The 114,933-nt window shown below is 51.1% G+C and overlaps 5 protein-coding genes across 12 annotated transcripts; 2 read left to right on the top strand and 3 right to left on the bottom strand.

Annotated features, from left to right (window-relative positions):
- Positions 1-715: 715 nt before the first annotated feature.
- LDLR (low density lipoprotein receptor) lies at positions 716-29,138 on the top strand. Its single transcript, XM_081076824.1, has 18 exons — positions 716-916; positions 8,550-8,672; positions 9,119-9,241; positions 10,745-11,128; positions 13,382-13,504; positions 15,221-15,343; positions 16,573-16,692; positions 16,889-17,014; positions 18,839-19,010; positions 19,098-19,322; positions 20,832-20,950; positions 21,233-21,372; positions 22,468-22,609; positions 22,720-22,872; positions 23,434-23,532; positions 25,439-25,516; positions 26,605-26,762; positions 27,408-29,138. Exons 1-18 carry the CDS (start codon positions 730-732, stop codon positions 27,441-27,443), a joined length of 2,631 nt encoding a protein of 876 aa, XP_080932950.1. The 5' UTR covers positions 716-729; the 3' UTR covers positions 27,444-29,138.
- An 8,422-nt stretch (positions 29,139-37,560) lies between these two features.
- Positions 37,561-44,815, bottom strand: SPC24 (SPC24 component of NDC80 kinetochore complex). Its single transcript, XM_081076664.1, has 5 exons — positions 44,498-44,815; positions 40,269-40,413; positions 39,778-39,882; positions 39,585-39,661; positions 37,561-38,765 (listed from the first exon to the last, which is right to left on the bottom strand). The coding sequence occupies exons 1-5, from the start codon at positions 44,655-44,657 to the stop codon at positions 38,659-38,661; spliced, it is 594 nt and encodes a 197-aa protein (XP_080932790.1). The 5' UTR covers positions 44,658-44,815; the 3' UTR covers positions 37,561-38,658.
- A 6,363-nt stretch (positions 44,816-51,178) lies between these two features.
- KANK2 (KN motif and ankyrin repeat domains 2) lies at positions 51,179-72,820 on the bottom strand. Of its 5 annotated transcripts, none has more exons than XM_081076584.1 (13): positions 72,730-72,820; positions 71,236-71,483; positions 70,182-70,296; positions 68,547-69,758; positions 60,645-60,812; positions 60,446-60,548; positions 59,299-59,538; positions 58,575-58,662; positions 57,830-58,049; positions 56,776-56,918; positions 55,671-55,871; positions 55,502-55,591; positions 51,179-53,260 (listed from the first exon to the last, which is right to left on the bottom strand). In XM_081076584.1, the coding sequence occupies exons 3-13, from the start codon at positions 70,216-70,218 to the stop codon at positions 53,207-53,209; spliced, it is 2,556 nt and encodes an 851-aa protein (XP_080932710.1). In that variant the 5' UTR covers positions 70,219-70,296; positions 71,236-71,483; positions 72,730-72,820; the 3' UTR covers positions 51,179-53,206. The 5 variants fall into 5 exon arrangements, with proteins under 5 accessions (XP_080932710.1, XP_080932713.1, XP_080932712.1 ...); XM_081076587.1 differs by having other exon boundaries at positions 68,547-69,749; XM_081076586.1 differs by lacking the exon at positions 70,182-70,296.
- An 834-nt stretch (positions 72,821-73,654) lies between these two features.
- DOCK6 (dedicator of cytokinesis 6) lies at positions 73,655-114,426 on the bottom strand. Of its 4 annotated transcripts, XM_081077166.1 has the most exons (50): positions 114,309-114,426; positions 108,382-108,469; positions 107,505-107,680; positions 107,144-107,212; positions 106,768-106,897; positions 105,613-105,825; positions 104,385-104,470; positions 102,980-103,046; positions 102,731-102,880; positions 101,738-101,818; positions 101,473-101,626; positions 101,185-101,312; positions 100,985-101,078; positions 100,423-100,585; positions 97,282-97,399; positions 97,141-97,211; positions 96,807-96,945; positions 96,622-96,723; positions 95,766-95,852; positions 95,129-95,360; positions 94,785-94,946; positions 93,947-94,110; positions 93,199-93,303; positions 90,773-90,865; positions 90,419-90,514; positions 89,578-89,718; positions 87,129-87,242; positions 86,852-87,022; positions 86,276-86,415; positions 86,022-86,191; positions 83,785-83,945; positions 83,452-83,634; positions 82,536-82,662; positions 82,126-82,210; positions 81,882-81,978; positions 81,613-81,747; positions 81,178-81,330; positions 80,881-81,039; positions 80,656-80,756; positions 79,571-79,763; positions 79,342-79,485; positions 77,437-77,568; positions 77,311-77,325; positions 75,994-76,119; positions 75,806-75,895; positions 75,256-75,492; positions 74,791-74,934; positions 74,602-74,708; positions 74,269-74,430; positions 73,655-73,904 (listed from the first exon to the last, which is right to left on the bottom strand). In XM_081077166.1, exons 1-50 carry the CDS (start codon positions 114,350-114,352, stop codon positions 73,862-73,864), a joined length of 6,342 nt encoding a protein of 2,113 aa, XP_080933292.1. In that variant the 5' UTR covers positions 114,353-114,426; the 3' UTR covers positions 73,655-73,861. The 4 variants fall into 4 exon arrangements, with proteins under 4 accessions (XP_080933292.1, XP_080933289.1, XP_080933290.1 ...); XM_081077163.1 differs by lacking the exon at positions 90,773-90,865 and having other exon boundaries at positions 73,658-73,904; positions 106,753-106,897; XM_081077164.1 differs by lacking the exon at positions 93,199-93,303 and having other exon boundaries at positions 73,658-73,904; positions 106,753-106,897.
- Positions 98,638-100,075, top strand: ANGPTL8 (angiopoietin like 8; the record flags this gene model as incomplete). The annotated part of the gene is made up of 4 exons (XM_081077167.1): positions 98,638-98,934; positions 99,130-99,291; positions 99,832-99,941; positions 100,048-100,075. The coding sequence occupies 4 exons, from the start codon at positions 98,638-98,640 to the stop codon at positions 100,073-100,075; spliced, it is 597 nt and encodes a 198-aa protein (XP_080933293.1).
- Positions 114,427-114,933: the final 507 nt, after the last annotated feature.

Genomic DNA, 114,933 nt, shown 5'->3' with positions numbered 1-114,933 from the left:
GAAGGAACACAAACTTATGGGTCAGAAGTAAATTCAGCATCAAATAAATGCTAATAAAGAAATAATTTAAAAAATTAATGTCCAGACTCCAGGTTATGGGTCAATTGATTTTAGAGACGTTTTTGCTCCTAATTCATGTAAGTGCCGGAGCCCACCAAAAATCAGTTTTTGGCTGTACTTCTGTGAGAATTTTATTTAAATGCCTTATTGATTACCGTTTGTACTGTAACTTGGAAAAGCTCTCTAAAAACTGTATAGGACCGAACACAGTTGAAATCTATATACAATTCCTAGAAAGGAAAAGGCAATAGAGAAAGGAGGGGGGAAGTTTCCAACATTTCTAGTTTTTCCTTTTGAGGCAGAGGGGAGATTGCCGTTAGCCAATTAGATATTTTGGAAGGACAGACGGTTTCATCTTTGGGCACCAAAGAGAAAGATAGCAATTAGAAGTTAAGGGATGCCTAAGGAGGCACTTTTAGAAGGCACATTTCCAGTTTGGGGAGGCTCCGTTTTTCACGGGCTACCCAAATTCGACAAAGCCAGGAGCCCGCCCTGGAGCGGCTTTGGAAAGCAGCGGAATCCGTCAGGGCTTCACGGGTTAAGGGGCCTAGGCCACATCAGCCGTTCGAAACTCCTCCTCTCACAACTCCTCCTCTCACAGCGAGGTGAAGATATTTGAAAATCACCCCACTGCAAACTCCTCCCCCCTAGGAGAAACCTCGCATTGAAATGCTGCAAATGACTGGGGCCCCGCGTGCAGTCACCGCTGGGCTGCGCGAAGCCCGGGTTTCCAGCGGGGACACTGAGGACCGTGGACAGCGGACAACGGCCCGGGCCGGGGCGTTGCTGGGGGGGGCTGGGAGCATGAGGCTGTGCTGGTCCGTCGCCCTGCTCCTCGCCGCGGCGCGGGCTGCAGGTAAGGCTAGCTCCAGGCGCCCGCGCGGGGCCGCGATGAGCTCCTCGAACTCCGAGAGCCCCGTGGTAAATTTTTTTTTAAGGGGAAAACGAAAAATCACTCCATCCTTGGGAGACGTGGGGGGAAATGGCACGAAGTCCTTTCGACACAGCTGAAGGGAGAGTAAGGGGCGCGAGGGGTTGGGGAATCTGGAGGAGTCAGGCGAAACGGGATGCGGATTTCCCCACAAGTCTCCGTGAAGGGGGGGATCCCCTTGTCTCCCTCAGAGCAAGGCACGAGTACCTCCAGCCCTGGGGATGAGGGACCCCTTCCCCGAGTTATTTTTGGGGCAAGGGTGACGAGAAGCCCCGCTGGAGGCCAGCCTGGAGGTCGCTGCAGGTGTTCCTCCGCGCCCGCCCGCGGGCAGGAGTTACCGAGGCGGCCTAGTTGGCTTTGTGCTGCCCGAGGGCGCCACTGGCTCTCCGAGCCGAGCAGAACGCGTGGGCCCCAGGCTCTGCACGCGCGCTTCTGCCGAAGGCCAACGCCTCCCACCCCGCCCCCCGCCCCGCCGGCCCGCCCCCGATCTCCCATTGGACGCGATTCAAACAGGCGAGCCTCGAGCCTCTCCTCTTGACCAATGGGAGGCGGCTACTGCGGAGGCGCGCTGCATGGGGCGGGGCTGGCTCAGGAGTCGTGCTGCACGTCGTTCTGGGTGAGGCGGGCGGAGGAGATTCCTCGTGTCGGATCCCGGCTCCTGTCACAAAGGAGGCGACACGCCCCGGGCCCCTGGATCCGCCGCCTCAGGGCGCCTGCTTCTCCTTGCGGTTTCCTCCGCGATCTGTGGCGAGGGCTTCATCCCCACTTTGTTTTCAGGGCCTCCCTCGCTTCGCCTGCCCGGGACTAGTCGCAGACGCGCCTTGGTTCCTTCTGAGGCTGAAATGCCGGTCCCTCGTGGGGCCGGCACTTCGGGGAGGCGCAGGCACCGGGAGCCAGCGACACCCGGCGGACCCCTCAGGGTCGCCTTGTTTGTCCAGAGACTCTAAAGAGGTTCAGTGGAGCTGTTCACATGGCGAATTTTCATTTTAGGTGGTTTCAAATTTAGATTTGGGCAAGAGGCTAGTTGGTGCATGATCCTGAGTGGTTTTTAAAAAACGAGCTTCCAGAGGCGTTTGACCCTGCCCTGGGTAATAGATACACACGGGCCTTTTCCTGTGTTGGACCAGCTCAGCCCATAAAAGGCCTGGGGTTGCCTGGTTAACGGGATGGCAGGAAGTTGTTTTTATGGGCGGAGGGGTTGGCTTTGAGTAGAGAGCTCTGACCTCGTGGGATGCCTACCTGTGACACGTGGGTTTCTGCCGGGAAGGGAGGGAAGGAGGGAGGCTGCCCTCACACAGCGGAGGACTGGGGTGATCATTTCACCCCCCGTTGCGTGAAGTGGAGGGAGCGTGGCTTGGTCCAGTGACACTTGATTAACCTGTAGTTCACACACTGATTGACTCCTTCCCGAGAAGGAAATAATGGCAATGAAGTCTGGAGCAAGATGTGCTGTTTCCTTTAGTTTTGTCTCTCACTGGGTGGCTGGGGGTCTCTCCCCTGTTCTCAAGGAAACTCTGAGTCCTGACGTGTTCCCCAGACTCCTGAGAGCTGGCAGCGACTTCTCTCCTCCCTGCGAACAAGATGCCCTACATTCGTAGCAACCCTGGCTGCCCCAACTCGCTCCTGAGCTGTCTTCAAAGCCTGTCCTGGGGGCAGGTGGGAGATTGTCCGTTTCCTTTGTGAATGAAGTAGTTGGAATCTGAACTGCAGGCCTTCACTTAGCCAGATCAAAATCTGCTAACAGTTGTCCTACTGGAGCAAAGGTGCAGTAACAGCCTCCGTAAGGAGAAGGTATCTTAAGACTGACGAACAAAGCAGGCAACTCTATAGAATATAACAGAATTTATTATAGGGTAATTTACTTAAGGCAAGATTGGGTCAGAGTGGAAGAGAAGACCCAACGGTTTTGCACAAATTGTTCTCTGCTGAAGACTCCTGTTACTGCACCTGTTTTTTTTTTTTTTAATAGTATAACTTAGGTACTAATGACCGACAAGACAAAGGGACAATGCAGTCATGCCAAGGGCCATACCTCCGGTGGTCCCTATTATCCCAGTTTGATACTCATCTCAGTAGTCATCCTGGCCATTACTAACAAAAGTATTTTTGGTTAAATTTTAAGGAACATGGACACTTATTAACTAGAAGGCCTTGATATGCTTACTAAGGACAGCGAGGTTGGTTAAAAGTCACAGCATGAAGGGACACAAAGATGGAGATGGTTTTTTGTTCACATCTACATGTATACAACAGTTGTGACTAGAGTATCAAATATGCCAAGGGCATACCAGAACTCCAAGAGAAAGTAATGTCCTCCTAAGAGTTGTATCTGCTTTAGCAACTTCTTCCGGGCAAACTGGTAAAAGATAGGGAGAGCTTTTTGGAGACTGCAAACCTTTAAGGGGAATGATGTGCTTCATTCTTTCTTTCCAGGCTAGTCCAGCTCTTATCTGTGGGGTTCCTCCCCTGATAAGATCCAATTCTAGAGCCTTTGTTGCTCATGCTTTGATGGTCCCTTCACATTCTGATTAAGTACACTAATAACATCCAGACTTCACCCAGCATCAAGCAAGTGACCATTTGTTGCTAAGAACTGCGGAAGTAACCAGCAGTGAACAGTGAAGTGACAGAGACAGGCTACTGCTCCCCAAAATTGCTGGCAACAAAATCAACCTGGGGATAGAGATCACTCCTGGGGAAAATACCTTGGCATCTGAGTTTGGAAAAGAATCCTGGTAAATTGATTTCCCATTCATTTTCTAACTAACTTTGTTAGTTCCAGCCATTTTTTTTTTCCAGGAAATGATTCTGTCTATAATTTTGATTTCCCTTACCACAACTATCTTCAGTAGCACGGGACAGCAAACATCGAAAGCATTTGCTACCTCATTTGTGCTCTGGAGAAAAAGCAGAACTGCGTATTCTCCTTTTCTGTTTCAATAACTTTGTTCCTGATTGGTCACTCATGACAAGAGAGATCTAAGGGCTAGAGTTTAGAGACTTTTTTTGGAGTGCTTATGTAACTTTAGGCATCCTCAGCAGGAGGAGATATGGAGGTGTCTGCTCTGTTTTACTTTTGCTGAAATTTAAATGAAACTAACTGTAAAAGCTATCCACTTTTCAAACATTGTCTGGAGCTGATTGAGCACCCAACAGCCAGCTGTTGGATGACCTCGTCTGAAATAGGTAGTGGTGGGGGTCTTCCTGTTGGTGAGGACTTCAACCTTCTGTGGTTAGGAAATATTTGGAGAACTGTTGCCAGGTGAAGTCTTGATGTCCACGAAAGGGGTTTATTGTTTTTAATCTTTATCCCTCTTTAAAGGGCCTTAAGACAGTATTATTTCAGTGGCACGTTTTGTTTGTGGATGGATCCTTGTGCAAATGTTGGGAGGCGAGAACATTAGTGGTGGATGAAAAAGGGGTTTTACAGAAAGTAAGCTCACAGGTTATCTGATCATAAATCCCTAACTGGGCAGGTCATGGTCGGTAGTCACACCTCAGCCATGCAACTTCTTTAGTAAAAGGTTAATCTTTGCCTTAAGCAAACCCTGTCCCTTGTTGGACTTGCATCGTTTCTGTGCATCTAGGTTAACATACTTTTGCAATAAGAGTAACCACCCACAAGAGAGCATATAATCCTGTTAACTAGCCTGTAATTCAACTCCCACCTTGCTTTTTCCCACCTCCATGTAATCTTCCTTACATTCCTTCCTTAATCTCAAATACTTAAAAGAATCAGCAAAACTATCAATTCTGCATAGCATTTGAGATCTTGCTTCCCGGCAATTGTCGTCAGTTTGGCTCAAATAAACTTAAACAATTCTCCACAGGTTTGGATATTCTTAAGTCTATGGTGGTAACCAAAGCTTTGCTGTGTTGGGGGGGTGACGACAGGCTCCTCCTCCAAGATCCTTGTTGCCAGTGTCCCGTGCCTGAACTTCCTTTTTAGTTGTTTTCCTGAGAATCTTCAAATCCCAATTGCTTTTTGCCCACCCTGTGTGCCAGAGTCAAGGAGAAGTGAATCAACGATCATGATTCAGCCATGAGCAACATGGTGTATTGTAGATGAGTCTCCGAAGGAGACAACCTGTTCCCATCAGTGGTTGGGCAATAATACACTTATCAGTGTGTGTGACCCTGGCAGATTCCAAAGCTCAACTCACTTGCTCCCTCTTCCCTCCCTTTCTTCCGCTCATTGTCCTTGTCACCTGGACTTTGTAATTCACACTTACCAAGTTCTGATGAAACACGCCTTGTATTTCTATCACCTCTATCCTCCTTTGGGCCCTCCTCCTATCTGTCCTAATCTCATCTAACTAGTTTCCTAACTTTTGGCAAAAGCATGGAACTTGAACTTTGAAGACCCAGAGTTTGTTTTCTTTCTAAATTGAGGAATAATTGACATACTATAAAATGGACAGATATTAAGTGAACAACAGTTCAGTTAGTTTTTATAAATGTTAATTTCCATGTAATCACCTCCCATTTGGATATAGAATGTTTCTAGCCTGCCAGAGAGTTTCCTTGTGCCCCTTTCTCTAATTTAATTACCGCCCCCACATACCAAAGGCAGCTGCTAATCTGAGTTCTATCATTATAGGTTAGTTTTGACTGAACTAGCACTTCACATAAATGCAATCAGAGTACATACTTTTGAACAAAAGAAACCAGACACACAGAATGTTTCGGCAATTTATCCGTGTTGATGTGTTTATCAGATACTTGTCCCTTTTTATTTCAAAGTCATGTCCCATTGGATGAACATATCACCTGTCTGTTTTTAAGCTGATGTCTATTGTGTCAGCCTCTGGGCAGGGTTTCTTTTTTGTTCTGGTGTTTAATACGCTCTTAGAAATAGGGATTGATCTTCTCCCATTTTATAGATGAGGAAATTGAGGCCAAGGAGTGTTCAGTCAGTTGCCCAAGTCATTCTAGTTAAATGGCCCGGAAAGCCATTTACACCCAGGTCTGTCTAACCACCTCACACACTGCCTCTCAGGGAATCTGCATGAAAGGGCTGGGTGGACCATCAAAGTAGACGTGAGAAGGGGGCATACCTTTCTTCCATGGATCCCTTTACTGGATATGCCAAATCAGTTTTCTCCCTCTGTCCATGCATATCTGAGAACTCAAATACACACATACATATATAAGTAAATAAATAAGCAAAGAGTCAGTAAATAAATAAGTAGTTATTTACAAGGAAAACCAACCCAAATGTTTATTTGTGCTCCACAGACTCTAGGGCAGTAAAAGATGATCTTTTTGCAAGGTCCTCCAAAAGTCCTAAAAATGCAGAATATTCCTTGACAGCTAGAATCAGGTCATGGAAAATCATAACCCATCTTACCTTTTCCTAGCATCTTATGGCTGTGGTAAAAACCTGCCTGTCTCTTGTATAAATGTTACACACTCTGGATAGCAGAACAATTTCTCACAGTAAAGCAGAGGAGAGTAATAAAATATAGCAAATGGTGTCCTATTTTTCAGGAAGGTGATCTTCAAATTGATGGTGTTTAAAGAGAATATCAAGGGAAAAGACACATCTAAATATATGAAAAGACTATAGATGACACAGCTTGTAAGATCTTGGTCATTCCTCGTCAGAATGAAGGGAGGGCTTCTCTCAGGGGCAGTCAGAATCATTATTTACTTTCCCCAGTTCTTTTTTGTCCAGAAGATTCTCCCAGGAGTGGAATCACTTTCTGGAGATGTGATTTCTGCTTCAAGTATGATGCATACATGGGAATTACCTTTGTGCAAAATTTTGCATAAAATTTTTGCAACTTTTGCAGAAATTTGTGGCCAAATTTTCCACAAACCATTAAACAATTTTCTTGGTTATGGCTAACATTCAAAATTAAATGATAAATAGAAAAGCCTTCTTAATCTTCTTAGGATAATGAAACATATAAGTAATCTATCCATCAATCAAAACTTATATTTTATATACTATTTGCCTGTAGAACATTTGACTCATCAGGAAAATCCTGCTACCTGCAGGATTTATTGTTTTTGTCTTATTTCCTTATTTATTCAATATAAAGCATGTTTAGATAAGTCAAATCAAAATTTTTATTGGCCTTATTGTTTTAGTTTACATAGAAAATCAGTTTATACGTCAGGATTAATAGATTTTTATTACCAGGTATCACCACCCAATAAAAGTTTGCTGTGATTCCAGTTCACACACAGTTCACGCATTCTAAATCAAAGCATAATACCTAAAACAAAATGCAATCAATATAATTTTGATCTCTTTTCCCAGGTACAAAAATCATGTATTTTAGGAAATTTCCCAAACACTTACTTTGTCTTTATTTTTATGTGAAAATCTGAGTCTTTCTTTTCCTAGGAAAAAAATTCTCTTATTACAGCTAAGCTACAGTTTCTGTTCCATTTCTTTGGATCCGACCTTCAGATATACCGGGGATGCCAAAAAAATGTCTACAAGTGGACACTTTGGTCAACGTTGCTCAAGCAGTAGTTCAGCGTAATCAGAAGTGTCTGGACGCTGACAGTAACCACTTTGAGCACCTCTTGTAATTGGAGAAGTCAAATGTGACTTGTATTCATCTTTTGTTGTTGGTATATATTGAGTATTACAATTTTAATACAGTTTTCCTCTTAAAATGTGTATACATATTTTTTGGCACCCTCTGTGTGATTATCTTTGCTGCGGGATCTCTGCTGTCTGGCCTGCACATTAATTTCTCATGTTTTTCTTTTAATATTTCCACTCTACCTACTGGAAAAATTTCCTCAAGTTTTAATGACTTTTTTTCCCCTTTTCTGCTTTCCCCTCCCACTCCAGTTCAAGCTGTTGTTTTCTCAGTCTAGTTGGGTAGGACACAGCTCCCTGGCCCATGCTGGTGTTATGAGCCTTGCACTCCCCCCCGGCTGAGGCAGTCGGTGGCCGGTTGTCGGTCAGCCGCTCACGATGGCTGCCAGCCACTCACTGCAGCACACGCTAGTCCACAGCAGCTCATACCCACCTCTGGCTGCGCACGGCAGCCCAGCTCCAGGGAGAGCCATTGTTCACAATTTTAGCAGTAGAGAGCTCAGTTCTCTGGCCCATGTGGGAATCAAACCAGTGACCTCAACGTTAGGAGAATGGTGCTCCACCCACCTGAGCCACCGGGCCGGCTCCAAGTTTTAATGATTTTTGCAGTGTTAATTTTCTTCATTACTGTTTCCAATACAGGTGTGTAATATGCTAAATACTTTTTTTTATTAATGTGAACAGAAGTTCTAATATTTTGTTCCCAGATCCCAGTGGATTCTCACTTTGGATTCAACAACAATTACACATTTTTGACAAGTCTCTCTCTCTCTCTCTCTCTCTCTCTCTCTCTCTCTCTCTCTCTCTCTGCACCCTCTGCTATATTTTTGGTTCATAAAATTTAATTTGTTGTGTGTGTTTCATTTCCTGGGAACCACTGTTACAAAATGGTTATATTTCTGGTTCATTCTAAAGTTGGCAAGAAACAGACACAGGTAGTTTGGTGAGTTTCTGACCTTGGCATTGAAACTTCCTTCCTCTTTCCTTCTCTCTCAGTGGAAGACAAATGTGAAAGAAATGAGTTCCAGTGCCAAGATGGGACATGCATCTCCTACAAGTGGGTTTGCGATGGGAGTGCTGAGTGCCAGGACAGTTCTGATGAGTCCCAGGAGACGTGCAGTGAGTCCCCTTTGGGCGTGACACCCATCTCAACCCTTTTTGATGAGAGAGGGTGACAGATGAGTTGGAATTTGGCCATCAGACTGATGTGTTCAACCATGAATTGGGAAATGGGAAGGGAAGATATTACTAGAACTTCTCTTTAACAGCTCTTTTAAAAAAAATTGAGGTGAAATTCACGCAATACAAATTTAACCATTTTAAAGTGACCAATTCAGTAGCGTTAATACATTCACAATGTTGTATAACCAGCTCCTCTATCTCGTTCCAAAACCTTTTCGACACCTAATGTCTAATTTTTAACATGCTCCATTAAAATTTGACCTAGAAAAGTGGGATTGGCACCCTCTTTCTGAAAACTCTGGGTTCTTCATTGGCACAGCTAGGACTGGCGAGGCAGATTGGTCTTCCCTTTGAGTTAAGGCTCAGTCCTGTTTCTCCCACAGGGTCTGTCACCTGCAAGTTGGAGGACTTCAGCTGCGGTGGCCGTGTCAACCGTTGCATTCCTCAGTTCTGGAGGTGTGATGGCCAGGTGGACTGTGAGAATGGCTCAGATGAGCAAGGCTGTCGTAAGTGTGGCCCAAGTGGGATCCAGCAGCTGTCAGAGTTTGTTCCCCCAGCAGCCCTGTCCGAGGTGCGGATCAGCTGCTCTTTACTTAGCTCCATCTCCTGGGGGCTTGTACTAACTCCCTCCTCCCACCCTTTGAACCCCACTTTGACCAGAATGCATTGCAGGGGCTAGTGATGGTGCCCCACTTAGGGTCGTCAGCACACTCAGTGAGCCTTGCTGAGTGCCCACCTCATGGCACACGTTCCGGTGGGTGAATCACTGTGACCACCATCAACCACCCCAGGAGACTGAGCACACAGTAGGTGCTCACCCACCAACTCGCTCACCCGACTAACCGCTAAGAGGAGGAAAGCTTCACCAAGCTGCAGCTTCTGCAAAGAAACAGGCCGAGTCCTGGAGGGGACTCCACTTCAGAGCTGGGTGTCTGTCTTGGCTCTTTGATTTTATGTGTTACTTATTGTTTTTTTTCAGTTGTGTAGATTTTTATTTTTAATGGAGTAAGGTTCTCAGAAACAAAATAATTGGGGGAAATTTAAATAACTAAGATCACATCAAATCTTCAAGTTTACGAAATATAAAAACCCTTAAGAGAGTTTGTTGTTTTTTTTTTTAACCAAGATGTGAGTGTTCACTTACATTTACCTTAGAAACACACATCTAACCTTCCTTAGTGGTCATCTGATGAAACAACTCTTTGGGGAACATTTAAACAAAAGAAATGGATTGGCTTCTTTCCCAGGCACTTAGTTTTTCTTCCACCTTTGTTGAGATATAATTGAAATATGACATATACACTGTCCGCCCTCTGCATCAGTGGATTTTGCCTCCCTGGACTCAACCAACAGATCGAAAATATTGGGAAGGGGGAAATTCCAGCAAGTTCCAAAAAGTATAACTTGAATTTGCCACATGCCAAGAACTATGCTGAATTTATGCAAATGAAGTGATGTGTAGGTGTATCTGCTATGGCCCGTATGTAAATACGGGCTATAGGCAAACACTTCTCCATTTTGTGTAAGGGACTTGGGCATTCCGGGGTTTCAGGATCTGCAGGGGTTTCTGGAACCAATCCCCTAAGGATACCGAGAGACTCACATTGTGAAATGATGACCACAATAAGATTACTTAACACCTCCATCACTTCACATAATTACCACCTTTTTGGGGGTGAGGCTCTTTTAATAATCATAACCCTTAAATAAGGCTTCCTTGTGTCCAGCCCAACCTGAGATCTGTTCTCACCAGTCCTCATAATAATACCCAGAGGCACAAACAGATGAGGAAACTGAGGCCCGGGGGGGCCCAGGAAGGAGCTGGGGAGTCCCGCCTAGGCAGTGGTTCCAAGTCTAAGACCCCTGACTGCTACCCTCCCCCTCCAGGAGCCACTTCCTAGGATCTGGCCTCTCCTTGTTCAGTGTCCTCATTCTGTAGAACCGGCTGGTGTTGAGAGATGGGGGGGGGGGTCCCCCATGACGGGGTTGTCTCCCATCTGTCTGCGCAGCCCCCAAGACGTGCTCCCCGGACGAGTTCCGCTGCCACGACGGGAAGTGCATCGCGCCAGGGTTCGTCTGCGACTCGGACTGGGACTGCTTGGATGGCTCCGACGAGGCGTCCTGCCCCACACCCACCTGCGGTCCCTCCAGCTTCCAGTGCAATAGCTCCACCTGCATCCCTGAGCTGTGGGTCTGCGACGGCGACGACGACTGCGATGATGGCTCAGACGAGTGGCCGCTGCACTGTGGTGCCCGCAACATATCCGCCACACATGGGGAAAACCCCTGCTCGGCCCTGGAGTTCCACTGCCGCAGCGGGGAATGCATCCACTCCAGCTGGCGCTGCGATGGCGGCCCCGACTGCAAGGACAAGTCTGACGAGGAGAACTGCGGTAGGGGCGCCTAGCGGGATCCCCTGACCTGTCCCCGTGCTCCCCCAGGTGCCTTTAGATGGTTAAACGATTTCCAGCCACACGCCTATTTAATTAATCTCTTTTTTGACAAGGGGAGCAAGGGACAAGCTGCAGTATTATTTGGTTGGTGCAAAAGTAATTGCGGTTTAAAAGGTTGAAAATAATTGCAAAAACCACAATTACTCTGGTAACATCAGAGCTGTGTGACCCTTGGCCAAGGACTCAACCTTGCTGGGCTGTGGTGTCCTCCCCTGTAAAATGGGGCAATAGCATTGGCCTTGGCCAGCTGCGATTAGAATCCAGTGCTACCCCATAGTGAACTTTCTGGGATGCGTCCCACATCTGCTCTGCCCAGTGCAAAAGCTTGCCAGCGTTGCATAGTGCAACTGAAGAACACAATTTTTAGTTTTGTTTCATTTGAATTAATTGAAAGTTGAATAGCCACCCATGGTTAGTGGCTCCAGTCTTGGAGATGGTGCACACAAAGGATGTGGCCTTGGTGCTGGCCCTGTGTCAGGTCCGTTCTCCTTGAACCCCACAGGCCATTATTTTAAGGCCTGTGATGGAGAATCACTGTCAATCCAGAAGGTGTTTTCATCTTTGTGTGTCTTCAGTATCTTTGCCCACATGCGCAGTTTTCATAGAGTTGTAATCACTGTGTAGGTGTAATTTGACATTTTTAACACCATATTTTAAAGACAATGGATGACTTTGTATGTGATCAAGTCTCAAACTCATTTCATCCCCATATCTTGTGCGCAGGTTTCCCCTACTCTTTATAGATGGGGAAACTGAGGTACAGAAAGGCAGCGTAATCTTCTGAGAACACACCTGTGAAAGTAAAAATCCCGTCTGCCTACCATTTTAGCTGTCATCCAAGTTCGTGCTTTGCTAAAGTCACCTTTGGTTGTTTTTTATTCTTTATTGCAAAGATTACATAGGGGTTAAAAATAAGATCATTTCCCTTTTTACATATGTTACAGCAGAGGAAGTATCCACCTGAACAGAGCTCCCAAAATTTGCATTGTTTTTTTAAAGGTGGAGAGGGGATCATTCTGCCCACAGATTTATTATGTCTTCTCACTGACATCATGAAATCAAATTTTAAAATTGTTAATTTTTAAAAAAATTTTATTGGGGAATATTGGGGAACAGTGTGTTTCTCCAGGGCCCGTCAGCTCCAAGTCGTTGTCCTTCAATCTGGTTGTGGAGGGCGCAGCTCAGCTCCAAGTCCAGTCGCTGTTTTTAGTCTTTAGTTGCGGGGGGCGCAGCCCCCCATCCCATGCGGGAATTGAACAGGCAACCTTGTTGTTCAGAGCTCGCGCTCTAACCAACTGAGCCCTCCGGCCGCCCTGTAAACATTTTTATTGTACAATATAACCCACAGGAAAGTGCAGAAAACATAAACATGTTTAAGCACAAAGCTAATCCAGTGTGAGGTCAAGGTCTGGACCACGGCCATTACCCTATTCCAGTCACCATGTGTATCCTCCGAGATGTAATTGTTACGTAGTCTTTTATCACATAGCGTCATCTCGTTAACATTTCTCATGTCTGCAGTCTGTCCTTTGAATGATTGCATTATGCTTGGTGGTATTGATCTGACATCATAATTTACTTGACCTGACTCTGTCTAGCTTGAGATCACATCATTGCTTTTCTGCTGAGAATGGCCTGTTGGGTCTGTAGCTTTTTAATGAATTAAATGTGATCTAAAAAATGCATATCAGGCAAAACTGGAGAGAAGTCTAGGAAAACCTTAAAAGTTGTGGTGAGGTATTTGGATTGTGGGTGCTTTCCTCCCGTTTCCTATTTTCCAATGTTTGCTCCATTACTTTAGTAATAATTTTCCGTGATTCTACTTCATTAAGGAAAAAAGTACTTATCACCATAAAAAAAAATCTTCTAAACTCTACATTGGTTACATTTGAGAATACAAAGACAGATAGGTGTACCTGGGGAGTCTTCCCCCTGTGGTGGGAAGGAACACCCCCTCTTTCCTCTTTATCCCTCTCAAAGAAGGAGATAAAATGGATGAGCTGCTGTCTTATGCTGGTGGACGAGGGTGGATGTGTTTCTTCATGTGGAAACCTCCTCAGTCCACACTCTGTTCCCGAAGCCCAGGGCAGCAGGCTCCTGTGAGGCTGTTGGAAAATTGCTGCTTCAAAGGTGGGGATTGTCCCGTTTTGGCTGCTGCTTGAGAAAAATCTACACGATCTCTGTCTCTCCCAGCTAAGACCACGTGCCGGCCTGACGAGTTCCAGTGCTTGGATGGGACCTGCATCCACGGCAGCCAGCAGTGCGACAAGGAGTATGACTGCAAGGACAAGAGTGATGAGCTTGGCTGCATCAATGGTGAGCTCCGTGCCCCAAGGAGGGGCGTGGGGCGAGCGGGGTGGATCCCAGACGAGCGTGGAGGTTCCCAGGTCAGCTCCTCACCAGTGTGTGTCCTTGAGCAACTTCCTTGAACCCCCTGATCTGAAAAATGTACAAAATGAAAGCACCTACTTCAGGACTATGAGATTTAGTGAGGTTGGAGTGGTCAGAGTCCGAATCTTTGAGCTCAGAGTTACATGCACAAAACAAGTCCACGTAAAACACTTCCCTGAATTTACAACACACTAGTCCCGCTCCTGGAAATGACTCCAGCAGACAGGCTCTGGTCATGCAGAGCGGCACAGTACTGACAGCCAAACGCTGGAAGCAGCCCAAGGATTCCTCAGCAGCAGAATTAATTTAAAAAACTGTAATTGTGGTAAAATATACATCATGTATGGATACTGCTTTTTAAAATACTTTTTGTGAAGATATTTATAAGCCCAAACACATTTTAGTGAACAAAAAGTTAAATTCTGATAATACACTATCTTTTTTTTTAACCGGTAAAATATATACCACATAAAATTTACCATCTTAACCATTTTTAAGTGTTCAGGTCTGTGGCATTCAGTACATTCACGTAGTGGTGCAGCCATCACCACTATCCATTTCCAGAACTTTTTCGTCTTCCCAAATTGAAACTTTGTCCCCATTAAGCACTTAGGTTCCCAATCCCCTCTCCCCCAGCCCTGCCCCTGGTACCCACCATTCCACTTTCTCTCTGAGTTTGACTACTCTAGGGTATAAGTGAAATCATGTTTGTCTTTTTGTGTCTGGCTTATTTCACTACGCATAATGTGCTCCAGATTCATCCACATTGTAACGTGTCAGAATTGCCTTCCTTTTTTAAGCCTGAATAATATTCCATTGTGTGGATGGACCACACTGTGTTATACATTCATCTGTTGATGGACACTTGGGTGGCTTCCATCTTTCAGCTATTGTGAGTAATGCTGCTATGAACACGGGTGTGTGGAAATATTAAAATGATGACGTAGACACACAGCAGACTATCATACAGCTCAGAAAATGAGGCTACAACCCTCAGCAGCAACACATACAAACCTCAGAACTTCAGGGCTGACAGCAAGAAGCAAGTTACAAGAGATTACTGAATACAACTATTTTACAAGACTCAAAAACAAGCAAAATTCAACAACATATTGTTCGTACATGTCTGATAGAACTATTAAGGAAAAATAAGGGAGTGGTAAACCCCAAATTCAGGATCATTGTTACCTCTGGGGGTGTAGCAGAGCGTAAGGGGATGGGACGGTAATACGGTATGATGATCTAAGTCATGGGGTCTGTAAACTTTTCCCATAAAAGGCCAGATAGTAAATATTTTTGTCTTTGTGGGCCACAGTCTCTGTTGCAGCTACTCAACTCTGCCATTGTCTCGAGAAAACAGCCACAGACAGTATAGAAATGAATAGGCCAGGCTGTGTGCCAATAAAACTTTATTTAAATAAACAGGCAGTGGGTGGGTTTGGCCATGGTCCATAGTTTGCCAACTCCTGCTCTTGGTGACATCCTAATTCTTAAGCTGGGTTCACAGCTTAACATAATTATTATGTTTTATTAGTGAACACATTTGCATATAATTTTATACAAATTAACTATATTCGTAAAAAGCCCTAAGCAGGGTCCTGCAGCTCAGAAGCACCTAACCCTCTTTTTTGGCTCTCATAGTGACTTTGTGCCAAGGCCCCGACAAGTTCAAGTGCCACAGCGGCGAATGCATCACCATGGACAAAGTGTGCAACTCGGTCCGGGACTGCCGGGACTGGTCGGACGAGCCCCTCCAGGAGTGTGGTGAGCCCCGGGGTGCTGGCAGCTCTCGAGCTCCTAGGGAGCTAGGCGTGGGACCCACACATGTGCTCTGTGGGGTCGCAAGGCTCCAGCCCATCCGTGCCGCCAGGTGCTTTGGCTCTGGGAAGCACAGATATGGGGAGGATACGTGGCTTGCTTCCACGTTTCAGTTTTCACATCCATAGGAGGGACTATAGTGGCTCACACATCCTAGGCCTGCTGGGTTTGGGTGATGGGCTGCTTGTAAAGTTTTGGCAACTCTCTGTGACGCATTGTTATGTAACTATTCGGACTTTTATGGTCATGTGGTCTCTGTCACAGTTATTCAACTAGACCATGGTAGCAGGAAAGCAGCCACACCTACGCACGCAGATGTGTGCATATGAATGTATGTTCCAAGAAAACTTTATTACAGACACTGAAATTTGAATTTCATAGAATTTTTATGTGATGTTAAAGAACATTTTTCTTTTGATTCTCATTCTTCTTTTTCAACTATTTAAAAATGTGAAAGCCATTCTTAGCTATCGGGCTATGCCTGGTGTAGAGGCTAGAGCACGGATTGTGGAGCCAACGCCCAGGGTGTGAGTCCAGTGGTGTGTGTGATGTTGGGCAGGTCATTTAACTTGGTGATGCCTCAGTTTCTCCAGCTGTAGTTCAGCTACCTTAAGGGTTGTTGGCAGGATTAAAAGAGTTAATATACGTAACCGTGGTATGTGGTTTTTATTTTTTATAATCGAAAAAAATTTATTAATTGTGGTCGAAGAAAATAACAAGATTTATCATCTTAACCATTTTTTCAGTGTTCAGTTCAGTGGCATTAAATACATTCACACTGTTGTGCCACCATCCCCACCAGCCATCTCCAGAACTTTCTCATGTTCCCAAACTGACACTCTGTCCGTCCCCATCAATCACTAATTCCCCTCCCACGCCCCATGGTACCCACCATTCTACTCTCTATCAATTTGATTCCTCTAAAGCCCTCATACGGGTGGAATCACACAGCAGTCGTCCTTTTGTGTCTGGCTTGTCTCACCTAGCATGATGTCCTCCAGGTTCATCCATTTTGTTGCTCATGACAGTGGTAATTTCAAGTCCTCTTAGGGGTCCTGGTACTTCACTCAAAGTCATTGTGACTGTGATAAAGATGGTGAAACAAGTGAGGGTGGCAGGGAAAGGGATGGCTGGAGCCCGGAGTGTGACCAGCCTGTGCCCCTCCCCCGGTGCAGGGACCAACGAGTGCCTGGACAACAAGGGTGGCTGCTCCCATATCTGCAACGACCTCAAGATTGGCTACGAGTGCTTGTGTCCCAAGGGCTTCCAGCTGGCGGGCCAGCGAAGATGCGAAGGTGATTCCCGAGCAGGGTGGGCACTGGGCCTCCTTGGCCTTTTCCTCCGACATGGTCGCCAAACCCTCTGTGCCTTGGTTTCACCATCTGTTATGTAACAAGGCATGTGGGGCATGGCTTTGGGTCGGAGCCCATCGCTCTACCCATGGCCTGTGGGGAAGATGTCCCCAACCTCTTTCTCTGTCCCAACGCACAGATATCGATGAGTGTCAGGACCCTGACGCCTGCAGCCAGGTCTGCGTGAACCTTGAGGGCAGCTTCAAGTGCGAGTGTAAGGCGGGCTTCAGGTTGGACCCCGTCACCAAGGCCTGCAAGGCTACGGGTAAGTACGCGGAGGGTGTGGGAGAGAGAGCTGGCCTGGCCGCTCCCAAAGCAAACAGGTGAGGAATTTCAGCATCTGAACTTTGCACAGACGAAAATGACCCGGGCACAGGCTGTTTGCTCCTGAGACCTCTGGCAGGTGAATGACAGCGCAGTTAAAAATCAGTCTTGCTGGAAGGCTGCTCTCACGTGTCCAGCTTCTCAGCAGACACAGGTCAACCCCATGGCGGACAGTTTGTAGCACCCATCCCCGCCAGGGACTTCAGGGGACAAGAGGTAGAAAGCCATGGCCTCAAACAGCCCGTACCTCCTCTGTCTCTTCTTATTAGTTACACTACCTGTACCAAAAAGAAAAGTAAGTGCATTTAAAAGAAACCAAACTATAATAGATCATAATGAAACAAAATAGAAATAGTTGAGTTTCTTTTCTACCTGAAGTTTAGGTTAGAACTTCAACCATGCACTAATTCTTCAAATCACCTAAATCAAGGGATCCTGCGTTTTTGGAGGCGTAATTGTTCTGGCAGAGTTGTCATCCATATAGTTCCCCAAATGTTCTTTTTGCGTCATGTTCTGCTCTTGCAGGGTAATTCCAGTTTTGCAGAAATATTTTCGAGCTTTGCCTGTTTCCCTAAGAGTCTCTTAGGCTTTAAGTCCTTCGCCCCTGTTATCATCCCTCTAGACAGCCTCCAGCCTCCCTCTGTCACAACCCCGCCCACGTTCCGGTTCTGGGGAAAACTTGGAGCAGAGTTCCTGAAATGCTGCATGATTTGACCTTTTACTTTCATTGTAATCTGTAGCATTAGGTGTCTATACAGGTGCCATCCTGGGGTTGGGGATGGCATCATGGGAAGGGATATTCTGAGTGAGGTCAGTTGTAGAAGTGGTTAGTTTGTTGGTGAATATTGGTGTCATAGGTATAGCACAGACCCCAGAGTCCGAGAGACACGGGTTCAAATCCCGGCTCTGCCATTCACTAGCTGGGTGACCTTGGGCAAGTCACTTCCCCTCTCTGAGCTTCAATCCCTTTATCTGTAAAGGGAGGTTGAAAATAGTCTCTGCCTTGTAGGGGTATGAGGATCGATGAGGGAAAACTTAGTAGGAAAATTACTAAAAAGAATTCTGCACTGTAAGGAATTGCTCCCTGCACATTAACCGTTATCATTTCTTCAACTTTGGGTTCTAAGATGTAAAATGCTGGGGCCCAGGTGTTTTAAAATGTAGTTTATATTATTATGCACCTTTGGTGAGGCCAACAGATCAGTGAGGCCACTGTAAAGACAGTTTGTAACTCACAGTTCCTGAAAGGAGGGGACACATCACACCACGCTGTGCCCCAGACGGAAGCATCAAGGTTGGTCAGGAAGCAGAGGGTGCGAGGGGAGGGCGTGAGCAGGAGCCTTTGTTGTGGTTTTCCTGGGAAGGAACAGGTGAGGCAGCGGAAGAGAGCTTAGGATTGGCTAGTTTGCATAATTTCAGCGGGCCCTACGATGCAGGGACTGTCCCTGGTTGTCTGATTCCTGGCCCTGGGGTGATAAGGACAGAGGGATGGCGGCCTGGAGTGTGATACCCCATAAAGGAGGTGGTATGTGTGGGCCGGTTAGTTTGCACTTGAGGCGAGTAGGTAACTATGGGAACTGGCGAGGCCCTCCAGGATCGGCAAGGCTCCAGAGGTCAGAGCGTCAGAACCTCACGGTTAATATACCAGGGAGGCAACTCACCCTGTGCCTTGGTCGTCTCCTCTGGTTCAGCCAGGCCTCCCAGGGTGACAAGCAGGGGTCAGGCGTCCCTCCTGTTCCCCTGCACACCCTTCCTTCCTCCACAGGCACCATCGCCTACCTCTTTTTCACCAACCGCCACGAGGTGAGGAAGATGACACTGGACCGCAGAGAATACACCAGCCTCATCCCGAACTTGAAGAACGTGGTGGCCCTGGACATGGAGGTGGCCAGCAACAGAGTCTACTGGTCCGACTTGTCCCAAAGGAAGATCTACAGGTGAGCCTCAGCCTGTATCCCAAGTGACCCAGGAGAAATAATGGCCCTGGCACTGAAGCCCTTGCCCTCCTCCTCCTCCCTCCTCAGCACCCAGATTGACAGAGCACCCAGCTTCTCCTATGACACCGTCATCGGCGAGGACCTCCAGGCCCCCGACGGGCTGGCGGTGGATTGGATCCACAGCAACATATACTGGACCGACTCCATCCTGGGCACCATCTCCGTGGCCGACACCAAGGGCGTGAAGAGAAAGACGCTCTTCAAAGAGAAAGGGTCCAAGCCCAGGGCCATTGTGGTGGATCCCGTGCATGGGTGGGTATCCCCAAAGCTGAGGAGTACAGGGAGAATGAAGAACCAGTTAGGACTCAGAGTGAGGGGGCAAGGTTTGTGTCCAAAGGAGACTAGACTGAGTGGGGTGGGGGCTGGCACCAGGGGGCCTTCCCCACCTGCCCTTTGGAGACCATGAGGATCAATCCCTCTGATGTCTGCTGTGTCACATGAGATGGAAGTGGACCCTGAAAAGTCCTGCCTTGTGGAATAGAGTCCAAAACCAGAAATTAAATACTGATTTAAGTTGGTATTAGAAATTAATACTTATTGGAAATTAGAAAATAAAATTCTGATTTAGTCTTTTGTGGCAGTGTCCTATGCCAGGAGAGGATTGGAGAAAGATGAAACTACACAGGACCAGCGTTAATCAATGGCTGATTTTTGCAAAGACCAAAGGTCACCACCCTGTGGAGGCCCCAGGCGGTGTCTACAGGACACCTTGGCTGACTCAGCAACTCCAGGGTCCACAGGGACCAGTCCACGTGTCCCCTAGAGGAAAGCATGGCCCCATCCCGTGTACTCTGTACCTGTCAGACCACATCTGCTGCCATACCATGTCACGTGTGGAATTTCACAATTCTGGAGGGATGTTGACAACCCCAGAATGGACAGCAGTAATCAGAGGAAAAGGGAGCATTTGGCTGGAAGTATGACCCTGGGGTAGACGTGGGCCGGTCAAGTTTGGGCCCCAGTTGAATAAGATAAATTCTCTCATTTGGTAGAAGGACATGCAGTCCAGTAAATTTAGCCGAGAGAGAGAGACAGAGAGAGAGAGAGAGAGAGACAGAGAGACAGAGAGAGAGAGAGAGAGAGAGAGAGAGAGAGAGAGAGAGAGAGAGAGAGAGAGAGAGAGGCTCCCAGAAACAATCCACTTAGACATAAGTGGGGTGTGTGTGGGGTGTGTCTGGCTCTTGTATTTCTCTTTACCTGAATAGCAGCCCATTTTGGCTCTCTGCTCTGCACTTGGCTGTCTCATTTAGCAGGTGGGGTTTCATCCCTGGCCACTGCATGGGCCATAATTCATTTAACTGATATTCAGCACATGGAAATGTAGAATTTTGTCCCCCTTTTTTCTCCTACCGCTCACAAGGTAGCACTGCTTTACTGGGGTAGTCTGGAACCAAACCCTCAATACCTCTGAGGTATGCCTATATATATATTTGAAAAGTGAAAAATAAAATTAATTACAAACAAATAAATTTTAAAACCCCTCGGAAAGCAGCGCTTAGGGTGCAGATTCCAGGGACCCCATCCTGATGTTGGAATCCAAACCTCCTTTTGTTCTTTAAGGTTCTAAGATCCTTCCAGGTCTCCCCGGGTGGCAGGCCTAAGGAGAGTAGGTGAGGTTGGGGGGGCAGAAGGAACTAATTCGGGGCCTCCCCAGGCCCTGTTTCAGAGTCCTGGCCTCCAAAGGTGGAGGCTGCTGTTCGCCGTTGGCTGGGAGCTGCCCCGCCGGCATCCACATGTCTGTTCTCCCTGCTCTCCCACCAGCTTCATGTACTGGACGGACTGGGGGACTCCTGCCAAGATCAAAAAGGGGGGCCTGAATGGTGTGGACGTTTACTCATTGGTGACGGACGACATCCAGTGGCCCAATGGCATTACCCTGGGTATGTTGGTGGGACTGTGGTCCCAGGGCAGTAGGCACATCCTGGAAGAGAGGAGAGTGGCCAGGCCACGGCTGAACACGACCATGCAGCTCCCACGACTAAACCCTCCCCCAAACCCCCCGCCCCAGCCCCTGTGGGGGGGGGGTGGTCAGAGCTGCTTTTCTGGTCACATCTCAGTTGGGTCCTTCGGGGGCTCCTTCCTGCTGGGAAGCAGAGTGGCCAGGCTCATAGGCTCCTCCGGTTTCATCATGTGACCTTTCCTTGTCCACCTGTGGGTTCTAGATCTTTCCAGTGGCCGCCTCTACTGGGTCGACTCCAAGCTCCACTCCATCTCCAGCATTGATGTCAATGGGCAGAACCGGAAGACAGTTTTGGAAGACAAGAAAATGCTGGCACACCCCTTTTCCTTGGCCATCTTTGAGGTGGGGGCTGGGAGTACATGATCGCTCCTTTGGGGCTTGAGAAAACTCACAGTCAAGTGCTGTTCACTGGGCACCATTCATGTATGAGGGTTGAACACTCATGCGAATGGGTCAGCAAACATTGTTTAGTTCAGTCACGCCAAGACTAACTCAGAAAACCGCCTAAGACTATGAAGAGGTCTTAGACCTGGAGTTATTTCTGTGTTATTCTTGCCAAAAGAGTCTTGAAAGGTCTAAAGCAGCAGTTCTCAATCGGGGGTCATCTTGCCGTTCAGGGGACATTTGGAAATATCTAGAGATTTTTTAGTTGTCACAATTTGTGGGGCAGTTACTACTGGCATCTAGTAGGTAGAGGCCAGGGACACTGCTAAACAGCCTACAAGAGAAGAGGGGGCCACCACGAAGGGTTATCGGCCCCAAATAGCGCCCCAGTGGGAGAATTGTGCTCTAAAGAAGTGTTGTATTCACACACCCATGTTGAAGCAGTTTGGTTCACAATAGCCAAAAGGTGAAAGCAACCCCTGGGTATCTGTCAAGGAAAACTGGACAAATAAAAATGTGGTCTATTCACACAATGGAATATTATTCAGTCTTAACAAGGAAGGAAATTGTGACACATGCTGCAACCAGGATGAACCTTAAGGACATTATGCTCAGTGAAAGAAGCCGGACACAAAAGGATGAATACTGTGTGATTACACTTACAGAGTGTCCCTAGCGGAGTCAAATCCACAGACACAGAAAGTAGAATGGTGGGGGTAGCAGGGGCTGGGGTGGCGGAATGGGGAGTTAGTGTTTAAAGGAGACAGAGTGTCAGTGTGGGAACATGAGAAAGTTCTGGAGATGGATGGTGGTGATGGTGGCACAACCGTGTGAATGTACCTAATGCCACAGAACTGGACACAAAAATGTCTAAGATGGTACATGTTATGTGTATTTTACCACAATTAAAAATATTTAAGAAAGAAGAAAGTGCTACCACTTAGAACTGCTTCTTCCCAAAGAACCCCAGAGATTTGGGGGTTGGGAAGACAGTGGTCTGTGTCCCATCCCAGCGGTTAATGGGGCCTGTCATCTACTTTAATGCCCATGTAGGATAAAGTATTTTGGACAGATATCATCAACGAAGCCATTTTCAGTGCCAACCGCCTCACGGGGTCTGACATTAATTTGATGGCAGAAAACCTGTTATCACCAGAGGACATTGTCCTTTTTCACAACCTCACCCAGCCAAGAGGTAAAGATGGGATGGCCACGCCCTCCCCCACTTCCCTAACGGTGCTCTGGAATTTTCTAGAATTTCCTGACCTCACTGTCACCCTAACTTCCCCACCTTTTCTGCCTCAGGGGTGAACTGGTGTGAGAGTCCCACTCTCCCCAATGGCGGCTGCCAGTACCTGTGTCTCCCAGCGCCACAGATCAGTCCCCACTCGCCCAAGTTCACCTGTGCCTGCCCCGACCGCATGCTGCTGGCCGAGGACAAGAGGAACTGCCTCACAGGTGGGGGCGCCCGCCTGCCCAGAACAAGTCCTGCTCCTGACACCCTTGCAGCGCAGCCCTGTAGCTGGACCTTTCTGAGCCTCTCTTTGCTCATCTGCTAAATGCGAGAGCAAGGCCCCAGGAGGCCGCTGTAAGGACTCCAGAGTTAGGGTACTCAAAGTCTGCCTTTCTTGAATGTTGGGCCCATCAACATTGTGCTGGGCACTTAGATAGACTCAGTTTACTTTTGATGCCTAGTTCACTTTGCCCTGCCCCCTTGGGAGGTTTCAGACATGGACATCGAGTAAGAAACGGACATTGAGTGAGAAACGGTCCTTTTCAATTCTTCTCATCCTCAGAGAAAGTCTCGATTTGGAGCTAGTGTGTTAGTAACGCTGCAAATCTCCCTTTTTGGAAAACAAATAATGTAATAACATAGATATTAATGGTTTTGTATTTTCAGTGCATTTGTTTTCATTTATTTCTTTGTGACTGATGGCGCTCATTTCCTCTGCGTTGTTACCAGCACTGTCAGAACGGCCCTCGGGCCACAGCGCACTCAGGAAATGTTTATTCTTTCAGACCCTGAATCTGTAGTGACCACCCGGAGGCCTGCCACAGTCCACATGACAGCTGTGGGGCCGAAGCGCACGGCCGTTCCTGAGCTCACCACCCAGACAGGTACTACACCCCTCCAAGGGAAAGGCTGGGACCACCCCGGCACCCACTCATTGGGATGAGCACCTCAATGGGCTCCTTCAGAGGCCAGAGCCTCTTGATTAAGAGCTAGAGAGTGGACTTAGTTTGGGCTCCTTCGTTGACGGTCTCTGACATGGCGTGTGCATCTCCCAAGGTTCCGTTTCCCTGCTTATAAAATGAGGCTAATAACGGTGCCCGCCCACCTCCCGGTAATAGTGGGGATCGCGTGGTCTACCTTCTGTGACGAGCCCGAGCGCATCACATGGTGGCTGCTGATCCCAGACTCTGCCAGACGCGCGGGTATAAGAGTCTGAAATGTTATCCAGGCCCATTCACTGTCCTGTTTTCAGCGAATGGGCCAGGACGAGGGTGAGGTAGGTGGGACACTCCTTCACGCAGCATCTAAGGAAGCACCAATCAACCCAGGACTCAAATAATATTTCAAGAGTTGTTATTTTTTTAAAAAACAAATCATCAGACTACAGCCTGCGGGGCAGACCAGTGAGGCATGATCATGTAAGAGTAGCATCAGATCCAGTCTTCCTAAAAACCTGGATGTTTGGTTCATCATGGGGTACTGGAATTAATTTTGATTTTTAAAAATAGCGCATTAAAATACTACTAGATGACTTGAGTTTGGGGGGGCCCTTTTAAGTTTTGTACCCGTGGCAAGTGCCTCATTCTCTTCACCCTAGCGTGGCCTCAAGGTCATGATCTATGTCCTCAAGGTTATGACCTCCTTGGAAGAGGTCAGAGTGTAGCTCTCTGTGAATTGACCAAAGACCCAGCGTTCACGTCTTTGTCCACCAGAGGGCGCCCGACCTGGTTTTTTTGAGCAATCAGGAGTGGAGCTCCAGGACTTTGGCCAGAAAAAAAATAGTCACATCAGCAAGTTTCAGACTTTTTTTTTTTTCCCCCTCAGAGTAGCGGAAGCCTCTGTTCAACCATAAACGAGATAAATCAGGAACTGCTGTGGTTGTGGGAAGTGTCAAACCCTTCTCGCTTAAGGGGGCCACTACTTGAAAAACCATTTCACAGATGGGCCCAACCAGGGCTTCTGGAATTTCGCAAAGGACCTCTTTTAAGGGAAAAACTCAAGGACCCTGCTGCTGCCCTAAATTATTATTGTTATAAGGTTTCTTAGATATGCACAAATGTAATACTGGATATAAACTTAGTACACACACAACCAATAGCTTGTAGAATTAAAACCCAGGTAGATTTGAATGACTCATGATGTTAATCATAGCTCACCGGTGTGCGTGTTACCCAGATGTGGTTTATTCAAGTCTTCTCAACCCATTTGCCTTTTTAGAGACCTTTAAGCTTTCATTTGCGTGGAGCCTTTACATTATCTGGCCCAGGTGTGCATGCGTGGTTAGTGATTATATAATGAGGTCTCCTCCCCCACACCATATTTTTTATTAGCTAGGGACAGTTGACACAGGACTATGAGGTTTGGTGTGATCCAACTGAGGCTCTGGAATTGGTGAGCATTACAGGGCCAGAAGGAGACCCCTACCCCATCCAGAATAGGTTCACTGCTATCAGATGCAGAACCAGATTGAAAAATTACACCAGTGACCACTGGGAATGTAACTGCAGGCTTTCCTCTCTTGGAGACTGAAAGCCCTTTCCAGTACCTCTTGCTGCTGGTCTAAGGAACCCTCTTCAAACCACGTGGGGTCCCATAACCATGATTGCTAACAAATAAAGTCTGGGGGCAGGCCAGCGTGGGGCCCCTCAAGCTCGGGAGATGCACCAAGTTCCTCTGCACTTTTAAGGGCAATGAGAAGCCTTTGTGTGGGGCTTATCATACACCTGCTGTGTTTCTTACATGGCTCTGACTGAGGATCTGAGCATCACTTTCCTCCCTTCTCCTCCACAGCCCAGGACGACGCTGCTAGTGGAAGGGATGAAAAGACACCCAGGAGCGTGGGAGCGCTGTACATTGTCCTCCCGATTGGTGAGTCTGCCGGCCTGTCCTCCCCCAGTTCACTGACCTCCCTGCCCAGACACCTTTTCTCCCAGGAATGGGGTGTCCCCACCACATGCCCCATTCATCCCTGCACCCCCTTTTCTAGCTTCATTCACTTAACAAATCAAGTTGAGCATGTACACAGTACAGCCCGCTTCTGGGCCCTGGGGACACAGCTGTGAAAGAAATAAACACCCCGCCCCCTGGGAGCTGACAGTGAGCAAAGTGAGAGCTGATGTGTCAAATGGGAGATGGAGCCGAGCTCCAAGGTGTGTGCAGTGACAGGCGCTGTCGGTAAGGCCTCACTGACGCCTGGGGGAGATGAAGTGAATGGTTCTCTGGCAGGGGCCAGTTTGTGGAGCCCCTCATTTCCTTCCCTCAGCCCTGTCAATCAGCTCAGGTGAGCGTCACACCCCTTTTTCCTCTTCTGAGGAAATCCTTTTGAGGTGTCCCTTCACCACCCGGCCTGCTCACAGAGACCTGCATTTTGGTGCTCAACAGTCTTCTGACTGTGGGTTGAGAGAGGTGGCAGGTGGGACCCTCACCTCCCTGGTGGCTGTCGAGGGTGGCCCCTGCCCTGCGTCTTCCAGCAGAGCCTCAGTTTCTCCTGCGCCCTGGGCACTGGCCAGACTCTTACAAACCCAGGCTGGGTGAGCCCTTCACTGTGCCCTGGATCAAGGGGAAGGAGCAGGGAGAGGACAGGGTGTGCCAGCCCAATGCCCACCATAAATGATGGGAAAAGCGATCCAGCCCACCCACGTGGAAACGGAAGAGAGTGAGTTGTGGTCCGGTATATTGAGAACAATGCCATTTTTTAAAAAAGCCCATGTGTGGGTAATCGCAGAAGAGACCTGAAATAATCCACAGCAGTGGAGCATTTCTGGGCTGAGGCAATTGCAGTGGTCTTTAAGTGAGACATTTGTTGTGCTTTTTTTTTTGACAATGGACAAGTATTGTTTTAAATCAGAACAAAACCATTAACAAGTAGAAAGGCGGGGAGTCTGAAGGCAGCATCCCTCCTCACTTGGGGCACCGGGGCAGGATGGGGAATGACGCCAGGCCTCCTGCCCCCACAGTGCTGCTTACCGTCCTGTGCTTTGGGACCTTCCTGCTCTGGAAGAACTGGCGGCTGAAGAGCATAAACAGCATCCACTTCGACAATCCCGTGTACCAGAAGACCACGGAGGACGAGGTCCACATCTGCCACAGCCAGGACGGCTACACCTACCCTTCGGTGAGTGCCCCGCCCAGCTCCGGGACCATGGCTCCCGAGGAAGACAGGGATTCTCCAAATCTGTCCTCATGGTGGGGGGACGCTGTGGGGGGGTAAAGAGAGACAATAAGTCATGGAAGCGAAGCAGAGGAAAGCCAGTGGCGGGTGGGAGGGAGGGGAGGCAATTTTTACATACAGTGGTTTGGGTGGGCTTCCCTGAGTAGGGAGTGTGCTGTGTGCAGACAGTGCAGCCTGTGCAAAGGCCCTGAGGCTGGGCCAAGCCTGGGGTGTTTGAGCACAAAGGCAACCAGTGTGACTGGAGCAGAGAGTGATGGGGAAAGAGGGAGGAGACAAGGGCAGGGAGTGGGGGTCGAACTAATGGAACAAGACCTTGTGAGCCATGGGGAGGACTTGGGCTTTGCTCTGAGTGAGGTGGGAGCCATGGAGGGTTCTGGGAAGAGGAGGGATGTGGCCTGACTCAGATGCTTGCAGGCGCCCTCTGGCTGCAGTGGGGAAACAGACTGGGGCCGAGGTCAGGAGCCAGGAGACCAGGGCGGAGGTGACTGACTGTGCTGGTCCAGGCCGGTGAGGAGGAGCAGGTGGCCTCTGGCCATGTTTACTGGATGTTGGACTGATTATTTCCGGCGTTTATCGTTTTGTTGACAGAGACAGATGGTCAGCCTGGATGATGATGTGGCATGAGCTGCTGCCTCGAATCCTGTCCTTCCCCAGAAGCTGTAGCTCGTCAAGGGCAGGAAGAACACTTTCTTCCCAGACCTTTGACCTGCCCAAAACCCTTCTTGAGACCTCGACGCCCTCCTGTTCCGTTCAGAGAAAGAAGTGGCCAAAAGCACTGCTGGCGGCTGCACCTCAGCGCTGGCAGCCGTGGGCCTGTCTGCCAGAGCTTTGTTTTATATATTTATTCGTCTGGGAGGCAGGTGATGGCACACACAGAATGGGTTTTGATTGGCATTTTTTTTTCTTGACCTTCTCTCCTCCTCGACTGGCTCCTCACCTGAGGGACTGACGGATGGACACCGAGTGAGAGAAAGCAAGTAGCTCTGAACATGGGGGAGCAGGTGCTACCCACAGGGTCCCAGGCAACTGCTGGGCCCCTAAACTCAGGAGTAAATGTGTTTACCTCTGCCTTGTAAGCCTTGCTGGACACCAGAGTAAGCTTTTGCTCTGCCACCCCCAGACCAGGATCAAATTAGTGTTTTCTAAGCCGGGCAGGTGTCCTCCCCTTCAGCCGGGAAGGGGACCCTGGTGTTGGTATTGACATGGCCAAATCCAGCACATTGGGGGTGACCAACTGAGCCTCATTCATTAACCAAAACCTCAACAGTTCCCCAGGGAAAGCCTGAGCCACCCACCACCCTTAATATTTATTAAGTGCCTGAGACACCTGGGTACCTTGTTTGTGAAGCTACGTGGCCTCCGACCTCTAACAGCGTCCTTCAGCATCCTTCAGCCGCGCGAGGCTGTGTGGACACCAGCCCTGAGCCCCAGCCCCAGCCCTTGCCAGGTGCCTTTGCACTTTTCCAGCTCAGGCTTGTACATTGTGTAAAGTCAACATTCATTATTATTTTGCACTGTTTTCTGTTCTGGCTGGGATGGGCTCCCAGGCCTACAGGGCCCCCAGGAGTGGGAGGGGGGTTGAAGTGCTGTCTTGGGCCTTTTTCCCAGCTCTTCAACACCAAGATCAGGACTCTCTGGCTAGTGTTTCCACTTCTATGCAAATGCCCCTGAGCCATTAATTTCCCCGACAAGACAGTTGTCACTGGTGGGTGTCCATCTGAAACATGCATGGCGTTTCAGCTCTGGAAAACATCCCCTCGGTGCCATCATTGTATGGGACTTATGAAACAAGAATGCTTTTCGACATTGTCTCACATGTCGCGTTTACAATCAAAGAGACAGTGGGGGAAGCCTCCCATGGTTTCCTTGTCAATTGTGCACTACAACCACGAGACACTGCTCCATCCTGTAGGAAACTGAGCGGTGTTTCTCTTCTGAAGCCTGTAAATAAACCCCGTACAGGAGAGTGGGGCATTTTGTTATGTTTGCACTTTGTATATTTGTTGAAACACTTATCACTCATATATATGAAAAAAAGATCTATTTATTTTTACAAACCCTGGGTGCTGCATTTGTCGGGTGACCCCTGGGGTTGTCTGCATTGGGGGAGACTGTCCCTGAGATGCTTCATCTTTCTGTACAGATGATTCACTGGGCTTGTGCGCAGCACGCTTGGGGAAAACCGCGTCGGTGTTGTCTTTGTGGGCTGCTCTGGGAGGATGGGTTTTGATTTTAAAAGACTGTATAGAATGTTTTTATAGCCTGAATGTCTTACTGTGACGGATCACATTTCTTAAATGAACCATTTGGCTAAACCTGAAGTGCTTTTGTCTTCTGTTCCTGCACTTCCTCCATCTTAATGTGCTGGACTCGGCAGGGGGAAGGATCTGGAAAGAGCGTTTCCCCAGAGCTCAGGACAGGCTGCAGGCTCAGGGGTGATATTGGGCTCAGCTGGGGAGCAACTCTGCTGGGTGCTTCTCTGAATTGGGGTTTTGCTAAATCTGTTCATCCATACAATATATTTATTGGGCACCTATTGTATGCCAGGTCCTGTTCTAGGCACATGGAATGCTGCAGTGAATAAAAGACAATGAAAATGAGTAAGCATCTGTGCCCTCAGGGACCTGACATTTTAGAAGGGGAAATAGATACAATTACTGTATTTTAGAAGAATAATGTTAAACAGCGTAATGGGACAAATACCAGGTGGGGAGGGGGCAGGGAAGGATTCTCTAAGGAGGTGACATTTAAGCTGAGTCCAGAATAAGAACTGGCCATGTGAAGATCTGGGGGGAGTGATTGGGGCTGAGACACCCCCCCCCACACACACACACACACATCCATATAGGCGCCATCAAACACGTGGTATTTCTAAAGGTTGCCTCCCTTCAAACTTTTTGGCCCCTGGAGTGAGTGGTTGGCATGAGGTCCCCTTAAAAGATAAGACAAAGGATAAAAATGTGACTATCGCTGAGATATAAAAAGTCAGATTTCTCAACACAAATCCAAATAATAAGTTCTGGCGAATCTGGCTTCAGATTCCACCTAACATTTGGCTAGAGCCTCGGGCTTCCGCCACCTGCGGTCCACCTCAGTACCCTGTACCCCCATTCTCTTATACACCCCAGCTTTACCTGGGCCTGGTCCTGTAGGCATTTCAGGCCCCTGGCCTTGAGCACTGGCATATCAACTGGGTACGGTCAGAGTCCACAGCATGTCACTGGACAGAAAGAACTTAATACAGAGACCTAAGTATAAAAGACAAAGGGGACAACCCATGAGAAGCCACCTCACACTCATTAGGATGACTAATAAAAAACAAACCAAAAAGAAAATAACAAGTGTTGGCAAGAATGTGGAGAAATTGGAGCCCTTGTGCACTGTAGTTGGGAACGTAAAATGGCACAGGCACTGTGGAAAATAGTACGGCGGTTCCCTGGAAAATTAAAACTAGAATTACCATGTGATCTGGAAATTCTACTTCTAGGTATATACACCCAACAAGAATGGAAGATGGACTCAAACATATTTGTACACTGATGTTCATGGCACCATTATTCACAATAACCAAGAGGTGGAAACAATCCAAGTGTCCACTGATGGGTTAATGGATAAAGAAAACATGGTGTATTCATACAAAGGAATAATATTCAGTCTTAAAAAGAACATTCTGACACATGTTACAACATGGATGAACCTCGCTCAGTAAGATAAGCCAGTCGCAAAAGGACAAGTATGATTCCAGTTATATGAGGTCCCTGGAGGAGTCAGATTCATGGAGACAAGAAGTAGAATGGTGGGTGGGAGTTAGCACTTAATGGAACAGAGTGTTGTCAGTTTGGAAAGGTGAGAAAATTCTGGAAATGGATGATGGTGATGGCTGCACAACCATTTCAATATGCTCAATACTACTGAAATGTACACTCAAGAATGGTTAAAAAGGTAAATTTATGTTATGTGTATTGGACCACAATTTAAAATAATGCTAATTATTTTTTAAAAAAACACAAATAGTGGACAAAGAAGCAACTAGAAATAAGCCACAGCAGAAGGAGGATATGGAGCCCAGAAGCTGTGTGAGCCTTGGAGAGACACTGTCCATGACTGAGAGAGACCCCGGCCTCTTCCCTTCTCCTGCCCCTACTTGCACCAATGCCCCCATTGGCTGAACCCAGCAGAACCTAGGAAATGGGGTTCCCTGTCTTACAGAGTGAAGCGAGGGAGGGCAGGAATGGACCCAGCAGCAGGCAACCCAGAGTGTTGGGGCAGTGGGGTGGGAAAAAGCACAGATGGGGGAGGGAGGCGGGGGTGGGGGAACCAGATAGGTGGTTCAGTTGGTTGGAGCTCGAGCTCTGGGCAGCGGGACTGCGGGTTCGGTTCCCACATGGGCCAGCGAGCTGCGCCCTCCGCAACTAGAATAAGTTAATGAGCTGCCGCTCAGCTCCCGGGTGGCCAGATGGCTCAGTTGGTTGGAGTGCATGCTGAAAGGACAACAACTTGACTTGGAAAAAGTCCTGGAGGTACACACTATTCCCCAATAAAGTCCTGTTCCCCTTCCCGAATAAAATCTTATATATATATCTGTCATGCAGGGTGTCATGCGGGGTCTCTGATCCCTCTTCGCACGTAAGAATGCAGGATATGGTGAGGCCAAAAAGGAACACCCACATATAGCACCCATAGATAGGGGAGTCACACCACTATATTCTTGCTGGTGGCTGGGTTAGAGACACAGGAAACAGGATCCACGTGACCTGCAACCTACTGTCCGCTTCTCTGTCAAGCAACCAACCCCACTTGCTAACTGCAATCCCCTCTTGCTAGCTCAGCCACCATCTTCTTGCTAGCCGCCATTTGCTGCTAGCGTAGCCACAGCAGTTATATTAGTGGCCAATGGCTCACTGGTCACAGCTGACGGCCAACTAGCCACAGCTGATGGCCAGCCAATCACAGTTGACGGCCATTTACTACCTGAGCCAGCACCTTTCTCGAGAGCCTGAAAACTGCACTCCTGGCTCCGTCCCCACAATGTACATACATATTTAAAAAAAAAAAAAAAGCACAGATGGGTCACAGATGGGGGCCAGGCCACCTGGGTTGAGATGGGTGACTGTGGGCCCATCAGAGTTTCAGTTTCCCCGACTGAAAAGGGGGAAACTGATCCCACCTCCCTGCTCTGTGAGTGCAGGGGAGGGAGAGGCGTGGTTGGAGGCAAAAGCCAGGAGCCCAGGGACTGTTATCTTTTCTGTGTCCACAGGGTGGCACTTCCTTCCTTCCGCCTTTTGTCTTGGGAAGGTTCCAAAATGCCTCTGGGGCGAAAGCTAAACAGGCCGCACAGGAAGCATCCGGGCCTGCACACAGGCCGTCGATAAGTGGTTGATTGACTGATTCCATGCTCAGCTATGTGGAAAATGGGACAAATGATCCTGAGTGTCCTGCACGCAGGAGGGTCCGGGAGGTGGCTGGAGGGCGCCTCAAGGGGGAAGGAGACAGACAGCTCTGAGTTGCACATAAGAGGCCAGAGGTGATGGACTAAGAGCTTTCTGACAAATAAGGATAAACATGTCTCAGGGATTAACTGATCTGCTCCTCGTGATGTGAGGGCCTCCTGAGGAGGGAACAGTGACCTGCACCCACTTTACAGATGGGAAAGGGGAGGTTCGGGGTCCATGGACCCAGACTCCCCTCCCCTTGCCTTTCTCCACTGCCAGCTGGTGTGAGAGTCACCATGAGGGAAATCCCCTCTCCGACAGCGGTTTTCTCGGCTCAGAATGGCATTCCATAGTGAAAGGCATAGATACCACCCAGGTTAAGATTTGGTCCTTGGACGTATGACCAGCTCCCTGGTCTGTGGGTTCAGTGCCTGTCCCACAGTGTTGGTCCTGCAGGGGTGGGAGCAGTCCGGACCTTGGGGACTGCCACCCCTGAGGATGGGGCCCGAACTCAACACCTCTGGCAGGATGGGGTGGGTGGCCGAGGGAAGCTGCTCCCCCAAGCCTGATGTTCCAACTCTTGTCCTCCGCTGCTGCCCGCCCCCAGCCCTGGCATCCTAAACCACAGCTGCCTGCGGTGAGTCAGGCTGGAGCCTGCGGGGCTGGGCCCAGGTCCTTGGGAGGGAAGGGGGAGGGGGAAAGAGGCGGAGGGCTGCCCCAACCCCCTCTCGCTGGCCAGCTGGCCCTCCCCCACTAGGGGGTCCCCTCCTACTCCCTTCCCTTCCCCAGGAAGTGAATTCCCACGATCATGAAGGGATGGGAGGCTGAGGGCTTTGAGTATGAAAGCACAGGTCACATTACCCACCCAATTAAACAGGTCAGCCGGGCGCGGGGAAATGGAGAAGGTCCAGCTCCCAGGACTCCTGGGTCCAGTCCAGCTTCCCCTCCTCACAGCTCAGGTTTCAGTGTGGCTTCCTGCCCTGGGTGGAGGGGCTCCCTCCTTCCCAAGCCCCACCCTCCCCAGCCCAGCTGCTTACTGCCTGAGATGGAGTGCGGTAGTTTGGGGGCTCATATTAAGACCAGCCCCCCTAGTCAGGCTGGGTCTCTGCACTGTGACCTCTGTCAAGAGTCCAGCCAGCATCAGGCTCCCTTTAACCAGGGCCCCACTCAGGGGGCCTCCCTGGAATCTGAAAATCCTCTCCATGTCTCATTGGACTGCAGGCCCAGCGTAATCAGTCCCCATGGACTTCAAAGTTCCCTTCACACTGGCCTCTGCCTTTTGTCCCCAGGTCTGGGCTCACAAGACACCTCTCCCTGGGCCTCCTATAGAGCCTTCCCCCATAGCAACAGCGTTTATCACAAACTGAAATGACTTCTGAAATGACCTCATTCGTAGGTCAGGGTTAAGTGCACAAGCTGAGGATCGAGTTCAAACCCCAGCTCTGCCATCCATCAGCTACAAACACACAAATAGCTTGGCCTCTCTGTGCCTCAGTTTCCTCACCTGTAAGGAAACACGGAGCCAGGCACATAGCACTTGCTCGACCCCAGTTTGTCATGGCCTCCACTGGAGTGTGGCTCCCTGAAGGGGGTTGGCAGGTCACAGATGCTTAGTCCACATTGCTGTCAGCCAGGAAGACCACCGGGAGGTCCTGGGGCCGTGACGGTGGACCAGTGCAAGCCACACATGGAGAGTGCCGGGAAAACGAAGCATCTTTGTGTTGATGCCCCCAGACCTGTGCTGGCCTACCCCAGCCTCAGCTCACCAAGCTTGTCAGAGGTCCGTGCTGAGGGGTTCGGCCCCTTGGCTTCTTCCCGGGAAACACCAGTATCAGCCAGGTCAGCCTGGTGTGAAGATACCTGATTCACAATCTCTGAACAAGAATGACTTTAAGTATCTAGAACTGATATGGGAGAGCTCCCTCGCTACAAAATTTTAAGCCTCCCACTACAGAAATTTTAAGTCTCCTTTTCCATAGTTTCTTAGCTCCTTAGCCCCTGGCTTTGATTACTCTTCTAATAAGTTTCTGAATCCTAGACTATCAAGATTGCTGCTAGCCTGCATCACAGCATGTCTCTCGGATAACTACTTAAAAGCCTGTGACTTCCCAACATCCCCAAGCCATTCTGGACACCTGCCTCCCAGGCCAGTATACTTGTTGATTGTAACCGCTGAAGGCTAATGTTCTTTCCAACCCATTCTGGGCTCAGCTCCGGGACAATTGATGCCACCTGAATGGCCTGGTTGAATGGCCACAGGTTCTGTAGAGCTAACGGATTTATTAATTCAAATCAATTTTTCCTCATTCAGGGGCCTTGGGGATGCAGAGGACACCCCAGCAAGATTGCCAGTCCCAACCAAAGAAGCCAATGGGGTCTTCCAGGCGGATCTCAGGACCCCTTCCTCTCATCTGAGATCAGATAGGGCGAGAGTTCTGTGAATCCCCCAATAGGTAGGGACAGCTCTATGCTCTGCCCAGAAGGAAGCAGATACAGAACAGACCTCCTGTCCTTCAACTTCCCATAGAGATTTTTATGGGGATCACGTCTCTCAAGGGGAAAACAAGGCAGGCAGTTAGAGACGGGCATCGGGCATCGGGTCTCTGCATTTCTGCATGCATAACCCATAGTATTCAACTGCCTAAAAGACGTCCCCTCTCTGCCCAAAACTTCCCCTTTTCATTGTAATTATCTATCCCTATGAGGAACAAATGGGTACAAGATACCCAACTAGATTAAACCGGCCACTCACACCTGCACAGTCTAAAAAGATGAGGTAATAGCTTCTTGTCAATCACAGGTGTGAATCAAGTGGCCCCACGCCTGGAAAGGAACAGCCCATTCTAGAGAAAAAAGGATAAAAACTCCAAGTCCTGGCTGGTCAGGCCCTTTTTGAGCCCAGGCCCTTGGCCCTTTGGGCCTTTTGGCCTTTTGAGCCTCTTCTTTTGCTCAGCCTGCTCCAAACTCTTTGGAGTGTACTTTTTCTACCTTGGGCCCTTGAGCCATTCTCTACTGCTCGGGCCTGCTTCTATTTCTTTGAAGTGTACTATGTCTTCTAACAAACTGCTTTTCCACTACTTTACCTCGGTATCTCGTTCAATTTTTTGCTCGAGACGCCAAGAACCTGGACACTGTGCCGAGAACAGCCGCCCTCCAGTAACAGAACCTGTCTAATTCTGTCACCCTTTAGAGCTTGTCCAAGAGGAGGCACAAGTTCCAGTCCCTGCTTGGTCTCTGTCTACCTGTGTGACCTTGGATAAGGGGCAGGCACTTCAGAGGCTATTTCTCTGAAAATCCAAAATGCTTCTCCATGAACCCCGAGGCCCCACTGCTGGGGTTCAGACTCCAGGGGTGTCACTGTCCTGTGACTTGGGGCAACTGACTGAACCCTGCCATTCCTGTTTCCCCATCTGGAAAATGGATACTCCTCACCCCCTTGCAATGGTGCTGGGCCCATGCTGGACCTGAGGGGGTGCCAGAATAGGAATGGGGGCGGTGGTGTGGAGTTGACCCTCAGTTCTGGAGTCTGGTGACCTGGTTCTCCACTCCCTGGTTCTGGGGATATAATCTTGATCCTTCCTCAACAGGGCTGGGCCTAGCGCTCAGTGTGCCTCTGGCTGGCCTCCAGAATTCCAGAAAGAGCTGGTGGCTGCCAATGGAGCAGCTCTCAGAGGGAGGTGGGGGCAGGGGGCGAGTAGGCTGGAAGCTGTGGGCCCGAGGCTATCCCGCTGGCTGTCCCAGGCGTCAGGCCAGCCCTGAGTCAGGGCCCAGGCATGTAGAGGGCCAGGGCCTCTCCCGTCCCTGTGAGCTCAGGCACCTCCCTGAACCCACCCACCAGCCTCGGCCCTGCCAGGCCACGTTCCTCCCCCACTTGCTCACTCCTTTGGGTCAATCCCTGGGGCTTCCTGGGGAGACAGAGGCTAGAGGATCGGAGACAGATGGACACGGCCCCTCTGAGTCTGGGTTCATGCAGCCTCCCTAAAGGGACTTTCTTCTTGGGGAAACTGAGATGCAGGCAGGCCAGTGCCTCCTGGTCCGCTCCCAGAACAAAACCAGGTGATTGCTTTTGGCCGGAGAGCAGACCCCCCAGGGGCTTAGGCCCTGGGCCAGGGGCACAGATAGGCCTATTCTGTGGGGGAACACTCTCCCAGGCACTCTAGGTCTAGGGAAAATATGCCTCTTCTCCTGCCCTAGATTCTCAGCTGGGCTGGCTATTCTAACAAGTCCTCGGGGCCACGCAGGCCTGGGGGGCACTCCTGGCACCTTTACCCACACAGGTGAGCCGGTAGAGGCCAGCTGTTAACAGGAATAGGAATGGCCATCAGGTGACAGCTGTTACTCACCACTGGCCAAGGCCTGGTTAGTTCCTGGATGAGGCTGCAAGGTGGGTGGGCAGCCTTGGTGGCCCCCCCCCAGGGACACGGGCAATAGCCAGACACTTGTGAACGTTACGATGGGGGTAGTGGTGCCCCTGGCACCTAGAGGGTAGAAGCCAGGGACATACTGAATGTCTCATTGCCCCCAGCACAGAATGACCAGCCCCAATGTCACCAGGGCTGAGCTGGGAAAACTCTAGTCTAGGTCTAGTCTTTTGCCCTTTGAAGGCTGATGGTAGATGGCTCTGCTCCCATTTCACATCATAACCCATTTCACACTATAAGACTCTACAGACCTAGAAAGTGAAAGTAGCCCAGAAGGGCTGTGTGAACCTTTACTTGACTATGTAAAGCCAGGCCCTGGCATTAAAGCACAGGCCCCTGAAGTACTCCTGGTAATCTTTCAAGCCAAATGGACTGGGGCTTTTTATGCTTCAGAGAGATTATTGAGCCCTCTTTTTCGGGTCCGTCTCCCTGGAGCCCAACAGGCAGGCTTCTCTGCCCCAGGACCTACTCGGGTCACTGAAATGGAATGTTTTCGGTGCCTACTGGAATGTGCTCAGATGCTGCTGGAACTTATTGTTCCTTCTGCCTAGAATGTCCCTCTGATTGAAAACACTATGCTTATCGTAAACAATTCAGTTGTACAGAGGTGCATGGAACCCAACACCCAGAGGTTCGCGTAACTAATACTCTGTTGGCTTCAGGCAAGGCTGTATCCAGGGGGCAAAATGTACCAATGGGACTCTACTTCCTGTCCCCGCAAGCAGGCAGGCCGGCCACAAACTTCCCACTCGTAGTAGTACCCAAATCACTGAGGATGAGTTAGATGAACACATTGCTGGGCCAGCCCTGGTCTAGGTGGTGTACTAAATCAGTTAGGGTTTATTTTGGCTGTTTGTGATAGAAACACAAAAATAACAACGGCACACACAAGATTGTTTAAGATTTTATTAGGGAAGGAGAACAGGACTATATTGGGAAACAGTGTTTTGTTTGTTTTTTTTTTTCCCCCTAGGACCTATCAGCTCCAAGTCCAGTTGCCATTTGTGTTTTTTTTTAATCTAGTTGCGGGGGCACAGCCCACCATCCCATGCGGGTGTTGAACCAGCAACCCTGCTGCTGAGAGCATGTGCTCTAACCAACTGAGCCCTCTGGCCGCCCAGGAGCTCAGTGGCAGGTCATCGTTTTCACTCTAGTTGCAGAGGGCGCAGCTCACTGGTCCATGTGGGAATCGAACCAGCAACCCTGTTGCTCAGAGTTTACGCTCCAACCAACCGAGCTATCCGGCCACCCCACAAGGTAGTTTAGGATCCCCCTCCAGTTCAAGGAGTCCAGAATTGATACCAGCTCTACCATCATTGGGGAACCAGTTTCCTATCATCCCTAGAGGACAGCACACCTTACATGTGGCACTACGGCTGCCAGGGCTCCAGCCATCACACCCAAATTCCAGAAAACAGAGTGGAAGGGAAAGGGGATACTCCCTTGCCTTTTAAAAAGCCTTCTAGAAGTCTCATAGAACAGTTCCACTTACATTTTATTGGCTTGAGTTTAGCTGCAAGGGAGACTAGGAAATGTGTTTTGACCAGGCATAAGGGTGGCACCTGCTCACGCCTGCTTCTTCAATGGGTTAAAGGGGTCTTTGTCACCTTCATCTTGGGTACCTAGCATAGTTCTGAAACACAGTGGCACTCAAAGATATCCATACCGTGAATGAATAAAACAGGGACACACTTGAATAATAAATGATAAAACCTGAAATGTATCATCATATACTACGGTGCCATCTGTAGAGTGTTGTCACAGATGCGAAGTCACAGGCCTGGCATTCCAATCAGCTCTATGGTTACCTAGCCCAGGCCGGACTAGCATCTGAGGCTGAAGTCAGGGAGGGGTGGCAGAGAAATCCAGTAAAAATCCAACGTATGTACAAACATTTAATTTTAAGCTTATCTCACCACCAAGGCACCAACCACCCACCCCGAATGATTCCCACTATGTGGGAGACACGATCCACGAGGCTCTTGGCTACCACTCCGTGTCCACCAAACTCCAAAGATAGTCGCTGATGAATTTCTTGGAGAGCTGGGTGCTGTCCAGGTGGATGGGCTGGGCCACCCTGGGGCCGTGATGGACTGAGGGCAGGGATGTAAGGAAACCTGCCACACACAGCGCTCCCACAACCCCACCGTGGAAGAACGATGCTGTAGAAAACTTATTCAGATAGAGACTGAAATACATTTTCACGAACAAAAAGTTAAAACTGATCGTGTACAACCTGTTTTCTTTTATCTAATTGTGGTAAACTACATATAACGTAAAATTTACCATCTCAACCATTTTTAAGTGTCCAGTTCAATGGCATTAAGCACATGCATATTGTTGTGCCACCGTCCCCACTATCCATTTCCAACTTTCTCACCTTTCCACACTGAAACTCAGCCCCCAGTAAACACTCTCTCCCCTCCCCCAGCTCCTGGCACCACCACCCACTTCCTGTCTCCATGGATCTCACTCCTCTAGGGACCTCCTGTAAGTGCAATCACACAGTGTTTGTCCTTTGGTGACTGGCTTACTTCACTCAGAATGTCCTCCAGCTTCATCCACGTTGGAACAGGTGCCAGAACGTCCTTCCTTTTTAAGGCTGAATACTAGTCCATTGTATGTGGACACCCCATTAGGTTTAGCCATTCATCTATCAACGGGCATTAGAGTGGCTTCTACCTCGCGGCTACTGTGACCAATGCCGCTGCGAACACAGGTGTGCAAGTATCTGGTCCAGCCCTTGCTTTCAGTTCTTTTGTATTTATACTGAGAAGTGGGACTGCTGGATCTCGGGGTGATTCTATTTCCTTTTTCGACCCACCATCCTGTTTTCCACAGCGGCTGCACCTTTTACATCCCCCATCCCCACCACCAGAGCACAGGGCTCCTTTCTTCCCCACAAAGGATACTGCCTTTGATCATTCCCGGTTCACACTCATAATCCCACTCAATTTTACTAATTCGGTGATAAAGCTGAGCCACGTACCTATATAAGAAAAAAACACACAAAGTGAACAAAGTTACCCCAGCATCGACCCCAGCAAAGTGCTTATGGGACTGCACACACCCAGGCCACACTCACACCAGCCTTGTGGGACCTACGTGGCTGCAGGGATAGTGACCGTTGTGTCTTCGTCAACTTCCCTCTCCTGTTTTCCGAGATTGGCCTCGATCTCCTTGAGGTCCTCTAGCTCCCTGCTGAGCTGAGTAAAGCAGTCAGTTAAGGATCCCCGGCTCTGGAGGGAGGGCTGCCTAGGGGCCAACACCAGCCACATGGGGCCCAGGGCCTCTGGCTCCAAGCTTCTTTTCTACCGATTTTCCCTGAAAATAAGACCTCGCCGGACAATCAGCTCTAATGCGTCTTTTGGAGCAAAAATTAATATATGACCTGGTATTATATTATGTTACAGTGTATAAGACCCAGTCTTTAGTAAAGTAAAACCGGGTCTTATATTACTTTTTGCTCCAAAAGACGCATTAGAGCTGATTGTCCGGCTAGGTCTTATTTTTGGGGAAACACGGTAGCGTAAACGAACTTGCGCCTCCGGGACGAGGCTGAGGCCCAGGCATTTCGGGCACGCAGGAAAGGATATAGGAGGCTGGCCTTCAGTTGAGCGTCCTCCTCGCTGGCCTTCTGCAGCTCAGCTTCAATCTGCTGCAACTCAGCGCTCCCCTGGTGTGCCTGTTCCTTTGCGTCAAGCAGGCTCTGGGCCACGTCCTTCTCCGCTTCCAGGATCTCTGCAGGGTGAGAGAAGGCTGAGTCCCCTCCACCCTGGCTCCCCAGGCTCTGCCCTTCCCCCAGGAGAGCCCGAGGCGCAGAGAAGGTGGTTCACCGGCCTATGGCCTCAAATACCCCCATCAATAACAAATGCTCCACTTCCCTGTCTGCAGCAACCCGACCTGCCTGTCCTATTTCCAAACACCTACCTGGCAGTTCCATCCGGACCTTGCCTAAGTGCTGCCATTTCACCGAAACACATTCAAATCCACATGCACACACACATACAGACACACACACTCCGGTCCTTCTTTGCACACCTAGTCTTAATTTATAATGTCACAATTGATCCTGTCACCCGAGCAATAAGCCTGGGACTGACTCACTTTCTGCATCCAATTGGCCATCCAGCCCTGGCAGGTCCCCCTGCCTCTCTCGTGCAGGTCCTTTTTCCCTCCAGGACCACCCTGGACAGTCTCCCCACCATGCCCTGCCTTGGTCTCTCTTGTTGCCAACCTGCCAATCCTTTCTGCCCTCTGCCTTCAGAGTGGCTGCATCAGAGGCAAATGTGAAGTCACTCCCCTGCTCAGAGACCTCCCATGGCTCCCCAGCGTCTCCCGGATAAGCTCCAGGTCCCTTTGAGCATTTTCACCAGCCTTGCCAGCCTCCTTTCTCCCTGCTTTTAACACTGCCACGTGTTTTTTTCTCTGCTTTGGCTGCACAGATGTGTCATTCTGCAAACGCACCATGTTTTTCACAATCCTGGGCTTCCACCTGTCTGTCCTCCATGGGACATACCTGGACCCAGACTCGAATGAAAGCTCAGGTGGTGGGGCACGCTCCTCTCCTTGCCGGGGCACGACTGTGCCCCCATGACAGCCTCTATCACATTGAATTACTTATTCCTCATCTTTCTTCCTCAAATCAGAGACTACATCTTATAGTCACCATGTGTCACCAGCACCTACTCAGAATAAACACGTGTTGAACAAAAACATTTAGAAAGATCAAAAGCACCTTAAAAAGGTTACTGTGTTCCTTCCCACAGAGTAGGAGGAACGTGCCAACTCAGAGAACTCAGAGAAGGCACAGATGAAAATGCTTCCCAAAGGGCTGGCATTTAAGTGTTTACAAACTGACATCAAGTTCATTTTTAATTAAAGTATTACATGTATATGGCTGTGAAAATTTAAACACACACACACACCTCTCCACCCCCCTGCAGCAGCCACTTTCAACTCTTCACTGTTTTCTTGGGCACTGAACTTCATATTTCTAAATAATTTGCTTATGCTGCTATTTCTTGATTTGTCTGTTTGAGACGGTGCCTGCTGATTTCCTGTTAGGAGAGCTGAAGGTCTGGCTTATGCAGCGTTCCTGCCCCTTCTCCACTCACCCTCCTGAGTGTGTGCTAAGTGTGCAGGATGTCCTGGGAGCCCCTACTCAGCGCATTCTCACAGCCCTCTGAAGGAGGTGGCTTGACAACTCTCGCTATTTGAAAGGTGAAGAACAGAAGCCCAAAGAGAGGGGCTGACGGGTGGCTCAGTTGGTTAGAGCGCGAGCTCTGGGCATCGGGGCTGCCGGTTCAATTCCCACATGGGCCAGTGATCTGTGCCCTCTGCAACTAAAACGAAGTCAATGGGCTGCTGCTCAGCTCCTGGGTGGCCAGATGGCTCAGTTGGTTGGAAAGTGGGCTCTCAACCACAAGGTTGCGGGTTCAACTCCCGCAAGGGACGGTGGGCTGTGCCCCAGTAACTAGCAATGGCAACTAGACCTGGAGCTGAGCTGCGCCCTCCACAACTAAGACTGAAAGGACAACAACTTGATGGAGCTGATGAATCCTGGGAAAAACACACGACGGTTCCCCAATAAAAAGTCCTGGAAATACACACTGTTCCCCAATAAAGTTCTGTTCTCTTTCCCCAATAAAATCTTTAAAAAAAAAAAAAGAAAAAAGCCCAAAGAAGTTCAGGAACTTGTCCACGTGCACACAGTTCTGAAATCAGGATCTGAACCAGATCCATTTGACTCAAAGCCCCAGCTGCCTAGAACACTGACTCTTCTCTTTCCAGCCCCAAATCCATCCATTCTGCTAAAACCCAGGCAGGCTCGGTGATGCTGATCTTCTCCCGAAACCACCTCTAGAGAGGGAGTTAATGGAGGGAGGCAGGAGGAAAGATAAAAGAGGAAAGGAGAGAGGAGGAGGAGAAAGTGAGAAAAGAACAGGAAGACCCTGACCAGGACATCCATCATGTTTAGTTGGACACCCAAACTCCTCCTAGAGACTCCCAGACCTGCTGGGGTCTGGAGGCTGCTGACCTCATCTTTTGCCTCTTTCTCTTGGGTCTCTAAACTCACCCTCACTTCATGACCCTGCCTTTTCATCCCGTCTGCCAGGAATGCTCTTTCCCCGAGCCATTCCACAATTAGCAACTAGGTCATTCAAGTCTCAACACAAATGGCACCTCCTCATTAAATGTAACTGTAAATAGGCATTAAAAACCCCTGGCACAAAAAAATCACTGTGAAAAACTAAATGGCAGTTCCTCAAAAAATTAAACCCAAATCCTACAAGTCCATTCCTGAAAAATACAAAACAGAATTAAAAACAGGGGACTCAAAGAGGTATTTGTACTCCCATGTTCACAGCAGCATTATTCACAATAGCCAAGGGTTGGAAACAACCCAGGTGTCCATTGACGGATGAATGGATAAACAAAATGTGGCGTATATATGCAATGGAATATTCTTCAGCCTTAAAAAGTAAATTCTGACCCATGCTACAACATGGATGAACCTTGAGGAAATTATGCTCAGTGAAATAAGCCAGACACAAAAGGACAAATATTGCATACCACTTATACAAGGTCCCTAGTGGAGTCAAATTCATAGAGAAAGGAAATATGTATATATTCATAGAGAAAGAAAATAGAAAGGAGAGGGGATGGGAAGTTAGTACACAAAGTTTCAGTCTGGGATAAGGAAAACGTTCCCGCGACAGATGGTGGCGATGGCTGCACAATGTACTTACTGCCACTGAATTGGACTCTTAAAAATGTTTCAAATGGTTAATCTCATGTCTATTTTACCACACACACCACAACATTTCTGTAGCCTTAAGAAGAAAAAAAAAAAAAACCATCCTGACACTGAGAATAGCAGTAACTATGGGTGCTATCAGCAGTCCCATTTCACAGATGAGGAAACTGAGGCTTGAGTGGGAAGCCACTGGTCTGAGACCACAGGGCTCATGAGTTTACAGTTGAAATCTAGGTCAGAGGATCTGGGCCTCACCTGTGGGAAAGGCTGGATCTAGCCTTCTCTGTGGCATATTAAGACATTTATTAGCAGAGGTTTTCTTTTCTTACTTTTACATCTTACATTTGATAGTGTCTTGGATTCGACAACCATAGTACTATTTCTCCAGTGTTCTCTCCATGTAAAGCAGGAGGCACTTCACCCACATCGATTCATTTCATCCTCATCATAGACCTGCCTTCCTCTCCTTGGGGCTTCTGCTACTACATCTCAGAAGGCTTTCACTGACTCCGCCTCCAAAACATCACCACTCCTCCCTACACCTAGTTTTTCTTCTTAGCCCATCATCTCCTGATGTGTCCGTTTGTTGTTGTTTGTTCTCCGTAATCCCTCCACTAGCATACCAGCCTCCTAAGGGAGTGTGTCTGTTTTGTTCCCCGCTGCCATCTCAGGGATAGCACTACGCCGGGGACACAGCAGGTGCTCAGTGAAACATCTGAACGACCTCAGGAAGTGGGGGTGCTGGGTTTTAAACCTGGCACTTTGACTCCTGAGCCCTGATTTAAACCCGGAGTCCGCCAACTCCCATAACATTTAGAACTGGGCCAGGCGCTCCAAGCTCCCGTATATTCACCACTAAACCCTTGGAGGGGGCTGCTGTCCCAAAGCCCATTTCATGGGCGGAGAAACGGAGACTCAGAGTGAGCAGCGCCCGCCCACTGGTCCCACTGGAAATAGGGCAGGGGATGGAGACCCCCGGGAGGAGGGGATTTGCGGGGCTGACCTGGCCGCCCCCTCCCATCACAAGGACCAGCGCCCGGGCCCCGCCCCCGCCCAGGCCCTCACCTCGCAGCTGCTGCTCGGCTCTGTCTTGTGTCTCCAGCAGCCGCTCCATCATCTGCCCGTGGCGGCCCAGTAGCCGCCGCTGCTGCGCCTCGGCGTGGTTCGCACCCAGCAGGCTCAGCAGCCCCTGGCACAACTCCTCCATGTCGCGGAAGGCCGCCATGACTGCGCGAGTGCCAGTGCCCGCGCAGATTTAACCGCTCAAGGAGCCCGCCCCCTTTCTGAAAAGACCCATTTCCATTTGCTTGATCCTCCATCAGTCATCAACGCATGGGGAACGCCTATTCCGGTCTGGCCTGGTGCGCTTGAGCTGGATCCTCTGTCGGTGACAAGCGGTGGCCCGTGGGCACAGGGGAGGGGCCTCCAGGCGTCCTGCCTCAGGCGTCCAGCAGACGGGAGCGGCTGCTCTAGTCTGAAGCTGTGCATTGCTTCTTTGGTGGAGCGCCAGCTGCATGGGAAACCCACACAAAAAAAGTAAATTCTGTAAAAGGCTACATAGCTAAATGGAGCCTGCAACCAGATTTATTGGATTCCAGTCCCAGCTTTGTCACTTACTAGCTGTGTTCTCCTGGGTAAATAACTTCATCCCCTTGTGCCTCATTTTCCTCCTCAGGAAATTGAGTGTCACTATAGTACCTACTTTGGAGGTGGCATGAGGATTAAATTACGACAGTGCCTGTTACTCAGGTGCCAGTTACTCAGAAAGCGCTATATGTGAGGTGTGATCAAACAATACGGTGAATGTTTAAATTAAAAAAAATTATTACAGTAAAAGACATTGCCATTAATCCCTCAAAATACTCCCCATCGCTTCGAACACATTTATCCCATCATTCTTTTTCTTTTTTTTAAAAAATAAATTGGGTCTATTTTCTTTCTTAATTTTATTGGGGAATATTGGGGAATGGTGTGTTTCTCCAGGGCTCATCAGCTCCTTCAATCTAGTTGTGGGGAGCACAGCTCATGGGTCCATGTGGGAATCGAACCAGCAACACTGTTGTTCAGAGCTCGCCCTCTAATCAACTGAGCCATCCAACTCTATCCCATTGTTCTTGCCATTTTCTGAAGCAATTCTGGAAATCCTCTTTTATGTCTTTAGTTGTGCTGTTGTGGCTGCCTCGATGTCCTGAATAATTTTGACTTTGGGGAAGAACCAGAAGTTGAATGGTGACAGATCCCATGAATAAGTTGGATGAGGACACACCGTGATGTTTTTATTTAACAGAAATTGCCATATACCAGAAGTGATGTGTGACATAGAGCATTGTCATGATGGAGGATGATTTACAGCACACTTTAAAACACACCTTCTCTCAACCTGACTGACTGTACTGAACAAGTTGAAACTTGTCACACACTGTTACTAAGGTTCAGTGCCGCTTCCCATATTGAAAATCCCTGCCTTTCTGTTGGATGGCACTCGGCAGCAGCATTCACCGTATTTTGTGATCACAACAGAAAGGCTGCATGTCACACATCGCTTCTGGTATGGCAATTTCTGTCAAATAAAAACATTATTTGTCCTCATCCACTTTATTCACTGGGCCTGGCACTGTGCGACTTCTGGTTCTTCCCCAAAGTCAAAATGACCATGAAAGGTAAACGTTTTGAATGGCTTCAGGACATCAAGGCAGCACGACAGCACAACTAAAGACACTGATGAAAGAGGACTTCCAGAACTGCTTCAGAAAGTGGCAAGAATGATGTTGTAAGTGTTTTCAAAGTAAGGGGAAGTATTTTGAGGGAAATTAATGGCAATGTGTCTTTTACTGTAATAAAATTTTTTAAATCTAAGCATTCACTGTATTTTTTTTATCACTCCTTGTAGGTGTTAATTAAAACGTACAAAAAGCCAGCCAGTGAGGTGCCTAACAACAGTATGCTATTTGTGGAATTGCAGTAGAGGAAAAACAAATTGTACATTTTTGTGACATGTTCCTCAAACTGCGGTGAAGAAATCAATGCAGTGGGTCATGAGCAGCATTTTCTACCAAATACTATGGAAAAATTCATTGTACTGTATATGGAAAGTTAAGTACCTGTATTGTTTGGGGACACTCCAAATTCTACATTTGTGTACTGGGTGTGGCAGGTTGTATTTTGGGGAAAAAAATGGCTACAGAAATACTGTAGTTCCAATCTTACCACTCCCTGTCAAAAGGTAGACTCATATAATATAATACCGGGTCTTATATTATTTTTTGCTCCAAAAGACGCATTAGAGCTGATGGCCTGACTAGGTCTTATTTTCGGGGAAACAAAGTGAGTATTGAAATGATTCTAGCCACCAGCCTTTGAGACATCCAAACTGACACCCAGAGAAGCAGAAATGAGCTGTCCCCATCAAGCCCTGTGCAAAATGTAGATCTGTGAGCCAGATCAATGCCATTGTTTAAAGCCAGTAAATTTGGGGGTAATTTATTACATAGCCATAACACCTGAGTGGATGGGTCACATGTGAAATTTGTATCTTACTATAGGTCACATAAAAAAAAAAAACCCATCATTGAAATCCACTGCTCTAGTGACAAGACTTCATAATAATCAAGGAAACAAACGAACAGAATCTTTGAAGACAGGAACACCTGCTATGAAGGCAATAAAACAAGGTCATAAGACAGAGTCATTAGAGTTGGGGCAGGGGAGGAAAGCGACTTTAAGTCAGATGGTCAGGGTTGGATTCCCTGAGCGATAAAAGGGTGCTGGGATACAAATCGCCAGACAGAAGAAAGAGCAAGTGCAAAGGCTGTTGAGATGGGGAAATTTTTAATTTTGTTTAAGGACTAGTGAGGAGGTTTGGATGGTTGGAAATGAGTGAAGGAGATGAAGCCAGGAGCCCTGAAGCTTTTCTGGATATAGCTTTATATAGCTTTTTCTGGATATAACAGGAAGCATTGAAAGGTGTTAAATAGGGGTGAGCTATGGAGTGGACTGGCCCCAGATCTTTCAGAATTGAGAGAACTTGTGAGCAGACTGGATGTGCAGAATGAGCAAGAAAAAGAGGATGTTTCCTGGCTGTTTGACCTAATACCTTGATGGTGGTGGTGCTAGTGGTCAAGAGGGGAATAAGCAGGCTTGGAGGTGAGGGATTGCACAAAATGAACAGTTTGGGGAAGTTCCTAATGCCATATGGAGCTATCAAGAAGGTGGTTGGTTGGCTATATGAGTCTACAGGACATTTGGGCTGGGGATAAAAACCAGATGAGACTACCCTGGGGGAGACTAAAGAGAAGCAGAGGTCCACAGCCCAAGCTCTGAGACACTCCAAATGTAGAAATTGTAGAAAAGAAGAGAAGCCAGTAAAAACAGAGAAGGCACAGGTGGGGAGGGAGGAAAGAAGCTAGCACTCAGGAAATGTGATTTCGATTGACCTTCAGGAATCTGACATGTTCTGAACCCCAGGCCTGGGGCCACCTTTCTCCTCAAAGCTTACTTCAATGAGATAGTTTTTGCCAAACCTCAGGGGCTGCTCATGTTTTTATATTTTTATAGTGCTCACGTAGCTGGGGACACCCTTATGACTAATAGATTTATTTAGTCTTTCTTGGGTCACAGATCCCTTTGAAATCTGACAAAAGCAATGAGAGAGCTTCTTCCTTGAAAAAATGTACCCAATATCCATTCATTTTGGAATTTTGTGTAGTTTTTGAGTTTAGGACCCCAGAAGTCCATCCCCAGATTTTCAGGTTAAGAAGCTCCCCAGCCTTTGTCTCATGGACCAGCCAGCAGATGTGGCAGTCATGACACCCGAGTAGTTTCCTATAGAAATATCTGTGTCGGGGCATGGAGCCGGGTCCCCAGAATCAGCACTCAAAGAGAGTGTTGCTCACCCTCCTGATGGCTGAGGACTGGACGCTGACATCAGCTGTGTGACCTTTGGTGGCAAGGGCTTACGTTCTGTGGCTAAAGGCAGTAGCTTACCTAACAATGCAGAGTGAAATAAAGAGAAGATAAGACCTTGGGTTCAGTTTCTGGCTCTGTAGTTTACCTGTGACCTTGGTGAGTTCTTAACCTTTCTAAGCCAATGGCTAATGATAGCTCTCTTATCAGCTGGGGCGGGATGTTCACGAGACAAATTGCACAACCATACCCTGACAGATATAAATGCTCCAAATCAAAAAAGTCCACTCACCTCCCTTCTGAAAAGCAGAGCTAGAACCACCTCAAACTAATAGGATAGCTACTAAAATAAATAAATAAATAAATAAATAAATAAATAAATAAATAAATAAATAAATAAATAAAATAAAAAGAGTAACAAGTGTTGGCAAGGATTTGGAGAAACTGGAACACTTGTGTGCTGTTGGTGAGAATATAAAATGGTGCAGCCACTATGGAAAAAAAATATAGCGATTCCTCAAAAAATTTAAAAGAGAATTATCATAAGACCCAGCAATTTCACTTATACTCATACACCCCCCCCCCCCAGAATGGGAAGCTGGAACTTGAAGAGAGATTCATGTACCCAGCATTATTGACAGTAGCCAAAAGGTAGAAGCAACCTATGCAGTTATCCATTGTTAGATGGCTGCATAAACAAAATGTGGTATATATATACAATGGAATATTATTCAGTCTTAAAAAGGGAGGGCATTTTTTGAAAAGGTATTATTGGGGAAGGGGAACAGGACTTTATTGGGGAACAGTGTGTATTTCTAGGACTTCTTTTTATTGGGGAACAGTGGTGTGTTTTTCCCAGAACTCATCAGCTCCATTCAAGGCAAGTTGTTGTCCGTTGTGGAGGGCGCAGCTCAGCTCCAGGTCCAGTCACCATTGTTAGTTGCAGGGGACGCAGCCCACCATCCCTTGCAGGAATTGAACTGACAACCTTGTGGTTGAGGTCCGCGCTCCTACCAACTGAGCCACCCGGGAGCTCAGCTCAAGGTGCTGTGTTCAATCTTAGTTGCGGGGGCACAGCCCACCATTCCCTGTGGGAGCCGAACTGGCAACCCTGTGGCTGAGAGCACACGCTCCAACCAACTGAGCCACCTGACTGCCCAGGAAGGGCATTTTGACACATGCTACAACACGGATGCAACTGGAAGACATTATGCTGACTGAAATAAGCTGGACACAAAGGGAAAATACTGTATGATTCACTTACTTGAGGTCCCCAGAGTAGGCAAATCCTAGATACAGAAAGTAAAATGGTGGGTGCCAGAGGCTGGGGACGGGAAATGGGGAGTTAGTGTTTAATGGGGACAGAGTTTCAGTTGGGGAAGATAAAAAGAGTTCTGGAGATGGATGGTGGTGATGGTGGCACAAAGGAATGTACTTAATGCCACGAAACTGGACACTTAAAAATGGTTTAGATAGATGTTATGTATACTTTACCACAATTAAAAATACATGTATATTGGGGGCAGCCGATTCGCTCAGTTGGTTAGAGCGCAGTTCTCTTAACAAAGTTCCCGGTTCGATCCCCACAGGGGCCACTGTGAGCTGCGCCCTCCACAACTAGATTGAAACAACTACTTGACTTGGAGCTGATGGGTCCTGGGAAACCATACTTAAATAAATAAAAGCTGAAAAAAAACACACATGTATAAAAAAATCAAAGCAAAATTTGGTGGGGTGGGGAATAGGTTCTTAAGCATTAGCTGAACAAGATTAAGAAAAATGACAAAATGGTCCCTGGCAATTACTTGTGAGAAACAATTTTTTAAAAATTTCCAAAAGGCCCTTTCTTGGCTCACAACCCCTCTGAAAAAGTGACAAGTGCTGTGGACCTTCTGCTCATACAACTTTGCATAAAACTCCTGTGACTTCCTAAAACCTCTGAAAGCGACCCGTTAGCTCCTGGTTGAACAGTCCAGAGGTTAAAACAGTGGAAGTGAGAAGTTAGGAGAGCAGTCATCAATCATTAATCACCTTTGGAGGGACTGAGGGGGGAAGGGCTGGGGACTGGGGTCGGGCCAATGGCCCTGGATGCCCCACTTCCTGTCCTGGTGCTGATGACTCAGTTTTCGAAAAGCCATGGATCTGTACACTTTTGTGCACAAAATGTATGTGTTTTTATTTGTTTTAAAGTTTATTGGGGTGACAGTCGTTAGTAAAGTTAGATTTCAGGTATACCATTCTATAATACATTATCTATATCTCACATTGTGTGTTCACCACCCAGAGTCAGCAAAATGTATGTTTATTATACCTCAAAAAATAGAACAGCTGAACAAAATATTTTAAGATCCACCCTATTAGAAAAAGGTTTGGCAGGGGATACTTAAAAATGTTGACTATGGTGGCCATTTCTACCAAGTGGAACCATGGCACCTTCCACTATGCCAAACATTTCTATATTGTTTGAATTTTACGATCAGTATGAATTATTCTGCCGCAGGGAAAAAACAATCAGTAAAGACTTTGTCTGAGGTGTTCACTCACACCTTAGAACTTTCTGCCAGGATGGCAATATTCTCTCTTTTTGAAGCCCAAATACAATAGCCACAAGCCAAGTGTGACTATTGAGCATAAGTTAATTATAATTAATTTACATTTAAATGGAAATAGTTACATGTGACTAGTGGCTACAGTATGGGACAGTGCTGGTAAGGGAGTTTATTGTAATATTCTTGCCATTTTTCTGTAGCTTTGAACATTATTCAAAATAAGTGAATTCTAAAAAACGATCTATGTTAAATATTAAAAGAGGAATACAATGAGACAAAGATCACACAAAGACACGTGGGCATTATCATAAGGTAGCTTTATTAAATTCCCTTACTTTCTAAAAAACGATTACAAAAAGGAATACTTCATTTAAGTGTAATACTGTCTTTATGGACGTACCGTGGTTGGAAAGTGAAGTTAAAGGTCATGAATACATGTGAAAAGAGGATGGGGACAAAGGTAGGACCCCCTGTAACCTATTAGGGGCACCGGGGGACAGGGGAATAAAGGGACAAATATGGATTTATCTGAGTGTGTGTATGTGTGTGTGGGGTCAATAAGCTGCTTCTAGAAGCTTAAAATAAACATACCCGCTGGCTCCTGGCCAGGACACACAGGCAACACAACTCTGTACCGCTTCTCAAAGCTGCTCAAATCTGCATACAGTCTTCCAACAGATACCAGTGGTCAGCCTGAAGCAACTTGGGTTTTGTTTTCTCTTCAACCCGCGCGCGCGCACACACACACACACACACACACACAAATCTGGGGTGCCTCCCCCCTTTGACCATCCAAGTTCTTATGTCTTAGGTACAAAATCAAGAAGATTTTGATTCCTTCAATCAAAATCAAAGCAAGCAAGACTCCATCAAGCCAAGAAACCCACTCCTCCAGGAGAGAAGCCGGCATTTCACTTGATTGAATGAATGGATGAGCACTCAGGGTCTGTCTGATATGTCCTCCGGTTGTCTGCCTCCAACCCGGGCAGCTGAGCTGAGAACTGGACGAGAGGGCAGGACACCTATTAGCTAAGGGTCTTACTCCCGCCACAAGGCACTTTTCGAGGCTTGAAATCTGTCCCTTTTCTTTCTTTGGTTCAACGAAAGGTAGGAACAGGAAAGAAAACCATATTGAGATTCTGGGGACAAAACAGGCCATGAAGGAAACTGTGTGTCTGGCTGGCGAGCCCCATTTCCAGCAGGCTCCGTTCCAGGCAGCTCCGGAAAGCCTGTAGGTTGTTAAAAAAACCCAGCTGGCCCTTGTTTGGTTTTCGGCAAAGCCCTGTCTCTTTCAGTTTGTGCTGGGAGCCCTCCGGGGGCAGCCAACTTTTAATCGTGCACACATGGGGTTTCTGGAGCCTGCCCCATGCTCTGCCAACAAGCACATGCCCTGTTTTCTTTCTCTTGAGGAGAGAGATTCTGGAGTCCGGGAAGGATGAGGACGGCCTGTAACCAAGGTTCTAAGCCCTGGGACTCAGCAGCCACACTGGGAACTAAGTTCATTTCCTGTGTCTTCAGGTTTGAAGGATTTTCTAAGAAAATATTTGCTGAGGCCTCCATGCAGGAGGGGTCGGATTGCGGGGTAATTTCTTGATATGAACTGCTCACACACCTCAGCTGCTGGGTCCTGTGCCCCCCGCCAATTGAATGGGGGCGGCAGTGGCAGCAAGAAAGCAGAAGAAAGGACTGAATTTTCTTCCCCAGGTGACAAGGACAGAATCCATTTTGTGAACAGACCAGAAGAAAATTCCCCCAAGAAAGCCGTCTGAGGGAAGCAGACAAAATGCTATTATATACCAGACAATTAAATGCGGGGTGGGGGTGGAGAGAAAGGCAAGGGGAGTGTTAAGCCACTCCAGACGCCACCCGTGCACAATAACATTCAGGATTAAAATGAAAATATGCAATTCCAGTGACTTTCAAATTTGGCAACAAGTTAATATGATGTCCCCCCTTCCCCGACAATTAAAAAATACAGTAATTTTTGCTTTCACCCTCCTCCATCCATAATTGCCAGCTGATTGTTCTCAGTGTTCTTCACAAACCCACACCCCAGCATCAGCCACTGGTACCAATTTATATGAGAATGTAGCTTCGGTCTGTACTGCAGCTGCTTTGAACTGGGATACCAGGAAAAACCTGCTTTAAGCTGCAGTCTTGTCACTGTTGGGAGCTCCTCCTGGGAAGCAGAAGAAAAACCCACTTGCCTTTGAGACTTGGACCTTGGTGGGTACGAGAAGGGGTTGGCCAGGGAGGAGACGAGGGACGAGGGAGGAGGGAGGAGGGGCGGTTTAATCTGGGGCCAGCTGGTCCCCTCTCACGGCTATTCTTCTGCAGAGGATGATGCCGGACTTTCGTCATCTGTCATCGGGGCAAACTGAAATGAGAAGCAGAATTCCTTGCTTGTCATCCTTGCCGACGAGGCGCCAGCTTTGTTGGCTGGCCCCGTGGCTGTGGTGAGTGAACAAGAGGCCGTGATCCCTTGGCCTCAAGGAGGCGACATTGTCAGGGACATTCCTCAAAAAAGTAAATAAATTAATACAGTAGAGGATTTTCATCAGGGATAAGAGATGGAAGGGAATGAAAGTGGATAGTGGGAGGTTAGGGAAGAGGACATCTGAGCTGAATGAAGCTGAGGGGCCAGCCAAAGGGATAGAGGAAGGCATTCAGGGCAGAGGAAACAGCCAGTGCAAAGGCCCTGAGGCAGGCGCAGTGATAAGGCTAGTGTGGCTGGAGCTTAGTGAGGGAGCGGGAGAGGAAAGAGAGTGGGGGGAGGTGAGGGCGGTTGTGCAGGATGACTGGCTTTTTCTCCAAGTGGGATGGGACGCCTGGAGGGCTGTGAATAGGAGGGATGTACCCTGACTCAGGTGTTCACAACGACCTCTGGCTGCTGTGGAAAGAACAGACTGGAGGGGCCAGAGAGAGTGGCAGCAGGGAGACCAGGGCAGAGGCAATAGCAGTGGTCCAGGTGAACAATGATGGAAGGTTGGGGTTCCTCCCTCAGGTGTCCCTGGGACCACAGATCAGGCATCACCCAGCCCCATCACCCCCATCTTCCCATTGAAGAAACCAAGGCCCAAAACTGATCCCCAGGTGATCCCGAGCACCATGACTGAGGCCCGGGTGTCCTGACACCCTGGGGAGTGAAGCCAGAAAAACTCAGAGCCTCGGAAGAACCTCACAGCCCAGTGGAGATGGATGGCGTATGTCTCCGCAACCTTCCCTCTCTTAGACCATTTGGGAAATTGTTGTGGTTGACACCCACCATGCCACCCTTGAACTTGGCCCCAGATGTTCCTCGGGGAGGCCGGGGCAAGTGCAAGGTAGACGTGAGGGGGGAGAGGTGAGGCTCCTGCCCAGGGTCTGGGGTCAGACTGACCGCAGGGCCTCGTGTCTTTTACTGGCTATGAGACCTTGAACCAGGAATTTAACCACTATAAGCCTCATCTTCCCCACCTGAAAAATGGAAATAATAGTACTTTATGCGACTGAATCGGGTTATTGTGGAAGGTTCAAGAAATCGTGCCTAGTAGGCACTTAGTATACAGTCCATCAGACTAGAACTTGTCTCTTCCATCAGACTAGAAGGGCTTTGTCCTCCATCAGACATTTAGGACACAGCAAGTATCAATATCATCCTCCTCCTGTCATGTTTTTGGAAAAGCGTTTTGCTAGCAGGCAAGGGTTTTTTTTTTTGTTTGTTTGTTTTTTAAATAAAAACACCCAGATTTCTGTGGTCAAATAAGAGAAATGCTGGGTTAAACAGGCTGGGTTTCTTTACAGGGTTACTCCTCACGGCCTCTAATGCACTGACATGCTTCGCGTGAAAGCCCAAGTCCTCACTGGCCCACAAGGCTCTGTATGATCTGTGGTGTCACCTCCCTGCCCTCATCTCTTCCCACTGGGCTCCTTGATGCCCCTCAAACACACCAGGCATGCTCTTGGCTCCGGGCCTTTGCACTGGCTGTCCCTTCTGCCTGAAGACCCACACAACTTGCTCCCTCACTTCCTCAAATGTTGGCTCAAATGTCACCACTTTATTAAAGTCTAAAATGGTTCCTCCGTCGGTCACCATCCCTCTTACCCTGTTTTTTTTCTTTTTTTTTAAGGAGGACGTGGCCCTTCTGGGGATCGAACCGGCAACCTTGGTGTTATTAGCACCACGCTCTAACAAACTGAGCTAACCAGCCACCCCCCTCTTCTTCTGTTTTATATTTCTTCCCAGCACTTACCAACCCCTGGCAATGATACACTAATTTGCTTATTGTATCTCTTATTAGAATGTCTGCTCTATGAGGGCAGAAGCTTCTGTGTCTTGTTCAGTGCTCTGACTGCCAGGGCCTGACACAGTGAGTGCTCTGTAAATGTTTCTCAGATGAGTGAATGGCGAGTAAGAGCATGCATCTGGAGCCAGATAGATCCGGGTTCAAATACTGTCATGCCAACCGTGTCATGCAGTCTCAGCTCCCCATGACTCACTTCCTCATGGGGCACCATGAAAGTTTAACAAGCTTAACTATTAAGTCCCTGGCTCAGGTCCCATACACCATCAGCTCTTCATAAACATCTGTCCCCTCCCAGAGCCCCCCACCCCTGCCCTGCCAGGGTGGAGACTCACCGAACACTTGATGTTCATGCGAGAGTACAGCATGGACGCAATTTCACTCTGCCCCGCGTCTAAGGCCACCATCAAAGCTGTGCTCCCGTCCTGTAAAGCATTCGTTGCTACGATGACACCCAGCACCGTGCTCCCACCCTCCCCGAGGAGCACCGGGGTGGGGACTCACGCGGTCAGTGAGCGCGATGTCACAGCTGGGCACGGCCAGCAGCAGCCCCGTGATCTCCTTGTGGCCGTGCTCGCAGGCGCACATGAGTGCCGTGGAGCCGTCATCGTCTTGCACGTTGACATCTGCCTCGCAGGCCAGCAGAGCTCTGACCACGTCCACCCGCCCGTGGCTGACTGCCAGCATCAGGGCTGTCTGCCCTGCCTGGGCAGGGCACAGAACAAGTTCATGGACCATGGAGGCCCCGAGGCATGATACCCCTGCTCCAGAACCTTCCATGGTTCCCGAGTACTCTGATGCTAACAGCACCCCCACTCGCTGTCTGTCCTCCTTCTGTATCTCAAACAGTCCGACTTCCCATCGTCCAGCCTTGGTACTTGGTACCCTCACAGCTTCTTTCCTTCACTGCGTTTAAGCCGTTGCAAATCCCTCTCCTTTGCACTGTTCCCACTGGATCCTGGCTGCCCTGCTGTTCTGCCTGGACACCCGTCCACACGCTTGTCGCCACCATAGTCTCCCAGCTTCCATTCCCCAACAAGCAGCCAAAGGGAGATTTCAAACCAGACAGCAGGCCATGCTACTGCCCTGATCACACGCCCCTCATGGCTTCCCGCAGTCTCCGAGTCCAAACCCACTCCAAGCCTCTGCGCTGCCTGTAAAGCTCGTGGCTCCAGGGGCCCCGGCTGGCTAGTGAGCTTTAGGAGTGTGGGGACCATGCCTGCTTGTCCACCATTTGAGCCTCCCCGCATCCAGCTGCTGTCCAATGAATTACCAAACAGGATGTGGGATGGTGTCAGGTTAAGAAAGGCTGAGGACCCCTATATTTTTCCCCCACCCCCAACCCACCCTGTTTCTACCAGAAGGTCCTGTATCTGAGGCAGCCTGGAGGCAGGTCATAAGAAAGGGGCTCTGGAGTTAGACACCCTGAGTTCAAATCTGTCCCCTCTAGTTTGAACTTGAGGAAATGATCTGCTTCTCCGAGCTTCAGTTTCCTCGTCTGTGGAATGGGGACTCTCCCTTGGAACGAGATCATGTCTCGGCTTGGCACATAGCCAGGCCTTAGTACACGGGAAGGGCTGCCCAGGTCTGTAGCACCCAGGGCCCGTACCTGGCTGGCTCTGGCGTTGACATCTCCAAGCCGAAAGAGCTGCAGGACAGTCTCGATGTCATCCTGGGTCTTTAGGGTGGCCAGCGCGGTAAGCATGATGGGGCTATAGCCGGCGCGGTTCTGCTTGTCCACCTGGCAGACACCTGCGGGGAGGGAGGGGATAGGAGGATATGAGCCCTCGGACCAGCTGATGCTGGCCAGGTCTGCCTCACGGCAGGGGGAGGGTCCCCGAGGACAGCCCACATCTCTGCCATCAGAATGGGAACCTTGTTTCACTCTCCCATAATGAGCATTGGGCATTGTGTCTCCTCCATCAGTCTAGGTGTGGCCTAATTCCTCCCTTTTCTCAGACTGAGAACCCCATTCTGCCCCAGGGTGTCTGTCCCCATCGTGCCAGCCAGTTAGATGAGTGGCTTCTAAAAGTGGAGCCTGTGCCTCCTCCATCAGACTGGGGCCCCCTGACATTGGCACCCACATTGGGGCTGGGAGTAGGAGCTGTGTCTCCATTGATCTGGAACAGCCAGTCTCCTGAGATTGGCCTCTGCCTCCATCAGACGGTGGGCCCCGCCTCCTTTATCAGACTGGGACACTGTATTTCCGGTCAGATTAGGGAAGGGCCAGTATTTTCTTGCTGAATTGAGGACATTTCTCCAAGCCCCGGACTGGAGGCCACGTCGTTCCCTCAGGCTAGGGTTGCAGAGGTATGGCCTCCAATATCCAAGGCTCCTTGCGGATGATGGAAGGGCCTCATGTTTTCCCTAAGACCATCGCTGCCCTTTCCAGAATACTGAGGCTACAGGGAGAGCCTGTGTTGCCCCACCAGACTGGGAGGCGAGTGCCTCCTTCAAAGGAATGGGAGGGCAGTGGCTCCCTCCATCACACTGGGGAGGTGGCATTTCCTGCATCTGACCCAGGGTAGTGCCTCCCCCATCAGGCAGTGACGGTGGAGTTTCCCGTCGGACTAGGAGGGCAGTGTCTTCCCCATCAGACCATCAAACCGGGGTGGCCGCTGGCCCACTGCACCGGGCCCGCCGTGCCACCTGGTGGGGCTCACCGCTGCCCAGCAGCTGCCGCACCACCGGGAAGTTGGCGTGGGAGACGGAGTAGTGCAGTGCGGTGTTGCCATTGCTGTCAGCGATGTTGACCACGTAGTCCAGCAGCCGCGCTGACATGGCCCGGAACGTGACCAGGTGACGCCGCACAAGCTCAGGGTGGGCGTCACTGCGGCAGGCCAGGCGCAGCCACTCCTGCAGCACCGTGGTGTAGGCCACTTTCTGGATGCAGGTTGGGGAGGAGAGGAAGGGGCATGAGGGCAAAGCCCCAGGTGGTGAGTGTGGACGCCTGTCCTCAACCAGAGCTTTGAAGGGGGAGTGTGGGCTCCCCACCCACATGAGCCCCTAGAGTGAAGTGTCATATCCCCATCCTGGACAAGGACTCTAGAGGGGAGTGTAGACACTGCAATCCGAGATCTGGCCCCTAAAGGAAGATGTGAATGTCTCTATCCCGGGTATGACCTTTGAAGGCAAGTGTAGATACCAGAAGAGGGAAATACGCCAGCTCCTTCCCGGAAGCCCCCAAAGGACCAGAAACCAAGGCCCGGTTTGCTGGTGGGAGATCATCCTTGGGCCCCACCCCACCTCCCCGGTCCCTCTCCAAGGCCCATGACTCAAGCACACACCCCTCCCCCCAAGCTCCAGGGTCCCCCCGAGGCAGCACAGGGAACACTGCAAACAAGGAGAAGACAGTGTATGGGTGATGGGGAAGGAGCCCCCCCTCCCAGGCCTAGGGCCCCACTGTACCAGCTCGCGCTCAGTGAGGGCGTTGGGGTTGTCCAGGTACTTTTCCAGGGCCAGGCAGGCTGAGATGAGGTCGGGGCTTAGCTCCATCCTGCCAGGGAGAGGCAAGGGGGTTTACCTGGGGAGTACCCATCTCAGCCTCTTGGTTTTCCCTACTTCCCACATCTGGCTGGGGTGCGCAGAGAGGGCCTCAATGCTCTCCACCACGGCACTCACCTAATCCCGCCAGGGCTCACCTCAGTGGTGGACCCTCAGATGCCCCCTTCACCAAAAACACATTTTAATACTATACCCCAAGGGGCAGACATGAAAATACACAGACCCTAAGAGAAAGGGGACACACAGGCCACAGTTTATTTCAACTGGTCAGTGGCAATGGAAAATCTTTTCCCAAGGGCAGATTTTTCATTAGGGGAAAAAAGAGATAAACAGGATCGACCTGAGGGGCAAAAATGTCCCAGAGAAGGTGGGTAACTGAAGGACAAACTTTGCCTGCCCCCTAAATCCTAACCCAACAGCCCAAATTACCCTCTTCAGGCCCTTCATCAAAGCCTCCAGACCTTCAAGATGCCTAGAAGGAGAAAGTACTTGTTCGCTAGTTCAAACTAAGGTGTGCATGACTGATTGACTGCTCCCTCAAAAGGCTTGAATGGTGGGATCTGAGGCAGAGGTCACCCCACACACACCCCTGGGCCCTACCTGAATCCCTCCCATCCAGAAAACTGACCGGATCTCCTCCTCTGCATTTGATTCTGATGCCCCCTCAGCTGTGGGCACGTGCTGAGACTCCCGAGATAGCTGGCACTCCTCCCGGCTGGTACTGGCCACTGCAGTCCCTGTGGGCCTGAGCTGGGGGGCTTCGGCCACACTCAGCACCCTTTCCTTGGGTTCTGGGGCCTCGTTCTCTGTGCTCTCATTGTCTGAGAAGTTCTCTGCCGTGCTGGAATCCTCGGAGGAGGACTCATACCTGGGGAGGAGGGATGGGCAGGGAAGGGAAGATGATGCAGGTGGGACAGGACATGGTAGGGAGGGGCACAGCTACTGGGCTTCTCTGGGCCTGTTTCCCCACCTGTTAGACGAGGCCAATGGTAGTATGGACCTCACAGGGCTACGGGAATGGGGCTTATAGCACCTGGCACAGTGCTCGATAAGCATGAGCTGTGACTGGGATTATGCTGTAGGGAGGGACACTGCTTTTCCCTTCTACCATTTGGTCCCTGCCACATGCTTCGCTCCTTACACAGTTGTTACTGATTCAGATCCTCGCCCCCCCTTCAAATGGGACCCCAAAGCTTCTTGTTCCTCTAGACAAAGTCTAAGCTTCCTGGCATTTGAGGCCCCAAAGTGTCCCTGCCCAATGCTCCCCATGCCTCCCACTTCTGAGCCTTTATTCAGGCTGTGCCCTACAATAGGAGAAGCCTCGCTCCCTTCTCTTCACTTTGCTAGCTCCTACTGTGCTGGAGCACACGTGTCCCCTCCTTCAGTGACTTCCCTTCCATGCCTCTCCGAGGCCCCTCATTGCCTGAGCACCCTCATTGCTCCAACCACCAGAGGCCCTGCTAGCGCGGGGGTGTCATCAGGGCAGGGAGCTGAGTCTGACACCTTCCACGGCTGTGCAGTACAGTGGTTATAGCACAGGCTCTGAAGCCACACCACTGCGACAGACTCCTGGTCACTGTGTGAGCTCCCGCAAGGCCCTTGGCTTCACCGTGCCTCAGTTTCCTCATCTGTCTACTGTGCTTTAGTTAAATGAATGAATCGAAGGGAGGGGCTTAGACCAGGTCGTTGGTATATTCTTGGGCTCAAATGAACCAAGGAACAACAGGGATGGAAGCTGAGGAAAGTGAGGGGAATGGGATAGGGGCTCCTCTCACCCGCCGTTGACCCCCACGAACTGGAGGCTCCCTCGGTGGGCCTCAGAGTCTGCAGGCTCCTCTTTCCGCTTCATGATGGAACGCAGGCTCCCCTGGGGCCCACCTAAGGGGAGGAGTGGTGTCACAAGGGGCTTCCAAAGTCAGATCCCGTGCCCAGACCTCCTGTGCCCTGCCCCTCTTGGCAGTTCCCCCCACTTGCCTGCGCCTTTGGCCTCCTCTGAGTCACATGAGGCTGCTTGCCTGGTGGGCTCCCTGTTGATGGCATCAAGGGTTGGCACCTGGCCTGTGTCCTTCTTGGGCTGTGCCAAGGAGGCCGCTGCAGACCCTGGGGGTGTTGAGGATGAGTCTGCAGGAACCTGTGGGAGACCTGGAGGGGCAGGAAAGAGGCACTTGTCGTGGGTAACAACAGCAAAGCAACACTAATAATAACTGCTTCCTGGGGCCGGGTGCTTGGAGGACTAATTCTTGTATTAGTTCATCAAATCTTCCCAGCCCATGAGAAGTTGGACTATTACAGCTGAGTAAACTGAGGCACAGAGAGCTGGCCCAAGGTCACCCAGCGATTGAGCAGCAGAATCCGATTCCAACCTCGGTTTGTTGTCTGCCCCACAGCTGGTCAGGGAAAAGGAGGATCCTGTGACCCCACAATCCTGGCTCATGACCCTCCTTAGACAGCATACTGACTGTTGTCTGGAAACAAGGTTTGATCACAGCCGAGTGTGGTGGTCACTATAGAGAATTGCAACTCCTGGGAGCAAGCTGTGTGACCTCAGGCAATTCACTTAACCTCTCTGTGCCCCAGGAGAATGACATTCCTACTTCCTGGCATCTTGTGCAGACTAAAGAAGGTAAGGTGGGATGAAGAGCTTAGAACAATGCCTGCGCATCAAGAGTGTTTGAGAAGCATCTGTTAATTCAAGAGAACTGTTAACTATATTTTGATAAAACTTAATATGATTTTTTTTTTTTTTTACAAAAGCAGGTTATGCTGTAGGATATCATTTTTTATCTGGCTCCCTTTTTTCCTTCTTTACTTAATTTTAAGTAGATGTTACTTTAATAATCAGGAAAAAGAAACAATAAGGCTCTTGGAAAATGAAAATTAAAACCGCACCCAGGCAGTTTCAGTTTGGGAAAATGAAAAGGGTTTGGAGGTGGGTGGGGGTAATGGCTGCACAGCAATATGAATGTACTTAATACCACTGAATTGGACACTTAAAAATGGTTTAAATGGGAAATTTTATGTTGTGCATATCTTACAACAATTTTTTAGCAAACCCACCTAGGTTGGTCTAAGGACAATGGTGATTTTGTGGGCATCAGACAGACCCCCTAGAGGCCTGTCTCCTCTGGGAACAGGCTGGCAGGAAGCTCCAGCCCTAGATCACCGGCCTGGAGCGAGAAACAAAAGTTGAGTCGCCACTATGAGTGGCTGTCCAAGTCTCCGCACAGCTCAGGTCCCCCAAGCCACATGCAGCTTCTGTGTCACCACTTTCCCAGAGCATCCCTTTCCTGCCACTGGCCAAGGGCTTTGCAAACCAATTCATTTTAATTCCTTTTAACAGTAAAGACTTTTTTGACATACACAGTAACTGCTACTTCCATTCCGTGGGGGACACTCAACTTGACTAAATACTTGGGACAAGCACACAGGACAGACGAGACCCTTGGCCATGAATGCATGTGACAGCACCCAAGCCTGGGGTGTGGCCGGGCCGGGCCAGGCGGATCCAGAGTCAAAGTTGAACTCAAGTGGGGACCAAGAACACACACTGGATTTTAACATGAATCTCCTGTTTTTTTTTAAAAAACAATCTTGTCACTAAATTCACATCAAACAAACAAAAGCACTATGAGGCCAAGTGGAATACGTCTTGAGGCAGATGGTCAGTTTGCAATCTCAGTGTCTGCCCCAAACTCAGGGCTCCTGATTTAAACACCTCAGAGAGTAACAAAATCACGTAAAGCAACATTATGCTGCGTGAAATAAGCCAGGCACAAAAGAACACATACTGTGTGAATCTACTTAAAGGAGGTCGCTAGAGGAGTCAAATCCATAGAGACAAAGCAGAAAGGTGAGTGCCCGGCGCTGGGGGAGGGGGATGAGAGTGAGTGTTTAGTGAAAACAGAGTTTTACATTAGGAAGATGAGCAAGTTCTGAGGATGGATGGTGGTGAGGGCTGCACAACCGTGTAAATATGCTGAATGCCACTGATCTGGACACTTAAAAATGGTTGCGATGGTAAATTTTATATTATATGTATTTTACCACAATTTTTTTTAAATGGAAAAAAAAGGAATAGCACCATGGTCCATTCAGCCCCCAGGGAAAAGCAGGCCCTGCCTCCAAAAGCTAGGGTGGCTCCTTCCAGCATGAGGAGTTCAAGGTCAGACACTACACTACTAAAATAACAAGAACAATAATAAAACTGGTATTTATTACTGTTATTCCACTGGGGGATGGGGCAAACTGATAACAAAATTTATATGGAAAAACTAAAGTCCAAAACCAGCAAAGACAATTTTACAAAAAAGATCAGAGATGGGAAACCTGGCCTAGGAGAGAGTAAAACATTCCAGAGTCACAACAGTCCAATCAGAGGGATATTGTTGTGGGAAGAGATGGGCCAAGGGAATTGAGGACAGAGAGCCCAGCACAGCCCCCTGAGGGAACTGGGGGGAAGAGCGGGGTTTCCACAAACCAGCGGTCAAGGGTGGGTCTGTGGTGTTGGGGAAAGCAACGTCCCCTAGCCAAGAATAATCAAGCTGGATCCCCATCTCATGCCTTACACAGAAAATAAATTCCGAAGGAATAATATGAAGGTACAACTACAAAGCCACAGGAAGAAAATGTAGCAGAATATCAGGGGCCTCAGGAAGGGGAAAGATTCCTTTAAAAATTCCTCAAAGCACAAACCATATATGAAAAACACAAGGTGATCTCACGTATACGTGGGATCTAATAAAACTGAACTTATTGATACAAAGAGCAGATTGATGGTTGCCAGGGGCAGGGGGCAGAATGGGTGAAGAGGGTCAAAAGGTATAAACTTCCAGTTATAAGATAAATGCTGGGGATCTGGGGATGTAATAATATACAGCATGGTGATTATAGTTCATAACATTGTATTATATGTTTGAAAGTTTCTAAGTGAATGGAGCTTAAATGTTCTCATCACAAGAAAAAAAATTATAATTCTGTAAGGTGATGGGTGTTGACTAGACTTATTGTGGTAATCATTTTGTAATATATACATGTATCAAATCCTTAATTTGTATACTTTAAACTAATACAATGTTATATGTCAATTATATCTCAATAAAAAATGAAAACAATTTAAAAAATACAATGGGTTTAACTATATCCAACATGAAGATTTCTATTTGATAAAAACTAAACAAAAAACTTATAGACAAAGTTAACTGATAGAAGAATACAGTCTGGGGGAAGACATCCACAATGCTAAAAAGGGTAAGTGATTATTGTTCTAAAATAAGAGTAAACAAACTTTTTCTGTAAAGGGCCAGACAGTAAATATTTTCTCTCTGTGGGCCATAAAATCTCAGTTGAAAATAGTAGGAAAGCACCTCCAGACAGTATGTAAATGATGGGTGTGGCTGTGTTCTTACAAATTTGAATTTCATATAATTTTGCTCCTCACAAAATGTTGCTCTTCTTTTCATATTGTTCAACCATTTAAAAACATAAAAACCATTCTCGGCTTGTGAGCCATATAAAAACAGGCAGTGGGCTGGATTTGGCCCGCAGACTGTAGTTCACCAACTCCTATTCTGGGATACGCCAGGAACTTCTCAAAATTGCCCAAAGAAAAATGGACAAAGGCTACAAATAAGGAATCTACGGAGGAATCTTATTAAACATATATGGTAATGCCCAACCTCATCAGAAATCAAAGAAGCGCAAATTAGAACAAGGAGATACCACTTTGTACCAGCATCAGATGGGCAAACAATTAGATACATAAAACTGTATATTGGTGGGATGTGGGGAAATGGGCACCTCAGATCCAAGCAAGGCTGATGGGAGTGTGAACAGGGAGAGCTCTCCTGGAGAGGATCAGACAGAATTTTGAAACTGTGCATCTCCTGAAGCCCAGTGACCCTATCGAAGGGGGCAAGTGAGGATGGCCCCAGCACTGTTCACGGCAGCCAGGAGTTGGAAGTAACCCAGGTGCCCACCAAAGGGGGATCGGATAAGAAAAGTGTAGCATATACTAGGGCATTAAAAGTGTCAAACCAGATTTATAAACATCAGGGTGGAGAGTTCAAAACTAGTGGGTACAGAGGAAAAAATAAGAAAAAAACAAGATTTATTTTTCCCTAAAGCACAATACCATTTTAGGAAATTAAACACAGGGCATATTTTTAAAGAATACCTAATATCTAAATATCTAAATAAGCTTCTGGAAGGTGGAGTGCCAGGAATGATATTGAGGTGGGGGTGGGAATTGATGTGTGAATGGCACAGAGATTGACAAACTATGGCTATAGGGCATGGTTTTTACAGTTTTAAATAATTGGAAAAAAATTCAAAGAAGGCTTCTATTTGGGACAAGGATTCATATGGAAGTGACATTTCAGTATTGACATGTGAAGTTTTTTTGGCATACATCCACTCTCACTCGTTCATTTATACCTAGATTGTTTATGTCTGCTTTCATGCTACAAAGGCAGAACGGAGGCACCAAATTCATCAAAATGTATACATTAAAAATGCGCAATTTTTTGTATATTAAGTATACCTTAATAAAGCTGAAAGAAAAAAAAAGAACCCAGCAGCACTGAGTCATTGCAACAGAGATCATATGGCCCACAGAGCTGAAAATATTGTACCAACCCTCATCATTAAGGGTGGAGACAAAGGTGAAAAAAAAGAGTAAAATGAAACAACAGAGGTGTGGTTGCCATGAGCAGAATTTCATTAACTCAGGTTTGGGCTCCTTAAATCCAAAGAAATCATTAAAAATTTAAATTAGTCAGCCACCCAGTACAGGAAGGGAGTTGAGCCCTGCGTGCGAGTGTGTGTGTGTGTGTGTGTGTGTGTGTGTGTGTGTGTCAAGCAATTTGGTAACAGACATCAAGGTCCTCAAAAATGCGCTTTTAGAAACCTGTGTTGAAAAGAACAGATCAGAGGACATAAAGGGTTCCTGCGGAAGGATGTCTGCGTGGCACTCTTGAGAGTAAAGAGATGATGTGGCTATTTAAAAAAGCACATCCAATAATTTTTAATAACATGAGGAAATGCTCCTGGGATAAGGTTAAATCAAAGAAATCAAAGAATTTAAAACCTGGCTTTGAGAACTGTGGGTAAATCCTTTAACCTCCCTGTGTTTCAGTTGCCTCATCTGTAACATGGTGATTAAAAGCACTATCCCGCTTCATAAAGGTGCTGGGAAGTTAAATGAATTAAAATATGAAAAAGGAGTCAAATAATGCCTTGGTCTGCAGTAAGGGCTGCCTAACTGCTTTTCAAAATAAAATAAAGCAAAACAACTAATTCCACCAGTTCCGTGTTATGAAACTTGAAAAATATACATTATTTTCTGTGTTACAAATTTCAGAAGGAAAGAAGCTTAAATGTTGACAGCAGCTGCGTTTGGGCGGTGGTGGGTTTATGGGGGTTTTATTTTGTGTTCTAGATTTTTCCGTACTTCCCAAAGCTTCTACAAAGAATATGAACTGCTTTCAAATGAATATGTTTTGAACAAGAGCAAAGGAAATTTACAAGTCTTGGAGATACCCCACAGATGCACATGCCCCTTCTCCCACTGATCTCTGTGGGGCCTTTGCCAGGTGGAGGGATGGGACTTGGGGGTCTCCAGGCCTCTAGTAGCCCTAATCTACCTTTGCCAGCCTGAGGGGAACGCTGCCACTCACCCTCCCCACCCTTCAACTGCAGTGAGCAAATTCTAGATGGCAGAAGTTGGGCTCCTCCTTGCCTCCTCCTCCAGGGAGCCCTCCCTGACCTATGCATCTAGCTGACCCATCTAAGCAAATACATGCTGCAAAAACTTGTCAAGTCCTTGTAGTATCTCATTTTATTTCCCATATTGCTCCTCCCCAGTCTACAAGCCCTGTGGGACCAATTCCTGATACTATCCTGGACCTTGCTTCTCTAGCCTCCTCCTATTCCAGCTTATTCAACATCCATGCCCCTCCTCACTTCAGGGCCTTTCCCCCTTCTGTGACCCCCCTCCCAGAACACTCTTCTTCCCACCTCTTTGCCACCTGGCTGCTTCTTTCACACCTTGGTTCAAAAAGCCAACGAGTAACCCATGAAGCCTCCACTACTTATCTGTTGAACACTTGACCCGAATTGATGCATTTAAGCCTCACATTAATCTGGTGACATCAGGCTGTCAGGACCCCCCACTCTATAAACATTTATTGAATGAGTACACATTGAAATGAATCAGCACACATCAGTTCCACTCAAGCAAGGCAGAGGTTGGGGCTGGCTGCAAGAGAAGGTGAGACACAAGGAAGAACTGTCGGGGCTTGCACAGGGTGGGGACATTGCTATGTCTGTGGGTCCTGCAGGAAGGAGGCCCCATGGCTGCCCTGGGAAGCATGTCTGGAATGGAGGTTGCCTCTCAGAGATCCCAAGGCTAGGCCGGGCGGGGTCCCTGGCTAGGGGCCAGAGTCACAGGGCTGGGTGTTTGTGGATGGATGCAGAACAGAGGGGTGGTGCCCGGAGCTGGCCAGGAACAACATGAGGAAGCCAGGAAACCCAGCTGGGTCGGGTCCCCACCCTCCAGCTGTGCCCTCCAGTCCCACCAAGGGGCTCTGGCCACCTGACACTTGCGGCTGGGATGAGGACCTGTACCCCACCTCTGAGGCCTGCTGCAGGTTCAGGCCGAGCTGCGTTTAGACCCTGGCTCATCTATTCCATAGCTGTGTGACCCAGGGCAAGGGCAGCTTCTCCCCGAGCCTTAGTTTCCCTAACTATAAACAGAGTTGACCTGAAAATCATCAGCAGAAGCAGCGACAAGCACTGATTGAGCACTTACTTTATGCTCTAATTCACAAGCACCCTAGAGGTGGAGACTATTATGCCACTTTACAGACAGGGAAGCTGAGGCCCAGAGAGGTGAAGTTGCTCACCCAGGGACACAGCAAGAAATGGAATTTGAGCCCAGGATGTCTGGCTGCAAGGCTCCCTGTCTTTAGCTCCTCCGTGGGTGAAACACTTAGGATAGCACTCTATACCAGGCTGGTATCCGACAAAGAACAGCTGTCATTATTATGAGTCATTCCGGCAGCTTCTCCCAGTAGCCTCAGGGTGGCGGTGGTGGACGGCTGCCATTCTGCACATCCCACATCCCCTTTCTTTGCATGAGGACTCAGCACTTCCTTCAGGGAGCATCCCCTTCCTCCCTCAGGACTTGGCCATAGGACTTGGGTGGGGCTCCTCTACCCTTAGGATGCCCCTCACTGCTAGGCAGTGAGGGACACAGTGATTAGCTTGGTGTCAGGCATGTGACCCAAGTCAGCCAATGAGTACCACCCCTGGAATTTTTACTGGCACTATTTGGACTGAGGAGCTCTTCTTTCACAGAGCTGTAAGGGCAGATGCCAAGAGCAGTGGGGCCACATTTGCCTGCTTGAGAGAAACCTCCAGGGTGCACAGAGGAAGAGAAAAAGACTTAGAGATGTCAGGGCACCTGGATACAGCTATGCCTGAAGCTGTTACTACGTTACATGAACAAAACACTTCCCTTTCATTGCTTAAACTAGTCTGAGATTGGTTCCTGCCACTTACTGAATAAAGAGGGAGGAATTTTTGCCCAGCAAACCAACAGCCTTGGGGACCCTCCCAACAAAATACCTCCTGTTTTCTGGACACCTACAATGTGCTAGACCTGAGGACAAACACTTAACAGATACCCAGTTTCTCTGCATGGTTCCTACTGCACTGAGTCGATGACACAATTTTGTCCCCTTTTTGCAGATGAAGAGACAGAGGCTCTGAGAGGGGCAGCAGTCTATCTGGTAGAAGGCCAAGGCTGGGGCTGGACCCTGATGCTCAGATGAAGAAAGAGGGACCCTCCACCACCCTCCCTGGCCAGTTATGGCTCACCTGCTGCCCCATCGCAGCTTCGCTCTGTGATGCTGATCTTCTTCACCAGGTGGATGTTGCCAGTGGATGCAGTGGGCGCGGGGAACACTGTCTCCACCACCTCATGGCTGCGGAACACAGTGGGGCTCTCGGCCCCTCCAGATGTCACCAGGGCCCGCAGCCCTGCCCCATAGGGCTCCAGACTCTGGGCCCGCTGTGCAGGGGCCCCAGCAGCTGTGCTGGCTGCTACCTCCACCTCCCGCGGCCCTTCCACCACCCGGACAGTGTCCACACGGACTGGGCTGTCCGGCGATGGCCAAGCCTGGGGCTGGGGGTCAGCCTGCCGGGCCTGAGCTGCCTGCAGCTCCTGGAGCGCTTTCTTGAGCTGGGTCTCCAGCACAGCGACCTTGGCAGCAAGGGCTGCCTCCCCATCAGGCATGCCCAAGTCTCGCTCTCGGACCCAGGTGCCCACGCTCCGAGTCTCGAGTGCCACCGGGTCCTCGGGGGGCTCAGGAAGGTCGAGGCAGAGCTCGCTGCGGCCCCGGGCCCCTGTGGGGTGGCCCAGGAATTTCTGGCTCTTGAGCTGCACCGTGAGCTGCCGCTTTTCCTCCTGCAGCACTGAAAGCTTCACCTGGAGCACGGGGATCAGCTTCACCTGCTCCTCCAGCTGCCGCAGCTTCCGCAGAGCACCTGCCATCTGCTCTCGCACATGGGCCAGGTGCCCGGCACTGGGTGCCACGGGGGTGGACAGTCCCGAGCCCCGTGGCGTCGGGGGTGGCAGCCCCACGCCTACCAACGAGCTGGTTGAGCCGGCGGCGCTGGGTGTCAGGGAGCCCAAGCCAGTGGGTGCGGCCGCCTGGTCCTCCAGGCGGCGCCGGGCATCCAGCAGCGTGCGCTCCACACGGGGGTTGAAGCCGCCACGGGCCTCCAGGGCACCATACTGAGGATAGAAGCCTCGGCCGCAGTAGGAGTAGGCTGAATGGCGGCTGTCCCCACTGGCGTTGGAACACAGTGACTCGGTGCTTGTCCACCAGGAGCCAGGCCCTCGGGGCAGCGAGCCGAGGCGGGGCCTGCGCTGCACTGCCACGCGGCGAAGCGTGTGGCCCTTCTCAATGTCATCCACATACTTGAGAAAGTCCAGGTCCAGGCGGTAGCCATAGGGTGTCTCCACGGAGTAGGGAGGGTCGGTCTCCTTGGCAGGGAATGCGGGCGGGGAGGCTGGGCCTGGAGTCCCTGGGGCAGGGAGAAACACTAGCACCTCTGAACACTGCTGTCCCCTCTGGGGGCAAGACTGATGTACCCCGGAAAGTCAAGGTTTATTTGCCCAAGGGATGGGAGCCCACTGGGCCCTCACCTGCTCATCTGTGGCTCCAGTCTCAGACCCACCCCCCCACAGGACAGGGCCTGGTCTCCCTCTCAGGCTCTCCAGGGCAGAGCCAAATTGGTCCCATTTCAGCCCTCAGAGCAGGGCTGTGTCTCATCCTCAATCCCCAACCCCCACTCCAGGTGGGACCCTATCTCTCCCCCAACCCTAGGCCCCAGGGCAGGTCCCTTTTCCCTCCCTTAGGCCTCCAGGACAGGCCCATCTCCACTCAGCAACCCCACCTCCATCCAACCCCTGGGCAGGGAGGGCTCTTTCTTCCCTAGATGCCTGACCTGGGAAGGGGGCTGGAACGTGCAGGACTTGGGCCATCCTCTGGTCTGCAGATGCTCCTCAAGAGTCACTGGGAGACCCTGAGCCAGACCACCTGCAGCATAGGCTGAGGCTTACCTGGGGAGAGGGGGAGATGGAGACTGGAGTCAGGAAGGATCTGCAGGGGGAGAAGAGGGAATGTGGCCCCCCCCCTCCACAGCTGTTCCCTCCAACACCCCTCTTCCCTGGTATGGGACCCTCTCATAGGCGTACACCCAGCCTGGCTGTGGAAAGGGGTGGGGGGCCCCCGCGGCCTGGAACAAAGAAACCAACCCTCATCGCCTGCCGGCACATCTGTCCAGCCCCTGGACAGGCTCCAGCTGTTCCCACAGCCCCGCCTCCACAAGGCCCCCAGCCCAGGGGCCCCAAGCCTTACAGGCCCCACCCTTCCTGTACCCCTTCCCCTCAGTCCAGGCCAGGAACTGGTTATAGGGGCTGAGGTAGGCAGGGGCTGGGGTGGTAATAGGGGGACAGCCTTCCTGCATGGATCCGATGAAACAGAGAGAGACCCAGGGACACAAAGAGAGCTATAACTCAGGGTAGAGCACCCCAAAACAGCTGGGTCAGGCCAGCCTGGGTGGGGGGGTGGTAGGGAAAGTTGTGGGGAGGCAACAAGGAGCAAAGCCTTTCCCCTTTATGGAAACAATTTTCTCTAAAAATAAACAGTTTTGGAGCCGGGCTACAGGAGAACTTCCTGCCCCCCCCAGGACACGTCCGGCTGGGGGGGTGGCACAGCAAGGATAGAAGCCGGGCGGTGGCCCGGGAAGTCATGGGGGGTGCAGGGAGGAAGTAAGAGGGGACGCCTGGAGGCTGCAAAGGGGAGGGACAATCAAGGCCTCTCACTAAACCACCCCAGCCCTGGATTCCAGCCAGGGTCCTTTTGTCCCCAACACTCTGCCTGAGCTTACCCCGTCCTTTCTGCTGTCTGACCTCCAGCCACCCTGCTACAGAGGACCCGGTTTATCCCGCAACCAGAGAGGACCCTTTCTGGCCAGCTGGTGCCAGGGCAGTGGGTACCTGGGAGGATGTGCCAGGTGGGGCACCTGCCGCGCATGAAGGCAGGGCTGGGGCTTCAGGGGCTGCGGAGCTCGTCCTTGTCTCACACCCTGCGTGTCTCTTGCTTAGCGTCTTGCTTTATCTCTCTCTCATCCTGGTCTCTCTGCATCTCTCCACATCTGTGTCTCTCCACGTCTCTCTGCGTCTCTCTCCACTTCTCTCTCCCTGTCTCTCCTCGTCTCTGTCCTCACGTCTCTGTCTTGCAACACCTGGAACACATGGTCACTGATTGTAGGAAATTTGGCTTTCCCCCTGCCTGGAGGCTCATCCCCTGTACAACAGGATCAGAAATATTTTCTGGGGATCCGAGAGAGACTCGAGGCAGGAAGCAGGACTGGAATATCCTGTGGGAACCCTTGGAGGTGGATAGGGGTGCGGCAAATAATAGTGAAAACTATCTGGGCAATTCATTTAGTCATCAGACAACCCCATCAGGTGGGTAGTTACCATCGTATTTCACAGATGGAGAATCTGGGGGCACAGAAACGTGCAGTGACTTGCCCAGGATCACTGGAGGGGAAAGTGGCTGGTCCCGGATTTGAACCTAAGCCTGGTGGAGTCCCCTACTGTGGGCCAAGCCATCCTCACCCCCACTCCACATCCCTCTACCCATTTCCTACACACAGAGACTGAAGTCTGGGGGTCTCCAGCCATCTGACTACCCTCACAGAAGGCAGGTGACTCCAGAAAGCACACTGGGGGTGGGGTGAGGATGTCTGGGGGACATCCCTCTCCCTCTGTGGAACCCCTGGGGGACAGGGGCAGGGCCACAAGATGACGATAGATAGTAAGACAGGCCACTTAAAGAGGCGACAAGGTAGGGGTCTCAGAGAAAAGGAGCAGGGTTCGGGTGGGCTCGAATGTCCGACAGGGTCTCCTTAAAGCCCTCAGACCCGCCTGAGTATCTCTGGGGTCTTCCCGCCCTCTTCTAGCCTCAAAAAAGGGGGTGAGGAGGACGCCGCCCGTGCAGTGAGGGGCGGGGCCTGCGGGGTCCCCGGCTAATGGCAAACAGCTGCCGCTCCCCACGCTGGCCCAGCAGCCAGGCCGAGGCCCAGCCCGGCCGGACGCCCGGCCGTCTTCCCGCCGCCTGGGGCCTGGCTCTGGCCCGGCCGCGGAGGAGGGCGAAGGGGGACAGAGAGGGGGGAAAGTGGTGAGAGGGGAAGGAGATGGGGGGAAGAGGGGCAGAGGGGAGGCAGTGATGGGGCACAGGGTCAGGGCGCGAGGTACAGATGGAGGAGGAGGACGGGGCTGGGGGAGAAGCAGGGACGAGGGTCAAAGATGAGGACGGGCAGAGACGCGGGGACCGAGACACTCAGAAGTCCCTAAAGTTTGGAGTTGGAGGCAGCAGCTGGTAGAGACCCGCGAGGCCGCGCCCCAGCGTTGGGCTTGGGGTGGTGACTCCGCTCAAATCCCGATCCGGACTCGAACCCCGACCCGACCCCAGGTCCTACTCGCCTCGCGCGCTCCGGCCGCCGCGTCCCCGCGTCCCGCCGCCCGTGCGTCCTCCTCGCGCCGCCGCCCGGCCTCCCGGCCCTCCGCGGTAGCTCCACCCTACCTCGCCCCCTACGGGCTGTGCCCGCCCCTCAGGACCGGCCCCGCCCCCCAGTCGCCTAAGGGCCGGGCAGCGGTTGCGGGGGATGAGGCCGGAGGACACGATCGCACCTGGGCCGCAGGTGTGTGTGCGCGCGCGCGGGGGTGTCCGGCCATGTCCCCTCCCCTCCCCTCCCCGAGTCCCCGGAGCTGGGGCCCCCATAGGTCCTGCCCCGATGGCTGTAGCTGGGCCAATGCGGAGGGCGGGAGGGGGCGGGGCTGGCCGGGGCCCAGCTCCCGGAGGGCGCGGCGGGAGGTCACCCCTCCCCCAGCCGGCCCAAGGCTGGAACCGGCCCAGCGCAGGCCTGGTACACGGTGGCCTGACCGCCGCGGGGCGGGTAGGGGGCCTGGGTCAGTGCGAGGCTGCACTGGCCGTAGCTAAGCCTTGGGCTCCATGGCCAGCCAGACCTGGGCTCCATTCCCAGCCCTACAATGCTCAGTGCCTCAGTTTCCCCATCTGTAAGGCGTCTACCTGATAGTGGTGCTGAGAAGATTCACTAACCCTGAGCCAGGGGCCTGTGGGAGTTCCCCCAGGGCAAAAAGACACGTGTCTTTTTAAGAGCCTTTTAGTACAGGGCTGGGCACTTAGCAAGGATTTAATAAATGTTACTATTATTCCCCGTGTACACATGTGACATTTTCATTTGTGTGCTGCCTTCCCCACACCAGGACATCAGCCCTAAGAGGGCAGACATTTGCGTCTGTTGTTACTGCTGTGCCTGGCACCCCACAGGGTCTCAGTGAAAGACTGCACACATGACCCAGCCCCCAGGGACCACACGACACAGGATGCTTATAAAAAACATTTTAAATTAAAAAAGTTAAGAAGTATCAGTGCACAGACAGGAACAGACAGACACAGGGATGGGGCCCAGCTCTGCCTGCAATGTGGTCACTCAATGGCCAAGTGGGTGGTGGGACAGACTCCCAGAAAGGCACAGACAGCTGAGGCCAGGGTGCTGGTTCCTCTGGGTGTGGCTTCAGGCCCTCTGTGGGCTCAGAGGTCAGGCTTCCGGAAACTTGCTCTGTTCAAGGAGTTCCTGGAGGAGGAATAAGGTGGGTCAACATGGCCACAGGGCCCCCAACTTCATGGAGCTCCCAGCCCTCTCCCTCCTCCTCCTCCTTCTCCAGAGATCCTTCTAGAATCTTCCCTACTCCTTTCACATTTATTCTGATCTGGCTGTAGGTTCGCAGATTCTCTCTTGGAACACACGACTGGAGAGATGATATGTGCCCATTTTTATAGATGCAGAAACTAAGGTTCAGAAAGACGAAGTCACTGGTCTGGGAACTGACCCACCAGGATCCGAAATGGCTGCCCAGAGCATGCATTTGTGCACACATCCAAGTAGTCACATGACCTGTCTGCACCTGCCTCCTCTTGGCCTCTCTAGGGTCAGGCACCTGAGACTGGCAGTGGTTGGTGCCAGTAGCTGGGGCAGGCGCTGGGTGAGCAGGGGCTGCAGAGCCTCCCGCAGGCGGGTGTAATTGCGCTCCAGCTCACGGTGGTACTCCTTCTGGTCCGGCCCAATCAGGGCCTTGTTCTTCCGCAGTGCATCCTCACACCTGAGGAGGGCCAGATGGCAGGAGATACTAAGGGATTGGCACTCAGGATAGAAAGCAAGACCAGAAGTGGGAGAGTCTATGAGGTGGGGTCAGGAGCTAGAATGGGGGTTAAGGTAGGCAGAGAGCCATGATGGGGGTTGGAGGAGCTCTAATGGGCAAGGTAAGGCATACTTCTTGCAGAAGTCCTTGAAACAGAGTCGCAGCTTGTTGTGATGCCTGAAGAGCTTGGGGTCTTCTGGGATCTCCGCCAAAAACACTTGGGCTACCTCCAGGGGACCCTGTGGGGAGAGAGGGACTTGTGAGGGTGTCTGCCTGGCCCCTGGGGGTCTTCGGGAAGCCTGCGTCCCCCACCAGCCGTGCCTGATTCACAGTGGGCCCCACAGAGCCCTGTAGCACCATCTGCAGCATCTTGGCATCAGGTGGGTCCTGCTCGGTGGCAAAGGCCAGCTCCCGTGTTTTCTTCTGCATGTCCTCGATAGCCACCTCCACTGGCGTCAACACTGTCTGCAGGGTTGGGAAGGGGCATGCACTGGCTAGGGCCTGAAGATATCCTGACCCAGGCCAGCCCAGGGTAACTGGGGTGGGAGGGGATCCAAGCAGCTGTGTAATGAACAGTGTCTGGGGGCTTCTGCCTGCCTGGGTCTGGCAGGATGGACAGCCTGGCTCAGCTGCCATTGTGTGGCTCTGGGGCCTTTAGTTTTGCTGTGGTCCAGCCTTGTGTCAGTTGGGTCTGGAGGTAAAGATCTGAGGCTACAGATCCGAGTCTGGAGGTTGGAGTTTGGAGTCCCCTCACTTCCCCAGTCAGGGTCTGGGACCCCTGCCCACCTCCTCCCGGTGGCACACGTGGATGCGAGTCTTGATGTAGGGGAAGGCGTGGTCCGTGCTCAGCAGTGTCTTGCGCTTGTGTTGTTCGTGCAGCTCCCCGTGCGCACGCCCATCGGGTGTGAAGGGCGTGCAGAACAGAAAGGTGCGCAGCCCGTAGTTGCGGTCGAAGTAGGTTACCCGGTCCTTGAGCTCATAGGTATCGAAATGTGGTTCCACATATGTGATCTGGATGTAAGCCTGGGGCACAGGGCTTAGGTGTGAGGTTCCCACAGCTCCAATATACCCTCCCGAGGGCTTGCAGGACTCCCAGTGGGACCCCAACCCTGGAGAAAGGGGATTGGGGCCTCCATGGATCTGGGGACTTTGTATCTGGAGTTCCCAGGTCTCCTTACATCTGGATGTTTGGGAATTCCCTGAAGTTAAGGATTTTGGGGTCCCTGAAGGAGATAAGCTTTGGAGTTTCCCAGAGAAATAGGATTTGAGGGTTCCAGGAAAGAGTACTTGGAGTCTCCCTGAATATAGGATTTCAGGGATGGTCGGTAGCCCTCACCTTCTGGGGGTCGAGCTTGGTCTTGTCCACGGGGTTCGAATCTTTGATAATCTCGACCACATCCTCCCCAAACCTCTCCGTGTAGAACTCCTGGGGACACGGAGCTGACTCAGGCTGCAGAGGTACAGCCCCCACTCCGCCCCAGGGCAGCCTCATGCCCCACCGACGCCCCCCACACCAGGACATGCCTCCAGCCGATGTGAGATCTCAGCCAACTTCGTGATGGACGGCTCCTTGTACACAAACTCCTGTTCATCTAGGTCACCGAAACGGGCACCATAGAAACCCACACGGAAGTACGTCCCAAACACACGCTGGGGCTGTAGGAAGGGGCATTGTTGCCTAGGAGGCTCCCTGGAGGTCCCCTTGCCCCAGAGATACAGGTCCTTGGACCCCACATGTGCAAGAGGTGGACGTGGGCAGGGGAGACCCTGAGAATATTGTGGCATGGGCCCAGATGACCACCAACTGCCTATATCCTTGCTCTTTCTCCCCAGCTTCTGTCTCCTACCGTCCCCAAATCTTCATCCTCATTTAATACAAGCCCCTAGATCCCAATATGAAATGAGGACAGGGACTGTATTGTTCACAGCTGTGTTCTCAATACCTATGAGGCTAGGTATGCAGCAGATGCTCAATAAATGCTTGGGACCAAGGTTCTGGCTCCCTTGTTCCAGGGCATCCTTCTTCTCCCCAGCCCTAAGTTTGGAAGGAGGGACCCCACTCAACCAGAAAGGAAGGGGGTGGCTCCATGTTCACTCACCAAGGCATATCCGGACAGAGCGGGGCAGGCACCGGGACATGGGGATGGGAGCAGGGGCAGAGAGACAAAGTCATGGGAGAGGCCAAAGGTCAGAGCCCCCAACCTCCAGCGTCCTGGTTATGGGGCCTCATGAGAACCATCCCAGGGGCAGAGACCAGAGATCCAGGGAGGGAGGGGACTTACCCGCCCCACCCAGCCCACACCCAGCCGCCTTCCTCAGCACTGGGTTCTTGCCATCTTTGGCCAGAAAATTCTCCCCAAACTAGGAGATGCCTAAAAATAGACCCAAGTGGGGAGAGGCTGGAGAAGGGGAACATTAAATGGCAATGAGGAGCAGAGATCCTGGGGAAAGCTAGGGAGACAGGGAGAGACCAAGAGAGGCAGAGAGGGAGAGAGACAGACAGGGAGAGATGGAGGGAAAGCGACCAAGAGACACAGACAGAGACAATGAGAAACAGAGACACAGAGCCCCGCTTCCTAGGCAGTGACCGAGCTGGCCCTGCCCGAGGGAGGGGTGTCTCTGGAGAGCTCCCAGCTGGGTGAGTCACAGGCTGCCCTGGAGATCTGGGCCAGGGAGGGGGATCTGAGGGGAAGCAGTGGGGGTACGTCATCACCCACTAAGCCCCGGCCCCTGGGACCAGGCAGCCATGCTCCTCCAGCGCCCCCTGGTGGTTTGTGTCTGACTACAGAGGACCTGCCGTCTTGGGGGCCCCACAGGCGGATGGCCACCAGGCTGACTCACCTCCCAGCCAGAGCTCTGTGGGAGGGGAGAAGTCAAAGTCAGTTGAAGCCTGGAAGGGAGGCGGGGGGGGGGGGGGGGGGCGGGGGCAGAACCAAGGGCAGGGTCTGGGAGGGCATCTGGGCCCACCTGGAGCATAATCTTGGTGAATGCCTCTTGCAGTTTGCCGTGCACAGCAGCCAGCTTCTTGTAGTCGCGGTGGGCTTCCAGGATAGGGATCAAGGTCTTGTATACCTCATTCACTGCCTCGTAGAGCCCGCCCTGGGGGTGGGAGTCAAGCAAGTCAGGATTTCCAGCACCCTCCCTGGTCCTCTCTTGCCTGGGACAGCCTGCCCCTGTCTTTCCACTCACCCTCTAAGGCTCTAGCCACTATCACTTCCTCCAGGAAGCCCACCCCGACCACCCACCACCAGCTTTTCCACTCAGCCCCTGTAGACCCTCTGTGGTCCCCACATTTACTATGGACCACGTGCTGTGTACATCTGCACTTTACCTGTGTTCCTTCCTCAGTAGGAGGAGGTGCTTTTTTTTCCTTTCATTTCTCAGAGGGGAACTGAACTCAAGAGACATAGAGGGGTCCCCCAGGGGAAGGACCAGAATGCCAGCCCCCCTGGTCTGGTGCCTAAGACCTCCCTAACCACTAATGGCTGCTCGTGGGTGCCCCTTGTTCCCAGCTGGTGCCAGCGTCACCCCTGGCACACAGTAGGCAGCCTGGGATGTATACTGACTGCCAGAAGGTCTGTGTTTACCTTCTGGCTTCTTCCCCTGAGGCCTTTGTCTCTGAGACTCCAGCAAAGTGACAATAATGAAAACAACATCACTTAGGGGGAGGTCAGCACCATAGAAAAGTAATCTCGCTGGACAACTTGACCCTGAATCTGAGTGGGGCCCCAAGTGTAACTACCAGTCCCCAGATACATGGGAACTGAAGAACAGGTCAAACAGCAGCACAGGGACACAACCAGCCCAGTGTAGGCCAGTAAACCCTCTGCAACAAAGCCCTGCTCTCCAACAAGTAAAATGCAGAAAAAACAATTGCTTTCACACCAGCAAGCAAATTGGAGGAGAAACCCCTTTACTACAATGGAAAATAAATGCATAAAACCCCTACTGTAAAAAGGGAAACTGAGGCCCTCTGTTTTCTTTTTACGATTAAAAGAGACTTAAGAGACTTGCAGGCACAACCACTTTGGGTCTTATATGGATTCTGATTCAAACAAACCAACCGCAAAAAATACTTTTTTTGAGATAATTAGGGTCATCTAAGCATGGACTGGTATTTAAGAATTCCTGTTAACTTGGTCATGTGGGATACGAGTTGTGTAAAAGGGACTTCGTCAGCAGGAACTGCACCAAGAGGTACTCATGAGTGTGACAGTGTGATATCCGATGTTTTAAGCTGGAACTTCTCCAACTCCAACATGCACAGGAATCTGAGATCTTGTTAAAACGCAGGGTTCAGAAGGCTGGGGAGCCCAGGACTCTGCATTTCTAACAAACTCTGGCTGATGTCCACAGTGCTGGTCCTCCGACCACACTGAGTAGCAAAAATTTATAAAGACTGCAGCCAAACGGTCAATGTAGGTTTCATTAATTTGTGAAAACTGGGATCTTGTCTTTTTAGATGAAAAAGAAAAATCCTACAAAAACCCAAAAAACAAAAACAAAAACAAAAGCTAGAAGCAAAGAGGAGATGAAATAGTACGGTAAATATGGATGGTTGATGAATTTGAGTGCTGGGTATGGGGGTGGTAAAGGTACAACTTTCTTCTTTTACGTGTGTTTGAAATTTTCTATAATAAAACATTTAAAAAATAGTAGCTAAACGTGTTGAAGGCTTACTACATCCAGGCTGTGTGCCAAGGGCTTTAAGGGGAGAAAGGCAGGTGATGAGGGCCTCTGTGGGTCCCCATTTTCTGCAAATTTTCTGGAAAGGTCCAGGCAGCAGCTTCCTTTCGAGTCTCCAGGAGCAGGTAGGTTATCTGTGACGCCACCCAGCCAAGCCCTGTGTCCTGCAGCAGCCCCAGGCCTTACCATAGTGAAGTAGGCAGCTGCCTGCTCCAGCAGCCCCACCAGCCCCAGTTCCGTGAAGTGCTTCCCAGAGCAGAAGCCCTCTTCGTCAGGTGACAGGATGTCATCGGAGATGGCAGACTCCTCCAGCACATTGGATGAGATATTCTGGGGTGGGAGGTGGTGTCAGTCTGGTCCTTGCCCCACACGAGTCCCCGCCCCCCCTCAGCCCACCATCCCTCTGGCCACTCACCTGGAAGGAAACACAGCCCACGGGCAGGTGGCGGCTGTCCTCGAGGAGGGCGAGGTACTCAGCCACCAGCGCAGCTGCGTGCACCATGCACTGTGCGGCCTCTGCATGGTTGCCCAGCTCTGCGTGCTTCCCCGCCATGTTCTGCAGCCACGTCAGCCTCAGGTCTGGGGAGCCCTGGTATCCCCGGGCAATCCTGGTGCCCAGGTGAGGGGGAACACGAGGAAGATGGGGACTCACCTTGCCCACCCTGCCCACCCCTCACCTGTCCATCTCCTTACCTGTTTCCTCACCTATTGTTCCACTCATTTTCTTACTTGTCCTTCTATCTGTCTCCCACTGATCAGACGATCCCCTCACCTGTCCCCCATTTACCTATCTCACCCGTCCAGCCGGTCACCTGTCCCCTTGCCTGTCCGTCATCCCCCATCTTATTCTATTCGCCTGTCTCCTCACTTACCCAAGCGCTGCTCCCTCCTTACCTCCACCCTTCACCTATTCACCCTTTCACTAATTCCACAAGTGTCATTCTCTCATTTGTCCTTCCGCTTACCTGTTTGCTGGTGGAATGTTGGGCCATGCCCTAGTCACCACCCCCCTGCACACATGCACCATCTCACTTATCTTCCCAGGCCCATCCCTCCCGTACGCCCCCTAACTTTCCTATCTGTATCACCTGTCCCATGTCCCACTCCCCAATTTCTTACTATACTTCCTTCTCCTCAGAATCACTTATTCTCCTGATCTGTCACTCCTTCACCCATTGTTAGCACCTCACCTGTCTCTCCTACCTGTCCCCCTCTCTTTGTTCTGTAGGTTCATCTGGCACCTTTTTCACCTGTTCATTTACATGCCTGCACCTTACCTGTGCCCTCACCTGTCTGCTCACCTGTCCCCCCACCTGTCTGTTCACTTACCTGATTACTTTCATCTGTCTGCTTTCCTGGTTCCTCTTCACCTGTCCCTCCTTATTTGTCCCTCTTATCACCTGTATGCTAACCTGCTCCCTCCTTACCTCATATATCTACTCATCTGTCCCCTCACCTGTCTAGGTACAAGTGGCTGAAGGTCCCCCAGGCCCACCTCACCTGTACATGAGGTCAATGAGCATCTCAGGGTCCTCCTGATGCTCCTTCATCTTCACTGTGTCCGTTAGGATCATATGCAGGTTGAACATCAGGTCCTGGACCTGCAGTGGGACAGTGGTCCTCATTGGGAAGTGACAGGGCCGAGGTGGTGGGGTCAGGGGTCAAGCAGCGCAAGGCAAAGACCCTTGAGTTGCCGAAGGTGGGGCAAGAGCCTGGTGGGGTCACCTGCTCGGCGAAAGTGCTATCCCGCAGCCCAACTTCCTCCTCGGCATAGGTGAGGATGGTCTTGAGTGACCGTCGCAGGTGTTCCTCACTGAAGTTCTGTGTCGTCCCCACTAGGGATGACAGTGACATGGTCACTTGCATCTTCACACGGGCAAAGTTCTGCAGGGGCAGGGAGAGAAAGCATACCTGTGGGCCTCGAACCCTCCACCAGGGCCTGCTCAACCTGCTGACTTCACCACTCTCATTGCCTGCCTTCAGTCTATGGCACCAAACCCCTAGTCGGCTGCTCCTACTTACATTGCCAATCTCGAAATTCTGGCGCATGAGGAGGTAGAGTGAGGCACTGGCGTGCGTGCGGATGGTGCTAATGCGGCTGCCACAGTGTCGCAGGAGCCTCAAGCAGAGGTCGGCACACAGCTCCGTCTCCTCTTCAAATAGCAGCTCCGGGAACTGTCCCCCAGGGCCGAGACAGACACTAGTCAGAGCCCCGCCCACAGGCACTTGGGCAGGGGCACTGGTCTGTTCTGCCTTCTATGGCCGTGCGCAGCAAGCTTTGCAGTCAGACTCTGTTAAGTCATTGCTGTGTGATACTGAGTGAGTGACTTGGCCACTCTGATCCTCAGTTCTCTCTGAAAACTGTGGCTAAGGAGTCTCTGCCTTATGGAGTTGCTGACCACACAGACTGGGCAGCGACTATGACTCTAAGAGCTGTAGTTGCCGAGTGGTGCTCACCTTGGACACAAGGGCCCGCTGTGTGGCCAGGCCATGCTGCAAGAAGAGGGCACTCTGGGCACTGCCCAGACTATACAACACGACCTTCAATACTGCACCCAAGATACTCTCCCGGGCCTCTGACAGCATCACTGTCTGCGGAGTCAGAAATCCAACTGTTAGGAACCAGGATAATTATGGGGTCAGGGAAGGAGAGGGAGTCTGGAGTCAGAGGTCACAAGGCACTGGAGTGGGGTCAGAGGTCAGGGAGGTGCTGAATCAACACCAACCTGTACGATGATCTCCAGCGTGTCCAGAACTACCAGGCTCACCTCGGTGGCCAGGTTCCCGTCCACCAAGGCCTCATGTTCCATTTCTTCCTTGGTCCTGGAGGGAAGAGGAGGCACTTGGGGAGCCTCTCAGGCCCAGACCCCACCCCACGACTGAGCTCTCTCCGGCCCTCAGCTGCCCCTGGGGCACCGGTTCTCCACAAACTGGTCTAACCCCAGGGAACTACTTCCGGCCCACACCCACTTATCCACACGGTCTGAGGTTTGTCTCCAGTGCGTGATGCTCTTCCGCCAGCGTACGTTCTCCTGGTTCCCAAATGGGCTCCTCTCTGAGATGCATAGGTGCCATGTTTACAGGTGTGCAAAAACAGAAGGACACACGTGACCATGAGAAATAAATAGGCACAAAGACACACAGGTGGGATGACCCATGAGGACACTGGGTAACGTGGACGCTTACTAAATGTATGCATGGTGAGATATGAATGGCGTGAGAACAGATGGGACACAGCCATCCATGTGTATGGGGATGACACATAGATGTCTTTCTGGGAAAAGAGTGTCAGACAAAGAGGTAGGGGTGGGCCCTCTTAGGGCCCCTCGGACACAGGGTGGGAGCAGCTGGGGGGACATTTGTAGGGTACATCTACTCACCACGGCTCCGTCGCACCATCTCCTGTCGTGCTCCAATGGTGCCCAAGATGGCTTCTTCCAATCGAGCCTTCATGTCCAGGGACTTCTTGAATGTGAGGCTATTGATGCGCTCAAAGGCCTTTTTCCCCTAGGAGGGCAGAGAGCAGGCTCCAGGTTGACTCTGCCCTTTTTCGTGAGAACCTGGGCTAACCTGGTCCTGCTTATTCAGGCCCTTTCTAATTTCTGGGACTCTGTGCTTGAAGACACAGCTTTCCTATTTTATTTTCTTCAATTTTTATTGGGGAAGAAAAACAGGACTTTATTGGGGAACAGTGTGTACTTCCAGGACTTTTTCCAAGTCAAGTTGTTGTCCTTTCAATCTTAGTTGTGGAGGGCACAGCTCAGCTCCAGGTCCAGTTAACGTTTCTAGTTGCAGGGGGCACAGCCCACCATCCCTTGTGGGAGTCCAACCGGCAACCTTGTGGTTGAGAGGACACGTTCCAACCAACTGAGCCATCTGGGAGCTCAGCGGCAACTCAGCTCAAGGTGCCGTGTTCAATCTTAGTTGCAGGGGGCAGAGCCCACCATCCCTTGTGGGAGTCCAGGAGTCGAACCGGCAACCTTGTGGTTGAGAGCCCACTGGCCTATGTGGGAATCGAACCAGCACCCTTCGAGGTTAGGAGCACGGAGCTCCAACCGCCTGAGCCGCTGGGCCGGCCCAGCTTTCCTCTTTACTGCAAAGTCTTGGCACCTTCCAAATTCTACTCATGAAGACAATCTTCCCAGCACAGAAACAGTCTCTTTGCCTCAGCACAGAAACAATCCACCCCTTTATCCTCAGGAACTGGCACAGGCCCGTTCATGCCCAGCCCACAGCACCAAGTATGCATACTTAGCCTGCCCTCTACACCTGAGTCCCCTGCCCACCCCACCAAACCTTGTATTCGAAGGCAGCCAGGCAGAGGTACAGCAAGTCCAAGAGACGACCCAGTTGAGGTGGGGACAGGTCAGCAGCCCAGTGCTGCAGCAGGGCTGGCTCTGCATTCTTCAGTACCCACAGCACACACACCAGCAGGGTCCGGCTGGACTCGGCAGAGAGGGGACAGCCTGAGCGAGAACCCTGAGGCCAGAGAGGGGACAGGACACTCAGAAGGGACAGAGTTGATTTTCATTTTCTTCATGTGAGATGAGAACTAGATGATTTGAATCTTGTTACATAACTTCTTTTGCCAGGTTGGATGGTGTCTCTGAGGACCAGCCCTGTACTCACCGTTGCTGGGCCCTGGGAGAGGCTGGCCCGGGAGCCAGGGGCCAGGGGGCCACCAGCAATGGCCATGGCCACTGAGGGGTTGATGGTGCCTCCAATGTCCCCTTCTCCTTCTGTGTCTGAGTCAAGCATTGAGGCCAGTCTTGACCGTTGACCTGGGCCCTCTGGAAGGAGAGGAGGAGGAGAGACAGCCCTTAGTAAGTGCTGTCCCTCCGTCTCAAATTTTAGCTCAAAGGTCACCTCATCATGGAAGTCTTCCCTGATATCAATCCCCTCAGACCAGGGTGGAGTCTCCAGTTATCTATTCCTAGAGCTCACTTATTATACTTGTAATTAGATACATTCATTGTGTCCACAAAGGACTGGACTATATCTGCTCTGGCCACTGCTATATAGTCAACACTTAGAACATGTCCCTAGCCCACAGGAGTAGTAATTGTAAAGATGATGATGGTGATGACAATGACAACAATAATATATGCTGCTGCTGCTGCTATTAGAGCATCAATTGCCACTTATAAAGCTATTCTATTCAGGTACTATTCTAATTTAAAAGATATTAACTCTTAATCTTCAGAACAACAATATGAGATAAGTACTTTTATAATCCCTACTTTATAGACGAGGAAACTGAGGCACAGAGAGGTTGAGTTATTTGCCTGAGGTCACACAGCAAGTAGGTAAATGGTAAAGCTAGTATTTTAACCTAAACCATCTGATTCTAAAATCTATGCTCTTAAGAGAGTACCCTTCCTCCCAAAAAAAGTCTCACCAGAGAGAGGAGCAGCCAACAAATACAGAAGAAGTCACACCCTAGAGATTCTTAAAACAAAAGGTCGACTGAATCTAACTATAGCTCCAATCCAGCTTAACCGAGCTCAATGTCTAATTGCATTGAGGTGATCAGCTCCTTAACCCATCTGCCCAAGAGAGGGAAAGAAGGACCCTCACTAGGGAAAGATGACATTTCTTCAGTTCAGATGGTTCTTTTACCTACAATGTCCAAAATACAATAAAAAGTTACAAGACATGTGAAGAGGCAGGAGAATACGATTGGTAAGAGAGAAAGAGAGACAACAGAAGCATGTACTTAGATGACCAAAAATTAGGAAACAAAGACTTTAAAAGAAAAAGTAGCAGAAAAGATAGACCAAAACGGATAAAAAGAAGAATTTCAACAGAGAATTGGAATCTACATAAAAAAAATTGAAAAATTAAATAGACATTTTCCAACTGAAAAATATGTCTGATATTCAAAACTCAATGGATGGGGTTGATAGAGGCCTGGATACAAACAGAAGACAGAAATAGTGAACTCAAAGACAGGTGAACAGAAAATTTCCCAAATGAAGCACACAGAGAAAAAAGAATGGAAAACAACAGAGCATAGCATGCATGTGTGACATGATCAAAATGTCTAACATACATGTAATTGGAGTCCCAGAAGGAAAGAGGCGAGAAAATGAGGCAGGAAAAAAACAACTCAAGAGATAACAACTGAGGTGTGGCTGGATGGCTCAGTTGGTGAGAGCGCGAGCTCTCAACAACAAGGTTGCTGGTTCAATTCCCGCATGAGATGGTGGGCTGCGCCCCCGGCAACTAAAGATTGAAAACAGCAACTGGACCTGGAGCTGAGCTGCGCCCTCTACAACTAGACTGAAGGACAATATCTTGGAGCTGATGGGCCTTGGAGAAACACACTGTCCCTCAATATTCCCCAAATTTTAAAAAAAGAAAAAAAAAGTGATAATGGAGAATTTGCTCTAAATGATGAAGGGGATCAACCTACAAATCCCCAGTCTGTGCTTTTAACCACTGTATGTACCACTGTATGTATGTCCCTCAGTAGTGCCAATGAATGTGCACATGAATGAATGAACACAGGGCTCCACTGCCTTCTCACCCTGATGTTCTGCACCTTCCCTTCTCACATCCTCTCTTAGAAGATAAATAAATGTTATAATATCTCCCATTTATTGTAGGCTGACAATATCCCAGTGCTACAGCTCCCCAAATTTTCATATAACTATAGGAAATAGTTGGTGCTACCGCTGTTCTCATTTTACAAATGAGAAACTTAAACCTCACAGAGATTAATGGCTTGCCTGGGGCCCAGCGCCAGCACTTGAATCCAATCTATTGACCCTAATGCTGTGTTTTTACTTCTGACTGTGTTCTCCCACCTGAGTATCAATCAAGCTCCCGGATCATGTGACCCCATCCTGCCCTGACCCACTGACCAGCAAAGTCGTGTAGCCGCGGCAGTGTGTCCCGGGCAAGCGACAGCAGTGGCAGGTAGAGCTCAGCCACACGGGCCTTCACCGTGGCCTCAGCGTAGCGGGGGTCAGCGTCATGGCCACAGAGCAGACTGTGGACTGCACTGATGGCTTTCTTGTGCAGCAGGGATGCCCTGTGGGATAGTGAGGTGATCAGGACAGAGTGGACGCAGTGCCTGGATCTTCCTACCCAGAGGCCAGACAAGGCCTGTACTTACCCTTCAGCCTCTGGTTCCAGGGCCAGTGCCAGTTCGGTCAGCAGGAGCCCAGCCAGGAAGTGCTGCTGCCGGAAAGGCCCACTCAGCTCGAACATGCTGGTCACCTTGGAGTCTGGAGCCTGGCTGGAGAAGGTGGAGCTCTGCAGAGGGGGGAAGAAAAAGCATGGATGGCAGGGGACCAGGATCAAGGGTCGGAGGTGAAAAGTTAGGATTAATTCATTTGGAGTTAAGGGTCAGAGGTGAGAGATTGGTATTAATGCATCTGGAAATGACAGCAGACATTGAATTAAGAGTCAGAGGTGAGTGGTTGGGGTTAACCTATGTGTGATGTGACAGGGCATGGGGGTCAAAAGTCAGAGGTCTGAGAAACAGCACAGAGAAGGCAGGTCTGGGAGTTGATTTAGAGGTAAGACATTAGAAGCTGGTCCCCCTGGAAAACTGCTGACCATGAGGGGTCAAAGGTGAAGGGTCAGTCACTCTGGGCAGTGGCCCACTGTGAAATGGACAGAGGGAACCTCAGAAGACAGGTTGAAGGTCAGAGGTCAATAGGAGGAACCAGAAGTGAGGCCAGCCCACCTGGGAGGTGGTGGATGATACGGAGGGTGAGGGCGAGGCCGGGGGCGACAGGGGACAGCAGGGGAGGTTGAGGGTCACGTAGTGTTCATGGCTGCACAGGATGCGGGTGAAGTCCATACGCAGAGTCAGCAGCACTGCCGGGTTGGGGGCTGACTGGAGCCGCGAGACCATCTGCAGGGGAGGGAGTCAGAGGACATTTACAGCTTCTCTGCCTGCCACGCCCACCACCCCACTATACCACCTGCAGGTGCGCCTTTCCTGCCATGCCCACCCCTACCTGCTTGTAGTGAGCCCGAACCAGGCTGAAGACAAAGCCACGGTCTGCCAGGGACAGCAGGTCGCTGAGGAAGAAGGCCAGGCTGGCATTGAGGCGCTCGGCCAGCTCCGCGTCCTGGGGACACAGGGCCTGTCAGCCCACGGCCACACACACCCCGTCAAACCTCAGTCCCCACACAGGGCCTGACTCTCGTAAAGGCCACCAGAGACCTCCAGGAGCCACATCACCGCCCTAAAGCCCTGGGTCTTCTTGATATACCCTCATCTCTGCGCTGTAGCCAGTACTGGCCTTTCTGGTTGTCCTCCTCACCCTGACTAATCCCCTCCCCTGCCCAGAGTAAACGTGTCTATACCCCTCAGGGCACCATTCAGGACACTATTTTCTTTCCTTTTTCATCAAATTTAAATAACACAACGTGGATGGCAGAGACTGGCTGCTGACGCCCCACTGTATCTTTTCTCTCCAACTCAGGGTATCAGAGTTTAGAGCTGGGTAAAGACTACATTTCTCAGCCTCCCTTGCAGCTGAGGATAACCCTATGATCACCTTCTAGCCAATGGAATTTGAGGAGAAGTAATACGGCCACTTCAATGTTCCCACAGCCATGCCTGATATGGCAGGCAACATGGCGAACCTTGATTACCAGGCCCACATTGTGGAGCTCCCCACCAGCCCACTTACACTCAGAAATAAACTGTGGTCACATTTAAAGCACTTGTGATTATGTTTGAGCAAATTAACCTCTGCCATAACTGGTAAGTCCCCAGCAATCATTTAACGAGCATGTACTGAGCATCTATATGTGCCAAGTCCTGTGAATGAGACAGAGGAGCTCTCTGCTGCTTGTACGGCTCACAGTCTTGTGTAGGGGAAGACAGACAATAAACAAAAGGATTCCAGATAATTCTGTTGTCTCCAGATAATTTCGAAGACAACTGAACAGGGTGCTGTTTTAAGAGTAGCCTGAAAGATGGGGAGGAAAGGCATTTCAAGCAGAAGGAACAGTAAGGCAAAGATCCTGGGGCAGGATGTGCCCAGCAAGGGTAAGGAACAGCACAGAGGTTGCTATGGCTTCAAAGCCCAGCTGGTGCTTGTTCTGCCCTCATGTTCTCATGAGCCACTCTGTGGCGTCAAAAGTCAGCTTGAGCAGCCCTCAGTTCCCTGCAACCCAAAGAAACAAAATACAAAACCTGCCTGAGCTCTGAGTCTACAGGGGGGCAGAGACTGGCTCTGCCTTGTACACAGAGCCCAATACAGTGTTCGATGAATGTCCAGGAATAAAGCCACTGTGGCCTGTCACCGATGCCCCACTTGCAGCTAAGATGATGCTTCTCAGGGGCGTTGTTCTTTCTTGCAACTCTTCCTCAGGATGATTTCCTCATCATCTGGGGCAGCCCCTGGGAATGTCAGCCCTTGGGGAGGCTCCAGTGGAACAAGGTCGAGACTTTTGAGACCAGACCAGAGGTCACAGGAAATTGCACAAGGGCTGGCTTGGGCCAGACTGGCATTCAAAAATCTGGAAAGTTCCCATCAAATTCAGAAGTCCTATTCTACTTCAAAAATCAGACATTCTGGCCACAACTAACGGGCACATGCCTTGTGTTCCTCCACAAGCCCCACTCTCTCAAATGAAGCTGGTGGAGAGGGTGTGGGCTCTGGAGCTGGTGGCTTAGGTTCAAATCCCTATTGTGTCCCTTCTCAGTTGTGTGGTAGCAGGTTGCTAGTCATTCTCTGCCTCAGTTTCTCCATCAGTAAAATGGAGATAATAATGCAAATTTCACAGGGTTGCTGGGAGAATTTAATGATGTGAAAGTATTTAGATACACAGTAAACACTCAATAAATGCTTAATATTATTACTATCATAATTATTATTATTGCCTGCCTAACTCTGCGGGCATTGGAATTAGTGATCCAGGACTTGGACAATCGGTCAAGCTCTCAGAACATCAATGTCGATTTATTGAGCAGTTATTGTATACTAACACTGTGGTAAAGGCTAATGGATCTGCTTTGTCACTTCTCTGCCTCACTAACTCCCATTTCTGCTTTGCTCACTCCATTCCAGCTATACTCATCACTTCATTGCTCCTCTAACAGCCCAGGCATGGTACTGCCTCAGGACCTTTGCACTTGCTATGCCCCTTGCCTTAAATGCTCTTCCCCCAGACATCGAATAGCTTGTCTCGTTACCTCCTTCAAGTTTTCCCATAAAATTCAGTTCCATGAGGGCAAGGATTTTGGTCTGTTTTGTTTACTGCTGTGTCTCTAGTGCCCAGCACAGGGTTATGCACACAGTAGGTGCTCAAGAAATAGATGCTGAATGAACCGACTCATCCAGCAAATGGGATTCATGGTCTCACAGCCAAGAAGCATTGGGCAGGATTGGCGCCCCCCACATCTATGTCCTCCCTCAAGCCCTTCCCACATTGAGGACCCTCCCCCTTCACCTTGTGGACTCGGGTGATGACCTCCATGCCTACAGAGCCCACTAGAGCCGCTATGTCGTCCAGGAAACGCCCAGGGAAGCGGAGCTTGCGGGGTGTGTCCAGCCGCTGGCCCAGAATCAGGTGCACTGCCATGCTTTTCACCTGGGGAGTGGGGCGAGAAGCGGGATGGGGCTTGAAGAGCTGCAAGTGATACTTTAACAGCAAGGGAGATAGTCTAAAGGCTGGCATAAGGGGTCCTGGGTGGAGATTGAGCCCAGTAATTCTGGGCTGAGGGTAGGGCCTGAGAGGCTGTAGGCGGGACTTGCAGATTGTGGCAGGGCTTCAGAAAGCCACTGGAGGAGTCTGAGTGGGTCCCAGGCAGAGTGCAAGGGGTGGGAAAAATGAGGGAATGGAACAGGTCTCCTGGGGCAAAGTCTGTGGATAGGGTGGGGCTTGAGGGAGCCCTGGGTGGGACTTGAAGGCCCACCAAATGGGGTGGGGCTTGTAGTCAGGAAGGGTCTTTCAAGGCACCTCTTGAAGAGTTTGGCAGGGGAGGTGACCAAATAGGTTTCCCTCTCTCTGGAGCTGTCTCTTGAAGGGGGTCACCTCACTAGTTAGGGGTCTCTCCAGACAGTCTCATAGGGAAGGTGGAGGATACTTTCTCTCTATGGAAGGGGTTTCGGTTAAGTTTCAGGGGGCTTCTCTCCAGGGAGAGATTCCCTTAGGCATCTCTTATCTTTCTATGTGGAGGTCTTTTGGGCCATTTCTCAGTCTCAGGTATAATCTCAGGAGGTTTCTCTCCCCAAGGAGAGCGTTTCCTCTGGGCGCCTCTTGCTCTCAGGAGGGGAGGAGGCCATCTTACCATGAGTTGAAAGAAGAACCAGGCGTGCTGCAGGACGGCCTCACGCACAGCACTGCCACTGACCACCCACTGCAAAGCCAGCTCCTCGTGAAGAAGCTGGAGGCAGGGACAGGGGTCACAGAGAGCAGAGGAGCCTATCCCTACCCCCCTCTGGAGGGCATGACAGGGGAAGATGCAGCTAGAGGGCTTGGGGTTAGATCAGCAGGAGGCCATGCAGGAGACAGAGGGCAGAAGGATTCGATGTGTCCTTTCCCCATGCTCTCCAGACCCTGCTGGGCTCAGGGGATGGGAACTCTGAACCCCTTTGCTGAGACTGGACCAAAATTTCATCACCCACCCTCTGCCTTCCACTACCTTCTGCACAGTGGGTCTCGGCTGGGTGGCTGGTGGGGCTGAGGAGGAGGAGCTCTCGAGGTAGGAGGTTCGGTTAGAGCTGCGTTCGGTGGCCTATGATGAGATGGGATGAAGAGGGTGGAATGGCGACGGGGGGTTAGTGTGGGTGTTGGTGGTGTGGACAGGAAGAGAGATGATTTACATGGACAGAGGAAAATGTGTCAGTGTGGATGGGCAGTAGGGGCATAAAGAAGGAAAGAGTGTGGGGGTGGGGGGTGGGTGATGAGGGTAAAGGGGATCAAATATATGGTGATGGAAGGAGAACTGACTCTGGGTGGTGAACACACAATGGGATTTATAGATGATGTAATACAGAATTGTATACCTGAAATCTATGTAAATTTACTAACAATTGTCACCCCAATAAAATTAATTTAAAAAAAAAAGAAAGAAAAAAAAAAAAAAGAAATTGCATTTACAATAATAAACAAGTCATGTGGCATTTTTTTCAATACTTTTGGAATAAATTATTCAAACACTAAAAAAAAAAAAAAAAAAGAAGGAAAGAGTGTGATAGAGATGAAAATAACAAGGAAGACATAGTAAGGTGACAAGCAGGGCAAACAGAATAGTTGAGAATGTGGCCCAGAGCCCACTGGCAGAGAGTGCAAAGATGAGCGTGGATGGAGCGGGACCAGGTAGGGACATAGGTGAGAGAATGGATGGGGGGAGTGTAGGTGGAGAAGGTGAAATCAACGTAGACAGTGAAAAGAGAACATGTGGTCAGAGGAGGTAAGAGGAGTGTGGACAAGGGTGGAGAGTGTGATTGAGTCAGTGAGTTCAGAGGTGGATAGAGGAGGAAGACGGAACAGATACGGAAGAGGGAGAGTATAGACAGAGGGGGGTAAAGTGACCATGGAGGAGAAAGAAGAAATATAGGACAGAGGAGGTGAGATGGTGATGAGAGGCAGTGGAAGCAGATGAGAGAGCCCCGGGTTCCAGGCCTAGCCCCACTCCAGCCTTGCTTGGAACCTTGCTGTGTTTCATTGTCCCCATCTGTGAAATGGGTATGGGGGCACAGGCTCCACTCTCCCCTCTTCCTTTGCTGGTCAGGAAGTGAGGCTGCTGACAGGGACAGGAGGTCCAATGATGGGGGTGGCCCAGCCCTGGGACCTGCTCAGGCCTCTGCCTCAGCACTGGAGGGCCCCCCAGCTCCCACAGTCCCAGACACATGCTCTGCCTCCTTGGCATGTACCAGATGGGCCATCCACTGCATATCCTATGTGATCTTCATCATACCCTCCTCATCATATCCTATGTGATCTTCAAGGCTCAGCTGACGCCTTAGAGATCTGACGGCACTGGTGGGAGTCCTGATAAAAATGAACGGGGGCTGGCAGGGCCCATGAACCCAGATTCCCAGCAATCCTGGCAGAAGTCTGTCCAAAACTCCCCCTGCTTGTGCTGCTAATAGTCCCCTGGCCCACCATGCAGTGCAGGTTGCCTGGGTGATGGGCACAAAACTGGAACAGGGCCTGGGGCCAAATGTGCAGGGAAACCAGTCCCTGTGCCTTCCTGGCTCCACCTCACCCTTCAGGTGCCAGCAAAAATGTCATCTTCCTGGAGAGGCCCCCAGACCACCTAGAGGGAGGCTGGTGGCCCGGTTTCTGTTAGTGTCCTTTCAGGCATTTTCACCCTATGCACTCATACACTGGTGTGTGTTTGATTGATGTCTATCTCCTCAACTGGCCAGCAGGTCTGGGGCAAGGCTGGGCCGAGGAACTATCCCACCAAAACATCCCACCTGCAATGCCCTACTCCCTCCCAGGTTAGGGACAGCTGCACTGAGCACTTTACTTTGAATCTTTACCACATCTGAAAATGTGGTACAGAGCCTAGAGTACAGAGTGAGCCCATAGCAGAGCCAGGACTCGGACCCAGGTCTGTGGGAAAGGATAGCCCCTCCCCACACCAGGTGTCTCGGAAAGGGCTAGAATAAAGGGAACTGCCCACAGGGGTCCCTCTTTGCCTGAAACAGGATGGGGGAGCCCAGAGGTTCAATTCTGTCCCCTTGGCACCATTCAGGTTGCTGTGTCAAAGGGAGAATTCAAGAGTCTCCTGAACAGAGTGGATTAAAGGGAAAAATAGGCCATGCAGGGCAGTAAGGTTACAGTAGTTGGATTTGCATACATTTGCATGCTATTTACATATACCACCCCTGTTCCTTCTGTCTCTGCCTGAGGCTGTGGCCCATGTAGCAGCAGAAGGCTGGTTTAAATGACCCCGTGATGCCTACCACACCAGCTCCACAGACCCAAACAAAGGCAGGAGGAGTCCATTGCCTCCTTCAGGCAGCCCCCCTCGGTTAGTCAGCTGCAGCCAGGGAGGTAAGAGGAGCTCATTCTGAGGTGGGGTCACACACATGCAGGGGCAGGGAGGGAGGGCACCTGTCTGGGGTCGGCCCCACAATAAAGGGGTGCCCGTCGCAGCACAGCCTTGCTGCCTCCTGGAGCATAAGCAGAATTCACCCAGGAGTGTGAGCGGTCGATACCCTGGAGATACATGGGCAAGTGGTAGAATCCACAGGCAGAGGGCAGAGAAACCAACATGAAACCCCAAAGTGTGAACACTGCCCTGGACTATATGTGTGCCCATGTGGACACCCGTACACAACCCTGGAAAATGGGTGTGCACACACATGCATGGAATGCACACGTATATGCCTCCTGTGTATGTATGTGCATGGGGTACATAAGTATGTGCACCTGTTTGCATGTGCATGGGACACACGTTATGTGTATCTGTGTATGTATGTGCATGGGCAAAGACATGTATATACACCTGTGTACGTATTCATGGGGCACACACATATATGCACCTGTGTACGTACATGTGTGGAGCTGGAGCACACATGTATATGTACCTGCTGTACTATGTACACACTTCTCTTTTTTTCAACCAGGCCAAGTTCCAGCCACCCATTCTTGGGTCAGCTCCAGAGTGTGGAGCCCAGTGCCCACCTGTCACAGCTCCTATCCTGTGACAGCCACAGCCCGGCCCTACCGTCCAGAGTCAAGCCTGTGTCCATGCTGCTCTGTTATTTCCTGTCCTCCATCAACACTGAGATCCTTTATCCACCCACCTGGCAGCCGTGGCTACTGAAGCTGGAGGTTTCAGGGGCCCCCCTCACCCTACCTTGCTAGCCAGAATGCGGGAGACCTCATCATCCACAGAGCCAAGGGCCACGGCCAAGTCAGGGTTGCTGCTGCTAATGCTTTTAGAGCGAGCCAGGTAGAGGCTTGCAGGGCGACCAGGGCCACGGGCCAGTGTGGCAGGCTGCACTGTCACTGGAGGGACCCCTGAGCATGAAGGGAATATGGTCAGCCACCAGCCTACTTGCCCCAATGACCTGCCCCTTCCCAGTGGGCTGCCCCTCGTGAAGTCACTTTCTTTTTCTGAGTCTCCAGGTTCCTCACCTATAAAATGGATGTGAGAATGGCTGCTACCTCATACTAATTTGGGGGAGACTAAAAAACACTGAGAACATAGTAAGTGCTTGCTACATAGTAAATGCCCAGAGGGGTTAGTGGTTATTATTAATTATTTATCAAATGAGAAAAAAAAAAATCAAACTTCATTGACTACTCATTGTGCCAAGCATTTTGCATGGATTACTGTGTCATTTACTGTTACCAGTGCCCCCAGAAGGGGATGCTGTTATTGTCGCCATTTTACAAATAGGAAAACAGGCCCAGAGAGGTGAAGCCAGGTGCCCAGGATCACAGAGCTTATAGAAGGCAGAGCTGCAATTCAAACCCAGGCAACCCTGCTTGAGTTCCCATTTGCTAACTGGCTGAATCAGCTGCCAATCTAGTGTACAGAGACCACACACCAGAGAGTAGGGCAAAAAGTTACTCCTCTTTTAGAATTTGCTCAAACCAACCAAGGCTTGTGAGGCCTAGGACCTTTGCATATGCCAGGACCTCTCCTCCCAGATATTTCCTGTCCCCTAGTGTCTTCCACCAACACTCACCACCTGGGAGGCTGGGCTCAGTGCCAGGCAGTCGGAATGCATAGTAGACATAGGCAGCCAGCAGTGGGCAGTGACCACGGGCATCCTGGGCAGCCTCTAGGCTCCGGTGGACGACGCTGACTACATGGGCCATTGCTTCAAAGGCTCCACGACCCAGGTTCACTGCCAGACAGAGCAGAGGTCATGTTCCAGGGCCCAGGGCCTCCTACCTTCCTGAGGAATAGACCTTAGGGTTCAAGGGATCATGTGGCCATCAAACGATCACAGAGGACTAGCTCTTGGCCCAGGGGGTTGAGGTCATTTTCCAGATTGGGAAACTGAGGTCTGAGGCCTTGTCTACTCACCTATCTGGCCGCCGATGATTGGAGGCCGTACGACCAGACGTACGAGCTTGTCCAGCACATGGTGAGAGAAGGCGACGAGAGGCTCGGGGCTGGTGAGGCGTAGGGCTGCCAAGCTTGCCCGCAGCTCCTGCTCCACAGTACCCTCGCTCAGCACACCGTCCTTGAGCCTGAATGGGAAAGCCCCCTCCTCCAGGACATGCACCAGGGTGAAGAACTTGTCCAGGTGTGGGTCCTGGGTGGGGGGGACCAGGGGTGAGCAGGGAGTGGCCAGGGCACCTGGTATAGGAAGCCCCCAAGGGATTGAGTAGGAGGCTGAGTGGGCAGAGACACTGAGGCCAGGGATCAATGACTCAATAGTATGGACAGGGACAAGAAAGTAGATGAAGGAAAGGAGGAGAGAGGGGGAGTGACCACAGGAATAGGAGGGGAAAATGAAGGGGGGAGAGACCATGTGAAGGGCCAAAGCCCCAGCTGGGATGCCACTGGCACGGCTGTCCTGCCTGAGTCAGCAGCTTCCTGGGTGGCAGGTCCAGATGACTAATGTCACGTCCATGGCCTAAGGCCAGGCCTCGCTGGTCAGTGGGAACTGTTGCCCAAGCCCAGGGCTGGACTCTTGGGTTCCCATCCCACCCCCTACCTGCGGATGCACGGAGGACACGGCCGTCAGCTCCACACTGAACACGCCCTTATGACCGTCCACCCAGCGCATGCCCGGCAGCGCCACCTGTGGGAGGGACACGCCAGGTGGGCACTGGGGGCCCTCCCCCACCGATCCAGCTACTGGCCCCAGTCATTGCAACACTGTGGCCTGAACATGGCCCTGCCTGGGGGAGCAGCTGGGCACCCTGCCCCTGGCCTGGCCCAGAGACTGGGTTTGGGGGTGGAGAGCAGATGGAAGGAAGCACGATGGGGTCCATTGGGCAGGCTGGAAGCCCAGGACGCTAATAGGGGAATAGAGAATGGAGCCCCAGGGTGAACATTAATTGAAGGGAGTGAATCAGGAAATAGGATAATGGGAGACTTGAGCCCCCAGGGGCATTAATGACAGAGGGTGACAGCATTCACGGAGGGGACATGGGAGTGATCAACCCTGAAGTACTCCTGGGGGGCAGTGTTTAGGGAGGCAGGCAGGGCTGTTAGTGGGGCTCAGTGAGTGCAGAGGCAGGGGGCACTAAGGAGGCAGGGATAGCAGAGGACAGGGAGAGACACGTGGGAGCAATAGGACACACAGAGGCAATAATGGGGTGATGAGACAGCCAGGGCTCCTGAAGGCCGTAACAGGGGACAACAAGGTTTCCAGGGGTGTTGATGAGAAGAAAGGCAGGGCATGAATGGGGGACCATGAGGACAGTGAGGAGAAATAACAGGGTTTGGCAGGGCACCAAGCGTTGGTGGGAAGGTGGCTAATGCATTCCCGGGGAGCCCATGATACAGAAGCCTGGGGAGCTACGGGGGGCCACGGCAGTGGGAGGTGGTGGGGGCCGCGCACGTACGTCAGGTGTGAGCACAGAATAGCTGGGCGGGGGCTGGTCCACGGACACGGGTAAGCAGAAGGGGCCTGTCCTCAGGCGGCCGTGCTGCAGCAGTGGCATCCACTGGGGAGAGGTTGAGGCTGGGTCAGGCGTGGGGCGGGGCAGGGGAGGATGTAAAGCCCGTGGGAGTTTCCAGGGGGCCTCACAGTAAAGCCCACGGGAGTCTCCAGGGCCGCGCCAGGCCGGGGCTGGCAGCTGACATGGTAGAAAGTGAAGAGCAGGTGGTGGTTCTCAGTCACGCAGGCCGGAAGACGCAGCTTGAACTCCTCATAGAACTCAGGGGACCTGGCAGGGACAGACTGGGGTTCTGGTGGGGGCTAAGATCCCCGCCACCTCCTCGGCCACATGTCCCCCCAGTGCTGCGGGCCCCTATCTCTGCTCTCTGCCTTGGGTTCCCCCACTAGCATTCCCAGAACCTGCCCCTCCCTCCCCTCTTCCTACCCGTGCCCCCATCAGTGCCAGTCTCCCCACCCCACCTACTTGTTGTGGTAGACCACGGGTGTGAAGGCCTCGCGGGTGAATTCGCTGCAGCTGGACTTGCCAAAGATGACCTGGAGGAATGGGGGCATGAGGGGCCCACCAGGGAGAGCCCACCCACCTCCCCTTGGCCCAGCCACTGACCGGCAGGGCCTGGCTGGGGTCCTCGCCCGCCATGTACTGCACTCGCACAGTGAGGTTGCGCACGGAGCCCTGGCGACTGCTGAAGTTGAGGCTGTGTGGGTACACGTACAGCAGGTTCCTGCAGAGATGGGGGGGGCTGCGTGAGGGGCAGAAGAGGCTCGGCTACTGGAACAAGTCTGGCTTAGGACATAGGACAGTGGCCACACAGCTGGGACATCAAGAACTGGCTAAGTGGCAATGGGGCATGGGCCAGAAATGTGAGTGGCAGACAGACAGGCACCCTCAGAGCACAGATGGAGAAACAGTGTAGCAGAGGCTGGGAACACAAAGGGACTTTGGGGCACTAATGAGGCATGATGAGACAGGGCTGAGGTTCTAAGAAGATAGCCCAGGTGGGCCAGTGGTCAGGTATGAGCCCCACCAGGCTGATCTGCCCCTCATCCGCTCAGGGGCCTGACCAATGCTTCCTCCAGGAGAGGTCACTAGTTATGTGGCCTCTCTCAGGTGGGGAAACTGAGGCTGGGGTGAGAGTACTGCCTCTTTCCCCAGGGATAACTCTGTGCAAGCCCCAACCTCCCTCTGGGTCTCAGTTTCCCTATCTATATATAATGGGGTCATTGAGCCTCCCAGCTGAGCCTCTGTAATAATACAAAGACGGTAACAATAATGACAATAATTGCACCAAACACTAATGGGGCACGTACTGTGGAAGGCTTTGTTCTAAGCACTCAACATGAAACAATTCATTTACTTCTCATAAGCAGCCTGCGAGGCAGGACTAATGTCATACCCATTTTATAGGCAAGGAAATTGAGGCACTTGCCCAGTCATCCAGGGAGAAAAATGGCAGTTAGCATTGATCTGGGTGTGTGGGTCCTGGAGTCAGTCTCTATGGCCTTGGGAGTTTTGCTACCTGCACCCACTCCCCAAGCTCTCAACCAGACCAAAAAGGCCTCAGAACTGCAGTCTGGTGGGAAGGGTATGAGACCAGCTAGTGTAACAGCAGCGAAACAGCTCTGAGCAAATGAGCAGTGCTCACAAAAGCCTCACTGTTATTCTTGTCATGCCTATCCACAGGTGGGAAAACCAGAGCTCAGAGCCCCAGGGTCCCCCAGCAGGGCTTGGGCCTGTCTTCTCCCAGTGCTCCCAGCCCACACCTGGCCCTGAGCCCCAGCTAGCGTGATCCCAGCGTGGCTCAACCAGACATTCGTCTGACGCAACCCTCACGCCCCCACCAGGCCCTTGCGCAACACGGGGCACCCAGCTGGCTGGTTAACGATTGACCGGGAGTTAAGGGGGTGTTTGAGCATAAAAGGTGATGGCAGTGGCACTGTGGCTGTACCCAGTCCCTCAGCCATGTCCATGATCATGCTGTGTCTGCTGTGTGCCGTGGCAATGGTGGTCCAGCCTGCCTCTGCAGCCCCCATAGACAACCTGAAGCCAGCGGAGAATGAGGAGCTGACCCTGCTCTTCCACGGGGCCCTGCAGCTGGGCCAGGCCCTCAACAGTGCATACAGGAGCACAGAGGCACGGCTGACGGACGCCAGGCATAGCGTAGACCTCTACGGCCGTGCACTGGGGCTTCTGGGGCAAGAGGTCAGCCAGGGCTGGGATGCAGCCCAGGAGCTACGCACAAGCTTGTTGGAGATCCAGGTGGGCACTGCAGTTGGGGCATTGTGGGGTATGTAGGAGTCTGTGGTGGAGTTATGTCTAGGGTGACCCACTGCCTGAGTTTGCCAGAAAAAGTGGCTTCCTAGAATACAGTACTTTCAGTGTTAAAATCAGGCAAATCCCAAGCAAACAAAGACAGTTGGTAATCCTACTAACGTCTCATTAACTTTTGATCAGACAGAAGAAGATGCTCTAAAGCTGCAAGCAGAAGCCATGGCCCATGCGCTGGGGGAGGTGGCCCAGGGACAGCAGATGCTTCAGGACAGCATGCAGCAGCTAGAAGTCCGGCTGAGAGGCGCTTGGCTAGGCCACGCCCGCCAAGAATTTGAGGCCTTAAAGGTAAGGGGCTCCCAGCCCTGGGGGAGTCAAGACCTTGATTCCCATCCAGAAATTGCTTCTAGACCAAGTCCTAGAGACCCCTCTCATCAGGTCAGCTTTCCAGCACCATGGCCTCTACCCTGTGTGACCCATGTCCATTTCTGTGCCTCAGTTTCCCCATTTGCAAATAAGGGCAACTACTGATGTGTCAGAGCAGAGCCAGGGACTCAGTGCAGATAAAATAGTCAGCATGGGGCTGGGTACATTGTAGATACTCAATAAATGCATACTATTAGAGTAACTGGTAACATTTCTTGAACATCCAGTAAGTACCCAGCACTGTTTTATGCCCTTTAATACTCCATATCATGTTCATAACCCCATGAAGTGAGTCCCATTTCGTCCTCATTTTACAGATGGTAAGCTGAGGTGAAAGAGTGCCAGTGATTTGCCGGGTCACTGGGCGGGGGTGGGGTTTGGGTTGAGTTGGGTTGGGTAGGGTAGGGTCAGGGGACGGGAGGTGAGGCGGCTCCAGCTGAGGTTTCTGTCCTGACCCCACAGGCTTACGCTGACGAGCAGAGCCACATTGTGTGGGCCCTCACGGGCCACGTGCAGCGACAGAGGCGGGAGATGGAAGCGCAGGAATACCGGCTCCGACAGATCCAGGAGAGGTGAGCCTGGCGGGGGTTGGGTACGCAGTGCAGTTGGACTCGGGGTGTACGGGCAGCCAGATGGGGACCCTCTGCCTTGGCTGAGCCTCATTCATCTCTCTGCCAGACTCCACACAGCAGCACTCCCAGCCTGAGCCTGCCTGGAGGAACTGAGGACCAGCCATGCACCAAGGGACGCTTCCACGCCCAGGCAGCCCCTGCACGTGGAGGAGATGCCTGTCCACTAGGGTTGGCCAGGCCGCGCGGCCCCGCTTCCGGCCGTGAAGCAGAGACAGAAGCAGGCGGAGACGCTGGCAGAGGACATGGCCCCGTCGAGGAGGGGTGAAAGAAGCACATGTGCCTCTTCATGCCTACACAACCCCCAATAAAGCAAGCAGTGGCATCTTACCCTGGGTGTCTGTCTGAGAGAAAGGGCGTCTCATTTCGCATGATGCCTGAACATCCCCCATTCAAGTTCCCAGCTGCGCCCTAGAGGCTGTACCTGTAGCTGGTGTGGGGTGCGTAGACCTCACGGGCAGGGAACTCCAGGATCTCCTTGGTGGGCCGGCCCCTGGGGTCTGGGTAGGGCTTGACATGAAGCAGTTCCGGGGACAGGCAGAAGTGGGGGTTCTCAGGGGCCGGGGAGATGTCGATCTTCAGCTGGGCTGGGGAGGGTAGGTGGTTTGTACTTGACTGGGAGCCTCTGGGCCAGGCCCCACCCTCTCTGCGCTTGGAGGTCAGGGCTCTGGCTCTCCCATCACGCCCTCTGGTGGCTGTCCTTCAGGTGCTAAGGCCTACGGCATCCTCAACTTCAGTCTTTCGCCCCATATTTGATCAGCTCTGCCCTCAGGGCCCATGCCACCGTATCCTTCATTTGACCCACTATCGTTCCTATTTATTCTGTTTCTAATCTGTGGCCCCACTAGAAGGTCAAGGCCCTGAAGTCGGGAATTTGTCTATCACGGTCACTGTTGGGTCCCCAGGGCTGGACACAGCAGGGGGTCAGTGTGTGCTTGTTGAGAGTGACTATGGGACACCTCTTGTTTACGGGGTGTGCCACGCACCGGTCACAGGCCGTAGACGCCGTAGCAAGGACGATGGGCGCCGCATGTCAGCAAGGAACTTGAAGAGGTCCTCATCACTGAGCCGCTCAGCTTCCTGCACGGGACCCGTCCCTGTGAGCTGGATCCCAGGGCCTGTGCAGCCACAGGAGGAAACTGCACTGTGTCCCTCAAGGCCCCTTCCCCGGCCCCGGCCACATCACCTGCTTAAAGAAGTTGGTGACAGTTAGTGTGGCCGGTCGGAAGCCGGAGAAACTGCAGGCGTCGTCCCCGCTACTTGACCGGTCCGGGGGCCCCCGACGGCGGCGGTCCGTCCAGGCGGGTCGACGCTCTAGAGGAGGGAGTGACAGTGAGGGATGGCGGAAGACAGCGATGAGAGGCAGGGAGGGACGGAGACTTGGAGAGTCGGCCTGGTACCGCGTCTGGCCAGCAGAGGGCTCCCCTTTCCTTCCCAGTAGCCACGCCCCGGCCTGTCAGCCAGGCCTCCTCACCGCCCTCTGAGTCCGAGTCTCGGTCCGGCTGCCCCGCGCTGCTCACGATGTTGGCCAAGTGTACCGCGGTCCAGGCGAAGGGCATGCGGTAGCGGCCCAGGCGGGTGCAGAACTGCTCCGCCGCCAGGCGCAGTTTCTCCAGCTTCTCTTTATTCTGTGGGAAGACCCTCCGACACCCACAAGCTCAGTGCCCAGGCCTGCTGAATCCAGGATCTGGCCTGCCGGGCTGCCCTTCCACCACTGGGTCCAGCCTCTACCTGCTTACCTTGGCTGTGTCCGCCTCCTTCATCACCATGTAGGGCTCACAGCATTCGCTGATGTCTCCCTGCTGTAGCACCTTTTCCAGCTGAGGGGCAGGCAGGCCCAGTGAGGTGCTGCTAGGACCTCAACCTCCCCATCCCATCCCCAACCTCCCGGACCCCTCATGAGGCCCCAGACACCCATCCAGTTGGAGCGCTGGCTCCAACACCTCCCATAGGTCCTACTGGCCTGGGGATTGAGTGCTAGCAGTTGACTTGCCTGTCCAGCAGAACCGCTCCCCACCTTTTGAAGCCACCCCAAATCCAAAACTCCATATTTTCCCTATATCTTCATTTTTCTTTGTTAGTATAAACAGAAGCCACTCCAAGCATAGCTCTGGGCCACAAGAACTAGACTTCAATCCTGACCACTCCAGGCTGTGGGACCCTGAGCAGGTCCTTACCTGTTCTGTGCCTCAGTTTCCCCATCTGTAAAATGTGGGCTGTGGCAACCCCCATCTCACAGGGCTGCTGTGAGGACCAAAGGCAGGAATCCCTGTGAAGCCTGGCTGACCGGGACAAGTGCCTGCCCGTATGTGTTCCGTTAATGTCATTAGTGTAACCTAACTGAACTTTTTTGGCAAGGAAATTTGAGCTCACTCCTAGAAAAATCCCAAATAAATATGTCAACTAGGTCTTTCCTCCTCTAATAAACTGAAAAACATCTCTACTTAAAAAAAACATTTTAAATGTCTGTCCCCATGTGCCAGGATGCCATATCTCCACAGGCTGCCCACTCATGTCTTGGCTCTGCTGTCACCTCTCTAGGGAAGCCCTATGTGATTTCTCCCCACCTGGGTTGGGTCGGGAGCCTTCTCCAGGCTCACCCCTCTGCCTGTGCTTCCCCCACAACAGTCCTGATCATTGTTCTTGGGACATGTCTGTCTTCTTCCATGAGAGAAGGGACTGCTCCTGGGACGTTCACCATTACGACCCCCTTGCCCAGCCCAAGTGAGCACCTTGATGACCAGGAATATGTCAGGTGAGGGGTAGGTCACGGAGAAGATGGCAGAGCGGGCCAAGGTGGAGATGGCCGGGTGGGTGCCATGAGCTCGCAGCAGCCCCTTCGTGGAGTCTGAGTTTAAGTCAAAGTAGAAGTTCTCCGAGATCTGAGGGTACAAGAAGCAGCTGGTCACTACCTGTAGGAAGCCCACTGTCCTGCAACAAGAAGGAAAGTGGGGGAGGAAGGGGAAGAAAAGTGCTCCTACCTTCTTTTTCTCCCGTACATCATATAGGGCCAAGATGCCAAAGATGGGCTCAATCTCGATCTCAAACCTGTGAGTGAATGAGGTGATCTGGCAGAGGCTGTTCCGCCATCCACATACGCCGTACCCTCGAGGCCCAACCCAGACTTGGTGCAGGGTGAGGGGCATCTAATTCCCATTGGGCTACACAGAACCATCATTTAAAGGCTTGTAGGAAAGGCCTGTCCCATTTTGCAAAAGGGGAAACTGAGGCACCAAGATTCTCCCCCACACACACAGTAAGTCACACAGAGCCCTTCCCATCACAACCATGGCCCTTGTTCAGTTGTCATGGAGGCGGCTTTTGGGACAACAATCCCTCCCAACCTGAAATTCTGGACTTCTGGGCCTCCATGTCTCCCCTCTCTGGGTTGTGCTTTGCTACCTTTGCTATCCTGGACTGAGCCCCATCTTCACTTGTGTGAATGGCTACTATAACCACCTCCCTGTCTTACTCTGCTTGCTGGCCCCAACTCACCACGTGCCTTCTACGGAAGCATCTTAAAAATTTTTGAGGCTCTCGCTGCCCTAAGAACAAATTCGTGCCTGGGCTGGCCCTGCCCCATCCCCCTCTTGGCCTCATTTTCCCCCTCCAGATGTCTTGCCACCTTCGTGTGGGCTGTGTCCCCCACCTAGAGAGCCCTATGTGGTCATCCCATGGTTACATGTCCTGTATACAGTAGGTACTCAATGAGTGTTTGTTGAATGACTGGATGAGCCTACAGAGCCAGTTCCCAACCCTTGTGCTTGGGGCAGGCGGCCTACCTGGGCCTCAAGCCAGACCAGGCCTCCCTTTCCTGCCCCCATCCAGGCAGGAACTCAGGGTGGGGAGGGGCAAGGCCGGGCTCGGGTCCAAGGCCACATCCTGTTCAGCTCTGTTCCCACGTACTTCTGGCTGATCCCTGGGGACTAATGTGGAGGGGACCTCGGGGGGCTAGAAGCCAGGCCCAGGGTCACCAGCGCCCCCTCCAGCCTGGATCCCAGCAACAGAGTGGGCGAGTGCTAGACTCTGGCCTCACAAGTTGTATGATCTTGGGCACAATGACTTTATTACTTTGTGCCTCGGTTTCACCACTTGCACCCACCTCAGAAGGCTGTGATGAAAATTAGAGTTAATATATGTGAAGGTTAATATATACTGAAAACGGAGCCTAGCACACAAGTGGTACTTAAAGATTGGTGGCTTTGAAAAATGAAAAAGGAAGTCTTATTTCCCACCTAAAAGCCCATGGGCGGCCTCACGGATTTCAGAGCTGTACACAGTCAATGGCATGGCTCTCATAGTGAGTACCAAGTATGTGCCATACTGGAACTCATACTGGTCCTCTTGCATGTGTGAAGAGAGGGAGGGGTGGGTCAGCACACTCACTTAAGTGACAGACACTTGACCAGGATCCTCTGTCCGAAGTGTTCACGGGGCGGCTCTGGGCGGCTGCAGCGTTCCACAGCCTCGTCCTGCCAAAAGCCCGGCGGGGGGTGAGGCTGGGACATGTCCTCCATGTAATGCTAGGAATGCATGGCCTGAGACCAGTTTTACCCCCAGCCTGACGAAACTTCTTGCAGATCTTTGCCTCTGAGCCTTTACACATGCTGTTCCTCCTGCCTGGAATACCTTTATTCTCCCCTTCTCATCTGGCTGATGCCTGCTCATTGTTCAGATTACAGCTCGGCTGGCACTTCCCCTGATCCGAGACCTGGGCAGGCACCTCCTCCAGGTGCTCACAACATCCTGTTGCAATGGGCCATGTGGCTGGGGCATGGAGGGTCCTATGAGGGACGCTTACCAGGACCTCATCACGGTACTACTGTCGGGGTTGTAATTTCCTGGTTAGGTGGGTCTCTCCTCCACTAGTCTGTGAACTTGGGGGGCAGGGACTCGGTTTACATTGCTCATGGCTGTATCCCCAGTGCCTGCCATAGAGTAGGCACCCAAATATGTTGGTTGAATAAATAGTAGTATATAGTAGTATATACTATAGTAGTATATAGTAGGTACCTACTAAAAGTTGGTTGGATAACACAGACATATACAGAAAGCATTAGATTAATGCTAACTGAACATATATAGAGATATACACTAGGTACCCAATAAGCACTGATTGAATAAATATAGGAGTATACAGTCAAGACTCAATACATGGTTGAATGAAAATACAGGTATACACACTAGGTACCTAATAAAAGTTAGTTAGATATAGTAGGTGTCCAATAAAACCCATCAAATAAAATACAGGTTATACACTAGGTGCCCAGTAAATGTTGGTTAGATATAGGCATATATATATATATATATATATATATAGAGAGAGAGAGAGAGAGAGAGAGAGAGAGAGAGAGAGAGAGAGAGAGAGAGAGGGAATGGGTGCTCAATAAATACTGGTTGGTTACATTGTTTGATGAAAGAGAGGACTATATAGTAGATATACAACAAGTACTGGTTGAATACAGAGGTATACACTAGGCATCCAATAAAAATCACTGAATAAAAATATAGGGTATACAGTAGGCACCCAACACATGTGGGTAGGATAATAAATAGGGGTACATTCATGGATGGGTATTGGCCTCAGGGCCTGTGCAGGCCTGCAGGCACCCACCTCGTCAGGCGCTGGGTAGAGGGAGAGCAGGGTGCGGGGCCGGTGCTGCCGCCGCAGGACCTCATTGCGCCGGTCCACGTCCTCGGGAGCTGCGCGCTCCAGTAGCGAGGGCAGCAGTGAGTCGGCTGCCAGGTTCCTCAGGTCAAAGATTCCAGAGGCACCACTGCTTCGTGGAGTGTCCTCTGGGGAGCCTGAGGAGTGCCGGGGGTCATCCTGCCAGTGGAGAATGTGTAAGAGCTGAGTGCCACTTGGATGTCCCTTTATCCCACTTGGGTGAGACATTCCTCATGCCCATTCTACAAATGGGGAAGTTGAAGGCCAGGTAGTGGAGTCACCACTCCAAGGGTCAGCTGGGGGCTTTGTTGACCCTCTTTCCAGAAACTTCTTTTGGCTAGCCTCCCTCCTTTACCATTGTTGGGAAGGCAACTCCTATCCCCACGTTCTGGGCTTCACATGACCCTCATCTGGCCAATCAAAACAAAACATCTACAGGCCCCAGGGATTAGCTCCAATGTAAGGACATATCTGGGCTGGGCTAGCGAGAGCCTTCTCTGGGACTTTGCTCACTGTTGCCAGGGGAAGGAGAGTTCCTCCCGGTGGGGCTATCACTGGCCCAGGATCCTGCCTGACCTCCCAGACTCAGTTATGGTCAGAGCTAGACTACCCTGGTTCAAATTCCAGCTCAGCTCTGTGAGCCAGGGTCTCAATCCCAACTCTGAGGGGCTCAGTTTCCCCATCTACATCTATACAAGTAAATATAATAAAAATGGAAACGATAATTCTTGGTGTGATTATTATTGGTATAAAGTAGTTGCTTAATAAATGTTGGTTGATAAAATAGGCTTGAGGCCCAGTGGGCCAGTGAATGCCCTCTAATCACTTTGTTGTGCCTCAGTTTCTTTACCTGTAAAATGGATGTAATAGTTGTTCTGCCTCACAGGATGAAAGACGAGGACAAGTATAGAGCATTTATAGTATACACTAATCACTTAATAAATATTTATAATTACTACCCTTAACTTTTCACTCATGGGGCCGATATATTTCCTTTCGGGTTCAAGACTCTGGGTTATTTCCCGTCACATGTGACTGAGAGCTGGGGCTAGAGCTCACACACTTAACTCCTGCGGTGATGCCCACCTGGGGCTCCCTCACCGAGTCCTCAGGGCTGGACTTCTCATCCCCAGAAGCGTCCTGCTCAAAGACCTGGCGCGTGAGGCCCTTCTGCCGCTCTTTCTGGGTCTCTGTGGTGATGGGACTGTATGATGCACTGAGATGCTGGTACCTAGGAGGAGGCCGGATTGGGTGGGTAGCAGGGATCAGGGCTCCCCAATGTACCCGGCACACCTACAAGGCCCAGGTGATGCCTGCAAGGCCACCCACCCACCCTGTGCTCCATCAGAGAAGTCTGGCTTCCACTGCAGGAACAGTGAACAGATAAGTAGGAGGACCGGCTACAGACAATGGGCTCTTCTGGGCTCAGACCCAGCCTCTTGACCCTCCGCCCTGAGCTGCCTCCAACCTGACCCACCTTCTGTGGGCTATGATCCAGTCTTCTGTGTACATCTCCACCGCAGCCCTCACCTGGGCATCCAGCTTCCTGCGCAAAATAAAATTGGCAAACAGAGACAGGGCCAGTGCTTCTCCTTCCAGTGACTTGTGACTTGCAGTGACTTGTGAGGTGGAGCATGCCCTTCTGCCTTGTTCAGAGATAGTGAGATGGAGGCTCAGAGCAGAAGCGTGATTTGTCCAAGGTCACACAGAGGAGCCAGGAGTTGAATGTGGGACTGTTGGGGGGAGCTTATTGGGAAAGAGGGTATTGATGGGGGACAAGGGAAGTGGATAAAGACAGAGTAGACTTATGCACAGGGAGGGTATGGGGCTGAACCCACCCATCCTCGGGGATCCCAGGCTCCGTGGTCCGGCATTCCCGAGGCTGCAGCAGCAGTTCTAGGTCGTCAGCTGGAAACTCGACCAGGTCCCGAAGGGGCCCAGGTTCAGCATCTGGTGGCCGACTCAGCAGCACATCCTCAAAGTCCAGGGGCTCAATGACTTCAGTCAGTGGGACCTGGTTTGGAGCAAAGTGGCTGTGATCCCTGCCCTGGGCACTAGAAATGGGGGGCGGAGGGTAAGAGTGGGTTTGGGCTGGCCTCAGGCTTGAATAAGAGGACAGTGGGAGCCATGGAGGGTGCTGGAGCTGTGGTGGTTCCGTGGAGGGCAGTGACCTCAGACTCTCTTCCCCCAACCCAGCTTGGCCCACCCCACCCCTTTTTCCAGGCAGGAAATCACACCCTGGGCCTGGGAGGGCAGGGAACTAATAGTGGAAGGAAAGGCCTGTTGACAGCAGCAAAGAAACAGACAATTCCTAAGGCCCTGTGGCAAGATGGCCCCACCCACTCCCTCTGCAGCCGGATGTACCTCCCATCCCCCAGCTAGCCTCCCCATCTGGGTGGTCCAGGCAGCAGGAGGTGGGGCAACATCAGGCTGGAGCCTCTCCCCACTGACCACCCACAGGTCTGTCCCCTCTCCAGGAAGCAGCTGCAGGGGAGGGGACCACCCTCTCAACTCACAGGGAAGTAGGAATGGGACGACACTGGGGCCCGGCCAGGGACTCCTTCCCTGCCAAGGCTGGGTCCCTCCCAGTGAAGTCGCCTCAGCTTCTCGGCAGGACAGAGCACTAATGGGAGGGGTAGGTGGTACAGTGCCCAATCAGAAGGGAACCCCACCTCTGCCAGAGGACAGTGGGGGGGGCACCTTTCAAACACTTACCCCCAGGGAGCTGCTGCAGCGCCTGCTGGAGTGGGGGGAGCCACTGCGCTCCCGGGACACCTGCTTCCGCACCTCTGCGGCCACCGTCCTGCAGGGAAAGGAAGGAGGCCATTGGGGGCAGGAAAACTTGGGCAGCAGGGCCCTAAGACCCTGGGATTTGGGGCCAAAAAATTCATTCTATGTGAGGAAAATCCAGGCTGTGGAAAGGAAAAAACAGGCCTCAGGTCAAGAGAACCTAGGTTTCGGGATCCATAGACCTCAGCCTGCAAGTCCCAGGGCTATGGTAGACACATAGCTCCCAGCCACCCCCACCCCCAAAATGGGACTGAGGCCCTTACACCCCCCCAAGCACAGATGGGGGAAACTGCTACTGGGAAGGGCCTGAGGGGTCACAGATCCCTCTTCATCCAACCTTCTATCCCCAGCCCCACCAGGGGTCTGAGTCCTGCCCACTAACACTCTGGTCTCTGCTTTCTCATCAGGGGGACGTTTGTTCCCTAAATACACCCAGCCATGCAGCCCATCCAGAATGTGTGCCCCATCCCACACTTGCTAGGGGGCCTCAGATAATTCGTTCCTGCCTCTGAGCCTCAGTTTACCCATTTATAGCTGCCCTGACCTCACAGGGCTGCTGTGGGAACAGAGCAAGGGCCTGGCTTTCAGAGGGCACTCCACACATGCATGTTCTCAGGGAGTCTGAGACGAGACTGTGTGTAAGAGCATACCCCACAACCAAGGTCAGGGCCGTGGCCTTCCTGTCACCTACATCTGCACCGGCCTTCAAAATCGGGGAGGATAAGGGTGAAGGGGCAAGACCCGCAGGGGATGGGTCCAGCATGAGAATTTTGGACAGACTAGGTGGGGGTAGGGTTCCCCAGGCCTTCAATTCCTTCAGCAGAGCTTGGAAGGAAGGGAAGGAAGAGCCAGGCAGAGGGAACAGCAAGTGCAAAGGCCCTGAGGCTGGGCTCTGAGCATGGAGACCCCTGCTCCCTGGGATCTCTGTGAAAGCAGGAGCCAGGACTGTGCAGTCCCCACAGAGGCCCCAGTGGTGGATCCTGTACATAGTAGGTACTCAATATGTTTTTATTTTTGATGGAATGAGTGAATCCCTCCCAATCTCCCTCCTGGTCCAGTTTCTTAAATCCACTATAAATTGGGGGAAGCCCTAGACCTTTTAGCTGTGTGGCTTTGGGCAGTTGAGACACCCTTTCTGGACCTCAGTCCTTCTTAAAATTGAGAAAGCAATTGCCTAGGTGTTCAGGACTTCCTTCCACTTCTCACTTGTCTGTGTGCTTGGAAATTTTCATAAAAAGTTGTGCTCCCAAAAAGCACTATGCTGAGGATTGCAAACTTGATGGCCCATGGGCCACCAATGGTAACACAGGATGGGAGTGGGGGAGACTGGGGCCAACTGGGAACCTCAACCCTGTCTGGAAGCCTCTAAATTCAAATCCATGTAGGTCAAACAAATCTTGACCATAACCCTGACCCAACGGGGGGGCCTCCAGTTTGAGAGCCCAGCCTCACTCCTTTTCTGTTTCTGTTTCTATTTATTTTCTGTCAACTGTCCCTGCGTTGTCTTGCTTCTATTCGGTAGGGGGGAAGGGAAGGAGTGTGAGGGAGGAGCTTCTAGAATATTCAAAGGGTATTTAAAACTAGGGATTTATCCTCAAATTCCCCAAATTGGGCCGCCTCCTCAGGAAGCCTGGGCACACTGGGGCTTAGGGGATGATTTAGAAAAGATACCAAGGCAGGGGACCTGTCTGTGCCCTGGTCCCAGCTGTTCTGCAGCTGCTGCCCCAGAGCAGGGAGAGGGAAACGCGGGAGGGCTGGAGCTCCTGCTTCATTTTGTCACTGGGCTTGGAGAAAGGCCCCTGGAGTGGGAAAAGGATGGGTGCACAATGCCATGGCCATGGAAGCCAGTTACCGAGTCACAGGGCTCTGCCCTTGAAGCTCAGTGAGCATGGGTGAGTGACCACCCCTCTGTGGACCTCTGGGCTCCGGGGACAGTACCCACACCTTATGGAGCGGTTCTGAGTGTAAGTTAAGTGCTCAGTTAAAGCTTACTAATCACTGTGTTGCCTCAAAGAGGATCTTAGGAAACTGGAATTCCAGCCCTGTTTTTGACACCCAGGGTGAGGCTCAGAGACGGGTTGTAACCCCCCCAGGATCTGCAGCCAAACACAGCAGGGCCAGAACCGAGCCCTGGTCGGCTGGAGGTCAAAGTCTGTGCGCCTCAGTGCTAGGCACTCCACGTCGCCCCTGTGGGGAGCAGAGCCAAGGACAGAGGCTCCAGAACCTGCATTGTCCCTGTCCTAATGCACCAGTCCCGTCCTGCCTTGGGGCTTCAACACCATCTATAACTGGAGGCCTCTGATCCATCCCGTGTGACATCTGCCTCCTTTGTGTGCCCACATAGGCGTCTTGCAGGCATCCTGCATACAGCATGACCATTACCTGCCCTCCCACTGTCTCCCTGTCTCATTAAGGACAGCCCCACCCTCTTGGGTATTTGGGACCCCACCCCTGGGAATTACCCCAACTCCTCTCTGTTTCTACCTCCATATCAGATGACCCCAGAGAGCACATTTCAAAAAAGAAGTGATCTCACAATTGCAATGAGGGTAACTGTAAAGATCAGGTGGTGGATTATACATAGCGATAGATGAGATAAAGTCTCCAAAGGTGAAAAATTGACAACCCTGTGTAACACTAAAGAGACGTTCAGAGGGGAAAGATGGAGTATCATTGGGAATTCGTGTGAGACTGTGGACCTCACCCCAGGACTGGCTGGATTAACAGAGGTCTACTCTCACAGGGGAGGAGGACGATAAAACTAGGACAAGAATGAAGAAGCCTCAAATGCTTCCCACTTATGCAAAAAGTGAGAGAGAGAAAATTGAATCTAAATAAAACCACCGAGATTCCTCTTCACACCCCACCTACCTCACCCCTCTGGGCTGGCAGAAAAATTTAAAGACAAATAATATGAGTGCCAGTGTTGATGAGCAATGGGAGCTCTCATGCACTGGCAGAACCCCCTTGGAAAACCATCTGTAGTTATCAAGGAAAACTGAAGATATGCTGATCCAGCAATTCCACTTGGAGGTGTAGATACTCGGAAGGAAACACGTGGCTGAGAATATTCACAGCAGCCCTGGTAAGCCCCAAAGTGAAACAACTCACATATTCCTTGACCAAAGATGGTGAATCCACAGGGAGGAGAATACTATGCAGCAATGAAAAGAATGAACCTAACTACAGGCAGCAGGACAGATGAGCCCTCCTCCTGGCTTTATGCTGGGTGAAAGCTGGGTCCAACATCCCACAGGATTCTGTTTATAGGATGCTCTACACAGGAGAAACTAATCCTCAGCAGACAGGGAGTCATCTTGGATGGAGAAACCATAATGTAAGTGAGGAAGGGCTGGCAGCCACCATCAGCCTATCAGCATAGTGGTTCCAAGTGGCAGAACTAGGTACAGATTAGGAGGGGCTAGAGGAGTGGGGAGGCCCAGGAAGGTGGAGACAGACCCCATCTTAACCAAACGGACTTTTCCCCTGGCATTTGTTTTATAATTACTCTTTAAACTTTGTACTTTCCTGCATGCATGCTATACGTCACAATTTTTTAAAAGGTAGAAAGTAATGATAGAAGCATGTGCTCATGTTTGCAGACATATTTTGGGATGGGGTAGGAGGGAGCATTTCTTTGGAATTTTGTCAATGTCTGTTTCATGGCCCTCCACCGGTGCAACAAATCATTGTCTTTAAATGAGAAATGCAAACTGCCCCATATCAAATCCCAAAGAGGCAGAATGAAGACACTGCTGTCAGACGCCCAGGAAGAATAAATAGACAAGGTTGGGGATATGTGGTGGCAGGAAGAGGCACTGTTTCCAAGATTGTTCTGGGCTCTATGGCCACACGCTCCCTGGGCTCACTTCCTTCACAAGACCCTCGACAGGGACCGAACCACTTTGAGTCTGTTTCAATAATTATACCTATGTCAAGGGGCTCCAGTGACAATTAAATACGTGATATCCCAGCATGTGATAAACATATTATTAGAATGGTCATTGTCACCATTCTATATTGTACTTTATTTTAAATAGTACAAGTGAAAAAATGAACAAATTATATTGCATACAATAGCATTTGTCCATGTTATTTACATTCACAAGAGTTTGTATTTTTAAGATGTCCCCCCAAATCTTGTTTTTTCAGGAATCTAGTCATTAGGAAACTAATGGACTGTCTAATTTGTGTGTTAATATGGTTATTTGTGGAATGAGTGAATGAGTGAATAGATGAATGTAGGTCCAGATCTGAACATGTAGATACCTGGGTGTCCCCTAGGAAGCTCTGGAGACCTCATCAGAGGGTGGCTGGAACACTTGAGCCATTGGCTTATGATTCACTAGAGCCCCAGGATCTTTCTCTATGTTTTTTACCCTGGGCTCTGTAGCATCCTTCCCCAGGGTGGAAGCCAGAACCCAAGGACATAAGGACTAAGAGGGAAAGAAAGAGGCTCAGAGGTACCAAAGCTCCAAGCCTGAGACGGTTCAGAGACAGAGATGACAGAACATAAAAATTGCCCAACCATTATGCCCCAGGTCACATCTCCTCCCCATGGTTCCCACCTCACTCCGGATAAAAGTTAAAGTCCTCCCCACAATCCACAAGGCCCTGCATGATCTGCTCCCACTATCTACTTCCTCACTCTCACCAGCCTGGCTGGCTGGCCTCAGATGAACACAAGCCTGCTTCTGCCTCAGGGCCTTTGCACTGGCCCTTCCCTATGCTTGGACCACTTTTCTCCCACATATGGGCATGGACCCGTCCCTCATCTCCTTCAGATCTTTGTTCAAATGTCATCTTCTCATCCAGGCATTCCTGACTCGCCTTCCCTATCTAAAATATCCCTCACCCTCCTTATCTCCCTTCTCTGCCTTGTGTGTCCCCATAGCACTTATCACTAACAAATAATCTACTTTATTGTGCTTCCCATCTGTCTTCCCTACTGTATCTGCCCCCCAAGGGGCAGATTTTTGCTGGACCCACATGACAGCTTTTTCACCTGGGAGTGGCCAGGACACGTCCCCTGTGGAGAGGACCCCTGAATAAATTCTGACCCCTGTGGAGGCAAAAGCCCCAAGATGGGGGAGAGGCTCTTCATCTCCAGAGAGTCTGACATCCCCCTCCCAGACTGAGTCTCTCACAATCTCCACTGGCCACGGAAATGGATCCCCCAGCGCCTGGCGCCTGTCCCCTCCCCCGTCTGCCCACCAGCTGGTTCTGTCCCCAGCCCCCTCTCTTTCCATTCAATCGCCCATCCATCTCCAGCGCGTCCAGTCAGTGCTGGGAGAGCCTGAAGCAGTAGGGGGGGGGGGGGCATCCACAGCTGTCCCCTGCCCCCCAGACAGCTGGACACGGGAGCCTGGCGGGGGTAAGAGCACGGGAAACTTTCCAAGGGGGTTCAAAGGCTGCCAGGAGATTCATCCCTGTTACCAAATCCCAGCGCCCCAAACCAGGCACAGAGGATGGGATGCAAAATCCCCTTCCCCCAACTCCCATTCCCTCAGGCTCGGGGACCCAGGAGGGGCCAAGAGGTAGGGAGGGGGCGAAGAGGGCGCCCAGCTCCCCCGCTTTTCCCCGCACCGCTGCCTCCAGGAAGGCCCCCGGGACACGCCCCCACGGTCCCCCGCGTTCCGAGGACCGAGCTCAGCCGCCATCGCGCTCGCAGCCCGGACGCGATCCGCAGCCCGACCCTGCCACCCTCCCCTTCTCACATCCCGGCCCCGGAGGACTTAGAGAAGACGGAAGGGACTTGAATGGGGGGCGCCCAGGCAGAACAGGGCCGGGCAGCCCCGGGGCGGGGCTCGGGCACGTGGGGTCACCGGGAGGGGACCCAGCGGCCGCGCTACCTGTTGATCTTGTGCGCGAAGGCGCGGCGCTCGGCGGCCGCCATGGGGCCCCGCGTCCCGCCACCGCCACCGAGGCGCGTACCGTCCCCGTTGTGGTCGCCGCTGCCGCGTCCTTGGTTCTGGGCAGCCGGGTTGGGCGGGGCGAGGCCGGGGCCGGAGGCGGGGCCCTTCCGGGTGTCCCAGGCCGCTCCGTGCTGCCCCTGCCGGCGGGAAGGACGCGGGGCCCCTTGCCACCCCCGCGCCCTCGGGGCTGGGGTGGGGAAACCGATGCTCCGAGTGGGGAGAGGAGGAGAGACGCCGGGACTGAGGCCGGGGGTGGGGGTCTCGGACTCGGTGAAGCTCTTTCTGCCTCCTGATAATCACCATAATTAGTATAATCGTGAACGTTTATTAAGTGCTGCCCCGAAAGTCACATGAGCGACAGGAACTCTCATTTCTCCCATTTTACAGATGATTAAACTGAGACACAGGTGTGTTCGGGTGCTTGTCCAGGCCTGAGTGATCACAGGGCTCTCTGAGTCCTCCATGAGATGGGCCCCAGTTCGGGCTGAGGGAGGCGGACTGGTCCACTTGGGCTCTGACGAGCCAGGAGATGTGATTCAGGACCTGGTGGTGGGACCTGAGT

This window comes from Rhinolophus hipposideros (assembly GCF_964194185.1).
Source record: "Rhinolophus hipposideros genome assembly, chromosome: 16".
In the NCBI taxonomy this organism is placed as follows: Eukaryota; Metazoa; Chordata; class Mammalia; order Chiroptera; family Rhinolophidae; genus Rhinolophus; species Rhinolophus hipposideros.
This window is presented reverse-complemented; position numbering and strand designations above follow the sequence as displayed.

Bases quoted from the DNA above. Each gene is read 5' to 3' on its own strand.
- LDLR (XM_081076824.1), top strand. From the start codon at position 730: ATGCTGCAAATGACTGGGGCCCCGCGTGCAGTCACCGCTGGGCTGCGC. The intron at 15,344-16,572 runs GTGAGCCCCGGG...CCCCCGGTGCAG, and splicing joins CGAGCCCCTCCAGGAGTGTG to GGACCAACGAGTGCCTGGAC. The intron at 17,015-18,838 runs GTAAGTACGCGG...CTTCCTCCACAG, and splicing joins CAAGGCCTGCAAGGCTACGG to GCACCATCGCCTACCTCTTT.
- SPC24 (XM_081076664.1), bottom strand. From the start codon at position 44,657: ATGGCGGCCTTCCGCGACATGGAGGAGTTGTGCCAGGGGCTGCTGAGC. The intron at 40,414-44,497 runs GTGAGGGCCTGG...CTCACCCTGCAG, and splicing joins AGCCGAGCAGCAGCTGCGAG to AGATCCTGGAAGCGGAGAAG. The intron at 39,883-40,268 runs ATATCCTTTCCT...TGACTGCTTTAC, and splicing joins CAACTGAAGGCCAGCCTCCT to TCAGCTCAGCAGGGAGCTAG.
- KANK2 (XM_081076584.1), bottom strand. From the start codon at position 70,218: ATGGCCCAAGTCCTGCACGTTCCAGCCCCCTTCCCAG. The intron at 69,759-70,181 runs GTCAGGCATCTA...TCCCTGCCCCAG, and splicing joins CGTTCCAGCCCCCTTCCCAG to GGACTCCAGGCCCAGCCTCC. The intron at 60,549-60,644 runs GCAAGTGGGGGG...TCCTCCCCTTAG, and splicing joins AGAGGAGGCCAAAGGCGCAG to GTGGGCCCCAGGGGAGCCTG.
- DOCK6 (XM_081077166.1), bottom strand. From the start codon at position 114,352: ATGGCGGCCGCCGAGCGCCGCGCCTTCGCGCACAAGATCAACAG. The intron at 107,681-108,381 runs GTAAGTGTTTGA...GCTCCAAACCAG, and splicing joins GCTGCAGCAGCTCCCTGGGG to GTCCCACTGACTGAAGTCAT. The intron at 104,471-105,612 runs GTGGGTGCCTGC...GGCTTTTGGCAG, and splicing joins TCTACCCAGCGCCTGACGAG to GACGAGGCTGTGGAACGCTG.